Source organism: Dreissena polymorpha, chromosome 1, assembly GCF_020536995.1.
Source record: "Dreissena polymorpha isolate Duluth1 chromosome 1, UMN_Dpol_1.0, whole genome shotgun sequence".
In the NCBI taxonomy this organism is placed as follows: domain Eukaryota; kingdom Metazoa; phylum Mollusca; class Bivalvia; order Myida; family Dreissenidae; genus Dreissena; species Dreissena polymorpha.
Genome location: NC_068355.1, coordinates 82483626 through 82595073, shown reverse-complemented (window position 1 = coordinate 82595073; position 111448 = coordinate 82483626). Strand labels below are relative to the sequence as shown.

The 111448-nt window shown below is 35.4% G+C and overlaps 2 protein-coding genes and 1 long non-coding RNA gene across 44 annotated transcripts; 2 read left to right on the top strand and 1 right to left on the bottom strand.

Annotated features, from left to right (window-relative positions):
* Positions 1 to 6063: 6063 nt before the first annotated feature.
* On the bottom strand, positions 6064 to 17465 carry LOC127833475 (uncharacterized). The gene is made up of 3 exons (XM_052358782.1): positions 16376 to 17465; positions 15487 to 15738; positions 6064 to 6080 (listed from the first exon to the last, which is right to left on the bottom strand). The coding sequence occupies exons 1-3, from the start codon at positions 16731 to 16733 to the stop codon at positions 6064 to 6066; spliced, it is 627 nt and encodes a 208-aa protein (XP_052214742.1). The 5' UTR covers positions 16734 to 17465.
* A 21333-nt stretch (positions 17466 to 38798) lies between these two features.
* On the top strand, positions 38799 to 63592 carry LOC127838060 (uncharacterized). 42 transcript variants are annotated; one of them, XR_008029660.1, is made up of 11 exons: positions 38799 to 38932; positions 41819 to 41934; positions 43806 to 43959; positions 50417 to 50574; positions 51445 to 51553; positions 52208 to 52326; positions 53183 to 53285; positions 54645 to 54713; positions 58482 to 61460; positions 61611 to 61660; positions 61857 to 63592. XR_008029660.1 is itself a non-coding variant. In XM_052365589.1 (9 exons), exons 1-9 carry the CDS (start codon positions 38857 to 38859, stop codon positions 58652 to 58654), a joined length of 1077 nt encoding a protein of 358 aa, XP_052221549.1. In that variant the 5' UTR covers positions 38799 to 38856; the 3' UTR covers positions 58655 to 63592. The 42 variants fall into 42 exon arrangements, 2 of the variants coding, with proteins under 2 accessions (XP_052221549.1, XP_052221695.1); XR_008029684.1 differs by lacking the exon at positions 61611 to 61660 and adding an exon at positions 61661 to 61710 and having other exon boundaries at positions 58482 to 61510; positions 61957 to 63592; XR_008029676.1 differs by lacking the exon at positions 61611 to 61660 and adding an exon at positions 61661 to 61710 and having other exon boundaries at positions 58482 to 61510; positions 61907 to 63592.
* A 27052-nt stretch (positions 63593 to 90644) lies between these two features.
* Positions 90645 to 94562, top strand: LOC127837958 (uncharacterized). The gene is made up of 2 exons (XR_008029569.1): positions 90645 to 91000; positions 93130 to 94562. It is a non-coding gene; the product is annotated as an uncharacterized LOC127837958 (long non-coding RNA).
* The last annotated feature ends 16886 nt before the right edge of the window (positions 94563 to 111448 follow it).

The window sequence follows — 111448 nt, the reverse complement described above, 5'->3', positions numbered from 1 at the left end:
TGCAGCTGCTTTTGATGGGTTGATGTCATACCTGTGTCTTCGACTGAATTCTTCAACTGTTTTCAGCATGAGATTCATCTCCCAGTCCGAGTGGGACAGTAAAGCCAGGTCGCCCGCACAAGTAGTATGTGGAATGTCAATTAGGCCAATGCTAGCTGCCCTAAATCTCTCTTCCAAGTTGAGGAGTAGAGGGTTATTGAATCTCTTGTAGTGTTCAGTGGAGAGGACACCCCCTGGCGCATTCCTTAGCATATATTGACTTGCCCGGACAATAGGCCCTGTCACTTCACACACGAACTTGTGTTTGAGTAGAGATTGCAAAGAAGTAACCATTCAGCTGGATCAATTCCATATAAAATCAGGTTGCGCAATAGGATATTATGGTTAACAACGTCAAAAACTTTCCGTGTGTCCAGTGTTATAAGGTTCAGCTGGTTTTTCCTGGAGTTGGCATTCCGACACTAGGAACGCTGATTTGATGAACGAAGTGCCGCGCGTGAATCCCGATTGTAGGCGAGACTGGGTCTTCATGAAAACAGGTCTGTGTCTAGCGTTGAGGATATGTTCCACAACCTTGAGCAGAATGGACATTACGGTAATCCCTCTGTAGTTATCAGGGTTTTGCAGACTCCCTTTCTTGTGTACAGGGGTGATTACACCTTTCTTTAGACTATCTGGGATCTGATTGTGCTTAAAGATTGTGATGATTATCCTCACCAGCACAGGGTAGATCGCTGCTCCACCATACTTGAGATGTTCGGCGGTTAGACCCATGCAGACGGCTGCCTTGTTGTTGTTCAGTTTTGCAATGGCACACTCTACTTCGCGGACATCCTATCTGCTATTGTAATACCTCTTGTCTGGAAGGCTATTTGTAGATGGTTCAGGTCTTTAGTTGCTTGTTTCAAATAAGAGTTGTCATACCTTTCGTTTATTGGTATTGCCAACGTCTCAAAGTGATTGGCCCATCCATCAGAGATTTTCTCAGGGGAATTTAGTTTTCTTCCTCATGCAGGAGGCAACTGGTAAGATGCCTACTTGTGGATCTCTGCTGGCGGACTAGTTTATAGAAGGTGTTGTCATCAGTAGCATTCATGATGCCTTTCAGGTCACTACACCTCTTCTTGGCATGGAGTAGGGCAGTAACTGCTACAATGTGGCACACTGCGCCCAATAAAACACCAACATAACCAAACATATTGGCGTTCAATCAAATGCAACACTCACATTCAACCAAATGTGACCACATTAAAGCAAACAGGCTCTCAGACAGTGGGATATACTACACACCAATTAGTTAAATAAATCCATCCACAATTTACATTCAATTAATGTGACGAGCATCTTCAATCAAATGTGACCGCGGTAAAGCCTACAGGCTCGCAGACAGTGGGATGTATACTACACACAAATAAGTTAAATAAACACATCCACAATTCACATTCAAATAACAAATAAATGTGACACGCACACTCAATCAAATGTGACCGCGTTTAAAGCCTACAGGCTCGCAGACAGTGGGATATATGACAAATACAAACAACCACAATTCACACAAATAATGTGACCGCGTTAAAGCCAAATGGCCCGCAGACAGTGGTAATAAACATAAAAACACACCACAATTCACAAAATGTGACCGCGATAAAGCCTAATGGCTCGCAGACGTGGGGGTTTGTACAAATATAAGAGCCCAACCACATTCACATAGCATATGTGACCTCGATAAAGCCTACTGGCTCACAGAAAGCGGGGGGGTATATCAAAGATAGATAAAATAACAAAACCATACAACCTACATGAAAACAATACACCAGGTCGCATTTAATGGCTCACAGTCACAGACACTGATGTATACTATATTAACATACATGGACATTGTCCTTATGAATTGTTACCTCAGCAGCTATATGTACAAAATTGAAGCAATTGTTATGTAATTGACAACTTACATGTAAGGATATATATAAGAATTTTTTATTATTAATCTGTAGCGACATATCAAACAAAAACTGTAGTAAATGTACACCTGGTTCGAAATCAATTTAAGTTACAATGCAATCGTCCGATTCATTGATTATGTAATGTACATGTTTTCTATCTTGATATCTTATACTGCTTTCAATTTTAAATAAGCAATTTTCTTGACATTTAAGATCAGCCTTGATTTCGATTTCATTACATATGGAAGCAGTGATATCTAAAATATACTCCCCAGGAAAACTCTATGTATAATTCTTCACAGCTCTCATAACCGCATGCCGCAATGACCTGTAGAATCGATGTTGACCAAATTGGAAAAGGTTGACCCCGTCTGCTGCAAATATCTGTGTCTAGGCACCGAAGATACGTCTGTGACTCCAGAATGTAATAAATGAATGAGATTCCAATGTCTTTAAAATTGAATTTGTGTGACGTCGTTTTGCCTCGTATTCCTCTACACAGACGTTTCGAGGTTTCGCACGTGTGAACAATTCACACAGAATAACCTGCTTTACACTATAGTCCTTCAAAAGCAGGACGCCAATCTCCTCTAATGTATTCGCCACGGGGTAATGGCACTATCCCGGAGTTTATGCCTATCACATAGTCTATGTCGTTCTCACCGAGCTGAATTACAACAACTTGTGGCTTGTGTATTTTAAGAAAATTGTCAATCGTTGCTTAAACTTGTCAGTGCTCATATGTCTCTGGTATCTTCGCAAACTCACAGCCCACCAGCCCCATATGGATCACCTCGCATTCCCTCGTAGTTGGCAGGCAGGGAATGATGCCGAAAGCTCTCATGTATTCTACGGATAAAACTTTGCCCCACAATCGCTACAGAAATTCTTGGATTTTTTCCCTCCATTTTCAAACAAACGAAATCGACCAGTGCACTATTGAAAACTGGAAATATGTCCAAACCTGGTAATTTGTAGTACAATATCGATTGTATTCCGTGTGTAGTGCACAACTTGTCAAATTAATATCACTATGCAATTAATCATGTATATTCAATCAAATAACTTATAGATTAAATAAATAAAAATTCACGGTGCCTAACCAATACGGATAATACTGGAAACATTTGTACTTTTTTCCGGATAATACGCGAAACGGCAACGGATCGTATCGGAAAAAAACAAGGTAAAGATGCAGGATGCGCCTAGTATTGGAAGTGAAATTGGCCACAAAACCGCGTTAAAATGCCACATACTATTGCTCACGGAACATAATGGTGTTTCAGCTAATGGTTTACTTCAAACTTCGTTATGAAAATAAAACATTTTATCAAAACGAACAAAAACAAATGAATCATACCTACCATGAAATTTTAAAATACTTGCTTTTGTAACTGGAGAAAAAATACCCATATAATATTACTTCTTTACATTGTTGTTATAATCATTTAGAATTATAATGAAATTACTGGCACTTCAAAAACGTGAGTATTTGCGTTTTTAAAGGGTCGCATATTGATTTCACGGGCACCGGATAACAACGAAGCCACAATATACTGGCACCGGATTATTTCCGGAAACACCACACTGGATAATACACGAAATCGATTGATACATATACAGATTATTACGTGCTTTTCAACATGTTAATAAGCAACATGTTCACATCCTATGTTAAACGTTTAATGTAGTACTTGAAGTTGGTGACGAATTTTGAACTACCGGTATGGCTGCAATTTTCAGTCATGTGCTTGTAACTGAAAGATATTCATAACGACATGCGTATATAGGTTTCTAGATTGTGGGAGACAAAAAACGTACCGTGATATTAAACGCAGACATTTGTTACGCGTATTATTTCTTGTAAGAAAAAGCTTATGATCTAACATCCAGGTATTGCGCAATAGACATTAAAGCACCCATGTAATGTCATTTCACTAGTACCACCTGTCGTATATTTAAATTCCAATTAACCGCTAGAATTATTTACATTTTACTTTGATTCTTAGGAGATGGGTGCATTAATGTAATTTGTTTGGATGTATATTTCTTTGTTTACAGAAATCCTGCATTTGATTAACCATCGAAGCGCGGAAAGCGGCAACGAAAATCTAAAGGGTCCGATATAAGTAAACCGCTTAAAGTCGCAAGGGGCTGTTTGCCAATACGCTGCCACCACAAATGTGATGACTCGAAGATTCTGCTGCCAACCACGCGTCTTGTCATAACATTGCAGGACAAAAGGATAGTGTACATTTTATTATGTCAACCTAAAAAGAGACATTGAAGCTAACTTAATTTGGTTGAGTCGGTGTTCAAACCTACAACTACCACATTAGGAGACCAAACTGTTCAACACGGAATAGACGAACTATGTTTGACACTGTAATAAACAATTTTATTCAGTTCAATGTTATAGTTCATTCATGATTGCATGGTTTATACAAAACGTTCATTACGTTACAAACACTTCAAGAATGTTAATTTTAAAGTAATAGACATACAAGTTTTTAACGTATTACTACAAAATTTCAACATGTTAAACTTTACCTCAAATCATAGACTTTTGCCACGTAGTGAAACTCTTTTGTTCATCAAATCTTTGTTTTCAAATAATTTCTAAATATATTTAAATATATAGAGAAATGAATACGCTTTTATTAAAATATTTAAGAGTTCATAACATTAATTTTAAAATTATGTCATTAACATTAAAAGATGTCTGACATGGTAACAATAATGTACATTGTAAACATCATAAGATAAGGGATATCATATATTTACGTTGATTTATTTTTAATTGATATGAACACTTTCTACTAACAGTATTAAGAAAATAATTATGGAACTCGACAAATACAGGATTCCAATAAGTTGTACACTGTATACCACTGTCGGCACAGCTTCACTATTTCATAAGAGTGATAAATGATGCGGTCTACCCACATGCACATAATCAATTTCCAAACATTATTGAACTACCGGTAATTCTCTATAATTTCAGTAACATTGGCCTTGACAGAGATCTACAAAATCTATAGACACTAACAATACACAACAGAAATTATAATTATGTTTTTGGTATCTACAACAAACCTTAAAATTTTGATGCAAAAAATGTTTTTTACAAGCTTAAACAAATATTACAAATATGTGGCTTACTTAATTTCGTTTGTAGCCAGTTCTTGTCCTATATTTGTTGTCACATATTTTGCACTCATATAATTAGTATTGTTGACAACAATTTCAACTGAACATTCTCAATGTAAACAGCTATCTAATGGTTGCTCGGTGGCTTTTTCATCTTCATGTTGTTGCAGTCCATCTAAAACAATAAATTATCCACTCCAGACTCAACATTGTATCTGACTATTACTAGGGGGAGGCAGTTACAGATGAAAACACACAACTCTCCTGCTTCTTTTCAGTCTCTGCAGTTTCAAACTCGAAAAAAACGTCGGTCGGTCGTGACATTCTGAAATAAATTATCATAATTATAGCAATTGACATATGCTAGTGTTCCGACGTGGGCCTATCAACTGGCACACTTTTCCTCCGTGGTTACTTTGCACATGCCATGGGCATAGCAGTTAATCAAAGGAGGATAAATTGTTCCAATAAATTTAAAGTTTATGATACTCAGAAATTGTACAATTACTCAGTCTACTGCTATATCCAATCCAAGACATATGAACAATAGCCCTAAGTACATTGAAATAACTTATCAACTGAGACTATACTTACCATATTCTATCTCGAACTTTAAAGTGAGATGTTAGGGCACCGAAAAAAACATCGGTCGGGTCGTGACATTCTGAAATTAATTATCATAATTATAGCAATTGACATGACTGTGCTAGTGTTCCGACGTGAGCCTATCAACTGGCACATTTTTCCTCCGTGGTTACTTTACACATGCCATGGGCATAGCAGTTTATCAAAGCAGGATAAATTGTTCCAATAAAGGTTTAAAGTGTATGATACTCAGAAATTGTACAATTACTCAGTCCACTGCTATATCCAATCCAAGAAATATCGAACAGTAGCCCTAAGTCCATTGAATTAACTTATCAACTTAGACTATACTTACCATATTCTACCTCGAACTCAAAGTCTGATGTTAGGGCACACTGAAGTCTGAAACAAAAATAAAACAGTAATGAGTGAATTATGAATGAACCCTTTTGTATTTTAAACATACATCGTGTACAAATAAAAGAGATACTAGCTCTAAATGTTGATAATAAATAACTAGTAATCCAAAAACGACAAATACCTAACTATGTGTGCATTTGAAGAGCGCAATTGTAAACGAGGGAAGTATGGTTGATGTTATGTGCAGGACGTGCATAACAGATCGTATAGAGCAGACTGTCATGGAGTGTATATCCCAGTGTGTATGCGTCATCAGAAATTGAGTATTTTCAGTTTGTATGCAGGTGTATTCTCCGTAACAGATCTATATAGATGCCGACTACAACTATTAATGTATGAATTTTATTTAATTGACATGTAATAAACAGTATATGTCTGCTTATGGTTTGATGTTTATTTAATAAACTATATTTATATACACCCGTACAATCTTGCGGAGGTATAAAACCCGGAACTATCCGGAAATCTTTATGGTAAAACCCGGATCCGATATAAATGGTTATAACTTCATTATTATTCGTCCGATATTAATTATAATGGTACCGTTGTAAAGAAGATCCTCTACAGATTCTAACCATATCAAAATATTTTATGGCAGGGTCGTAGTCGGCCTGTAAATCGCGGACAAAGTCGGCCTGTTTTAACGTTTTTTTTTACACACGCAAATGCCGAAAAGAAACCCGGATCCGATATAAATGGTTATAACTTCATTATTATTCGTCCGATATTAATTATAATGGTACCGTTGTAAAGAAGATCCTCTACAGATTCTAACCATATCAAATATTTTATGGCAGGGTCGTAGTCGGCCTGTAAATCGCGGACAAAGTCGGCCTGTTTTAACGTTTTTTTTTACACACGCAAATGCCGAAAAGAAAACCCGGATCCGATATAAATGGTTATAACTTCATTATTATTCGTCCGATATTAATTATAATGGTACCGTTGTAAAGAAGATCCTCTACAGATTCTAACCATATCAAAATATTTTATGGCAGGGTCGTAGTCGGCCTGTAAATCGCGGACAAAGTCGGCCTGTTTTAACGTTTTTTTTTACACACGCAAATGCCGAAAAGAAAACCCGGAACCGATATAAATGGTTATAACTTCATTATTATTCGTCCGATATTAATTATAATGGTACCGTTGTAAAGAAGATCCTCTACAAATTCTAACCATATCAAAATATTTTATGGCAGGGTCGTAGTCGGCCTGTAAATCGCGGACAAAGTCGGCCTGTTTTAACGTTTTTTTTTACACACGCAAATGCCGAGAAGAAAAACCCGGAACCGATATAAATGGTTATGACTTCATTATTATTCGTCCGATATTAATTATAATGGTACCGTTGTAAAGAAGATCCTCTACAGATTCTAACCATATCAAAATATTGTATGGCAGGGTCGTAGTCGGCCTGTAAATCGCGGACAAAGTCGGCCTGTTTTAACGGTTTTTTTTACACACGCAAATCTAGATGACAATATACAATATACGCACCGTGAAGAAACTAACTCACAACTTATATACAGAAAATATTTGAATTAAATCATTAAAGGCACTTCTAGCAGAAGAACCTGGAGTTCGTAAAGACTTTTATTAAAAAGTAAGGAAATGAACTTTCAATTATTACTTTAATCAGCAATTCAACAACAAACGGGCCATATTAAAGGGTTTCATGTGACCTAATGAACTGAACTGTTAGCCCAAAAACCCCGCCCAAAACAGATTGTCATCCTATTCGTTGCCATCCTTGCAACCACAATTTACCTACGAAGGTCAGATCGGGATTCGAACCCGAAACCACCCATTAGCCATCTAAATAAGATATGATTCCGGCCTGGGTTGCTCTACCAATTAAGCTATTCTGACCTTTTGAAAAATATATGGGTAAACTGCAATGCTGTTGAATAGCATGATTAACTTGCTTAGAAAAACGTTTCCAAAGAATTACATGTACATTTCATTGAAATTGTTTTATGATTTAGAACGATATATTTGCAGTTTAAAAGGTCACACGAGGGCAATGTTTGAAAAGCCCACAAAAGCTTCCGTTTGTAAAAATGGTGATAATTTGCCGACCGTGTAGTTCATATAAACCCTTATTTTGCACAAATCGGGAAGAAAACATTTATGGATCGAAAACCAACTGCAGATAAGAGCAACATAACAGTCCTTGTAACTAAGTAACTTTTTTGTTTTAAATCGCACAAAAGCTGCTGTTTGTAAAATAGATAAATCACCTTATGTCTGCACTCATCTGAAGTATATATGGTTCGAATACCATCTGCGGATAAGAGCAACTAAACAGTCCGGGGCAATTGCACTTTACCGGTACGCACTATAACCCAAGCCCTTATAATTAGTGTTAAGTTGCGCAAATTTCGGAATCCATGATGGCAGCGTACCGGTAAAGTGCAATATAGCCAACATAAATAAGGAGTTAAGCGGGACTGCACGATTTGTGTCAAATATGTTAATCAGCAATTAAACAACAAACAGGCCATATTAAACGGTTTCATGTGACTAGACGAACTGATGAACTGAACGGTTAGCCCAAAACCCCGCCGAAAACAAATTGTCACACTATCCGTTTCCAGCCTTGCAACCACAAGTTTACCTACGAAGTTCAGATCGGGATTCGAACCCGAACCCACCCATGAGCCATCTAATGATACCGGCCTGGGTTGCTCTACCAATTAAGCTATCTGACCTTTTGAAAAATATGTAGGTAAACTGCAATTCTGTATTATAGCATGAATGACTTGCTCAGCAAAAGTTTACAGTTATTCGCACATCCCTGCTCATAGCAAAACACAATTGACTAACATAAAATCTTTTTCCGTAAATTTATAAATCTTTAATCGAAACATCTTCATTCATTTTCATAAGATAATGTTTTATTAATTTTGCATTGCCTTGTAGCTTTACATTTAAATTAGGAGATTTGTGACGTATATCGTGTGTGTGGTCATTTCAGTGACGAAAAAAAACTAGTTTAACCTCAAAATATTTAACATACAGTCCACACAGGCTAAACAGGGTCGACACTCTTCGCTGTTATGACATTTTTCGTTTAAATGAAGTCTCTTCTTAGCAAAGATACCATTAAGGCGGAAAAGTGTCGTCCCTCATAAGCCTGTGCGAACTGCACAGGCTAATCTGGGACGACACTGTACGCACATGCATTATGCCCAGTTTTCTCAGAATACGACACATAGTTTAAACGCATTTTCGATAGAATTAGCGACGACATATGAACGTGGTTTGTTTTTAACAGTTAATTATTTATTCAAAGCATCATCAAATGCAAAACGTATTTAGGATTGTTTGTTTGTCATGCATTATTGTAAACTTCGATAAGATTAAAAAAAGAGCAGACATGTGTATGTGGTTAAAAAAATGTAAGATAAATTGAAAGAGAGCATAATGTGGATGTGCATTTCGTTTGACTCTCTGGATTTTAATGACAAGTCGGACGTGGCATTTTAGTTAACAGTAAAATATTTGTTAAAAATTCGAACGAGCCCCAAAACGCATTTTGGATCTTGTGTTTGTCATGCATACTAGAAAACTTCCATAGGCATAAAATAACTCGCTTCTACGTGATCGCGGGTTTGTAAAAAAATGGTCAGAATGGTTAGCGTTCGAAACAAACGTTATCAATAATGGTGTGGTTTAAATTAAATTGCGAAAAAGTGACTGAAGTACAAAAATGGTTGTGCATATCATTGTAAATATACCTTTAGACTTTTTTTCGTTGTATATTCGGAGTCCAATGCAATCAATGACGATTTGTCCAGTATACTTATTGAATTATCTGTCTATTTGTAAATCCAGTATGAAATTTATCAAACCCATTTTGATACTTAAAATACTTTCAAATATATATGCATTTAAATACAAGCAAAGTTCGGATTTCAATACACATATCTATACTTAGATTCTCAAAACCATACCCATATCAGTAATTTTAGTCGAAAAACTCACCCCGTATTTTCGGCACATCCCTATATACCCGTATATAGGAAGTTATCCCCCCCCCCCTTTTTCCGGGGCTGGATGTCGAAGGCATAAATTGCATTTTATTGGACGAGATAGATTAATTTGTTATAATGGAAATGACACCATAAAAGTAACTGTACTGGAGGATATCATTACATTATATCTAAATAGATATCATATTTATAAACATTAAGATATAATTGTTGTACCATAATCACATACCTTTATCTCAGTGCTTGTTCATCTCAAATTACCATGTGCAGTATGGACACAACCATTTTTCATCTTGGTTTGTCATTGTGTACCCAACACATCTTTTGTGAAACCATCTATTCATTTTGCATCTTTTATTGTCACATTCCACCATATCGCCAACTATATCAGGCAACTTACAAGCGCAAAAATCTTAATAGAACAACTTTTTGCTACTTTACACGGCATTTTTGGCATTTTTTCTATTTTTGGAAATGTTTGTAAACTGTTGTTTAGTAATACATTCTAATAAATGTGCTCTCATTCTTGGTATATCATATCTGATAATTGAAAAATCTACATCATAATTGTTGTGTAACACCTCAGTAAGATTGGCAATAGCAAAAAACACCACAATCTGTGTAATTAGGTTGACGTTGTACGTCGGGTATTTGTACTTGTACACTGCGCTCTCCATTTCATAGATTTGAGCGATTTGAATTGAAATACTACTGTTTAGAGTTCTTGGAGATTTTAAACTGTCCACCACAATAACATGTCGATCTTTCTGTGATTGGTATGATAATACCCAGTGATTACTGGCGTTGTAATGTATTTGGGCGGACGGGGGATTTTGTTTCGTTAAACGTTTATTTATATCCCAGGTACCTAAATCATGATTAAAGTACGGAGCAAGAAGTGTGTTCTGCATCCCACTGTCAAGCGCGAATTGTTCTTTTAGCATTTGCTGACATTTGTTTATTATTGGGTCGTTCAGCCACCCGGATGGATTTTTAACTAGCTCTAAATCTATTGTAGATATATTTGCAATTTCTACATTATCGTCTTCCGCGTCATCAATGATCATTTGATTAAAACACGTCTGTTCACTGGTAAATGAATCATCGCTGCTTATATTTAAATGGTTTTTCTTCTTCGAGAACGTCTTCTGCAATTGAACTTAAATTGTTGTCAAACTTTATTTGTTTACAAGAAGTGAATGAATTGTTGGTGTTCCGGCTTCTTTTTTTAGACGTTGGTGTTTTTGGGGTTGATGCTATTAAATTGGCGAGCTTTTGTTTCAGCGATGTGTCGCATGATTTTCCAGTTGGTGTCATGAGTATTGAATCGGGTGCTGGGTTAATTTCGAAGTCGGCTTTTTTCGGTTTCTTTTGTCCCGTTTTTTTGGCAACACGCGGTTTGCTATTTTTTCGAAGAAGCGTGAGATTTTTAACCGTGCGTTTATCACAGATTCCATCAATATTCAGAGTCATTTTAACCGCTAGTAGGTGATAACAAAGTCCAGTTGACGGACAACTACATGTTTCTTTTGGCATGATTGTCACCAAACGTTTGGAGCCATGTATTCCCTCAACAATAAAGGTTTTCATGGATGGGATTAATTTTATTTTATCATTATTTATAATAAATTCCGCCAAAGCTTTTTGGGACATATTCTTTTCAATACCCTTCCTTTCCCCTAATTCCTTATCGTCAATACAAGTAATGTTTTTATCTTTAAATATTTCCAAATTATTTTTTTCTCCGTCGATGACATTTTCTCTTGTTATTAAATTGGTTTCAATCGGTTTATCAGTAATTTCACCTGATTTTTGGAAATGCTCTAGTGCTTCTTTCGCTTGTCTTAAAATATCATCCGGTGTACCGGATATGTGGGGTACATTAATTTCACTTCTGTCTAATCTGGCGTATTCACAGTCTTTTCTTAATTTAAAATTACCAAATCCTGCTCGACCACATTGTATGTCTGCATAAACTGATTTTTGACACATTAGTAAGTTTAAACATATTAAATCTACCGGTAGCTCTTTCCTGTGTTGTATTGCTTTTATCATATTATTAATTGATTCGGCGGGGTTACTGGTTATTCCTGAGTAGGGATTGTATATGCCTAATTTTTCTAACACCCAACGACCAGAATTATTCAAAATGGTTTGATGCAAATGTCTGTCAAAATAGTTCTTAAATTCCTGGCTCCACTCTTGTTCTATTTTAGATTTATGGTCAGTGTAATCGTCTTCAGTTGCACATTTCATTAAGTCTTGCACATGTTTAGTGTACACGGAGAAATCATCACTTTTTGCATTAGTTTTCTTAAGCCAAGTAGTTACGTCTGTTCGTATGTGATTCCAGCAGTGAATAATTTGTATGTTGGGTAGCGAATTCTGAATTGCTAATTTTATTCCGGCCTCGCGATCACAAATTAGCGGAAAATGTGTTCTTTTTAAATTTGGAATATGTTCCTTTAAAACACTGAAAAACCTTTCATGGAATTTTGCGTCTCGCCGTTCGTGCATCATGAATGCTACGGGCACTATTTTATTGCCTTCAAACAAAATATGTTGATATGACAGAACACTAACAAACAAGTGCCCCATTTTATAAGTTGTGTCATAAAACATTTTTAGGGGTGTATCGGAGTCGAACATTAGTAATTCATTGAATTCTGTCAGTATTTCTTCCAACCCCGATATGCACACCAGGGATGGAAAGACGTCAATTTGTTTGTTAAAATTTTCTAAATCTATTGAAATTTCACAGAGATTATATATTTCGTCGTTGCTATAACGTTTTTCACTTCTACTTTTGTATAAATGATTTTTTACCTGGCGAACGTTTCTTGCTGTTTTTACACCAAAATCTGTACCTTTCTCAGCTTTGCATTTCAATTCTTTGTCTATAAAATTAGCACTAACGGTTTCATCATCAGCACGTGACTTGATATGTTCAATAACAGAAGGATTTGTTCTTATAAACACCGTTTCCTTACTCTTAGAATTCCCATGTGCTAGTGGTGTATATATGGTGGGGTCTCCAAGGTAATGTATAATTGCAAATTTTCCATTTTCTAAGCGTTCGTATATATGCTTTTGAAAAGATTGTGAATGTTGGTTTTCGACTAATTTAATTTTGAAAAATGACTTAAACATCGTTGGTTTTTTCTTTGGAAAGCGTCTGCGACCGTTATTTACCCACATATATTTGTCCACGCGAACGTCTTTTTTCATTGCTAATGAGTCTAAAGCTACCACATATATATCCCCACCACTTATGTTGAAAGGCATGTCAGTTGATACCTTACCTTGCCCAGCCTCACAAGCACCCATTATGTCGTCAACAATCTGTGCAGACAATGGTTCCTTCTGGTTGAATGTACTACTGCAGTACCGCCCCCACCGGACTGTCTTTTTCTACCGTGCGGAACTTTGGTAGCATCTTCAATCCATCGGACTATCTCATCAAGTTCGAGATGAGTATATGGAGAAGCGTGCTGCTCGTGTCGCGTCTCACCACCACCATCACCACCACCACCACCACCACCCCCTTCTACCACAACCCCATCTACTACCACCCGTACTGACCACCACCACCACCATCAACACCCCTACTACTACCACCACCACCACCACCACCACCCCTTCTAAACCACCACCCTTCTACCACCACCCGTAACTACCACCACCACCACCAACAACAACATCACCGCCACCACTACCACCAATCAACCGCCACCACCACCACCACCACCCCTACCACCACCACCACCAGCCCTACCACCATCACCGCCACCACCACACCACCCCAACCACCCTTACTACCACCACCCCCAAACACTACCACAACCACCCCTACTACCACCACCACCACCACCACCCCCTACCATCACCCCCAACACTACCACAACCACCCCTTCTACCACCACCCCCTTCTACCACCACCCGTACTACCACCACCACCACCACCAACAACAACACACCGCCACCCCTACCACCACCGCCACAACCACCACTACCACTACCACCACCCGTACTACCACCACCACCAACACTACCACCACCGCCACCACCACCCGTACTACCACCACCACCAACACTACCACCGACCGCCACCACCACCCCTACCACCACCAACACCACCACCAATACCACCCCTGCTACCACCAGCCCTATTACCAACACCACCACCATCACCACCCCTACCACCATCAACAACCACCACCTACTACCACCACCCCTATTACCAATACCACCACCATCAACACCACCGCCACCCCTACCCCCACCACCTGCCACCACCACCACTACCACCACCACCACCCCTACTACCACCACCACCGCCACCACCACCACTACCACCACCCCTTCTACCACCACCATCCCTACTACCAACACTACCACCACCACCACCATCAATACCACCCCTACTACCACCATCCCTACTACCAACACCACCACCCACTACCACCACCACCGCCACTACCACTACCACCAACACTACCACCACCCGTACTACCCACCACCATCCCTACTACCACCACCACCACCACCACCCAATACCACCCCCTACTACCACCACTCCTATTACCAACACCACCACCATCAACACCACCGCCACCTCTACCACCACCCACCGCCACCACCACCACTACCACCACCACCCGCCACCACCACCACTACCACCACCACCAACCCTACTACCACCACCACCGCCACCACCACCACTACCACCACCACCCCTTCTACCACCACCATCCCTACTACCAACACTACCACCACCACCACCATCAATACCACCCCTACTACCACATCCCTACTACCAACACCACCACCCTACCACCACCACCGCCACTACAACTACCACCAACCACTACCACCACCCGTACTAACCACCCACCCTCCATACTACACCACCACCACCACCAATACCACCACCTACTACACCACTCCTATTACCAACAAATACCACATCAACACCACAGCCACCTCTACCACACCACGCACCCCCACCACTTACCACCGCCACACTACCAACAACACCACCCCTACACACACCACCACCGCCGACCCACCAACACTACCAAAACCCCTTCTACCACCACCACCACCCCTACCACCACCCTCCCTACTACCAACACCAACACCACACACCACCAACCACCACCACAATCCCACCCCTACTACCACCAACCTACTACCAACACCAACACCCCATACTACCACACCACCACCACCACCCCTACTACCACCATCCCTACTAACCAACACCACACACCACCCACCAACGCACACCACCCCCCCACACCACCACCACCACCGCCCACCCACCACCACTACCACTACCACACCGCCAACACCACAACAACCACCACCACTACCACCACCACCCCTACTACCACCACCACCACCACCATGTGACGTTACGCCCTGACCTGATAGAACATCACTGTAACGCCGGGGTCCATATTCGTATGTCGGTGTTGTATGTGTAGGCGCGGGACGGCTGGACTGAGTATCAGGCCCTGGGTAAGTCGGTCTAGTTGGTTTCGTTAGAGACGTGACGGCTGTTTCTATGTTGCTTGCAACCGTGTTCGTACCATCTATGGTCAGATGCAGACCATCTCTGCTGAGGAGATAGACATTGGCTCCTGCAATGAGACCAAGCTAAGATTGTTAAAAAAATGAACAACTATTGTTTTTAGAGAAATGTATAGATAAACAATAATAAGAATAGCAGTTAAGTTTTTCTTCAAAATTTAAAATTTCGCATTGTTTACGAAACACCCATGTGTTACGAATTTGCGTTGTTCGCCATAATTAAAGATGATGGACATTTAAGTCGAGGTCGATATTCCATGATACCACCATAGTTATGTTGAATACATAATATATAATAACAGTGCCACAAGATTGATCACCAATGTCAACATCTATATTTTTCCAATGTGTGTTAGCAAAATAGTTTTTGAATGTCAAAACATCCTGATATTGGCGGTCTTCGAACCCATAACCTCCCGTTCTATATGCGACCTCTCAAACTCTGCCGCACGGAAGCTTGATGTAAGTAGGCCAATAGTTAACAAACTTTAAGAGAGCGTAAAACATTAGCCAATTGTAGCGTCTTTTCATATTACATATTCAGGGAAAATTGAAGTTACTTGCGGGCGAAAGAATAGTACTATCAAACTCAAATATCCAAAAGCATTATCGATAGTTTAAACGTGTGGATCGATATTACGGGTTCACATAGTATAAGAAGATACAGTAAAACGTAAGTTTGTTTACCGAACATGGTGTGGAATTCCGGATGTTCAATGACACGAACCCACGGCACCTTGCTGGCAAACTCGCGTAGCAGCTTGTTGACAACGCCAGCATCGTAGTTCCAGTGTTCTAGGAAGTCTTGTCGATAACCGTTGCCATTGAAGCGGTTCCGTGCCCTTGGGAGTAGTTCGGATATAAGGATAGTCGCGCTTGGTGTAGCGTTGTGTACCCCTTCACAGAGTGCCACGATGTCCTCAAAAACTCGAACCGGGGTCTTTGTGCCGATGTCATTTGCACCGACGACGAAAACAACAACCTGTAAATATGGTTTAATGTACAATGAACGGGATTTGATGTGAAGAAAAAACAATATATTCATGTTCCGTTCATACAAGAGAAATTGAGAAAAATAAGATTCAGGTGAGATGGGGACAAAGAAGGATGAAAATTCTTATCGCGCATGCATACGACCAGTTTCTTAGGTTTTACCTTAAATTGGTGGGGTCATCACAGGGGAGGGGCTCAGGCGGGCACAAATATTGACCAAGCGTGACCAAATGACCGTTACGAAGGGCATTCATAACGTTGCATATAAGTGACACGAGTGTGGTCCTTTATGAAAATTTAGGTTTAGGGGACTCAGAAAATTTAGTTGAAAATCCTAACAAGTATTATTAAAGTACGGAATCCGGATAGTGCTATTAATAATCTCGCCCTACTTTATATACGATTGTGATAAAACAAGTAATATCAAGAAACATGATAATTATAATGACGATTCTATAGTGTGCGGTCATTTATTTTTCAATTACAAATGTTTCACTATGAGTTGTGTATTAGGCAGCAGCGAATTTACTGTGTATCTCATTTCTGGAGAAAATCATATAATGAATTCACTGATAAGGATCTTGTGTATTCATTTAGGATACAATGTATTCATGGCTCAATTCTCACTATTACAGGTTTGGCACACCGTACTGTGTACGAATAAACAATGCATATTAAAAACTTCAAAAACAGAAACACAGTTGAAAGCGAGTTGATACGGATTTATTTGTATTATTCAGTATAATACTTACAAATATACACAATCAATTTTTGCAAAAGATGTTATTGAAATTCCGTAGTATGGTTCTGATATTCTAGATGTGGTCAGAAGATATGACCAAACATTTACAAGGGTGTTTTAATGATATAATAGAATAACACTAACACATACAAGCGTGTTTGTATTTACATTGCCTCGATCAAAATGCTCAACCTTATTCAACATATGAATATTTTTTTTTCTTAACCAAGGAAACATACATGCTTTATGAAATGAACACTTTTTCAGATACGGAATACTATATAAATACTGTGTTTGACGGTAATAGCCGTTTTACTGAGACAGTGAATTGTTATCATGAATAACAATTTACACATAAATATTAACCTTTGTATGGGGGAATTAGGTATTCAGATTCAGGAACAATTGGGGTTAATAGAATCAGATATTCCAATGGCCATAACTTTCTACATAATAGACAGTACATAACTTTCCGCAATTACGCACAACTGCATGTCGCCCTGAATAATGTCCATGAGTTGAAAGAAAATCAATTGAAATTGCAAGGAGATGCGTTCACACAAAAATTATTCTTATACTAAGTATATTGAAGATATAATCATAGGGTCATTATTTCAGTTTAATGGCATGCGATGTTTAAATTTCCGAATAAATGAAGTGTAAAAAAAATGAAATTATTGAATACTAACTATTTACTACATTTAATCTTTAAAAAATCACAATTTGGAAAACTCACGTGTTTTCGCAAATATTGCAAGTTCGCGACTCATTTTCACAATTCTGAAGAATTCGCGACTTCAGAAATTTCACAAATTAGGCATGTTTCTTCAATGGCCATTATATACTTTCTTTAGCGCGTTACATGACTTAACGAGTGTTGGTTTCTATTCAAATCTGCTAAATACTGCGCTCTTAATTAGAATCGCATAAACGGTTTTGGTGGCATTGTTGATGACGTAAATTACTTAGATTATAAGACTTATACTACTAAATGCTGATTGAGCAAATACGACGTAAACAGATCATAATTTCAACAAAGTCATAATCTTGATGCAATTTATGTTTTTATGAACGTGTTTACACGAGCATTAATTTGTACCCGCGCTTTCGGTAAATCTAGTAACCGTTGATAGATATATAAATATATTTACGTAAAACAATGACACTGCGATAAGATGCACTAACGCGCATAATATAAAATGGTTTAAGAAATCAAGTATATTATGACCAGGTCGGAAATTAACTCATTAGCAATGGTTACCCACGCTTGATTTATAACTAACAGACCCTAAAAACAACGACAATATTTACATAGCTTACAATTAAAGACTATATCAGTTATAAATTATGTCAACCCTCCTGAACATCAACATACAACGGACAGTGAACGAGTACATGTATTTCATCCTCGATCTTATCTGTACAATGAAAACAAGTTCTGTTACATAGCTCATTATTTTCATTCCGGTCGGTCTCTAGCCTGACTACTGAACATACTAATATTCGCGAATAAACCTGAGTTCACAGAAATGAATGCTATTTACATTATTATTTCATGTTTCAAAATTAGTGTGCACTTAATCAACTAGATCTAATAATTAGCACTTACTCATTCGTACAATAACAAAAAATCTGTATAAATTAAGACTCGTTTCATGAAGACTGAAATCAAAATCATGATGAGAGCTCGAATATACGAATTTGAGTTTGTTAGTGAATTTTACTTTAAACGAGAACATTGCACTATGAATGCATACTAATTCGTTGATTTTGGACCAATTCGTACAAGTTTTTACCCGCAGCCTTGGAGCGTTCAAGTCTCTCTCTCTCTCTCTCTGGTGTTAAATGCAATATACGTTTACAATCTCATATTTTTGTGCAGTTATTTCAGCTTGTGGTCTTGTTTACATAAGACGTTTAAAACGATTTTACTACTAGCGAAAGGCAAGTCAGTCTTTCGTTGATTTTTTTTGTTCTAAAAAGTGCTTTCTGCAATGCGTGCTTATACTTTTGTAAGATACGCTAAAGAGAAGTACAATTCCTATTACCAAAATATGAATCATTTTCTGCACACGTGAAATGCAAATTATTTCATTGCGAATGAGATGCTAATAGACTGATGTAATGACAGCGATGAATTTAAAGAATCTGTTTGTCTTACATGTACACTATACATGAAAGGAAGGTATCATTACTCTCGTTTATTTTATATATATTATTATGAAAAATTATTTCGTTAAAGGCATAGTCAAACGGAAATACTTTTCATGGTTATTATAATATATCATTCCTTCACTAAAATGAATGATATATCTTTGGATAATTGTCAATTTTGTGGTTTAAATTTGAAATGTCATAATATGTAACGTCTCTTACAGAGTATATTATATATACGATTTTGTAGTGACTGTCATGTTTTATACATAGCACACACAATGCACCCATATCCGATTTTTCGTCATTTAAAGTCAAAAGTTTCAATTGGTTGCATCAAAATATCACTCACTACAAGTTGGTTTTTAACTACTTCAAAAAATGAAAATGCCCCTTTAATTGACTATAGAGGATTTGACACCATTGAGTTAATGCTGTTAGTACAGATGACATAATAGTTTCAGATTTTAATTCGCACCGTTCGCTTAACTCAACGTTCAATGGCACGCGAACTTATTATTGTAACTAATGCAAGCTAAAAATAATATGTGAATATTTTCTAAAAAAACCACTATCCTGCGAAAATGGATCTTATTTAATTGTGGTTCCCTCTTATGTTGTCCGTCGACTTTAAGAATAATGTGTCAGTAATAAAAGTATTGTACATATTCACATGCTTTGTAATAAATGAAAGATGCAAATGTGTCCAATTCATCTTTTTCAGTGCGCTTAATGTAGCTTCTTTAATATCCAACTTAATTAGCGCCGTCTTTATTAAGGCTATGTCTATTTTAAGAACAGATTACGGGGCGCCTAGATTACAGTGAAGTTTATACTAATGTGCAACAATGATGTGGGTCCACTCTCGTTGTTTATTTTATATGTACATAACAATTTGGCAATAAATGACATCAGTTATTTTCAGTAAATCCAATTTGTTCATAACAGTAGCCAGGTGCCTGAGATAGAGCTGATAAATAGGGATAACCACAGCAGGTGGCTAATACACAGTGTAGACTTCCCCTGTTGTATTATTGGAATTGTTTTTTATCTGATTGGCATTTATGAAGTGTATTAATTCGGGTCTGTTGGCGATCATTTTATGTGCAAAACTGTGTTTCTTACTGACTTTCAATCGTTATGCTTTTAAACACAATTTCATGAAACCATTTAATTAAATACATTGGCGCGTTGGAACATGAATTGTAAATCAAGCTGAGTGGTATCAGTTTTTAAATCGCATAACTCGCTTAAATCTACGTTCAATATCACGCACGCTTAACAAAATTATAAAAACATCACGTGATTCATTATATTGGTTTAAAAAAGTATGTACACATATGATATGTATTGTTATATTTTGTTTTTGTTTTTAATCAACAAGAAAAAATAAAACATTGTCATATATATAGCGCTTTACCTTTGCAAAATTCTACATTACATAAAGAAGTATCGTATTTGTTAAAGTGAACATGCTTGACATATTTATAATGCATTATTACAAGTAATATAGTGCACACGGAATGTGACCTTTAACTTTATGCAATCCACATTTTTAAGCGTCGTATTGTAACAGTAGCAGACAACAGGCATCAGGTTAATAAGAATAACTGATGTATTTATAGAACGTGAATAAAATCACCAATTAACATGTTTTGAAATTACAAATAATAGTATAACATTATTCATCTATCAATAGTCATTAAAAGCTATGTTTAAAAGCAAATAATATCAAAATGTTTGCCGAAATAAACAATTGTGCTGTGTTTGTGTCACGCTCTATTGGTATTTAAGTCGGTCCATACAATCACCGAAAAGCACCGAAAGGCACTCAATTTCTCTCTCTATATATGCAATATATCGTTTCTAGCGTGTGTTAACGGGTTTAATTAGTTATTAATGGTTATATGAATGTATGTCTATACTACATTTTGCCCAAAATTGGATTAATATCGGCAATATACCGACCGAATAGCAATTCATGTCAAGACCGAAAAGCAATCAATTTCTTGTATATAAATGAAAAATTGCGTTTCTATTGTGTGAGTAACGGATTAAATGAGTTATAAAGAGACGTATTAAAAAGCGTTGTGGAACTTATGAACGTCTATTAATCTGCGTATACACAACGATTACATCGTGCGTATACCATCAAACTAAGGTTGTTCACGGACCGTTTTACGTCACAACTGAATACATTTTACACTTACTCTTGCATGTTTAATTTCCATTACATGGGTCGCGATTTTAATAAAAATAAAAATACTTTAGTCGCAAGTAAAGCAGTATAAGAACGCATATGGATAAGGATTGCATTACTTATTGAATGCCTTAAATTACGATGTTCGTGTCGACTGAGCGCAAATGTATATGGAAAAAACCCATAAATCCCCGATTGTAACCGCATACGCGCCCTGTGAGTGTTGTCGTAACGCATGCAGATTAATAGGACTTATTAGTTTTCCGTCGAATTTAAAATCCATATAAAAACCTGGGAAATACACTGTGAAGGTTGTTGGCATGCATAAGGATTAATAGGGTATCACAAGTTCCCCGTTGAAATTAGATCCATATAAGAATCTGATAGGATGCGTTGAAACGCATGCAGATTTATAGGGTTTCATTGGTTGTCCGTCGCAAGTAAACTTTATAAGAATCTAAGAAATGCCACGTGAATGTTGTCGAAACGCCAGCAGATTTATAGGGCTTTGTTATTTTTCTTTCGCAAATTAATCACAAATAAAAACCTGAGATATTTTTTGTAAAGTTTATCGGACGCATGCAGATTGTTCGGGCTTCAGTGGTTATCCGTCGCATGAAACCAAAATCGGAACCTGCTCAGACTTTCGACCTGGACGCAGATGATTAGGGACTCACTACGTTTTAAATGCAATTAAGAGATTATAGCATACGGGATAAAACACTTATAAATCTTCAATGCTGGCGGAACACATGCAGATTGATAGGGCTGCAATAGTTTTCCGTCGAAATCAACCACATATAATTCAAAGAATCTTCTTAGATTGTTTAGACGTAAATAAGGTGTTCATATCGCATTTAATGGAATAACGCCCGTATAAGCATTAGTTTAATAATATCTTTTAATATAGCATAGAGACCGTATAAGAATACGGGAATGTCAACTGGGTGCAGATTATAGGGCTTCATTTGTTATCAATTGCAATTTAAAAACATATTGAAACATCTGAAGATTGTACGGGTGTATATAAATATAGTTTATTAAATAAACATCATACCATAAGCAGACAAATAATGTTTATTACATGTCAATTAAATAAAATTCATACAATTAATAGTTGTAGTCGGCATCTATATAGATCTGTTACGGAGAATACACCTGCATACAAACTGAAAATACTCAATTTCTGATGACGCATACACACTGGGATATACACTCCATGACAGTCTGCTCTATACGATCTGTTATGCACGTCTGCACATAACATCAACCGGTTTAATAGCGTTCGTCGCCGGTAATGACCAGGCGGAGCCCCGATGTGCCGGTGGCGTCCCGGCAGAGCGCCGGTTTACCAATGAACCTTGCTATACCGGGACTCTGCCGGCATTTACCAGGGCTCCACCTGGGCACCACCGGCGACAACCGGGGCGTTGCTGTAGCTCTGCCGGGGTCTGTATGGGCCCCGGTGGAGCAACGGTGCCGTCCGGGTTGTTCCCGGTGCCGTCCCGGTTGTTCCCGGTGCCGCGCCGGTCGATGCCGGTCCTTCACGGTAACTACCGGTTCATCCCGCAGGTATTAAACATTTTAATACTTACCCGGTAGAGCGTGGAGCCCCAGTTGTCTCCGGTCGTCCCCGGTTCATCCCTGTCGTCCCCGGTTCATCCCGGTAGAGCCCCGGTTCATCCCAGTAGATCCCGGATCACGCACCGGGGCTCCACCGGTATCATAGTGAGAGTGGGCCTTAAGACCGTATACGCGCATTTCAATGCACAGATCAATAGGCAACAATCTCGTATAATCCAGAATTAAATCGTATAAGCACGATGTGAAAGTTATCTGGATACAGATTTATAGGTGCTCATTTGTTCCCCAACGCTATACCACGCGTATAAAACTTGCGAAGATCGTATAGAAGCATGTAAATAGAAGTTACACAATGCACTATAAATCTGTATTCAGAACTCAATCTGTTGTGCACGTCTACATCTAACGCTTGCATGCAAATAGAAGTTACACAATCTGCACTATAAATCTGTATTCAGAACTCAATCTTTTTTCTAACGCTATTATAAACCAAAATTCTACGACAAATTATTGACACAGACGAATAGGGTTTCATCATAATCTGCACTAAAAATCTGCATTACAAATTCTAATAGTGCCGCAAAATATACACCTCCCACTGTTCATCACGTGATACACAATCTGCACAAAAAATCTGTTTTCTGAATTCAAACTGTTATGCGCGTCTGCATATAACACTAACCGGGAAGTATCACGATTGGGAAAGTATCTCTTAATTTAAATCATAGGTTACACACAACTTATTTCACCTAATATTAAATATAATAATCAATTATAATTATAATCACACAAAAGTAAACAAAAATGGTTAAAAAAGACTAATTAAACGACAACAATCATAGTTTACATTTAACACTGCTGAACTGGTCTTAAAACTTTCTTTTTCAAACTGTATTCGAATCATGTATATAAATGTTCTATTAAAACAATCAACGGGTTCTTTTATCTTATAAATATTATTGCTGAATCGGTCGTCCAACAATAGCACGCGTTCTACATCAGATTTGTTAAGAACCTTTATCATATGTAACCCTAAATGCCTAGTTTTAATAACCTTTTTCAGTGTATGGTCAAGACATTTTTCATTCATTAAGACAGTGGTCTGAGGGACGAGAAGTAACAGACCCATTTCATTTAACAATATAAAATCAAGAAATTTTTTAAGTTTGAGTTTTATGTCTGCCCATATTTTAATTGTGATGTTACTTTAAATAATGAATTTGTGCACGTTTTAATTTTACTCTATTTTTCACATACTTGCTTTCAGTCATTTTGGTTTTCCATAAAAAAACATGCAAATTTCGAGTCACATAAGCTAAAAAAGGGTGCGTTACATCATATCATTACTGATATTTTTCTAAAGTGCTGATTGTATTGTATTTTTTGCACATATTTTCTTAGTGGCATCACTTTACATAAGAAAATTTCACCTTATTTTATTTACACCATTTACCTCCAAAATCTTCATAGTTGTAGCGAGTAAAACTGAACACATGTACTTTAGATCATTTCATCAATGGTATCATTTTAAAGTGCAGACTGAGATTTAAGGCTGCCCCTCCTTTCATTTTGATATTTCTTTCAATAATGAAATTATCTTAGTTTTAATTTATCCTGTTTTTCAGATAATTGCATTCTGTCGTTTTGATTTTCCGCAAAAACCTTGCATATTATGAGTGACCAAAGCTTAAAAAGTGTGCATTGCATCATATCATAACTTATATTTTTTAAAGTGCCAATTGTCAATTATCAAGTCCCACATTTTCATTGTGATATTCTTTTGCACAAGAAAATTACACCAGATTTTATTAACCCCATTTTGTGGGTGCATGCTTTAAGACAAAATTTGTTTCCCTCCAAAACCTTCATAGTTGTAGCGAGTTAAAACTGAAAACATGTACTTTAGATCATATCATCAATGGTATCATTTTAAAGTGCAGACTGATTTTTAAGGCTGCCCATATTTTAATTGTGAAATTCCTTTAAATAATGAAAGAATGCAAGTTTTAACTTATTTAGTTTTTCAGATATTTGCATTAAGCCATTTTGATTTTCTGCAAAAAAAACTTGCATATTTGGAGTGACCAAAGCTTAAAAGGATGAATTTCATCATATGATTACTTATATTTTTATAAAGTTCTGATTGTACTTTATTTAGTCCAACATTTTCATTGTGTTATTCTTTTGCATTAGAAAATTATACCAGATTTTACTAACCCGATCTTGCTTGTAAGTGCATGATTTTCAGCTAATTTTGTTTTCCCTCAAACTCCTCATTGTTGTAGCCAATCGACTAAAACTGAAAACATATACATGTACCATGGATGATATCATAAATGGTATTATTTTATGTGCTGATTGAGTTTAATGGTTTCCCATATTTTCATAATGATCTTCCTTGAAACAATCAAATTATACAAGTTTTGATTTACCCCATTTTTCACATACTTGCTATCAGCCATTTTTGCTTTCGAAAAAAACATTCCGTTTTTTGAGTGATAAAAGCTTTACAAATGGTGCGTTGAATCATCATAACTTTTTTCTCCAAAGCGCAGATTTTATTGTATTTTGCCCACATTTGCGAAGTGAAATTCCTTAAGATAAGAAATGTACTACAGACTATTCATCTATTAACAAAGAAGACACGCAAAATCATAATAAAAGTTGTCATATTAACCATATTAATATATTAAATGAAAGCATTATGAAATCAAATGATTTTATAAACATGCCTCACATTTAATCTGTATCATTGTTTGCGATTTCCACAATATACCAAACCGTGAACAGTTCCCTTTAAGTTAAACGCAAGTTAACTGAGAAGCTGGTGCTGCATTCCGTAACAGTGGAAGTATCTTGTTAATCACTTAGTATAGAAAAAAACTTCACAAATATTCAAATAGTCGTTGATATTATGAAAAAACTGGACATATTTCCCAGTGGTATTTGGAGCACATTTGACTCTTCCTGGCAGGTGCGGGTCTGCTTGTGGGCCAGCGTAATTACCGCAGACCTTTGATCGGTTGGTATCCAACTCCGCCTGACTGTTGGCTACCAGCACGGTTATATCTGTATTCCTGACTATAAGATATAAATCACGAAGTACAATATCATAAAGAAACTTAAGATATTTCCGTTTGAAATAAGGTGAACATTGCATTCCTTACTATAACAATAAACCAGACATTCGACAGAATGACAACTGCTGGAAAGGTGAACACTATCCAATAATGTGTAATCAGTACTAGGTAAAATATTTAACATTTGTTTGTATTTTGGAAATTTTAATTGCAAAATTAAAACACTATTATTATACTGTATCATCTTCAAAATAATGATAATCGGCTATACATAATATTAAAAATTCAAATATAAATCCAAACAAGTGCTCATCAAAAGAAACTACCAACCGATCGCCCAATCAGGAAGGTCTGTCCGGAATAGGATGTCAACGTGCACCAGATTTGATATCTTTTTCAGCTGTACGAACAAGTAGTTTCCAGCAGCACGTAACGATGCAAAACAAAAATAATGTACTGTTCCATAGTTCCCGTCGATTGTAAGGGGTGCAATGGAGCTTTCTTTCCATATTGATAACCCCCATGCTGCAATTGCTGACACGTCTGTCAAGTCTGCAACAACAACACAAATCAAATACTTACACACATATGTTGAATTAATTGAATTTAATAGACCGTATATTGCCGTATTTTAACAATCTAAACTAATATATATTAGATCGTAAATCGTATTATATAATATATATTTTATTATCCGAATTAAAATAAAACATGCAGATATTGAAATTGGGAGGAAATGATCAACCCATTTAGCACATTAACAATGTACAGCAGATTAAAACAATATTATGTAAATTGATGATACTGTCCGCCGGTTAAAGATTTCACCCTATTAAGTCCATGCTTAAAAATAATGTAAATGAAGGATATGTCAAATCTATTTACTCTGTTTTGTATATTATACCATTAAACTATCTGACTCAATTCAGCATTATATCTCGTTAAAGTGGGTATGCACGATTTTGTCAAATATTTATTAATTTATATAAAATGTGTTAAAACTTATTAAATATATATTTGAATATAAATTAAAATAAAAGTTAAGAAGAACATGTGTCGAAAAATGTATGCACCTTCGAATTCGCCAGCATGTATATCATGCATGAACCACAGGCAGCAGAATCATAAAAAAATAATTGCCCCCCCCCCCCCCCCCGGACCATACCCCCCCCCCCCCGAGCTTACCCCAGGGGTTCCAGATAGTTAAATGTACACCTATTGTGTATGGTTTAACTTTCCAACAACGAATATTGACAAAAAATAACAATTTAAAAAATACCCCTCTTATAGGTATTATATATTTAATTTGACTTTCTCGCTATATGTCACTCGGTGTTTCATCTACACATGTACACCATTTTAATTTTACAACGCGTCATCTGGTTGGTTGTTCTCATTGAGTAGGCCAATGATATGGCGTTTTAGAACCGAGCATTCGATCGACAAAATATGACAGCAAAACACAGACATGTAGCGAAAAAGTTAAATTTAATTGAATATTAAAGTTATTAGCCGAGCAGGAGATCGGTTAGTAGTGTAATCTCGTTGCTTTTACTGTCTTTTAACGAATCCAGTTGCATTTTGTCGGCAACTGCATGGGAACATGTGTGTTTTCGATGAAAAAGGTCACGTCCAGTGTTCCACAATCTTTCAGCAATAGGCATATAGTGCGTTTCATACCTTGTGTATATACAATACCTATAAGAGGGGTATTTTTTTAAACTGTGATTTTTTTGTCAATATTCGTTGTTGGAAAGTTAAACCATACACAATAGGTGTACATTTAACAATCTGGAACCCCTGGGGTAAGCTCGGGGGGGGGGTATGGTCCGGGGGGGCAATTATTTTTTTATGATACTGCTGCCTGTGGTCACAATCGGCTCGGGCGCTAATGTGTCTTTGCTGCATTTTATGAAATTCGTCTTCAATGTATAATTTTTCTTGCCTATTTTGTGTTATTGTGACATATTTTTATCAATATATTACATTTTAACACATATAAAAATCGTGCATACCCTTTTTAAGGAAGTGTTCTTATTCATGATATTAATAGTAGTTATTTTAGTAATGCATAGTTTTCACAAGTGATGATTGATATGTTAAACTGTAAGTTTGTATAACGTTCTGAATCCGTTTCTCAGAGTGAATGTTCCTAAACACGGTGGTACAGTGCAGTACCGTCGAAATCTGGAAAATGTGGTCATTTGAAATGGAGCTTTGAAACTCGCCTAGTGTGATCATTAATCACATGCATTTAGCGCATACAGACGGTAAAGAAACTTGGCATTTGCTTGGTAAATTTTCTTGTATTAGTCTTTATGAAGGCAAGTCGAGTTTTTTACTTTTATATGTGACTTTATATTGTTCAACAAATCTTAATGGGCAAATAAAGCACGCGCATTTGACGCATTAAGACGAAACTTGGCTGTTTTAGAATAACAATTTTCGATTCACGCTACGACCATGTATATGTCTTGAGTGCAGACAAACTTAGTTCGAATGTGTTTAATGCAATTGTTGGTATTGCACGTGACGCCTCACGATGGTACTTTATAACAATTAAATTTTGTTTTAGCGAAGTCGCTGGGAATTAATAAATTATTTGAAGAATTCGAATATATAAATTTTAAAAGTACGGTATTTAATGAAGGTATTACATTTTCAGTACACAGTCTCCGAGTGAACTTGCCCAACAGAGAAGAATCACCGATAACATTCTCCAGTTCCATAAAATGTGTTCTCGATAAAATGTAAAATAATATATTTATAAACAAACAATCGTGGTCTGTTTGTGACAAACAACCTTGCCAGTAACCATTACAGTTTTGTATAACATAGTATACACACGGTGAATAACAATACCAGTCCCCCTCTCGGATGAAACGTATATCGGCAACCCTTTCGGATGCGGTACCGGTCATTCTCGGAAAAAGAATCATGGTTCTGTGTGGATGGTCGTACACAAAACAACAATTTATTGTTAAAAATGGACACGCGTCATTCAAAATAAGTATTGCACGGCACATGAGAACTATTTTGCTTGGTTCTGTGTAGATGGTCGTACACAAAACAACAATCTGTTGTTAAAAATGGACACGCGTCATTCAAAGTAAGTATTACACGGAACATTATAACCATTTTGCTTTGTACTTTCTTATGTTGTTTTTTTATGCTTCGTTAGTGGTTACTTAAATATTCAAAATTGAATGTTTTTTTGAATGTTTTTAAATGTTTTTTGCGTGAATAACGCAACCATCTGATCGGTTTTAATAAAGTTGTATAAAATAATAGTAAATATGGTTTAAAACGAGAACAGACACTTGACATTGTCAAAATATCGAACATGTGTTTACTTTCTGCTTTTCTGAAGCACGAGTATCAATCTCAAATATATAATTATACCTGAACCGGCAACCTCTTGGATGAAGTTGGTCTACTGTTGCTTAAATGAAATCCAGAAACTAGTGAAAACCCCGACTGATAATTCGTTTTCAATATCAATTATTTAATGACAACTGTTTAGTTTTTATTTTAATCATAACACTATTTTAAGCATTAATTACAAAATTAAGCTAGTCATTGTAACATGCTATTGAAGGTTTAAGGTGAAACGAATCAACATATGCAAACCAGGCCCCGTTTTCACAAAGCAAATTGAAATCGATTTTCAATGTCATGCAAAATTGATTTTCGATGACAGTAAAAAGTTTTGTGAACACGGGGCCAGATTTTGACTTAGAAAACTGTTTCATGTATCATCCCCAAACATTTCAGGGTCGGTATTTTTAAAACCTATAAATGAGTGTGCCAACCCAATGTTTAACATCTGAATAAACATAACTAAGCCAACATATTAAGCAAATGCATATACTGGTAAGATATCCATCGCAAACACACTGCTGGAAATCTTATTCTGCATGATACTTAACACTTGATAGAACATCACCACATACATGTTACCATGTCCATGCATATAACATGTACAATAGGTGTGAAATCTCATGCGAAGAAATAATGATTGAATGTTTTGGTTGTTAAGTTATAAATGTAAGACAAGGTATGCACATTAGAGTCGGTCGGGCAATCAAAAACACACCAATTTTGTGTATTCCTTAGCCTGAAAAGTTTAGCTAGCTGGTCGTATTTTTGTTAATTCAAGTGACGATTTATTATTTAAGCGTACCGTACATGTATTCCAAGATAATCTGGCACGAAGAATCGGCGTGAAAGCATATTTTGCATTGCCAGCTAAGTCGAATATTAATTTAGTAAGTTACCGGCAGTAAATTTTTTGGTCTACTTAAGCTGGCATACAAACGAACTATAACAGTCAATGGTCTTCTTAGCGTACTCTTTGATCTGACACGTTTGCTCTCTAATTTACAGACATGTATTTGTTTCAAATACGATTACACAATAAGCGTGAGGTTGCCGCTATAGAAATTCAGATCTAGTACGGTCATATCGATGACGAATAGGCCACACGAGTTGTGTATCGTTTTATTTCTTAAAATTTGACCCAGCATTTGTAAAAGGATTGCAAGATATGTACATTTCCAGTAAGGAAATTTATTTTTGCGTTAAATAAGACTGAGTTCGTGGAAATCGCTGCACAATTGATGAAGAAGATAATTTCCCTAATATTTAAAACGACAGCCGTAATATAAGCATTCACATAAAAATATCTATGTTTTATTTTTTATGTTGTTAATTCCAAGATTTGTTTGTAAATAAGTCAAACAAAAGGAGCGTGTTATACACACAATGTATCTAAATAAGTCGCTCTTGTTTAATGAATTATATTTTTACGGTATGAATAAATATATACCTTTTACTTTCGTACGTATGATTTTCGAGCAGGCTTACTATTAAGGTATTGCATGTTTATTCTCCACCAATGGTGAAGGGATATTAGCTGGTTTTGTCCGTCCATTCTTCCTGAGCTGTTTGTAAGTAACTGTTGCGTGAAATTTCAAGAAACTTACATTAACTGTGTATACTCATATTGCGACGTTGCACGCGTAAATTATGTCTGGATCGAAGTCCAGCGTTATGAGCCCTTAATTGATTGAAATTAAGAAAAGTTTGTCCAACGCTGTTTTAATCCTGAAATTATCGCCTGCAATTTCATTAAACTTATAAATGTTTATTATCATGCTGCAGTAGTTCAAGTTGAAGTGTTGACGGGTTCGGCTAGGCAATGCCAGAGTTATGGCCCCTAAATTGATTGAAATCGAGGAATATGTCCGTCCCATGATGTTTCAATGACATGAGAATCTTTAAAAACGATGTCTGTTTAAGCCATCCTGTAGTAAATACTTTAATGCATTAATTAATTCCTGATATAAAATACTTTATAGCCGTCGGTAAACCCTTACAGATTTGGTACAAATAAAGACAAATAAAGATAAGACGAATATTAATTTTCAGCATGTTCGATGTTAAATTCCTCAAATTGATCAAACACAGTTCATTATATAATCAAGGTCATGCAATTCAATTCCAAGTCTTCGGTAGGCTCAAATTGTGTTTCGCCGTACTCGTGTAAGAGCACGGGATGACACCCTCTGGCCACGCCAGAGTGTCTTTATACGTCTGATCTTTTCGACTTCCTCTGCTTTTAAACGTCGTCTTCCAGGCAAATCAAATGCAATATCCCTGCAAATGCATTTATAGGAGAATCAGAGACGTTACCTGTGGGCTGAAATCCCGTAAATGAGGGGAATACCTGTGCTTCATGCAAACCAAAAATGACAATTTTCTGACATTTTCACATACGTTCCAGATATGAATATGAGTTTTGAATACTCGATCGTTAAAACTAATTCGCCTCTGATGTACATTGAATGCCTAAGCGCATTTGTTTTAAATGGAAATCATATTAACAACACAACGATGCGATTGTCAAAATTGAAAAGTGACACTGTGTGGCTTACATCTTAACTTCAGTTAATGGAAAATTAAAACGAACTACATACACCCAAGTCAACGATTGTGATATTCCGTGCAATACTCGCTTTTGACGTACTGCGTTTCATTCAAGAACCAATCTACATCACGGAACCATGTTTTTATCCGAGAATGACCGGTACCGCATCCGAGAGGGATACCGCTTTACCGTTTCATCAGAGAGTGGGACCAATACGCCGTGATATACATGTTGTCAGATTTCTTTTGCGTTGGAATAGTCCAACTGCGAGTGCAGTATTGACAAGTTTTTTTCAAGTCGTTTAAAATCAACATGGATTGATTGGGAAACGTCAGGAATAATTGTCTTTTTCGACAATTTTAATTGTTGACGTTAGTTATCTCGTGGTTGGTGCTTTGGTTCTCTACCCGAATGTAGTCTGTAAAGTCATATGTTCATATTTAAGGAGACCTGTTGTTTAGGATTATGAAAACGAACATAGAACGTTGTAAACATTAACAGTTAAAACGGGATTTTAAGTAGAAAATAAATAGCTAAAATAAAATATCTCAACGTCCAACGTTATTCAACTTACAAAGCGCCTTTATTAGTTAAATATTATGTTAATTGAGATAATGCTGGTAAAAGAGATGAAGGGCAATGTTCTTAAATATAAATATTTAAATGCACCGATACTTGTGAATAAGTGGGTTTATTTGCTAACTTCACACACGTACCGCTTACCTTCAAGTTTTTGATAGAACAACCGTGAACCGTGTGTTGCTTTTGTGAATGATGATAGGTCACAGGTTTGTAACGCCTCGTCATAGACAAATGCCAGGCACCAAGGGTCCTTCGCGCAGTCCGCAGAACAGGAAATCCGCCCCGAATTTGTAATACTCCGGTATATATACCCGTTTTTAAATCAGGTATTGTCCTGTACAACGTATTTTATTTGATGTAAATTGCAAAGGTACATACCATACATGCATATGGTAAGAAACGCGATTGAAAACACCGTTACCGACATCGCAAGTGGTATATTATTTTAAGTACAGATATAATGATATGTCTGTCTCCACTGCTCCTGCTAATTTGTCAGTGCTGAAATATTCTTCCAATGTAATCCAATATTTATCTGTTGGCGCGATGATTGGACGTCTTTAGCAAATCGTATAGTATTTAAATTAAGCATTAACCAATCAGAGTTCTCCGGTGAAAATTAAATCCTGAGGCTGAAAGGAAAGTCAATATAGTATATTGACAGGGGCGGGGGGACATGCGTAAACTGGAGCTAACCGGGCTAAAGCGAGGATAGTTGGATCTACAGTGTTTGTGCATCCCTCGGCTTTTTACCCAAGATCGTAGAAGTCGGGATAAAACAAGTTATTGAAGGAAAACCGTCCACAAATATGTTGCTACTTACGTAATGTTCGAGAAATTTGATGTACAAATATAATTTTCTCTTATAATACACATTATGGACCTAGAAAAATACATACAAATATAACTAAACATATAATTAAAATCACTATTGTTTAATTTTCCCTAATTTTGGGACATAACTTTTAATTGGGGACATGACTTTAAAACTACAAACAGCTCATTCCTAAAAGGTTTTGTGAGAAATAACTGTTGTGAAAGAATTCCGCATTGGGCGAATGTTTTGGAGAACATTTTCTCTTTAGAGATCAAGAGTTATCTTTTTTTCTTTTTTTATTAATTGTTATATTATTATTTATTTTTTTACTATATGTTTTCTCATATACTCAACGCTATCGTTTGGTGTGCGTAATAAAAGACATGTGACGATATTATTTACACCGTGGAATTCTTGCCATTTTATTTAATACATTTAATCATATTTTTGAATATGCTGCAAACAGAATAATATGCTTACCAAACGAAATACTATGCTTACTGTGCTATTTATACCCCCGTCACACCGGACTGGCGTTCTTACTGCGTCCTTACGGCGACCCAGGTCGCAGTGAGGACGCCATAGATGCCGGATGGACGCAGTAAGAACGCAAGAGGACGCAGTGAGGACGCCGAAAATTGCTCAGGACGCGAGTCCACGGCGACCACTTTGAGCATTAAAGTAGTCGCCGAAATCCGGCGTTTTACGGCGTTCTGTTAAGGACGTCGTAGGGACGCCGTAGAGACGCAGTAGTCGTAGTAGGGACGTGGTAGGGTCGCTGTAAAGGTCGCCTTATTGCGACATTAGTACGTCCTTTGTACGTCTATTGCGTCCTCAGAACGACTATGGTCGCAACAAGAACGCAGTAAGAACGCCAAAGACGCCGCTCAGACGCCGTATGGTCGGCTTTGGTCGCCGTAAGGACGCAGTACGAACGCGGTAAGGTCGCCAGGAACGTATTAAGGACGCCGTGAGGACGCGCAGAACGCCATAAACCAGGACGGTGGTGTGGTGGGAAGGCGAAAAACAGCATTTTTATCGAAAAAATCATTAATTGACGTCCTTACTACGACAATCAGAAATTTCCAGAAACACAGTCTTAGGTTGCCGTAAGGACGCCAGTCCGGTGTGACGGGGCTATTTCATTATATTTTTGTGACGTTAACGTGATTTTGTAAAGCTGCGTGCTTTCAAAATTTCATTTGTCATAAGAAAAAGTGCGCAAGTAAAACAATGATTTTTTTTAGAATTCAAGCTTCAAAGTAAATTTTTAATAACATGTTTATCATCTACAGCAGATGTTTACTTTCACTATCATCAACACAGATGAACCATCACAATCTTCTACAACTCAGACATAAGATTGGTCTTCGAAGTTTTCTTTATAATGACCGTTTCTGGAGGTGTTTTACGTAATGCTTTCGGATATTTCTGATTTTGGGTATCTAAGTCTACCTAAATTACTTGCAGATGATGTGTGAGTTTCGTTCCGATCCATTGATTTTTGTCGACGTTATCGTCATGGGACTTAAAAAACACACTCGATAATAACCGTTTTCCGGAGTTTTCAAACGCAACTCTAGGTTGGCATGTTGCAGTCGCACTGTTCGTCCGTCCATCTGTCCATCCGGCTTTCCATTTGGCAGACTTTTTCAAGACGCTTTGATATGTTTACTTGATATTTGGAGTGTAAGTCTACCTACATGACTTACAGATGAAGTATGAGTTTCGTTCCGTTCCATTGATTTTGGCGAAGTTATGGGACTTCGACCTAGACCTTCAAATTAATTATGATTATCCTTAACGTCAGCAATTTTCAGACCTTGTGTATCAGTTGCTTCCATTTGCTTCTCTTTCATTTTCCAATCAAAAGACTTGTTACTACAACCATCGAAAGATGAAGCCTTCAGAATCACAATGGGGTAATTGACTTACTTATGTATACTTATGGATGTTTTCCAGAACAGGTCTAGCCTCTCCGCTGCATTAAGAACCGCCTTTGTTATATTCAAAATCGCGACCATTGTGACATCCGGTATGAATTTTATATCTGCCTTAGAGAATATAAGCAAATCTTGATTATTCCTGTGGTAATTAAGTCGGGGCGATAAGAAACGTTCAATAAGAGCTTTTATCACATGCTATACCCTGTTTCCCATGTAATACAACAATAACATTTTTTTTATTACACATGTGTAATACAACATTTAAAGCGTTTTCATTGGCTTAGTTTTCGTTTATTAATGAATCGCATTTTGTTATTTTGCTGAAATGACGTTGCAACGTAAAATGACGTCACGATATATAAACAACATTCGGGATTAATCATTATGTTTGCGTAAATATTTATGTAATATTTAATTTGCTCATTTAAAAACATGTGATAAAAAAGATCTGACACTCGTTGTCATATCATACCATATTTTATTAAACTCGTCCAGGAAATTTGTTAGTAAGCTTGCCAAAGGCTCGCTTACTAACAAAATTCCTGAACTCGTTTAATAAATACGGAATATTACGCTAGTCAATTGTTCCAAGAGTTTGTATCACTCGAGTGGCTTGTGTGATGACGTATCACACGAGAGGCGGAGCCTCGAGTGTGATGCGAAATAGCACAAGCCACGAGAGTGATACACACTCTTGGAACAATTGACTAGCGTAATATTCCTTTTATTATAAACAACAACTAACGAAAACAGTTAACAAATGTATTTTTACTTTAACAAAACTGACAAAACAATGACTAAAACGGTACGCCATAGTTTATTTAAGACGCGTATGAAAACAGTTTATGTAAATTAACGTGTAAACATTCGAACCGGGAAAACACAGGTTTCCGACACGCTTACCTTAATGCCATCGTTAATCCAATTTTTATAACAATTAAGTTGACAACTTTAATCCGATGTTAATAACAAAAATGTTTAAACGATATGCACTTCCACTTCTATCTTCCATGTCTTTATCGAAACTTAGTTTAAACCACACTATTTTATTGTATTCCTATCGAAATATACATTTATGCACGATAAACACACACTTCAAAATACGTTTTTAACACATAGTTAACTGTTAAAAAACACCACGTCTGACAAGTCCTTACAGAGTTTAGATAAAACTATTGTGTTTTGTCACAGAAATGACGTCACACGATGTACTACGTAATATATTTCGTAATATAAAATATTTATATTTTCGGTGCGTGTAATGTGACGTCATTAAATGGGTCGAAGTAGTCCGGCTAGTATGGAAATACGGAATTGGAAACAGCGAGTAGCGTAATACGGGATTTTTATTTCAACGATTGATACAACCTGTATTTTGTTAAAAGCATTAAACAGGTATATAATAAAATATGGAATGACATGACAACTCGTGCCAGATCCTATATATCTCTGGCGGGGAAATCAGCAATCCCCTTGTAAATCAGGGAAAATAACACACATATGCTCTTTTGTGTGCGGTGGATGGATAGTTTACTGTGGGTCGTTTCATGTGCAATAGGCTCATTAAAAAATCCTTAATCTACAGCCAGCGGGGGGGGGGGGGGGGTCAGAGCCTAGGAACAGGATTGCCCAATATAAGATACAAATTTGCTTTTTTTCAAAAGCCACGTTGTACTGACTTAAGCTTATACATGCATATATGCAGTTTCAACCGGAGTATAGAGAGGTTCGCAAAAAACTTTAGGGGGTGATAAGGACCTGAATGAAGAATGCCTTAATACAGTCTTGATAAGATAAATGCATAACTTGAGACGGAACATTGACATACTTAGTTTTGCATGGACACAAAACAGGCGTTATGATAACTCATCGAGACCGCGGTCTATAGTAGACACGTCACACACGCTGAGATATTCTAAATTGGGACCCTGCCTGATCTTTAATAAATACGGTGTTTACAAGGTTCGTAACGCGCACAAACATGCTTCCACGTAAGTAAGCTCATGGCTACTCCACGTCCCACACGTCTATCAATGTCCTCAAAAGACGTGCTATGACTAACAGATGAACTCCTGAAGCTCATGCTCTGCTTAAACTGCACCCGAGATCTTTGGTGCCCATCGCAGTTAATAAGCTCTCCCCAAGATGACCCGGCCAGTTTCCATTCCTCGTTAGTTGTTATCCTATAGGGCAATTTTCTACCGCTTACTCCGGTCTTCCCGAAACACAAACCCACGCAAAATTAAGATAAAAATTCAGTCAAACCAAGCATCTGGACATTGCAAACCAAGCATCTGGACATTGCAGCGTTAGTTAAAGAAAATTCATCTGAACGCGTGTTAGTCTCGAAGTTCATTAAGTTGGATTACTAGAACGTATATCCTCAGGGGTCCATTTATAAGAGAGTCTCAGTCGCGGAAGATCTATAATAAACCCAACAAAACGGTATTTAATAAAGTTTACACGTTTCAAGTATATATGTACTACTATTTAAAAACTGCTCGTCAAATTAAGAGATACATTCAAAGACTTACTGTTTACAGAATACTAAATATTTTTGGTGTTCACTGATATACCCTCTAAAAACATGAACATAATTTGTTTAAAGACACGATTCTCTGCACTTGCAACGAGAGACTTAATTTTATAATATTTTTTTGTGCGTGTGGTAATGAAAACATTGTTGTTTACTAGAAATTCACTCTTTTACTTGAAGTTCTGAGTCTTCATAAGACTTGACAGATGGTGGGGATCTCTCATCAACTGGAGAGAAGCCGGTACATAGATGGCCGTAAAACATTGACTTTTGATTCGTGTCGAATTTTTATGACATATAGCATGAACAAAAATGTTTTAATCAAATCGGCTTGGAATAATGTTTGATGAAAGATATTATTATTAGGGTCTTTATGCGCAAAAGTTTGACTTTTGTTTCTGTTTAAGCTATTGCTTTTACATTTTTTTGGTATATTGTGACCTTTTAACAAATTTAGCTATGCAATCTCGATGCAGAGTTGTCGTCAACCTACGCGCAGAGACTTGACCTCTATAATACTGACTCATAGCCTATTTGCTACAATTATGACTAACAAATACTTTAATCAAAAACCGGAAGCAATTTATAATGAAAACAAAACAACAATGAAGTGTCTGATTTTCTGTTTAAGTAATTTGGTTACTCTTGTTGTTTCACAGCCTGGGGTAAATCCATTACCAAGTAAGTAAATGATAGCCATATCAAAACATAATAATATGTCAACATATTCGAAATTGTCATTAGTGTCTAACCCTCTATAAAAAATTTATTTGTATAGATATTCGGACTGTGAAACTCAAAAACAAAGCAGGGTTCGCCAAAACTTGAAAAATCTGTCAGTCATTTGGACTGACAGACTTGAAATTTTTGTCAGTCCGAATCAGTTTCTGTCAGTCCCACTATCCGACCAAACTATAACAGCAAAACACAACAAAAGAGAGTACCTTTTAGGTGTTAATTGGTTTTGGTCAAATTAAAATACAATAAAAACATGTCCAAAGTCATTATAATGAAATAATTATTATATTAATAATAAACCAAAGGCATGTCAAACTGTTTTTAGCCTCCACAGCTCTACAAATCCGTGTTCTTGAAAAGTTAGGGCAGCGCTTCCGTTAGTGGACGTCCGGGCGTAAATTACGCCCGAAAACAGCAACCGTACGTCCATTATGCAAATGGTGAATGTCCCTTGGACGTCCGATAATCCACATGTACGCTGTTTGCGAATACACAACACGCACAATGTCAACAGTAAATCGGGTTATTTAGACGGTTAACTCCGCCCAAAGACCTATAGGTCTTTGCTCCGCCTAAGAGCTACAGTTTTCAATGAATTTCTCAGCGAGTGGTCAATATTGATTTTTCCAGCTGTCAATCACATGCTTCTTGGTAAGCGTATCAGCCAATCAGCGCTTAGGCAGCAGAATACACGCCAACCCCACGTGAAGCTGTATACAATAATATTAGCGACCTCTGCGCTACGAAGTTTTTATTTAGCAATCAAATTTAATTAAGTCAACGCTTTCCTCGAGGAAGGATGGCGTGACGTTGTACATGAAGTCTTATTTTTGCATGATTTTTATGTGTGCACGAAAAACACAGGAATTGTTTATTTGTTGCTAGAATGTTCTTGACTTTCCGTAAATAATAAAATCTGGTAATGATTTCGGATTACACGTTTGATTTATAAGCATTTGAATATACTTAAATTGAATAACGTTAATTGTATACCGATTGTCATAACGCATAATGCAACAAGTAGTTAAATAACGTGTTTTGAAATTGCCAAACTAAGCATATTGGTCTACATGCATGAATGACCTGACAAGTTATATTGCGATTCGGAATTAAGTGTACTCGTTATAATTAAAAGAAAGACGCTTTTTTACACTCCAAAATTCGCTTTCACTTACGCAAACTTTTCTGAAAGGAAGTACATGAAACATTTTAGTTAAGTTGTTGATTTGTTGTAATCACTTAATATGAACGTGCTCTATGCTCTCAAATCACGTCACGTGATTAACGCATGTTCAATGGGAATTCCCCCATCCCACAATTAAATTTGTATATGCCAAAATGGCGGACGTTGCAGACGTCAATATTGGTCGTATTTTGGTTTTCAAAATATAAATCGTAATAATACTGGATTATCGGGTAATGGATAGAGTTGGAACATGTACGTATATTAAAATTCTGAAATAAAAGTGGGACTTCAAAATTTATGTTTGGGACGTCCAAAATTTTAGGCTTGGAAGTCAGGACTTCCAACTTTTAAAAGCTAACGGAAGCGCTGAGTTAGTGTGACATGCAATCAAGTTTGACTGAATTGCACACACCCATTCCAGGGCTCAACATTAACCGAAAAACCAACTTGCCCTACCGGGCAAGTACTTGGAAAATCTACTTGCCCTGAATGTAAAGCCGCTTGCCCAAACATGAAATATCACATTAACTGTAAACCTCATATTTTTTAATAAAGATCAAAATGATACACCACAAAACCTTTTTTATTTTTGAACATTTAACAAAATGATTACTTCAATTAAAGTCAAATGAAAGTCTAAATTACATGCATTTTGTTCTTTTTTGCACTTGGCCGGGCGGACAACTAGATTATAAAATAACTTGCCCGGACCCAACTTTTACTTGCCAGGGGCAATAGGACAACCTTTAATGTTGAGCCCTGCATTCACACTTCTTTGAATGACTTCAATTTCTGTTTATTAGCCAATTTTCCAAGTTCTAAAACAACACCTATTGTTAAAATATTTTCTCTTAGCCGAGGTGGTTGATTTCCAGGTTCAATTAAATTAATGTCTTTCACACCTATTACTTGATAGAAAGGCCCATGATAATTACCACCATCCATTCTTGTTGTCTGAAATAACACAAAACATAATGCTACAATCTATCAACAACAAATTAACATATGTCCGAATGTTAAATTATCCGAAATATAGTACATTGGATGGAAAAACTTCGTTTGATTTCAGAAATTGTTGGTATGTTAATTAAAATATATCCTTCCCAGAACAATATAATAATGAAATTATTTAACAGAAATGCTCACAAATGCCTGTTGAAACAAGTTTTCATGCGTTTTTTGTTGTGGAGAAATTAAATGGAACTAACAAAATGGCGGACACACCCGGTTGCTTTTAAAACAAAGACCGTTGATTTTGAACTCGCATGTGATAGTCAATTTTAATCCAACTTTAAACATCAAAACATCAAAATGAAGGTAACAAAAAAAAGGATTTTGACAGAAGTTGAACAAAACGCATTTACCTTCTATTAATCCAATAGCACATTATACACTTTGAGTGATCTTTTTGAAACCATTTTTCATCTGATTGTGTCGGTCAGGCGGACCGATTATCTTAAATCACTTGTCGGTCATGAGAAAAATTTGCCCGTCAGGACCGACGGTTTTGGCGAACCCTGCAAAGGTTTAAGTTTTACAAGGGAGTGTGGAAATAAACGCGTATGCTAATTTTGGTAATACAAGTAGTGGCTAAGATAAAGCAATATAATGTAAATGTGATGCCTGCTGTTGTTTGTATTAAGGTGATGTGTTGGTGATACAGAATCTGAATGGCCAGTGTAACGGCATTGCCAACCCCTTGATACGCAAGTTGCAGGAACGCAACTCGTACATTATGAGGTCACATGCAGAGGAAAGGGTGAGGATAATCAGCATATTTAATCATATTATAAGCGTTCAGGGCTTTTCATCAGGAAATTTGGAAGAGGCCCTAGCCTTTCAAATAAGGAATTTCATGCGCGATAACTGCTCTTTTAGGGAAGACCTTGTTTTTAAAAGTTTTTGAAACAGGGTCATAACTGCTCCTTTAGGGAAGACTCTTTTTCATTGTTCCGAAGTATTAAAAGACACATTGCGGTGCATTCTTAATCATATTAGAGCACATTGCTTTCAATTTGGGAGATGCCCAATATGTCTAAGTAAAAAATAAAAAATATTTTTGTTTACAATTTGGGAAATTTCTCTAAATTTAGGGGAAAAAATTACCTCATTTTCAATTGGGAAGTAGCTGAATTTCGGCCTCTGTTATATAAGGATGAAAAGCCCTGGCGTCATGCAAAAATATGTATTATGGCATATTCAGCAGGCGTAACTCCAGACCAGTCACTTAAGGTTTTGTGATCTCATAAGCAGAGGATGTCCATATACATGTCCTGCACACATAATTGATTGGCTTGTGTCTGTAGCACACTGACTACAAATTATTTTATGATTGTACCATGCATATTGTTTTGTGTCTCAAATTAACATGAATTTATGATTACTTAAAAAACACACATAATTATACATTTTAATCACATTTTGTTTAATTAAGTAAAAAATTTCATTCTACTATTTATCTTCAGCATATTGAATAACAAGCTCATCCTGCTAACTTCAGGTGATTCTCATTGTTTTTGTACTTCATGTTTAATTACTGTTTTCGGACACTTAAAAATAATTAAAACAATTCAAATCCAAAAATTTAGATACGGAAAATATTCAAAAATTACACATGTCTGAAAATTATGAGAAAAAAAATAAATATCAGAATATTATAAAGAAATAATTGCATTAAAATAAAAGTAATAAATCAATGTTTTGAAATAAATACATGTACCACTTCACAGCTTTGCTAAATGTAACTATTGTCTGAAATCATACAGAACAAAAAAGTTAAAACATTAAGCATACTGCCTTTTTAATAGGAAGATATCATTCAAAATGCTGTTTTTTGAAGCTATTGTTTTCTACCGGTGTACATGGTTATTTATCCAATTAACACAAATGTTATGGTCCATTGCCCTCAGGGATGCGTGTCCCAGGTTTTATAACCTTATTCTGTTTGTAAAAATCCCTGATTGAAGTGTCAAATGATAAGTGAACATATTGCTGAAATCTGATAGTGTACATGTAGCGCTGTAAAATATACTGCCTGAAAATTTTAAGTTATAAATGATAGACGAAAATGGGCATGTTCGAAAATTAAGGGTCACGAAAAATAATTATTTTGGCCCAAAAAAGGGGGTGTCTGAAATCTTTTGAATGTCCGAAAACGCTATTTTTAGTGAATAAGTTATTCAGTGTGGTTTATGAAATTTCTACAAAGACAAAATTTGGCCAAAAAAAAGGGCGTTGGAAAACTAAGAATGTCTGAAAGCTTAGAGTAATTACGGTTATCGCTAGTTTTAGTGAAATTGAATAAGTTATTCAGTGTGGTTAATCAAATTTCGACAAAGACAAAAGACATAGTGCTGAAAGTAACACGGAAATCAACCTTATACAATGTAATGCCATTTTCAAGATGTGTGACCATTTAATTAAAAAATAAAAACAGAACATAAAAGTGAATGTTGCATAATGAATTATGATCATGCTTTTTATAACTTTTTTTTTTATCTACAATTCACCACTTAAATTCTATATTTACTATCCCATGTTAATTAATCAGTTGATAATGCTTCTGGTTCACTCGCAGTTAAATGTAGATAAGACTGAGTCCTTGGTAATATAAAAACCTTCTATTGCCAGACATATTACGAGCGTAGCAAGAACTGCGTAATGACCCTGATAGGCAAGCTGGGATACCAGTGGGAGATCAGAATCAACAGTTTTGACGTCTACGGGGAGACAGACTCTGCTGGCAATCCAACCAAGTGTTACGACTATGTGAAGTTTTATGATTGTAAGATATGTAATTATTAAACATGTTTATGCTTCATGAAAGCTTTGTCTGTCTTTCCACACAATTATTTTGAAGGATGAAGTTTGTGTGGCTATGAAACAAATTTCCTTGCTAATAGTTATCTGTTAATATGCAGCATCCATAAAAGGACATGCACTTCGCTGTCAGGTCATTTGTTGGTATTGTTGGCTCTTTCCACTCAGTTGATTTTACAGGGAGATATTGACCTTCGGCTTTGAATATTAATTCATTTTCGCTTTTGATTTATAACAAAAATATTTTTATTTTATAAACTACATATGCAGCATCACTATTGGGAAAACAAGGGTTCTTTTGCTCTGAAGATTTCTGTTGAATTTATTGTCTTTTGAAGAATATGACTTTGGAATGAATATTACAGGATCACAGGAACTGGCGATCCGATTTGATGAAACTTTAAATGCAGTATTCCAATAGGAAAGTCATGAAAATATTGTCATGTCATTCTGCTCCACTGAGTTTTTAAAGATGTTTTAGCTCACCTGAGCACAACGTGCTCATGGTGAGCTTTTGTGATCGCCTTTTGTACGTCGTGCGACGTCAACATTTTGCCTTGTGAACACTCTAGAGGCCACATTTATTGTCCGATCTTCATGAAACTTAGTCAGAACATTTGTCCCATTCATACCTCCACTGAGTTCGAAACTGGGTCATGCTGGGTCAAAAACTAGGTCACTAGGTCAAAAAAAAAGCAAATCCTTGTGAACACTGTAGAAGTCACATTTGATGCCAAATCTTCATGTAACTTTGTCAAAATGTTTGTCTAAATGATATGTTGGTTGAGTTTAAAAATGGTTCCGGTCCATTGATAAACATGGCCGCCAGGGGGTGGGGCAGTATTGCTTATATGGCTATAGAGAAACCTTGTGAACACTCTAGAGGTCGCAATTTTTGCCCAATCATCATGAAACTTGGTCAAAACATTGGTTTCATTGATATCTCGGACGAGTTCGAAAATGGTCCAGATCTGTGAAAAAACATGGCCACCAGGGGGCGGGGCAGTTTTCTCTATATGTATAAAATGAAAACGTGAACATTCTAGAAGTCACATTTTTGGTCCAATCTTCATGAATTTTGGTCTGAACATGTGTTTTCTGGATATGACAGTTGAGTTTGAAAATGGTTCAGATCGGTAAAAAAGCATGGCCGCCAGGGGGGGTCATTTTCCTCATATTTATATAGTGAAAAAATCTTGTGAACACTCTAGAAGTCACATTTTTTGCCTAATCATCATGCAAAAAATTCTAAACATCGATTTTATAGATATCTCGGACGAGTTTGAAAATGGTCATGATGGGTGGAAAAACATGGCCGCCAGGGGGTGGGGCAGTTTTCTCTACAGGGTTTTTTTCCACTTTTTTGGAAGATAGCCCATGGCTTTGGAATTGGGAATTTTATCGGCATTTTCATGAAATTGGGAAAATAAATTCATTAGCCTTTTTTTTCACACAAAAAGTCCACTGATTAGGGAAATACTAAATTTGATATAACTCTGTATAATCATTCAAATTAAAAGAACAAAATCATATAATACTTTGTTAGATGTAATTGAAATAAAATTGATATAAAATACGCATTAGACACTTCTTTCTAAAAAAAAAAATTTTTGTTTTTGGGGGGGGGGGGAAATTGGGAATTTTTTGCCACATTTTGGGAAAAAAGTATACTTTTTGGGATTGGGAACATAGCCGAATTTCGGCTATAAAATCAGGCTAAAAAAACCCTGCTCTATATGTATATAGTGAAAACATGTGAACAGTCTGTTAAAGAAAGATAACCTGTACATGTACATGCATACTTTCTAATAGTTAACTCCCTTGTTAAAACCTTTGATAACTCTCTAGAGGCCACATTTATTGTCCAATCGTCATGAAATTTGGCCAGAAGATTGGTCTCAATGATATCTTGGATGAGTTCGAAAATGGTTACATTTGCTTGAAAAACATGGCTGCCAAGGGGCGGGGCATTTTTCCCTATATGGCTATAGTAAAACCTTGTTAACACTCTAGAGGCCACATTTATTGTCCAATCTTCATGAAGTTTGGTCAGAAGATTGGTCTCAATGATATCTTGGATGAGTTCGAAAATGGTTACGCTTGCTTGAAAAACATGGCTGTCAAGGGGCGGGGCATTTTTAACCAGGTTTTCCAAAGGCTGGCGGGCGGAACAAGCTTGTCTGGGCCATAACTTTGTCGTTCATGGTCAGATTTTAAAATCATTTGCTACATTTGTTCACCATCATTAGACGGTGTGTCTTGCGAAAGAATTAAGTCGATATCTCCAAGGTCATGGTCACAATTTGAGTTTGAAGGTCAAAAATGGCCATAAATGAGCTTGTCCGGCCCATAACTTTGTCGTTCATTGTCAGATTTTAAAATCATTTGGCACATTTGTTCACCATCATTAGACGGTGTGTTGCGCGAAAGAATTACGTCGATATCTCCAAGGTCAAGGTCACAATTTGAGTTTGAAGGTCTAAAATGGCCATAAATGAGCTTGTCCGGGCCATTACTTTGTGATTCATTGTGAGATTTTAAAATCATTTGGTACATTTGTTCACCATCATTAGACAGTGTTTTGCCCTAAAGAATCACGTCGATATCTTCAAGGTCAAGGTCACAATTTGAGTTTGAAGGTCAAAAATGGCCATAAATGAGGTTGTCTGGGCCATTACTATGTCATTCATTGTGACATTTTAAAATCATTTGGCACATTTGTTCACCATTAATGGACGGTGTGTTGCGCGAAAGAATTATGTCAATATCTCCAAGGTCAAGGTCACTACAACTAAAAATAGATTGATTTTGAAACAACTATGTTACTGTGAACAATCAGTAACAATGCACATTTTGATTTTGATTTGTCTATCTTCATCAGACTTTTTATGCTCCCGGTAGGGTAGCATATAGCAGTTGAACTGTCCATCAGTATGTGTGTATGTCAGTCTGTCCGTCCGTCAGGAAAAAAAACCTTTAATGTTGGCCATAACTTTTGCATTATTGAAGATAGAAACTTGATATTTGGCATGCATGTGTTTCTCATGAAGCTGCACATTTTGAGTGGTGGAAGTTCAAGGTCAAGGTCATCCTTCAATGTCAAAGGTAAAAAAAATTCAAAGCGGCGGTCTCATGAAGCTGCACATTTTGAGTGGTGAAAGTTCAAGGTCATCCTTCAAGGTCAAAGGTAGAAAAAAAATCATAGCGGTGTTCTCATGAGGCTGCACATTTTGAGTGGTGGAAGTTCAAGGTCAAGGTCATCCTTCAAGGTCAAAGGTCAAAATAAAATAATTAATAATTTAAAGCGGCGCTAATGGGGGGCATTGTGTTTCTGACGAACACATCTCTTTTTTTTTCTAATTGAAATCAAGGTCAATTTTACACAAGGGGGTTAACAGTACACATTTTGAATTGTCTCCCTTTATCAGACTTTTTTCAACTGAAAACCTGGTTTTGTGACAATTTTGTCCCTTGTTCCTTATATGGCTATACATGTACATGTATATGGCTATAGTAAAATCTTGTTAACACTCTAGAAGCCACATTTATTGTTATATCTTCATGAAACTTGGTCAGAAGATTCATCCCAATAATATCTTGGAAGAGTTCAAAAATGATGCTGGTTGGTTTAAAAACATGGCTGCCAAGGGGCGGGGCATTTTTCCTTATATGGCTATATATGGCTATTGCAAAATTTTGTTAACACTCTAGAGGCCACATTTATTGTTCCAGTTGCTTGAAAAACATTGCCACCAGTGGGCGGGGCATTTTTCCTTATATGGACTTATGAATCTTCACGAAACTTTGTCAGTATGTTTGTTTAAATGGTATCTTGGATGTGTATGAAAATGGTTCTGGTCTGTTGAAAAACGTGTCATGAAAGTTGGTAAGAACATTTTATTCTAATGACATCTTGGGCTGCACAGAACAGGTCAGTTCCTTTGAATCTCAGGTGAGCGACTTTGGGCCTTTCAGGCCCTCTTGTTTTATACATTTAATAAAATAGTGTTTCCACGCAAGATCCATTACACTGATAACCAGAACTTTAATGAAACTTTATATGCAGCATCCCTAAAGAGTGGACATGAGAGCACGCTATTGAGTCGTTCTGCACCAATTATTCTTCACGGAATTATTGCCCTTTTATAAATAGTTAAACATTATCTTTGCCTAGCAAGATATCAGAAACTTTATGTAAATTTAAATGCGGTAGTTTTTATGCCCCCCTTCGAAGAAGAGGGGGTATATTGCTTTGCTCATGTCGGTCGGTCTGTCCGTCCACCAGGTGGTTGTCAGACGATAACTCAAAAACGCTTGGGCCTAGGATCATGCAACTTCATAGGTACATTGATCATGACTCGCAGATGACCCCTATTGATTTTGAGGTCACTAGGTCAAAGATCAAGGTCACGGTGACCCGAAATAGTAAAATGGTTTTTGAATGATAACTCAAGAATGCATACGCCTAGGATCATGAAACTTCATTGGTAGATTGATCATGACTCGCAGATGACCCCTATTGATTTTGAGGTCACTAGGTCAAAGGTCAAGGTCACGGTGACCCGAAATAGTAAAATGGTTTTCGGATGATAACTCAAGAACGCATATGCCAAAGATCATGAAACTTGATAGGTAGATTGATCATGACTCGCAGATGACCCCTATTGATTTTGAGGTCACAAGGTCAAAGGTCAAGGTCACTGTGACCCGAAATAGTAAAATGGTGTCCGGATGATAACTCAAGAATGCTTATGGCTAGGAGCATGAAACTTCATAGGTACATTGATCATGACTGGCAGATGACCCCTATTGATTTTCAGGTCACCAGGTCAAAGGTCAAGGTCACAGTGACAAAAAACATATTCACACAATGGCTCTCACTACAACGGAGAGCCCATATGGGGGGCATGCATGTTTTACAAACAGCCCTTGTTAAGGGTGGAGTTGCATGTATGATAATGTAAGCATTGTTTATAGCTCACCTGAGCACAATGTGCTAATGGTGATCTTTTGTGATAGCCTTTTGTACATTGTCCGTTGTGCGGCGTCAACATTTGCCTTGTTTACACTTTTGAGGCTACAGTTATTTATTATTGTTCAATCATCATGAAATTTGGGCAGAATATTCGTCTCAAAGATATCCTTGGACGAGTTTCAAAATGGTTACAGTTGTTTCAAAAACATGGTCGCGAGGGGGCGGGGCCTTTTTTTCTGAATATGGCTATATATGGCTAGTGTCAAACCTTGTTAACACTCTAGAGACCACATTTATTGTCTGATCTTCATCAAACTTAGTCAGATGATTTGCCTCAATGATATCTTGAAGAAGTTTGAAAATGATTCCGGTTGGTTGAAAAACATGGCCCCAGGGGGCGGCATTTGGGGGCATTTTTTCTTAAATGGCTATAGTAAAACCTTGTTAACACTCTAGTTTGTTCTAAGTCGGAGCCTGTATTTGGTCTCATTTCCAATGGAGTATTTGGTCTCATTTCCAATGGAAAAACATATATATTTTGCCTGAATGGGACCTTAAATTTCCCAATAAAAGATTTAAAAAAATATTGTACACCCCATTATTTTGTTTATCTCCCATTCAGCTCTATAAGCAAACCTATGTAAATTAAACATGAAAACACTATTCTCAATTTTAAAGCATTTGTTAGAAAAACAAAACAAACTCATTCCAGAATAGTAGTCAAAACAGTGTGATTGTTCCAAATCCTTCGGGACCCGGCCCCATTCCCAAAATGGTGAAACAAAACATTGGTAAGGTCTTTCCACATCAGGGAATTAAAAGGAAGTTATTTACTTTTGAAAACAAAAATTATGATCTCAGGCTATAATGAGCAATTTTTGAAAACTTATTTTAAAAGCGAAAAAAATAAGTATTTCCTAAACATGCACTTATTGTCACATGATTACACTCCGATATCAGTTCAATGTCATTGTTCTGATCTGTTGAGTTTTCAAAGAGTTATTAGTTCAATCTCTGGTTTCCATTCTTTCAATTAAGAAAACTTTGTTAATTTGTGTGGCAATATGTTGATGAAGTACAATTGTTTTCAATTGATTTTGGTAAAAAAAAATCTGCTTAAGAATATTATTTTAACACAGGCATATATAGAAAATACATGTAAATGTATCAAAATGATGTAATGAAAAATTAAAAACATACATAAGAAGTATTTTTCATCAAATGAAATGGCTTCAGTTTTAAACATAAGTTAATGCAACATCATAAAAACATGCATAAATTTTAGAAGGGTCATGTAAAAAAGGGTCTTATGCCGTATGCGGCAAACAGAGCCTGCCCAATCCTGCTGTTTGGTCAGCGGCTACCTTGTCTGATAATGAAACCATGAAAGCTTTTGCAGGTCATTTGTCCCTGTTCAAGTACTCATCTGTGATTGCCATATTTTCAGCCGAGCGCGTGGATAATGCAAAACTTCTGAAGGGCATCAACTATGAGACAGGGCTGTGTGGCACACTCACCCCGAGTACCGTCGGTCAGCTGCTATTTCGCACCTGTGCAAACATCCTCACCATCCAGTTCTACACCCTAGACACACAGAAAGGCAGCGTAAGCACACCCACATGTTTATAGGGTTTAATATCCATATAATTTTCATATTCAATTGCTGTATTAGCTTGTTTTCTTGTGTTTTCATACACCTTCAAAAATTTTAGAAAAAAATCAGTTGAAGTCTTTGTAATATAATAAAGGTTCACACAAGGTGTACCAAAGTAAAGCTGTTGGTTTGTCTGTAAGTTTGTCTTTCTATCTCTCTGTGTGAAATATTATCAGTTTGTGGAGCAAACTAAGCCAGTAATGTGCTCTTGAACTTGGCTGTTTTTAAGATAGAAGCATAAACTGTCATAAGATATTGGAGGTAATTTCTTCCACATTTCTCTAGCAATTCAATTGAAATTTGAAATATGTCATCACCATGAAGCGTTCCATATATTTCTGAGTTGTGTGCCCTTATAGGCATACATTTAGCTGCTATGCCTGAGTTGTGTGCCCTTATAGGCATACATGTAGCTGCTATGCCTGAGTTGTGTGCTCTTATAGGCATACATGTAGCTGCTATGCCTGAGTTGTGTGCCCTTATAGGCATACATGTAGCTGCTCTGCCTGTGAACAGGTAGGCTGAGGGGTGGATTTTTTCCCTTTAGTGGCAAAGCTCAAGATTTTTGCTGCTATCCTTTAATGTTTCTCTGATATTGATATTGGTTTTCACCAGTTCTTATCATTTAGAATTTCACATTGAATATATAGTTGATTAGGGGGAAGTCAGTTTCATACTAATTGTCTATCCATAACTTGAGAAAGAGTTATCATATAATGTATGAAAATTTTATTTTTTAACTACAATTTCATTATAAAATCTATGATAGTTTCCAATTACACACTAGGGATCTTCAACTTAGAGGTTTGTTTGTGTTGCAGAGTTCGGAGTTCCGGCAAGGGTTTGGTCTTGAACTAATCCAGTATGAGTGGACCAACCCCACTGGTGGGCCTGACTGTGACTTCGACCTCAATGGCATAGCGCCAGGAAGTGAGTAGCTGTCATGTTTCAGGTCTCCTTTCCACATACATGTAGCTGCTCATGCATGAAAAAAGGTGTATTTGTATCTTGCTACTTTACCTTTGAATTATTAAATAATATTTGAATATTAAATTTGTATAATTGGAATATATACTCAAGTATTCAAATTATAAATCCAAGGATTTTTCTTTACCTTTCCAAAATATGACATGCATTCCTTGAACATTTATTTCAATCATGTGCAAGTATGAACAGACTGCTGTGATATCACATAAGTATTACTGTGCCAACTGAGTGTTGCAATATGAAATGAATTTCTGTTTAAAAAAGCATAAAATAAAAAAAAACACTGTTGTTTAATATCAGTAACAACAACAAAGAAAGGAAACCTTAAAAGGCATGATGGCACATTCAGTCAATAGCCTTGTTATTCTGCAGTGTGGTGTGATGGCACATTCAGTCAATAGTCTTGTTATTCTGCAGTGTGGTGTGATGGCACATTCAGTCAATAGCCTTGTTATTCTGCAGTGTAGTGTGATGGCACATTCAGTCAATAGCCTTGTTATTTTGCAGTGTGGTGTGATGGCACATTCAGTCAATAGCCTTGTTATTCTGCAGTGTGGCGTGATGGCACATTCAGTCAATAGCCTTGTTATTCTGCAGTGTGGCGTGATGGCACGTTCAGTGAGTTCCAGAACTCGTGGACAGACCAGCCTGTTATTCCTGGCTACATTTCTGGCGGAGCGGAGGCTAACTACGACAAGGAGATAGCAGGCATAACTGTGAGTGAACCCACTGTGTTGCAGTCAGTTGGGTAAAAAAATCCAGGGAAGAGATTATAAACAGATTGGTCATGATTGCAACAATAAAAACTTGAGTTACTCAGTTTTTATTGCTGCTCCCAATGAAATGCATCTTGCATATGTTCCTTTTCAATATGGCAATTAATTGAAATGTGTACTTTGATACATGCTTTTCAAACATATCTATGTAATTCTATTAGATGTGGTTTGTGAAAAGCATTTGATTATATAAACATTTGGTAGTATTAACAATTAAATCATGCACTCTATTGTATTTTGGATTATGCCTTGAGAAACAATTAGGACCAGTGTGCCATAGAATTTAATAAGATGTTATATATCACAAAATGTACCAATATGTAAAGAACAATTAACTATGTAGAAAATCATATAACTTTCAATATATTGAATGTAGTTTAAGATATACATGTGCCACTAGTATATATTTTCCTTTTATACTGGGGGATAACATTAATACTGTAAGAGAGATCAAAAGCTTTTACCTTGAGCTTTAACCTCTTGCACTGTTTAAGATAGTTACTTCTCTACAGTGGGCCTGGCAATACCAAAACATCAGAAACATAGCAGAGTATGATAGTATGTTTTTTGCTATTGTATCAATGACTTCAGTATCTGAATTTTGAGCAGACCTGTCTGCCTTCTATATTATTGCATGATATAAATGCATTCATGTTTGCAAGTGAATAAATTGAATGACATTGTTAAATAGTTTATGTCCACCAACAACAATAACCCCCTTCTCCGCCCTTTTGTCAGTAATGAACCCACCCATTATAAAGGCAAATCTTCTCTCATGTGTTAATGTATGTTTCAGTGCTATGTGTGTCAGAACTGTCCTGTAGAGCCATTTGATCCTGTGCGGGATGCTACTGGACAGGACACCAACTGTTACCGCTGTTCCAAGGAATGGGACCAAGGTAGATTGTTTGTTATGCACAGGAATATCATAATGTATTTGAAATGGTTATATTTTCATAGTGTCTATAAATTTTCAGACATTTTTAATGGGAATAATTTTGTGTATCAAAATTTTCGGGCAAAAAAAATTATTCAAAGTGTCCAACAACTTAGAGAAATACGGTATCAGTTATTGCCAAAACAATTACTGGATTACCTTGAAGGTAATTTGGATTGCCTCTAAGGTTCATTGGATTGCCTTCAATTTTATTGGGATTGCCTTCAAAGTTATTGGGATTGCCTCAATGTTATTGGGATTGCTTAGGAGATAATTGGGATTTACTCAAATATTATTGGGATTGCCTCATTTGTTTTTGGAAAACCTTGATGGTTAATTGGATTTCCCTAAAGGTTATCTGCATTGCCTCAAAGGTTAATGGGTTTGCCAAAAAGTTCATTGGATTACATTAAAGGTTATTGTACAATCTTTTTTCTTTTTAGGACATTATTTTTCATTGATGCAATGGGTAGAATAAATCACAAAAACACTATCCTGCCAATCTTTTATTTCCAATTTTTTATTTTTAAATGCCAAATAACCATGAGGATAAAAGACATTATTATCCAATATCTTAACGCTCATTTTCTGCCTTTAATTTGCAATCCAATTAAATACTGAGAGTGTATAACACTTTGTGTTGACAATAGACATTTCCTGTAGAAACCTCATGTAGTAAAGCTTTATCGTTAACATAAACTACTTTAAGGTAGATTTCAAAAATCCGTGCTTATTGTTTACACCTTACAAAGATGTTGCACATCATCAGACAATATTTGACACAGAAAACAATATATGAGCATGTGTGTTAATGCCTGTCTGCAGGAGTTTATGGATGGATGGATAGATGGATGGATGGATCGATCGTTGGTTGGAATGTTGGGTGGATGGCTGGGTGGATGGGTGGATAGATGGGTGGATGGGTGGATAGATGGGTGGATGGATGGGTGGATGGTTAGATGTATAGCCTTAGGGCAAAAGTTACAGACTTAGTTACATTTTGAATAGCATACTGTTAATAACTGTATATTAGAACTTAAATATCCTTCAATTTGTCCAGAAATTGAATGAGATGTCATTTATTGACGAAAATACGGTTCTAAAGTCCTCGTAAAACATGAGTTTGATGCCCTTTTATGACCAATGCTAGCCTACTTAAGGTTATTATTTTGAAGCAGTGCTCAGGATGAAAGAATGTGATAGAAGAACAATTAACAACAACTGAATCTCAGTCAAGTATTCATTAATTTAGATATAATTTCACTTAAGAATGTGTTGATTTTGGAATGCACTAAGTGTATTGTGGAATGTAACCTTTCAGAGTATCAGATAGCCAAGAGAGCATGCTACACAAGGACTAACTACCTCAACTTCATTGATAGTATCCGAGGTAATTGTGATTAACTTTCTTAAATTGTCCATGTGTTTGTGTCACAATTACTCAACTAAATATTGTGTTTGTCTTTGCATCTAAGTAGTTACAAATTAACTAATATGATTTATTAAAATTGACACATTTCAAAATGATGTGATCTGAACTTGTGAATGTCAATAAGTGTTTATATTTGAAGGAATACACAAATTGCTCATGGGAAGATACTGTGTTGTCCCTCCATCTGTGTATGAGTCAAATTTCTTTTTAGCTCGACTATTATATATGAAATATATATAGTGGAGCTATCCTACTCACCCCGGCATTGGCGTGAGAGTCTGCGTTAGCGTAAGCCTCTGCGTTAGTGTGCAAATGTTAAAGTTTTAGTACTACCCCAAATATTTTCTTTGTCCCTTGACATAATCCTTTCATATTTTGCATATTTATTTACCAACATGACCCCAACCTATAAACAAGAGCAGACAACTCTATCAAGCATTTTGTTATAATTATGGCCCCTTTTCCAATTAGAATATGCAGCAAATGTTAAAGTTTGCGGACTACCCCATTAATTTTCATTGTCCTCTGACATATTGCTTTTATATTTTGCATACTTGTTTACCAACATCATCTCAACCTATAATCAAAAGCAGACAACTCTATCAAACATTTTGTCATAATTATTGCCCCTTTTATACTTAGAATATGCATATTATTGATTAATCTATGTTAAAGTTTGCGTACTACCCCAAATATTTCCTAAATCCTTTGACATATTGCTTTTATATGTTGCATACGTGTTTACCAACATGACCCCAACCTATAAACAAGAGCAGACCACTGTATCAAGCATTTTGATATTATTATGGCCCCTTTTACACTTAGATAATTGAACATTTTGCTTAAATTGCCATAACTTCTTTATTTATGATCACATTTATTATTATTTTGACAAAACAACACTTACCTGAATACCACAATGGATTCCACCCAAACAATACCCCACACCCCTACCCAGAATCCCTTCCCCCCCCCAACCTCCCCCCCCCCCAATGTTTTTTAACCAGGTTTTTCGAAGGAAAAAAACTGGTTATTAGATTGGCGAATGGGGGTGGCGGGCGGGCAGAACAAGCTTGTCCGGGCCATAACTTTGTCGTTCATTGTGAAATTTTAAAATCATTTGGCACATTTGTTAACCATCATAAGACGGTGTGTCGCGCGAAAAAATTACGTCAATATCTCCAAGGTCAAGGTCACACTTTGAGTTCAAAGGTAAAAAATAGCCATAAATGAGCTTGTCTGGGCTATAACTATGTCATTCATTATGAGATTTTAAAATCATTTGGCACATTTGTTCACCATCATGGGACGGTGTGTCGCACGAAAGAATCATGTCAATATCTCCAATGTCAAGGTCGCCACGACTAAAAATAGATTTATTTTAAAACAAACTTACAAAGGGGGTTAATTGTGTTTGTTCATTTCAAAAGTTCAGTTTGAGTTGTCGCCCTTTATCAGATTTTTTTTCACAATGAAAACCTGGTTTTGTGACAATTTTGTCCCTTGTTTAAACATCATCTAATAAATTACCACACCCCACATTATACCCCCTCTCACCCCCCCACCCCCTACCCCCCACCCCCCCCACACAAAAATATTTTTTTTTACACATCATCTAATTAATTACCATACCCCACATTATACCCCCCCCCCCTCTTACCCCCCTACCCCCCCCTTTTTTAAATTTTTTTTTTCCTTTTTTTATTTTTGAAAGATCGTCTGATAAATTATTGAATATGAACAATTTCCTCATGATGGATTACGTTATACTGTCAAGTACTCGAATAGTCGAGCGCGCTGTCCTCTGACAGCTCTTGTTTAAGAACGTGACCAAATGGGCAGATTTTCTGTAAATTTTACCAAAATGTTCCTTGAGTGACCCTGTTTCAAGTTTGTTCAAATCGTTTTTGTCCAATGCATATATATGTCACCAACGCTTAAATTTGACCTATAAAAGGTCTTTATATTTGGTGAGAAAAATTGACTAGTGGTCCTCAACTAAATTTGTTGAAGTGATGCCCATGAAGTTGAAAATAGTGAAACCACAGGGTTCATATGATTTATATAGACTTACACTGCAAACATACTTTCAAATCTTTTCTTCAACGACATGTCCCACAAGTGAGCTATTAGGCATGTAACAATGTATGTTAATCCTTTGTGAATTTTACTCAAATTCTTTTTTTAAATTCAAATTTCAAATCATGTGTAACTTGTTCCACCTTTTATGCATGTAGGGAAAAATCACCTCTTAAAACCGTACACAGCAGTTTAGAACATTGCATGTTACATTGATTCATGAATTGTATCTGTCAAATTTGTTCAAATCATACTCATGCTTACAATGACCCCCACCTTAGTTAGTGGAAGGATACTTGTTTCTCTTTCTTTCAAAACCGCAAGGCCCAGAGGTTTGGTGTTTGTTAATAGTATGATGACCATCTACCAAATATATTAAAACTGTACTTCTGAGTTCTAAATTTACCTCAATTATGGGTAAATTGTTGTTCATGTAAAGAACTGTTAAAGTTTCATGTGAGCTACATAGGGACTACGGCCTTTTTATATCCCCAGTCCAGAACTCCGGATAAGGATTTAGTCTAAAGGGTATTTCACCCCCTGATATTTTTTGAAGGGTATTTTGCTCCTTTGTTTCAGCCATAAAGTGTATTTAGGAATATGTTGAGGTATTTTCCATTTCCATAGAATACTGACAAAGTAAATGGCGTGTTTAAACTAGAAATATTATTATTTGGTATTTATATTATTAATTGCAAACAGAATGAATTTAAAATGACGATATGAACAGACTTTCTTTGAAAATCTTCCCACAAGAGCCGCTGGTAGCTTTAAATGTCCCTTTTTTGATCCACAAACATGATGGGCCGCCATTTTTATTACAAGCTTATTTTGATTGACTTACTTTTAGTTCAGATGTTAACTTACACTAAAAACTAAACTGGATTATTGGTTAAACGGGATACGCACTTTAATCGATTTAAAATACTTACCAAGATTTGTATTGCGTTTTGTTACGTACTGGGCCGATTTTTAATGCGTTTTTAATGCCCCCGGTCGGGTGGAATATAGCAGTTGAACTGTTCGTCAGTCAGTATGTCAGTCTGTCTGTCCGTCCGGAAAAAAAACCTTTAACGTTTGCCATAACTTTTGCAATATTGAAGATAGCAACTTGATATTTGGCATGCATGTGTATCTCATGGAGCTGCACATTTTGAGTGGTGGAAGTTCAAGGTCAAAGTTAAAAAAACAACAGAAAATTGTTTATTTCAAAGCGGCGCAGTAAGGGGCATTGTGTTTCTGACGAACACATCTCTTGTTTATTTTTACAATGCGTTAATACGCAGCTACGCCTCTTATCTGGAGCTCTGCCCCAGTCTATACTGGGGAACTTATTGTTTTTGCCCTATCTGTTTGTTTGTTGGTTTGTTTGTTTGCGTCAAACTTTAAAATTAGCTATAACGTTTGCAAGATAGCATCTTGATATTTTGCATGCATGTGTATCTCATGGAGCTGCACATTTTGAGTGGTGAAATGTCAAGGTCATCCTTCAAGGTCAAAGGTCAAATATATGGGGGGGCATAGTGTTTTGCAAAAACACATCTATTTATAAGGTTCTATATGTGTGAACATATTAATATTTTCAATCTTATGGTGGAAAAAGAGGATTTAAACCACATTATATTTTTATATAAAAATGTATTTTAGAAATCGATGAGCCGTTCATTGGGTGTCGTCAGAGTGTGGACCAGTACTCACGTACCAGAAACTACTGCTTCTGTGACACAGATCTGTGCAACTGGGCAACAAGATTCACGTGGAGCAAAGTCACACTGTGCCTTGTAGGGCTGGTCTCATTGCTTCATAGGCTGCTGATATAAATATTTGTATAGTCATAGTGGTGTAAAGGATTGTTTGTTTGCCTTGCACCCGAGCAAACAGATTCTAGAGTGTCTCTTTAATCTACTAAATAAATTGTTTTAATCTAAATACTTTGTACACTCAAATATTTGATACATATCATTCATCATTTGTATGCTTTATTACATGTGTGGATTTCATCTTAATGCGTTGCATACTCAAGGATTTTATACATATCATTCATCATTTATTTGCTTTGTTCATTGTATTCATTGATTTTATGCAATGCGTTCATTATTTTGTATGCTTTTATTTTGTAAATATTTGTTGAAATAATGGTTGTGTTTTTGTCTTATTGTCACATAAATTGTGTACAATCAGTTTTAAAAATATATTCTGTAGTGTTCTATATTTTTAAAAATGCTGCAATTTTAATATTCAATTTGCTGTTTTCATATTTATAACATCTTATGCAAACTTCAACTTTATTCAAACCATGCGTAAGACAATATCCGACCTGGTTCTTCTTTTAAAAGTCAATAGAAAATGCTTTTAAAAAGTTTATTTGTATCATGACAATGTTCACAATGCTTAACAATTCTAAATATAATAAAAGAAAAATGAATTTTATCCTGTTCTTTTAAAACACTGTTAAAATTTCATATAAAAGTAAAGAAAGCTTTTTTTTATTACAAGTTATTTTAAACAGCAATATAAAACACTGGCACTGTTTCTGTAAACACAAGATGAAAATATGAATTGGCAATTAAAAAAAAACACATCACGACAAGTAAGACTAGTACCCGACCTGTTTACCCAAAATAAAAATATTAATTGACAATGGAAGAAACATGAGGAAAGTTACATGAGTACTAGTTCTGTTTACACAAGATTAAAATATAAATTGACAAAAAATATCACGACAAATTACAATATAACACTAGTGCAATATTTGACTGTTTTTTTAGCTTGACTATTATATATGAAATATATAAAGTGGACCTATCCTACTCACGTTGGCGTGTGCGTGAGCATTTAAATGTTAAAGTTTGTGTACCACCTCAAATATTTTGTCCCTTGACATATTGCTTTTATATTTTGCATACTTCTTATCCAACATGTCCCCCAATCTATAAAAAAGAGCAGACAACTGTATCAAGCATTTTGTAAGAATTATGGCCCTTTTTTCACTTAGAATATGCATATTTTTGATAAATATATGTTAACGTTTGTGTACCACCTAAAATATTTTCTATGTCCGTTGACATATTGCTTTCATATTTTGCATACTTCTTGACCAACATGACTCCAATCTATAAACAAGTGCAGACAACTGTATCAAGCATTTTGTAAGAATTATGCTCCCCTTTTATACTTAGAAAATTGAAATTTTGGTAAAGTTTTGTGTTTAGGTTCACTTTATTCCTAAAGTATCAAAGCTATTGCTTTCATACTTGCAACACTTACTATCATAAAAGGACTGTGCAGGAAAATTTATGTAAACCTGACTGGCATGTTGACAGAATAATGGCCCCTTTTATACTTAAATAATTGAACATTTTGTTTAGTTTTGTGTTTTGGTCCATTTTACTCCTACAGTATCATAGCTATTGCTTTCAAACTTGGGAAGCTAGCTAACCTTCGTATGGGGACTGTACAGGGCAAGTTGCATACCTCTGGTTGGCTTTTTAAAGGAATTATGGCCTTTTTTGTCTTAGTAACTTTGAATATTTTGTTTAATTTTGTGTTTAGGTCCACTTTACTTCTATGGAATCAAGGCTATTGCTTTCAGACTTCAAATACTTTCTTACTATCATGAGGGTACTGTACCTGGCAAGTTGAATTTGACCTTGACCTTTGAATGACCTTGACTCTCAATGTCAAATTAATTAATTGTGCTTAAATTGCCATAACTTCTTTATTTATGATCAGATTTGATTCATACTTTTACAAAACAACACTTACCTGTCATACCACAATGGAGACCACCCAAACCATTCCCCACGCTCCACCCCAGAATCCCCCCCCCCCAAAAAAAAAACAAAATTCTTGTTTTTTCTTATTTTTGAAAGATCACCCACCCACATTATACCCCCCTCTCCATCCCCACCCCAACCCTTACCTGTCCCCCCCCCCCCCACCAAAGAGATTTTTTATTTTTTGAAACATGGTAAAAAAAACAAACAACAAAGATTTATTTTATTTTATTTTTGAAGGACCGTCAAACCATCCCACCCAAGCTATTGCTATCAAACTTGAAATAAAATCTTATTAGTTTGTTTTATGTCTTTACAAAATATAACTGAACTCAGAATCGTCTATAAAGTACAACTTCTTTAAAACATAAGCGATCAAAATGTTTCAAATATGGTCCTCTTCCACTTAGAAAATGACTATATTACCTTGACCTTATTGAATATGAACAATTTCCCCATGATGGCTTACGTTATACTGTCAAGCACTCGAATAGCTCTTGTTATGCCCCTGGTAGGGGATATATAGAAGTTGAACTGTGTGTCCGCCTGGCATTCGGTTTTAAAAGCTTTTTCCGAAATACTTGTGTGCGAATCTACCTACAAGTTTTACTTTCTTTACAATTTACACTTACAGTTTTCCGGACTTTTATCCTAAATGCTTGCAGAGATTAACCTGATATTTGGTGTTTGATTACATTACTCACAGATCATGTTCGAGGTTCTTTCCTGTCCATTGATATTTGGTGTATGATTCTACCTACATTACTCACAGATCATGTTCCAGGTTCATTCCTGTCCATTGATATTTGGTGTTTGATTCTACCTACATTACTCACAGATCATGTTCGAGGTTCATTCCTTGTGTGATTCTACCTACATTACTCACAGATCATGTTCGAGGTTCATTCCTTGTGTGATTCTACCTACATTACTCACAGATCATGTTCGAGGTTCGTTCCTTGTGTGATTCTACCTACATTACTCACAGATCATGTTCGAGGTTCATTCCTGGTGTGATTCTACCTACATTACTCACAGATCATGTTCGAGGTTCATTCCTGGTGTGATTCTACCTACATTACTCACAGATCATGTTCCAGGTTCATTCCTGGTTTGATTCTACCTACATTACAGATCATGGTCGAGGTTCATTCCTGGTGTGATTCTACCTACATTACTTAGAGATCATGTTCGATGTTCATTCCAGGTAGGATTCTACCTACATTACTCACAGATCATGTTCGAGGTTCATTCCTTGTGTGATTCTACCTACATTACTCACAGATCATGTTCGAGGTTCATTCCTGGTGTGATTCTACCTACATTACTCACAGATCATGTTGGAGGTTCATTCCTGGTGTGATTCTACCTACATTACTCACAGATCATGTTCGAGGTTCATTCTTGGTGTGATTCTACCTACATTACTCACAGATCATGTTTGAGGTTCATTCCTGGTGTGATTCTACCTACATTACCCACAGATCATGTTCGTGGGTCATTCCTGGAGTGATTCTACCTACATTACTCACAGATCATGTTCGAGGTTCATTCCTTCATTCCTGTCCATTGATTTTTGACAAAGTTACAAGCCTTAAACCTAAAAATTACTCTTAAATACGGTTTACACAGTTCCAGAATGTTTGCTTTCATATACATGTACTTACCTAATTTTGGGTGAGTGAGTCTACCTGTAGGGCGCCTTTTGTTTCACAAACACAGCTCTTATTTTAATGCATTAATTTATAATACATCCTTAAAAGAAATTTATTTTTTGTTCAATAATAATCCAACTCATAATACATATTCCTTTACTTAAATTTATAAAGTTTGATTTGTATTGACCAATATTTACATAATAATAAGCAATATTATGTAAATAATTACAGGTTCTCGTGTTGTTTATAATATTCCCTTACTGTACATTATTCCTGTTTTTCGTCACATCATCACTAACTTGTAGAATTGTTAATTTATATTGTTATTTGTATACACAGTTGATGTCATATAATGTCATGTATTTATCATTTTTCACATTCCAACAAGTAATTTGCTAAAAAAAAATGTGTTGTTTTTGCAACTAAAAACTATGTTATTGATTAAAAGGATGATATTTATGCCTCCCTGCAAAGAAGAGGCGGTATTATGTTTTGCTGAATGTTGGTGTGTCTGTCAGTAGACCAGTTCTTTTCTTATCAATAACTCGTTAATGATTTGACCAATGGGCGTGATACTTCACATGTGAATTGGCGTTTCACAGTAGATGACCCCTACTGCATTGGGGTCACTAGGTCGCTTGATAATTTACATGTGCATTGGCCTTGGACAGTAGATGACCTGTATTGAAATTGGGGTCACAAGATCAAGGTCACTATAACTAGAAATGTGAAAATTGTTTCCGACTAATAACTCGTCAACGAATTGACCAATTTGCTTGATACTTCAAATATGCATTGGACTTAGACAGTAGATAATCCCTATTGAAATTGGGGTCACAAGGTCAAGGTCCCTGTCACAATAAGTGTGAAAATCATTTCCGATCAATAACTTGTCAACGAATTGAACAATTGGCTTGATACTCCCCATGTACATTGGCCTTGGACAGTAGATGACCCCTATTGAAATTGGGGTTACTAGGTCAAGGTCACTGTCACATGAGTGTGAAAATCGTTTCTGATAAAAAAAATATTGAAATTAGAGTCACTAGTTTTAAGCCCTGTTGGGGGAGGGGGCATATGGCTCCGACTCTGGACTGAGAGAATGAAAATCAGACGCATGGGCTTAACCCTGCATTTTAGATGAAAGTGTAGATTTTAATTATTAAACTCTTGTCATGTGATAATATAAGACATTTCATAATTTAGACAACTGAGCCAGTGTTCGCCAACCGATATTAGACTTTTACATGGGATTAATTAGATGTTCTTCAGATTTTGTGCATGTAGAAAATATCAAATGAAATAAAAACATTTTTATCTTTTGCGCATAGAGTCAATTATGCTATTACCCTAGTTTTGTTGCATTTTGGTTGCACCTATATTTTTAATGAAAGACAGCTTATTTTTTTGTTAAACGGTTAGTATTACAAAATGGAAGCATGATGCTGTATGTTTGAATCTTAAAACATAAATGCCATTTTCCCCTAGCTGCTGAAAATCAGCATGCTACAAACATTATGCCCATTTATTTCATTTACGGGTCTTTACATCTAAAATGTTTAAAATGTATGAATATTGTCGTTGGATTGGTGGTACAGAGTAACTACAAAATGAAGTGCACACAAATGACAAAGCAAATATCTTACTGATTATGCCCCCCTTCAAAGAAGAGGGGTTATATTGCTTTGCTCATGTCGGTCTGTCAGTCCGTCCACCAGGTGGTTGTCAGACGATAACTCAAGAACGCTTAGGCCTAGGATCATGAAACTTCATAGGTACATTGATCATGACTCACAGATGACCCCTATTGATTTTGAGGTCACTAGGTCAAAGGTCAAGGTCACTGTGACCCGAAATAGTAAAATGGTTTCCGGATGATAATTCAAGAACGCTTATGCCTAGGATCATGAAACTTCATAGGTAGATTGATCATGACTAGCAGATGACCCCTATTGATTTTCAGGTCACTAGGTCAAAGGTCAAGGTCACGGTGACCCGAAATAGTAAAATGGTTTCCGGATGATAATTCAAGAACCCTTATGTCTAGGATCATGAAACTTGATAGGTAGATTGATCATGACTAGCAGATGACCCCTATTGATTTTCAGGTCACTAGGTCAAAGGTCAAGGTCACAGTGACCCGAAATAGTAAAATGGTTTCCGGATGATAACTCAAGAATGCTTATGCCTAGGATCATGAAACTTGATAGGTACATTGATCATGACTGGCAGATGACCCCTATTGATTTTCAGGTCACTAGTTCAAAGGTCAAGGTCACAGTGACCCGAAATAGTAAAATGGTTTCCTGATGATAACTCAGGAAAGCTTATGGCTAGGATCATGAAACTTCATAGGTACATTGATCATGACTCGCAGATGACCCCTATTGATTTTCAGGTCACTAGGTCAAAGGTCAAGGTCACAGTGACAAAAACATATTTACAAAATGGCTGTCACTACAACTTAGAGCCCATATGGGGGGCATGCATGTTTTACAAACAGCCCTTGTTCCCCTAAACTCCTGTTGTTTAATGGTCTAAAGATTGTGGCTGCGATTGGTCAGGTAAGATTGTTTTCTAAGATTGATGAAAATAGGCTTCCACTTATAAATGCCAACAGTATGGCAGGACTGGTTCAAAATATATTCTCCGCCCTTAGTTTGTCAAACATTAGTAACATTAGACACATGTCATGGGTAGTTTTTAACAATCATAAACAAAAAAAAGGTAAACAGAGTGTCAGACAATTGAAGTTAGAAAACATTATTGGCAAGATATAAATTGATTGTGATTGGCATGAATGTTTTATGTATATGGGCATAATAATTATTTTTTATTGAGCACTTTTTACACGCTGCAAACAATATTGAAATTGATATCAAAATATGTTTATTTCACTTCCTAGCTAATTTGTTTTAGCCCAAAATCCTTAGAACTACTGATGAATTATTGCGGCCTTATAGATGTTGAGAGATAGGTCTTGAATACTTTTAGTAAAATAATAATCAATTAGTTAATGGTTAATGGAATAATTGATAAAGTTATTGGCACAGAGTGGAAAGATATACGATCAGGGAAATGGCGTTATGGTTGACAGTTTTGAAACATAATCTATAATATTTAAATAATTGAATATTTGTTACTGATTGCTGATGCTTTTAGCTCACCTGTCACGAAGTGACATGGTGAGCTTATGTGACCGTGTGATGTCCGGCGTCCGTTGTGTGTGCGTCCGTCAACAATTTGTTTGTGTAGACAGTAGATGGCACAGTTTTCATCCAATCTTTATGAAATTTTGTCAGAATGTTTATCTTGAAGAAATTCTGGGTAGGGATTGTATTTGGGTCATCTGGGGTCAAAAACTAGGTCACTAGGTAAAAAAGTAGGTCACATATTAGGTCAAATAATAGAAAAACCTTGTGTAGACAATAGAGGTCGCAGTTTTCATCCAATCTTTATGAAATTTGGCCAGAATGTTTATCTTGATGAAATCTGGGTTGGGATTGTATTCGGGTCATCTGGGGTCAAAAACTAGGTCACTAGGTCAAAAACTAGGTCAAATAATTGAAAAACCTTGTGTAGACAGTAGAGGTCACAGTTTTCATCCAATCTTTATGAAATTCGGTCAGAATGTTTATCTTGATGAAATCTGGGTTGGGATTGTATTTGGGTTATCAGGGGTCAAAAACTAGGTCACTAGGTAAAAAACTAGGTCTAATAATAGAAAAACCTTGTGTAGACAATAGAGGTCGCAGTTTCCTTCCAATCTTTATGAAATTTGGTCAGAATGTTAATCTAATGAAATCTGTGTTGTATTTGGGTCATCTGAGGCCAAAAACTAGGTCACTAGGTCAAATAATAGAAAAACCTTCAACAATTTATTTGTGTAGACAGTTGAGGTCACAGTTTTCACCCAATCTTTATGAAATTTAGTCAGAATGTTTATCTTGATGAAATCTGGCTTGGGATTGTATTTGGTTAGTCAGGTGAGCGATTCAGGGCCTTCATGGCCCTCTTCTTTATGTAAAGCATCTATTTGTTCTTTAGACCGTGATTATAGCATAAATAATTAATGTTCATTTCACGAATCAGTGGTTAAACAACCCCGTTTTTAACATTGCCACCTAAAAAACAATTCCAGGGTTGTTTTTTTTTTCAACTAAAATAATTACATTGAAAACATACGCACAACTTTTTTTTGTATATACAAAAGTAACAAATTATCATATTAGAAATGCAGTTAACTTAAAAAATATGCTAGGTTCTGATGTCTGTAAATAAAAAGTTTTTGAAAATTTTAACTGTATACAGGAAAATGCTTAATTAACCATTCATAACACTTTATGATTCATTTGCCCATTAAAGTCGCTTGACATATTTCAAACTTACTTTATATTGCCCCAATGGGAGCTATTACGCTTGCTTCATAAATTAGAAATGAGGTTAACCTTTAGAACAGATAACTATAAATACAGCTTTAATGCTGATGTATTCACAATAAATGTTATTCTTGTATTACCTTTTATGAATATGGTAGAAAGCTAGGGATGTTGACAGTAGGCCTACACCTTACGTTTATGTACATTTACATACTTATTTCGCATCAAGAATGATATTGTCTTGTTACGCAGACATTTATTTAGTCGATTAAGTTTTAAAAAAATCAAATGTTAAATCATATAAATACAAAAACGCGAAAACGAATTGTAGTATATGTACACACCATGAGGACTGCGTGTATCTCGTGTGATACTGTCACAGTAAAAAGACGTTGCCATGGGTGGCACGCGAGCGGTAAGCTGGTAAAGTCAGAGTTACAAATCAAGGGTGTTGACGGCAAATGCAAATAAAACAGAAAACTGCGATACTGTTTTAATATCTTTACTTATAACTCGTCTCATAATGTTGAAATGATTAAAATAGCGACATGTTACAAATCATAGCGACAAGTTTTTAACGGATTGTTTCAATAATCATAGCACAACTTTTCACGCATAACAAGTTCTGTTCATTTCGTACAAATATCTGGCTTTTTTGTTTGGCGACACTCCTTGATGGTTCGGTCTTGAAGAACAGTCATCATTCCTGTTCCTACGCATTGTAATCAGCGTCTTAATTGGTCGCGTGTTCAGCTCATTAAAGACATTAAAGAAAATCAAACATCAAACAAAGTGTGTCATTTTAGATGCATTGTGTAATGCCGACACCAATTTAAGTTTAAGTAAAGTCGGAGTCGAATCATGTTTAGTCACGCGTATTAGCTATCAGTCCTAAACACAGTAATATTTCACGCCTCGGTGATCGCGCTTTTGTTTAAACGACAGGTTGGCAATTAAGCCTAAAACAACAATACGTCACGCCTCGGTGAATGCGCTTTTGTTTATTCGGCGGGGGTCGATTAAGCCCCCATGTTGGGAAGTATCCGGATTAACGAGACATAATTACAGCAAAATACACAGATCGGTGTCGCGAAATATATTTCCGGATCCGGAACGCGAGATTCCAGACTTAACGAGGGAAAATACTGCATAATAAATCCGTTCCCCTTGACTTTCGTCCGGATCGCGAGTGTTCCGGACTATCGAATTCCGGACAAACGCAGGTTCACTGTACTGTGCTATTACTTTATTATCCATGATCGACGGTAGAAGCACATTGGCACAGGTCAGGTGTAGTTTTAAATAATCGCTAAGTTGGCCGTGGCTTAATAAATAAGTTGTCCACCTAGTGATTGAGGGGGGGGGGGGGCGGTCACGAGATTGATCCCCACTTGGGGAACGGTCTCTTGATCTTCCCCAAAGACACCAAGTACTGGTTATAGGACCAGGAAACGGACTCAAGATGGTTTCTATAAACATGAGGCTTTTGATGCAATTGAGCTGAAATAAATAGGTTTAAACTAAACTAACAATCACTAAAATATTCAAGGTAACATTCTGGCCAGATGAAAGCTTTAAATGTGTTTGGAAGAAATTTCAACTTATTTGTACAAGATTTTTGTGGTTTTGTTCTTCGGCTTTTGATTGATTCTGTTTTTAACAAAATGGAATAAAAATAGATGTTTAATATTGATATATTTGTAGAGCAACTGATGAATTTGTTGTTGCTTGAAGTTGTTGTTTTTAGAACAAAGATATTTTTTAATTTTATAGAACTTACTGTATGCATGTTTTCATCCTTTGTAGTATCTAGACTTTTAAGTACAAATTCATTACATTTTGTTAACGGTGCAATTAATGAGAAGTCCAAGAGGAGAACAAATTGTGTCGACTAATTTTTGACAACCCACATGTGCACAACTGAGTAACAAATGTCTTAAATTGACATACAAAGAAACACCTTAAACTTAACAATAAGATTTACATAAAAAAAAACGTCACATACTTTTTAATTAAACAGTATTCATTGGACGTGAATTGCGTTATGCTCGTCATTTTGGCAAATATAAGGCTCTATACCAGATTAAGTAGCTTCAAGTTCAACCCTTAGTGCATTTTTGGGACAAATATATGGCTCTGCATTAAATACATTAGCTTAGAGATCAACCACAGTGCTAGCGTTAGGCAATTGTTTGGCTCTATTTTATATAAATGCAAATAATAACTTTTTTGCAGTTTATTTTTTTTTACGTCAATATTCATACATAATAACATTTTCAGTTTCTTTGCTTCAATGTGTTAAGATTGACTTTGTGAACTAAATTAAAAATGAACTTTGTTATTATTACGTTACTGCCTGTCATTCTTTTAAGATATTAGTAGTGAATATGTAATGCCATTAGACGTTGTTTACATACATTAAAAGGTTATGTATTATATTATGTTTTTAATTGTAAATTAAAGGGATTCTCTGATGGTATTCATAAGCTTTAGATATTTTTAAAAAAAATGTTTCTTTAGGAATGTAGTTTAAAAATCTTATCAAATGCCAATTTGTCTACAATATGAAATTACGACACTGTTTGAATTTGGTTGTTTTGTGAAGTTTATAAGCTTCAGTTAAATGGAGTTTTTATATGCTTATAGGCATACACTAATTTTGTATTTTAAAATAAATGGATATATATGTATGGAACATTCAATTAAAAAAATATTTCTTCGCTTTTCAGTTTTATTTATTAAGTGTATATATATGTAGTACATATTTTAGAGGATTTTACAGCACCAACACGAATGAGTTGGGCTTCATTGCATATATGTACAGAAAAAGAAATATTGGTAGCAGCGGTAAGGGTGTCATACACTAAAAGCCACTCGCCTGGTATGGTTACCAGCTTACAACGTCAAGTTGCCCATACATACCTTGTCGTCCTTAATAACTGTCACAGCTGTTTAGTACATTTATTGTGATCCATTTAGATATTGGCCTTTTTATGTCCCCTACCACTATAGTGGGGGACATATCGCAAACTTAAACATTTGCCATAACTTTTACAATATTGAAGATAGCAAATTCATATTTGGCATGCATCTGTATCTCATGGAGCTGCACATTTTGAGTGGTGAAAGGTCAAGGTCATCCTTTAAGGTCAAAGGTCAAATATATGGGTCAAAATCGCTCATTTAATGTACAATTTTGCAATATTGAAGATAGCAACTTCATCTTTGGCATGCATGTGTATCTCATGGAGCTGCACATTTTGAGTGGTCAAAGGTCAAGGTCATCATTCAAGGTCAAAGGTCAAATATATGCTTGCTGTATATTATTTGTGCATACTTGGAGCCATATGTATTATGCCTCCTTCGAAGCAGAGGGGGTATATTGTTTTGCACATGTCGGTCGGTTGGTCCTTCGTTCTGTCCACCGAATGGTTTCTGGATGATAACTCAAGAACGCTTACGCCTGGGATCATGAAACTTCATAGGTACATTGATCATGACTCGCAGATGACCCCTATTGATTTTCAGGTCGTTAGGTCAAAGGTCAAGGTCACGGTGACTAGAACCAGTAAAATGGTGTCGGATGATAATTCAAGAACGCTTACGCCTCGGATCATGAAACTTCATAGGTACATTGATCATGACTTGCAGATGACCCCTATCGATTTTTAGGTCACTAGGTCAAAGGTCAAGGTGACTCGACACAGAAAAATGGTTTCCGGATGATAACTCAAGAACGCTTACGCCTAGGATCATGAAACTTCAAAGGTACATCGATCATGACTCGCAGATGACCCATATTGATTTCAGGCCACTAGGTCAAAGGTCAAGGTCACTGTGACTCGACACAGTTAAATGGTTTCTGGATGATAACTAAAGAAAGATTACGCCTAGGAACATGAAACTTCATAGGATCATTGATCATGACTGGCAGATGACCCCTATTGATTTTCAGGTCACTAGGTCAAAGGTCAAGGTCACAGTGACAAAAAACGTATTCACACATTGGCTGCCACTACAACTGACAGCCCATATGGGGGGGCATGCATGTTTTACAAACAGCCCTTGTTAACATAAAAACATGACATTGTACATGTATCTATTGTTTTGTCGTTTTGATAGATAATAAAGTTGAATCAAATGAACAGTATTTTTTGTATATCATCAACTTAAAGTATGACGCTCATAAGAAAAACCACGTCAACAGGGAAAACGAATTAATATGTAAATTGTGTTGTCAACCACGAACACGTAGTAGCTTGAAATTTATCTTGTTGGCGTTGTGTTTTTTTAATCTTTAAAAGATACTTAAATATGTTTATGCGGGTACAACTTTGGTCAATGAGCCAAACAATCGTTCACCTGAATATATGTATCGATTTTAATAATTAACCTGATGTTTTATGAACGAACATATTAATTAAAAAATTACTACAAATACTATTTATTGACGATCCAATTTGTGAAGAGCTCGATATAATTGTCACAAACTACGACTATATCTCCTTGCTTAACCCTTTTATGCCCAGTGGACTCTCCCATCCATGTAAATTGGATCAATTTATTTCCAAAATTAGGGATGTCTAGTATATTTATTTCAATATTTAGAGTATTACTTACTACAATTCCTTTAAGCAAACAGCGTATACCCAGATGAGACGCCGCATCATGCGGCGTCTCATCTGGGTCTACGCTGTTTGCAATGTCCTTTTTTCAGGACGCTAGGCATGAATGGGTTAAAACCGGCAGAGCAATTTTTGTCATTCATCGGGAATTTGTAACTGAACCATAAAGGTTTTCTCTGAGGAGACATCTTGCCGCGTGAAACTGCTGTCTCAATACCTCAAATATCAAGTTCTAGATGTCAATTAATGCTTAATAAAGCTTCGTCAATACTGACGTTGTTTTAAATTAATTTACCGAAAATGATAAACCCGCGGAGATTGTGTGTTTCATGTCAAACCTTCAAAAGCTTAAAGGTCAAGGTCACACTTATTTGTCACGGTTATGACTCTATGACTTTGCAAATAATTTGCATCAAATGTTTACAAACTGTCGATTCCAACATATAACTTCGTTATTCGTCATACAATTATAAAATCACTTGCTTATTATATTCATAATGTTGACACATCTACGCACTTCACCCACCGTTCAGGTATCGCGATAAATATACTAATGCATCCTTACTGTATGGAAAAATACGCTAATTAAAAGGTATTATAAAAAGTGATTGTTCCTTAATCAATGCATGTATTGAAGCATTCTTTTTCCATGCAGGTATTAAATAGCATTACTGTAATAGTTATTGAATCTTTAAGTGAAAGAAAAAGGAGACAACAAGGCAAGCCTTCAGTGGAATTCGCACTCACACCTTAACAAATATTATGCTTTAATAATGCAAGTTACTACATATAGGTCTCGTTATCTATCATGCGCATGCAAGGATGAGGTACTACACATAGGTCTCGTTATCTATCATGCGCATGCAAGGATGAGGTACTTATTTTACATCTCCAGCTTTTTCAAATTTGCATTTCGTTAGTTATAAGATAACTTCTACTTCTGATTTTCCAAAACCTTCTAAGTGTTCTTGTGGACAAGTGTTCTTACATAAAAAAAAACATTGAGATGCTATAGATATGAGACATATGTGTCAAGTAGCCTTTTGTTTATAATTACTTTACAATATCACATTTATTCTGAAATATAATCGGTGTAGTGTATCATCTGTCCATTTATGCCTATTTAATTCGTTTTAAGAAAATGACATTTTCTTTAGTGTATTGTCAACATTGACAAAGAAGAAGACAAAGAACTTGTTCCCTTATCATATTTTATTTTGCCCTGAAAATGTATGATTTCATGCACAAGTTCAAAACTGTGCTCTTTTATCACTAATCAGGAACAAGAAATATCTTCAAAAAGATAATTGGCGTGTATTTTCTGTACCACCTATCGTAAAAAACGTTCTGTTACAGTAAAACGTTTGTGGGTTATAACATTACGTCTCAGCAGATATATTCAAAACTTGACATGCTCTTTAATTACACCATGCTCTTTAATTGCACATGTATATCATACCAAGCTTTATATTTCGTTGTTTCCTTTCCTAAGTTAATGATGTTATGAGGACGGACGTGAATTCGCATGCCCATGTGCATGAACATTTGGTTTTTCTCTATTGATTCTTGTATTTTTTTTCTCAAATTCAATAAGCTTTGGCATGTGTGTTCGTTTAGTACGTCAATAAGTTCATGATGATTCTCGAAAGTAGGTATGAGCACATAGCCGGACCCGTGTCGTATAAGCATTTAGTTCGCTCATGAACACATGGTAAGGTTAACTAAATCTCCGCGATATGAACTTATATGTGTTGAAAACTGCAAACAATATCCAACAAATGAATGAATTATCAAACATAGTATGTGCACTGATGTGGCTCTGTAATTATTGGTTGAAAAGTTTATTAAATATGCAAATTGAGTAGGCACGCAGTAGAGCGAGTTTCAAAGAGCTTGTGAGAATCTATGCTGCTTATATACCATGCTCGCTATAACGTTTATAAATGGCAAGTTCGAAATAATTCGTTATCTTTACACTCATGATCGCGTTAAACGTTAATTATAAACGTTTTCATTCGCAATTTATTTACAGAATCACGACAAACGTCAAATACAATACAGAAAATACATAGTTTTTTCATTGATCTATAAACATATAATGAATTGAATATAACTTATTTAAATTAACGCTTTTTTAACTATTATTAAATCTTTTCCCTAAAATATGCTTATCTATTTATAGGTGGCAATGTTCTAATTATTGATCTTACACGACCGAGAGACACTAGGTACGCCTCTACAAAGAGAGCTGTTGGGAATCGTGAATGCGTTCAATGTATTCTGTCTATTTGGAAGTGCTGTGTGGTCAGTGTTTAATAAAGCTTTCTATCAAATCGACCAAAGCCAAAGTTTATTTAATTCATTGGAACCTACTGGTGGGAAATTTCTTTTGAATTCTATTGGCTGTCCATGAAGGTCCTGAAAGGTCAAATGTGACGTTAAACAGCTATGTCGAAAAAATGATATTTAATTAAGTTACAGTGTATTCGATTCATTGTATTACGATTCATGATAAGTCAAAGAACGTTATATTTATCTAAGAAACTTAGCTGTTTAAGTCTTATAAAAACTAAGCCGACAATTTTTCTTATGACATTTATAGATTGAAAGACACTCAATATTTCGACATACGTTTCGAACTGTTGTTTTTTCATTTAACCGCATGCATGCTGCTAGTTTTTTACAGGTGAAGATCTTTTGTGAACCCTCTAAGGAGAATTGTCAATACTCCTATTCTAATCTAAAAGAAAAACTACCCCCGTCAATTTTATAGAATAAGCGATGTCCACGTGACGATTTTATATGATTTATTCTACAACAACACAAACACTATTTATATATATATAATACATGTAAAGAACGCACATATTTTAATCTCACTGTCTATACAACGTCGTAATACAAACCATCATTACTCAGTTATATGGTTATTTCAGTCAAAATAAGGCATTCACTATTTGCAGTACCGGTTTTCGAGACGATTGCAAATAGGGAATCTCTCAAACAAGTACATATAGCAAACGACAAAGCTCCTGAACTTGTTTACCCATAAACAAAAGCAGCAGAATATACATTAAAACAAATGCTCTTGCTTTAAAATAAGAACAATACTTAACACAGCAATTACTATGAAAATCTATGCCGTATAAATTCTAATAGCAAAATATATAATAAGAGAAAACTACACATAGGTATCACATATTATATTTAGAGGTAAAACATCATTCCTTTTACTCGATCTACCTCAGCGCTAGACCATTTGTTGTAGTATGCCATGGTCATGTATTGTCGTTTTTATTAATGTATATCTATTTAGGTTTTAGTAGTAAATATGTTCAATTTTGAAACGAATATTTTATTAATTATACCCTGTGGTATTTTCAGTTGAAGAATTTTAAATTTCATAAGTGACCGTGTTATTTATTATTAACAATAATAATATAAACAACAATACAAAATATATATATTAATAAAAATAATTTCTTCAAAAAACTTCAAGTAAGTCGTAGCAGTAAGATCGTAAAGTGGTCCTCTGTATTTTGTGCAAATCATTCCAAAGAATTCGAACACTTTTATATAAATGTGTTACTATATGGCAAATTAATTTCTAAATCTGGTTTGTAACATCAGATAGTAGCCCTGTTTAAAGTGTGTTCAACACCATGTCTCTGCGGTCAAAACCAGCCACGTAACAGAGGTAAAAGTGACATACAGCGGAACAACTAAAAAAACAACATTGGAACAACAATGATTAGATATATAATATAGTTGTCTTCTACCAAGTTTGATAGCATCATACCCTTGATATCTTAATTGCCAACGCTTAGATGAAAAATGTTTTATATAAACGTTTTGAGAAAACAATCTTCTTTAATTAAACCAAAAGTACCTATCTGATTTAATAATAATTAATTATTTAGCATAAAATAGTGGTCCTCTCCAAAAATCACATTCCCAGCAACAATATTGGTCATGCCTTGGGTTGTCAACTATTTGATCATGATTCATAAATTAAAAAAGCCGAATAACTATTCTCTGAAACTGTATGATTAAGACCTTTGATATTTGTTACCTGGTTCTATATAGTCATACTCAAATATATGTTTCCAAAATCTTGTCATGCATCTCGGGTTAAAACTGTCTCGCTGCCAGAAATATCAAAGGGTACGTGTAGACTTATTCAGGAAAATGCGCGAAAACAATCTTCTAACCAAAGATACCAAATTTTGTATATTCGGTGTATAGCGCCATTAAAAATATATATTGCAAAAGTGTAAATGTTGTTATAGGAGACGAAAAGCAGTGCCTTCCCCAGGAATTTGTTCAGGCGCCCCGGGGGTGGGTTCGGGAGGGGATGTCCCCTACCGACGTTGATTTTTTGTTTAATTTAACGTGTCAATTCACGTTCTGTGGTGCGTTATAACTCAAAGAAAAACAGCGTCAAAAGACGTCATTTGGTGCGCTATGACTCTTCAAAAAAAATCCCCCAGTCATTTAAAAATATATTTTTTTATATTGTTTAATTGTTTTAAAACTTTTCCGCACAGATAGTAAAATCCCGACTCGAACGATTCCCCAATACATCCGTTTCAACCAGACTCTATTACTGTATACTTTCTATTTTTCAAGTTTCTATTTATTACCCGATAATCCCGTTTATTCCGTTTTTATCAATCTCTTTCTGGTAAATATTTACGATAAAAGCTTTCAGTTATTTCTTTAACACAAACCTTGACATTTTTTAAGTGACTATTTATAGATTTGATGAAATATTGCCTCTGAATATGCGTCAATCCCTTGACCTGTTGTGTGCTTGTTAAAACGCTCAATACACGCCATTTGTATGCAATAGAAGCGACGTTGTACATGCTGCATAATTTTCGCGCTCTTTTTAATTGAGAAAAAGATTCGACACAAAATAAATTTGCACAGCTAATTTGAAGTAAAAATATTTAACGTTGCGGTAACATTTACATTCGGAAGTGTGTTTCGGATTAAAAACGCGTTAACATCGACTTACGGTAATGGGTTTCGGATTACAAATTTAATTATTCCCATTTGAGATTTCAACAAATATTAACCGTTGCGTTATAAATTCAACGATAATGTGTTTACACACTTTACGAGTCGAATAAATGTTTTGACGGAATTATGCATGAAATTCACGTTGTCCACGAGGATCACGGCCGGTTGCCATCATCAGTCTTCTAACTATCGATTATCGGACGAAACATTTACAAGTGTGCGTAATTGATTCAACGAAAATTTGTTAAAGCGCATTACGTGTCGAATAAATGTCAGAAAACGAGGTGAATCAGTTCTATAAATGGACATGTTGAAATATACATGTACTGGAATTAAATAAATTGTTATCACATAATTGTAACCGCTATAATAATTAATTGTTTACCACTTGCAATTAATTTCTCGTATTAATTATGAGTCATAGGTTACACTTGTTTACAGTAAAAAGGTGTGATGATGATGCCCGAAACCGTCTTTAATGTTCTGTACTGTACTAATTACCGGTTTTATATTACTCAAATGGTACAACTACTTGCTAAGCAAGCTGCGATAAAGTCTTACTTCATGCCCGACGTCAATCAAAAATAATGGTCGATAGTTAACCCCGCCCTCATAAGCATTCGCGTAACCGATTGGACGATGAACTTAACAGTTTGACGACTGGAAAGTTACCAGATAATCCTTGTCAGCATTTAAATGACCGTGTAATGTGGCTAGAATAATCGATACGCGCGTCATGCTATTCTCTTATCAGTGGATTATCCATTACCCCATGTGGTGTTTATGGCGATTACTTGTGAAAGTAGGTACCGAGTGCTCTTTTAAAACAGGGAATATTGATACACTGATAGGGAAACCTTGATTTTTTTGGACAATCTCCACTTTCTTTTACTGAAGAATACACTGATCGGAAAATTTCAAGCGCCCCGGGGACTCTGATTTCGAAATTCAAGCGCCCCGGCAAGGGGCGCTTAAATGGCCTGGGGAAGACCCTGGAAAAGGAATATGTAACGCTCTTGGTGTAGCTTGATAAACAAATATCTGCACATAGCATATTTATTATTGTTCAATTATAAATCAAAATATGTATTTGCCTAGAAGATCTTATAATTTCAAGAACAAAATCTTAGTTGACAAAGCGCTAAAACGAATATTAAAATTCTCTTTTGTTTTGCAAGCCCTTCCATATTTTATCATTTAAAATCTTTTTTTATGCAGAGGCAACAGAAAGATTTTTTAATTTATTGTTTCATTGCTCCCAACTCTATACGTTTAAAATTACCATTCTGATATCTCTTGATCAGTCCCCAATGATGGTTCACTATTTAACATTTATAACGTTAATAACATCACAGCACGCAGGCAAAGCTCTTCATTAAATCGCATTTGTCATCATCGTACTGATAATCGTTCCAGAACTGCAAGCAATTCCCGTTACCTGATGGTTGCTGAGGAGTCCATTTAGTGTATGTCATTTCTATGTTTGGACCACTTTTTGAGACCCATTCCCATTTGCTGCCTACAAGATTTCCACCGATCCAAATGTGTGACCTAATGTCGGCCTCTTGTAAGACAGTCTTCAGTGACTCGTACTCTTTGATGTTGCGTATAATGGCAAGACCTCTGTGTTTCTCATTGCAAAATTGTCTTGCTTCCTGCCAATTCTGGGGTTCTTTGTACACAATGTAACGAATGGACTCAAGCAAAGGACAAACCTAGATAAAAATATAATTTAAACAAAAATTTAGTAGCCATTCAAAAACTTGCAATCATGTGGGGGTTTTTTAAATAGAAGATAAATTATCAAACAGCTATTAAACTTTACATCAGACAGAAGCTAATGAATACGTACGAAAACTTTTAAAAAATCTTATAATTCTTCGAGATTGAACAATCAGATTAAAGTATCTGTCAATATATATTGTTGTCTTAGTATATAAATAATACTTTTATTAATTTGTTATTTATTTTTTTACCCAGCTATTAAAGTCTTTTACAATACCTTTTCAAACGCAATTGCTTTTTGTTCAGGGCTTACAGTTTCGAATTTTACCGATGCACATAAAGTACACGTTCTTTCTAATTCGTTGTGCAGCAATCCATTACAATCGTCCGTACAATGCCTCATGCAAGTTGTTAAATCCCTTTGTCTTAAAGTTATTAACAATGCATCACATAACATGTATTTCCTCATTTCGAATCTTGTGCATTTTGAACAAGTGCTTTGTAGACCGCTGGTCAACTGACACACACATATAAACAGTATGCAGTCAACAACAAGACATGTGAAACAAAATTTAACATCCATGTTTGGTTTCCAACGATTAAAATGCGCAGCTTTTTCCTTTCAAAACTTGGTTAGAAGTGATTCTAACAAACTGGTGATAACCATACGTTGGATAAGTGAGAGCCAGTCTGCTGTTAACTACGCTAGGCGAAGCGTCGTTGTATTGGACTATCGATATTGGCCAATGAGAGCGCACGCTTTGCATGAGCGACAGCACTCGTAGGCATGCACCACATGCAGTAAAATTATGCAGAAGACGAATGAGTGGTAACAGTGTTCTAATGGTAGGACACTGGCTTAGAGATCGCGAGGTCCCTGGTTCGAATCTCGCCCTGACCACTGGAATTTTCCTGAGGAAGAAATTTATCCTACATTTGCTCCTCTCCACCTAGGTGTATAAATGGGTACTTGTGAGGGAAAAAGCCAATGTGCCGTGACTGCATAATGCGCCATGTGTAAACGGACGACTTATGACCCAGTGATCGGGATAAAATTTGAAGCGCCTCTGAACGCATTTACTACATGAAAAGGGCGCGATATAAATGTGGTAAACAAAAAATGATGTACAGGCCATAAGTGTGGTTTTGTGACCGTTTGTTGTCGTTGTCAACTACCACAATTGCTCCCTAAATTAACACTTTAACGATAAAATCACGGCAAGTTATTTAGAAGAGTGGTGATGGCAACCGGGTATAATTCACGTGGAAATTGTGCATTGCATGCAATATACAGTTAAAATCATGTATTCGACTCGTAAAGAAGTTTGACAATTAAAAGTTGAATTCAGTACATACCACTAAAATGTCTTTATCGAATTCTCAAATTGGCATAAATAAATTGTAATCCGAAACACGCTTCTGAATTTTAATGTTAACGCGACAAAAACAAATTCTAGCTTCAAATAAATAGTGCTTCGAACGGTGGCATAGAGGTGACATTCACTTCTCTTTTTTTAAATTGCTCTCCTCTTTTTTCTATAAGTGCAAAACTAAATATAAGCGGCGTACAATTAAAAAAAGAGCGGTGCTTCTCTTGTTTTAAATCGCTCTCCTCTTTTTTTCTATCTCGTGGCCACGAGTTAGCTATGTCGTGGCCACGAGATAGAAAAAGGAGGAGTGCAAAACTAAATAAAAGCGGCGTACAATTAAAAAAAAGAGCGGTGCAGTAAAAAAGGCAGAGTGCATTAAACAAAAGAGTTGATTTGTGTAACAATGAACTGGGGATAGAATATGCTTTTAGTAAACTGTCACCTAACTAAAAGCATACATATTATTATTACAAGTTTCCTTGATTATTTGAATGTTCACATCTTTTTAGGAAAGTCTATCCTCGAATATTTTAAATATCTTAAATATATTTGATTGGATTGATTAATTAATAATTTATGTTTGATGAAAATGTATATTCTATGTTGAATTAATGCATATGTTAGTGTGTGTGTGTGTATGTGTGTGTGTTTGTGAGGATAGTGCGTATGGGTGAAAATGTGTGAAAATGGTACGGGAGTTGCGTGATTTATGTTTATAAATTAATATTTGTTTGAAACGATGTACCATGTAGTATAAGTTACCTAATAAAGTTCTTTTCTGTTCTGTTCTTAATTGTGCTGCTATGCTTATTTTGGTTGAAAAAGATCAAATCTACCTTAAAAAGAACTTACTTATAAATACTGTAACGGACTTTTCACATATTTAAAGAAAGTGTCAATTAAAAAAGATTGGGTGAAGATACAAAAAAAGAAGGTCAATCTGGTGACCAGAAACAAGATTTTTTTTGGCCCTATGGAAAACAGTTAAGTAATAAAAATTCATTGTCTATAACAATGTTTTTAAAATTCAAACATTAGATGTAATTTGAATAAAGAGTTCAGAAATATTAAGCATAATAATGTAACCTTTTTTTTACGTGCAATTTCATCATAATACTTAATTTGGTTCTGAGAAATCCATGTTTGCAGTTCTTCCGTGTTAATCATCTTAACCGGATTTTTAGCTCGACTATTCTATATGAAATATATATAGTGGAGCTATCCTACTCGCCCCGGCGTCGGCGTTCCCGTTAGCGTGCAAATGTTAAAGTTTGCGTACCACCCCAAATATTTTCGATGTCCCTTGACATATTGCTTTCATATTTTGCATACTTCTTTACCAACATGACCCCAACCTATAAACAAGAGCAGACAACTCTATCAAGCATATTTTATAATTATGGTCCTTTTTCCACTTAGAATATGCATATTATTGATAAATCTATGTTAAAGTTTGCGTACGTCCCCAAATATTTGCAATGTCCCGTGACATATTGCTTTCATATTTTGCATACTTCTTTACCAACATGACCCCAACCTATAAACAAGAGCAGACAACTCTATCAAGCATTTTGTATTAATTATGGCCCTTTTTCCACTTAGAATATGCATATTATTGATAAATCTATGTTAAAGTTTGCGTACCACACCAAATACTGTCAATGTCCCTTGACATATTGCTTTCATATTTTGCATACTTCTTTACCAACATAACCCCAACCTATAAACAAGAGCAGACAACTCTATCAAGCATTTTGTTATAATTATGGCACTTTTCCATTTAGAATATGCATATTATTGATAAATCTATGTTAAAGTTTGCGTACGTCCCCAAATATTTTCAATGTCCCTTGACATATTGCTTTTATATTTTGCATACTTCTTTACCAGCATGACCCCAACCTATAAACAAGAGCAGACAACACTATCAAGCATTTTGTAATAATTTTGGCCCTTTTTCCACTTAGAATATGCATATTATTGATAAATCTATGTTAAAGTTGCGTACCACCCCACATATTTTAAATGTCCCATGACATATTGCTTTCATATTTTGCATACTTCTTTACCAACATGACCCCAACCTATAAACAAGAGCAGACAACTATATCAAGCATTTTGTTATAATTATGGTCCTTTTTCCACTTAGAATATGCATATTATTGATAAATCTATGTTAAAGTTTGTGTACCACCCCAAATATTTTAAATGTCCCTTGACATATTGCTTTCATATTTTGCATACTTCTTGACCAACATGACCCCGACCTATAAAGACGAGCAGACAACTATATCAAGCATTTTGTAATAATTATGGCCCTTTTTCCACTTAGATTATGCATATTATTGATAAATCTATGTTAAAGTTTGCATACCACCCCAAATATTTTCAATGTCCCTTGACATATTGCTTTCATATTTTGCATACTTCTTTACCAACATGACCCCAACCTATAAACAAGAGCAGACAACTCTATCAAGCATTTCGTAAGAATTATGGCACTTTTTTCACTTAGAATATGCATATTATCTATAAATCTATGTTAAAGTTTGCGTACCACCTCAAATATTTTCAATGCCCCTTAACATATTTCTTTCATATTTTGCAAACTTCTTTAACAACATGACCCACATCTATAAACAAGAGCAGACAACTGTATCAAGCATTTTGTTAGAATTATGGCCCTTTTTTATCTTAGTAACTGAATAATTCGTAGTTTGTGTTTAGATCCACTTGACTTCTAAAGTATCAAAGCTATTGCTTTCAAACTTCAAATATTTTCTTACTATCATGAGGGTACTGTACCTGTCAAGTTCAATTTGACCTGACCTTTGAATGACCTTGACTTTGAAGATCAAGAGTAAATGTTAGTTAAATTGCCATTACATCTTTATTTATGATCAGATTTTATTAATAATTTGACAAAACAACACTTACCTGAATACCACAATGGATTCCACCCAAACAATACCCCATACCCCAACCCAGAATCCCTCCCCCCACACTTTTTTATTTTTGAAAGATCATCTAATAAATGACCACACCCCACATTATACCCCCCCCCCCTCTCAACCCCTACCCAACCCAAAAAAGAATATTTTTTTCTTTGAAACACGGTTAAAAATATATAAATATATTTATTTACTTTATTTTTGAAGGACCGTCCAAACTTCCCACCCAAGCTATTGCAATCAAACTTTAAATAAAATCTTATTAGTTTGTTTTATGTCTTTACAAATGTTCAATAGATTGTGGAAAATATACCTGAACTATTACCTTGACCTTATTGAATAATTTGAATATTACCCCATGATGGCTAACGTTATACTGTCAAGCACTCGAATAGTCGAGCGCGCTGTCCTCTTACAGCTCTTGTTAAGACAGTGCTTAAACCTAAATGAAAGTTAATGTTGTCCCCAGCAATTCCGAATTTCTTTCCACTGGCAATGGTATCAATTAATTCAGTATTAAAATGTCCCGATATCTGATCCATTGTATACAACATGCCTGAATGGCTCAGAGTGACACCCAAAGGTTGAAGTCTGTCATACACCTACAATGATCAAACATTATTGTCTTTCATTCATTTCATTTTTTTTAAATATTACCTTAAATAAATCAACTAAAATGGGTTTTAAAAGCTAAACCAAACACATTTAGGTAATACTTCATATATTTCCATTTACCTGAAAGGCATTCTGTTAAGTGAAATTATATAAGGATACATTATATACATTTGTATATAGTGAATAATTCATAATTTACAACACCTGTTTCAAGTCGGTGCGCTTAACTTACTATAGGAACAATTAGTTTAAAGGCTCATAGAAACATCACATTTCAGAAAATTGTAGAATGAATTAGCCATCGAAAAATCTTATACTTGGTTTTGCTTCATTTTAGAAAAATTCCATTGGTTTTTCTCTACAATTTGGTCAAAAGGTGATTGTAATATTAAAACAAGATTGAAGCAATAACTTTCAGCTTTAACTAATTCAGTGTATTTGCTTTTTGAAGTTCTATAATACTTTAAGGATAAATAACAAATAAACATAACCAAAGTATAAAAAAATAACAACAAACTAACAGTCACGAGGTACATTAATTGTTTCTTATTTATGACATCTGTTGTGTAGCAGAGCAATTTATCTTTTATAAGGCTGACCTTAAAGGGGCCTTTTCACGTTTTGGTAAATAGAAAAAAATATTTAAAAAAGTTTCATATTCGCAAATTTTCGTTTTAGCAATGATATTTGTGAGGAAATAGTAATACTGAACATTTACCATGCTCTCAAATATTCATTATATGCATCTTTTGACGATTTGAAAACCTTGAAATTATAAAGCGTTGCAACGCGAAACGATTGAATAATTTGGAAAGTTCTGTTGTTGTCGTTATAGTTTGAGAAACTAAGAGGATTGCTTATTTCATTAAAAAATACATCCGCTCATAGCATGAGCATGGATGGTCGAGTGGTCTAGGTGGGAGACATTTTACTCCAGGACTCCAGGGGTCTGTGGTTCGAGTCCAGTTGAGGATTACTTTTTTTTCCTTTTTTAATTTGTATTCTTGTTGTTTTTTACTGGAGATTTTTAGGTCCAATGTTTATTTATCAATATAAAGCATTTAACGACAAGCTTCAATACATTTCAAAATCTGTGAAAAGGCCCCTTTAAAATTTCTATTGTTTGGAGATCCCTGACTGACTCATGACATTGACAGGACCAATTTTGTTTGCTTCTATATAAGGCTAAAAATGACTTATTAGTTAAGAATTACAAACCCTGAGAATCCTGCTGGGAAATTCACTTTTGACATCAAATTTAACACATTTTTACGTAAGGTATATTAATGAAATTTAAATGGTGTTCTAATTACATATAGAACTACAATTATTCAAAAATTGAAACGAAATGGACAAGAAATAAGAACATTTTTTTGCAAGATTTGTAAACTTATTCCTGATTGTGTTAAGGGTAGAATTAAAACAAAAGGGCCATAATGGCCCTATATCGCTCACCTAAGTACAGGTAGCCAATATTTGTCAATGTCATAGTGACCTAGTTTTTGACCCCTGATGACCCGTCTTTATACTTGACCTACAATTCCTCCAAACAATCATCCTGACCAAGTTTCTTGATCTTTGAGCAGAAAAAAAACACCAAAGGGGAGTTAAAAGAAGGACGGACAACAGACATTCATCGATCCTATGAGCTCATCTGAGCTCAGGTGAGCTAAAACATCAAGGACCTTAAGAGCCTGGGTCAGCGCTACTAAATAGATGTTCCAAAAAGATTTATTTAATTTCCAAACAAAACATGTGTCATGTAGAGTAACATAAACCATTAAAATGCCCAATTTCACAAACTTGAGGTTAAGAAAATACAACACAATTTAATGTTTAATACTGTTTTTTTATCAAATTGCAAGAAACTATACATGTATATTGCTAATTTTTGGCTAAGAAAGATTTTTTTTAAATACCTGGTATGTTTTTTACTATATGTGTATTTAGATATTGTGAAATATTTAAAACATATAAAGATATATTTAAAATACATACATTGAATATTTTATCAAACAAACATTCATTCACAGCTGGGTTTGGCAACTCTTTTATGAAATTTTCTCTTGAGTTACTCATAAAATGATTAAATATAAATTGCACACTTTGCAATATTCCATTCTATACACAAGGTGTTAAGTTCATATTTTGTGCTTTTGGGCTATAACATAACATTTGAAGAAAAAAGAAACACGGGCGAAACAAAATGTAATTTTTGGCATGTTTGTTCATTAGCTAAAGTCATTGCGATTATCTTTTGAACTAACGAGTTGTAACGACAACTCCTGGTATCCTGTATTCATCAACATTTTTAACACATTAGATATGACCAGTATTGGTCTCTGAACAAATTTTGTATTCCCTATCTTAGAGGTTGGTAGAGACAAAGCCAAGAGAACATCAGCTAGCAGTGGCTGTTGCTCTAATAGTTCATCAATGAGTTCATGACATTTAAATTCAGCCAGGTCACAGAAATCCTTTTGGGCTAAAACACTGTCCTTGTTGTAGCATATTCAATTTCATTTATAATTTCTACAATGATACTTCCTCTCAATGGAGAAGACAATATATGCCCTGCTACTTCTCTTGGAGAGCTGGAACCTGATTGAAGCAAAACAAGTAAAATAAAAAACAAAACAAAAATAATAATATATGATAATATTGCTTGATAAATCTTTTTTTCTTTTAAAGAAATGACAATATAATGTTATTTTAGCAAACATTAATAATCTATGTTTCTATATCATAGACTTCTTAAAAAGTGTTTTATACATTATAAGTAGTCATTTCAAAAAATTATTTGTTTAAATCGACTAAAAATTAGTCATATATTTTACAAAAACAAAATATCTGATTGATAGCCGTTTTATATTTTTTTATTTTATAAAATCACCCACCCCTTTACTACATTTATCATCTCCCACTGTTTCTGTTTCGTACATATGTACAGCTTATGATATATGGTAATGACTGTTTTCTAAATTCAATTTAATAAGCATGGTTCATATGACATTGTATCATACCTGAATATAAAATTGAGTGCTCTGCCAGCAAAATAAGGAAAATATACTAATGTTTTCACTGTTTAAGACTCATTATGTACCTGTTCTGTTGTTTCCACCAAACATGTTGTTTATGGCAATTGCACAGTTGATCCAGAAACTGTTTTCTGACACGCCATCTTTTCGTAATTTCTGACTGTATTCTTTCAGAAAGGATTACTCTTCGATGGGCCATTTGTTGTGTCTGTTTTTTTCATCCTAGATCAGTGATGAAACATGAAAATTTGAGTGTTTAATGGCAAAGCTTAAAAAAGGATTGATGAGCTTGTGCCAAAATAGTTTATATGAATGAAGAGTGGTTTATTTGATCTTTGCAATTAAAATTTTAGCCCATGTCCTAATGCAAAGAACTTAATATTAATGGCAAAAATAAAATATACACACAACAGGACAGTGTTCTATTAAGCAAGCCTATGTTAAACAAATATTAAAACCATAGTATATATACCAAATGTTGGTACTTAATAAGTGATATATACCAAATGTTGGTACTTAATAAGTGATATATTGTGTTTTAAAAATTGGTTGAAGGGATTTCACAATTATAAAAATACAATTGAATTATTATAGAAAAGAAAGTAGTACTAGAAAGTGAAAAATAATCACCAGTTTAATCCTTTTATATTCATGTTTAGGTATTTTTCCTGTGGAAGTTGATATTGCCTTCTTGCTTCCTCGTTTATGAGGGGTACTTGACTGAGTTTTTTGGGCACAGGCACTGTATGTGTGATCTGGGCCAGACCTACTCAAAATGACTTGGAACCAAGTATGATCCATCTGAAATATGATTAATGATTTGAATTATGAATTATGAATAACTATGTCTTGAAAACCACGAACCATTTTTAATGGAGTTTAGAAAAGATATTTAGAAGCATTTTGCTAATCTGGGAAAAGCAGGTCTGAATTCTGACTGTGGTGAACCTGGAAAAAGGCCTGAATACATAAAAATGCATTACTACTGTTAATCAAAGATAACCACACCACAATGCTTTCATATCAGTCAGGCTACTCAAAAATACATCACAAATCCAGTATGTTACAAATTTACTCAAACATCTGAAATTACACTATCTGTGTACTTGTCCGAAACATTCTCAGGTTATGGAGCATTAATTAACTCTAATATGCGGAAGAACTCGAAAAAAGGAAGAACGTTTACAGAATGAAATATATGCATTTCGATTGAAAAATGAATGATACCCCGACGAACCACATTTTTAAATATTTGGTTAACTCACCATTATCATCGCGTCGACCATGATTCCGCCAATGCCAGGTTTCTATTTGTTAACAGTAGAAGCTGGGAACCAGAATCTATATGCGTACAGAATATTTACGCATGTTACGCACAATTTGATTGGCTGACTAACTCGGGATCTCGAGATCGCAAAAAGTCTCTCCTCTTTTATTTAAAGCACCCTGCCTTTTTTTAACTGCACCGCTCTTTTTTTAATTGCACTCCTCTTTTATTTAGTTTTGCACTCCTCTTTTTTCTATCTCGTGGCCACGACATAGCTAACTCGTGGCCACGAGTAAGTATGTCGTGGCCACGAGATAGAAAAAAGAGGAGTGCTTTTTTCTATTTCGAGATCTCGAGATCCCGACTTTGCTTACTCGTGGCCACGAGATAGAAAAAAAGGGTGCACTTTAAAAAAAGAGGTGTGGATGTCCCCTCTATGCCACCGTAGCTTCGTGTATTTCTACTGTTTCTTTGTCTAAGTTAAAAGCGCGCTAAAACTATGCAGACATGTACAACGTCACGTGAAAAGTGTGGGTGATGTATTGAACAGCAAGTCAGGCGACATACGTGTGTTCAGTTGGAAAAACACCGCCCCGATTGAACATTATTTCATCACATCTTTAAATAGTCACATATGCCAAAATTCATTTTCTACTTAAGAAAAAAGGCAAATTTGAAATTCTCGAGTTTACTATTAAAATGGCATATACGGGATAATCTGGCAATTAAAAGCGACGGGAAAAGAAGTATGTATGCATTAATTGATAAGAGTTGGGCTTATACGGATGCATTGGGGAATCGATCGAGTTGGGATTATGCGTATCTATGCGTGAGAAAAAGTGTTAGCAATGAAAATAAATTTCGTTAGTCATGACTTTATAACTTTTTTTCTTAAACAGTCATAACGGACCCAAATAACGTCATAATTAACGTACAGAGGGGGCTCATCTCCCTACCCCCCCCCCCCCTCCACTGATGACGGCCCCGGGGCGTCTGAAAAATCCTGTGTAAAGTACTGCGAGTAAGTTGTGAAAAACAATAATCGTTAACAATTTGATGCGGTGCCAATTTAATTCCAGTGCATGTATATATTACATCGTGTATATTTATAGAACTGATTAACACCTTTTTTTACAGCCGCGTGATAATAATAACCATTCATTATACATGTATGCAATGTGAAACCCGTGTTTTAAGAAACAGCGCGAAATTATTGCTGTCGTCTGAAATGTCAAGTGCCACGAGTTGGGCTAAAAAAGGGCAACTAGCTTTTTCAAAGCTTGAAACAACTCAATCCAATTAAACAAAGAATACAAATTGGCGACTGTGGATCAATTAGGTCTAGGAAATGATTCAACTGCGGCTCACAACAAGACATGATGCATTAAAAGTCTGTCATGTCGGCAAAATTGTTACTCAATAATTTAAAGAAACTAAATAAAGTATAAGATACACATAACACAACGTGTACATGATTCTAGGCTTGTTATTCATTAGCAAGGCAAGCAAAAGTCTAAAGATGGTTGCCAGTGCATTAACCAATTGCGAAAAAAGAGACATATTTTTGTTACTTTGTCTAAGTTATCTCTTTATCTCTTAAACATAAATATGAGGATAAACAGTGAACCCACATCACGACCTGTGCTTTAAGACACACTCTTTATAAATTTTAATGGGTTGTGTTCATTTCAAACTTGTGATACACAAAGCTATAACATAATTTTGAAAACTGAGTTGCGTCTAAGATTATGCAATAGCGTACAACTTTAGTGCCTTCAGCGCTTTGATTATGTATTTATGGTAGCCTATTTCTGCCATAACTTTTCGGGATAGTTGGCGCCGTTTAATGCATTAAAACGATAATTCGCCAGAACTTCAAATACCCAATTTATTGTTACTAATAGAATAGCGATTGTTTGGCGGTTCGGAATTTCGGGCGCCTTCTAAGCAATTGTATGCCATGTTAAATCTTCTTTAATTAACCACACCTCCAAATATGTATACTACTAGCAACCTGTTGTTGCAGCCATCAGCTGAGATAATTACAAAGCTAGTATCAAAACAGTCAAAATTGCTTACGCAGTAGAGATCAAATGTCTTTAATTAGTTTTTTATGTAGTCCTATATATAATATTCGGCGTGTTCACGCTTCACATGAACAGTTCCGACACTCTTGATGGCTTTAAAGGGTACAAAAGCAGATTACTTTTTCTCCTACGATCTATTTCTCGAATCGATTTTAATGTTCTGACATTTCGTTCGGTTGTCGTATAGGCGCATATATTTGTAGCATATATGGTCAAAATCAGCCACCACAATTTGCAGCGTTACAATTAGTTTTTTTGAAGCAAATCAATTTATGCATTTTTAATGAAATCAATTATATTTTATATCCACACCGCTACAAACATCAATGTGAGAGTGCGTGCAGTGACGCTTATAGTTTTTAGATTGAGTCATAAATGTGTCTAGCGTGTAATACAAAGTTTTTCTTAAAATGTAAATGAAGGCCATTGTATGACATTATTAAACCCGATTCCAACGAGACCTAGATATTGAAAAGATAATCATGAACAGGGTTTAACAATAAAAATGTGGTTTCTTTTATAATCACTTCTTTTTAAAGTGTTTACCTGATAACCTATTGTTTTTACACCTACATTAGAACCTGGTCTACGCTAGATGTGGTATGGTGACATAGATTTAATATTGCATTTTCATTATAAACGTTCTATATGAAACACACGTTTAAAATCTTGAAAAAATAATCAATAAGTGAACAGTTATTATATTATATGGTATTCAAATCCTAGATAACCACACTAACCTGACCACTTTTAAAACAATTTACTAATATCATTATACAGCGGGAAGACGAGTAGAACCCTTTACTCTATTGATATCATCTAATTCTCCTTAAAGGGGCCTTTTCACAGATTTTGACATGTTATGAAGTTTGTCATTAAATGCTTTATATTGATAAATGTAAACATTAAAGTTTAAAAGCTCCAGTAAAAAATCAAAAATAAAATGTAAAAAAGGAAAAAAAGTAGCCCGCAGCAGGGCTCGAACCAGTGACCCCCCGAATCCTGAAGTAAAAACGCATTAGCCAACTGAGCTATCCTGTAAAGCATACATAAAATGCGTATTTTATACGTTATATAAGCAATCTTCGTAGTTTCACAAATTTAAACGACAACAACAGAACTCTACAAATAATTCAATGGTTTCGCGTTGCAACGCTTTATAATTTTTAGGTTTTTAAATCGTCAAAAGATGCATATAATGGCTATATTACACCATGGCAAATGTTCAGTAATACTGTTTCCTCACAAATAACATCTATGCCAACATATTTTTTTTATGTCATTGACCTCCCCACTCTCTATTTTATACGTGAGTGTCACGGTTTAGTAAGGGTATTAGCCGGGAATGTTCTGAAGGGAAATTGCATTTAACCATACAGTTTATAAAAACATTGTGTTTCCAGATTGTTTACATTAACACACTCTGTTGAAAGAGCATTAATTTTACCATGCTATTGTTTATACTGCAGCAAATTGAGTTCATGAATAGATGTTTGACATTTAAAAAGCTGTTAGAATAAGCTTTGATAGACTAGCAGTTTTGGAACTTTCGAGAAGCCAGTCTTTGCATAATTCTGGACGTGCGTAGTTTCACGTCAATTTTCACTGATTTATAATTTGTAATTTAAGGCATTATATGTCAAATAAAAGGTTATAATTTTACGTATTATTTTGAACTCTGGTATAAGGAATACTTTGCATATCAACTTTTGTGGCGGCGACCCCGTTTTCTACAGAAAATTTGAGTGAAAAGGTGGGATCAGTCACTATGGCGTGGTGTACACAAACAAAGGAATTTCGGAACAAAGAACATTCACTTCCGGTAAAGATGGCTGTGGTCAAGGGCCTCAAAGTGCAACTTTTTGGTCATTCTTTTGTCAAAAGGATAAAGGACTACATTCAAAATGACAGCTCACAGCGTCACGATTTAAACTTGCAAGGAAATGCTCTTGTTCAATATTCCGGATTCCCGGGCGCTACAGTAAAGGAATTGAGGAGACATCTGGAAGTTGTTAGTGATTTCAGCCCAGACATTCTTGTGCTATCATTGGGACAATCGACATCTACAATTCGGATGTTACTCCGGAAAGTGTTGCTCGGGATATTGAGAAGTTAATAGACACTCATTTGTTTGTGATTGGAGTGGGAAAAGTCATAGTGTTACAAGTTTTACACAGACAGGTTCCGTTATCTCATACAAGATATCCAGTCGACGTGGATTGGTTCAATGCACGTGTTGACGATCTGAATTCCCATCTGATAGAGATGCTCAATCGCACTGGTCATGGTCGTTCATACCTATGGCGTATGAAGGGGTTTTGGTCTCCTGCTTCCAAACAACACAATTTTGCAGACGATGGTTGTCACCTGTCCAGTGCCGGTCAGCTCCGCCTCATTACAAATGTCAGAGCTGCTGTGGTCGCCGCCCTGAAGGGTTCTATTTGCCATTCATAAGATACGCATGATACTATCTTTCCTTTTCTCAGATATAGATAATTTCAAAAGAAAATTATCTATTTATTATATATAATTATATTTATATTTTATATGCAAGAATTGCTGTAACGTTTGTGTCCTTATTTATTAGTGAATCTCATTTATTAAAGAGTTCACACTCTAATTAATACCAACAATGTCAGTACAGTGTGATTTGGTCTTTATTTCACACTAGTTCTGTACATATTTTATTTTCACAATCCATCTAGGCGTACTTTCATAGCTAACGCCTAACTTTATATCATTGATTACGTTGATCAGCTTTGCTGACTATGATTGTGTGATTTAGTTTACACATCACACGAAAATTACAAATACATGGTCTAGTGTTATATTCCATGTAGGCGTGCTTCTTTTCATTGCTCACGCTTAACACCCTTTCATAGATTAGCTTGCCCAGCTTTGCTGGCTATGATTGTGTGATTTACATCACACGGAAATTATAATTACATGGTTTAGTCTTATATTCCATGAAAGCGTGCTTAGCTTCATAGCTCACGCTTAATTTTGTATCATAGATTAGCTTGTCCAGCTTTGCTTGCTATGATTGTGTGATTTACATCACACGGAAATTATAATTACATGGTTTAGTCTTATATTCCATGAAAGCTCGCTTAGCTTCATAGCTCACGCTTAATTTTGTATCATAGATTAGCTTGACCAGCTTTGCTGGCTATGATTGTGTGATTTAATTTACTCACCACACGCAAATTACGAACACATGTTGAGTGTTATTCTCCACGTATGCGTGCTTAGTTTCATAACTCACGCTTTACTATCATGGTTTAGCTTTGCTGGCCATGTTTATGAGTGTTATTTTATACATCACACAGAATGTGTAGATACAGGGTTTATTGTATATGCCTACATGCAATTTATGTTACGCAGAGCGTTTATGGTTTAGTTTTACATACCATGAAGGTGTGAATTTCACATATGTTGTTTACACGACAATTCGCTTACTTTAATTTATTTTTTGACAATCTAATTAGCGTCAGATTTATTATTTTCAAGTTTACGCCTTTGTTGTAAGCATACGGCTAGTTTGCGGATTCCGCAACACACAATATCAAGGTCAAAAATAGTCTTGTGAATTAACACTTATGAAGGTGGAGTTACTTTTAGTCAACCAAATTTAGAGCTATAGATTCATAAATATGGTTAAATACATTAAGTTTCAATTTAACTTTATGTTTTTTTTACAAACAAGACTATAATGCATTCAGGGGATTATGCCCTCGAAATAGTTTCATCCCTTACAGTTAATCATGCATTCATTTCAGATCATGAAACGTACCAGCCGTCCTAAGAAGGGTACGCATTCGGCGTGTACCTGTTGTTCCGGACAAAAACAAGCACACAAGCGCAAAAACAATGATGCCCCAACCTCAACAAAAGGCAAAGGCCCGAAAAAACAAAAGACTCACAACATTCTGCCCCTGGAGGCCAATCTAGATGACGATGTGAATGAGAACTTCAGCAGTGATGAGGAAACATCGGTTCGTTTGCCAGCTGCTCCAAGTACAGCAACAACCCTTGGTGTCCAAACATCCTCATCTGCGAGTCCTCACATGCCAGCAGTTCCCCCGCATCTACCAGTAGAATCAGACTCTTCTTCAGACTCCGATTCGGATGAAGACGATCACTATCTGTTCCCAAGCTTACAACAGGCCGTGCTCTGGGCGGCGGTTCCCTTTTGGCGGTTTTTTGCCTCCCAGTTATGTACATTAGGGAAAACATTTATAATAAGTTTGCTTTGATTATGTACTTCGTAATCATGCATATGTCAGTTTATGGCATTTATAATAAATGTCCAGTTTTCATTCAAACATAGTTTTCTGTTTTCCCTTTTTCCCATAATCGAGTTCGACCTAGACTGTTATCTCTCCCCCGACCTTGGGCAATACATAAATAACATTTTATGCCAACATAATTTTTTTATGTCATTGACCTCCCCACTCTCTATTTTATACGTGAGTGTCACGGTTTAGTAAGGGTATTAGCCGGGATTGTTCTGAAGGGAAATTGCATTTAACCATAAAGTTTATAAAAACATTGTGTTGCCAGATCGTTTACATTAACACACTCTGTTGAAAGAGCATTAATTTTACCATGCTATTGTTTATACTGCAGCAGATTGAGTTCATGAATAGATGTTTGACATTTAAAAAGCTGTTAGAATAAGCTTTGATAGACTAGCAGTTTTGGAACTTTCGAGAAGCCAGTCTTTGCATAATTCTGGACGTGCGTAGTTTCACGTCAATTTTCACTGATTTAAAATCCACCTCCTCCCATGCCTCCTCCTCTTAGTTTATCATGCTTACATTCTAGCTATTTTAGTTATATGTGTTTTACAGAGTTGAAAGATAGTTAAATGATTTACTTTGCTTTACATTATAGCCTTTTTAGTTCTATTGTTTTATTTGATTTGCAATTATGCCATTCTAGTCTTCAAAGTTGCCAATTTTGATTGAATACATGTATGATTCTCGTCTTTGGGTCGGCGGTTTTTTGCCTCCCAGTTATGTACATTAGGGAAAACATGTATAATATGTTTTCTTTAATTATGTATTACGTAATCATGTGGCGGTTTTTTGCCTCCCAGTTATGTACATTAGGGAAAACATTTATAATATGTTTGCTTTGATTATGTATTACGTAATCATGTATTTGTCAGTTTATGGCATTTATAATAAATGCCCAGTTTTCATTCAAACATAGTTTTTTGTTTTCCCTTTTCCCATAATCGAGTTCGACCTAGACAGTTATCTCTCCCCCGACCTTGGGCAATACATAAATATCATAACTAAACAGAAAATTTGCGAATCTGAAACAACTTTTTTCAATTTTGTCAATTTACCAAACCGTGAAAATATCCCTTTAATAAACATTGACAAAATTGCATAAATAAATGTTCATGACATATTGTACATACTTAACGAGATATAAGCCTAATTGATTATTCCCAATGTGTTTTTAGTCATGGCTTGTTCTCTTTTGAATAATCTTGAAACGTCAGATACGTCAAAACAGCACCCATCCGATTGATACAGATACTTGGAACAATGTTTATTTTTTTAATCGAAGAATATACTCAAAGGCTTATAAATATGATCCAGAAGTGTGGTATATATTCTTAAAACAACTTTATTTATTCAAACAACAAACATAATTTTAAGAAATAACATAAATCCCCATATTTTGTATTCTACTTCAGGCAGCTTGGTTTGCACAACAGATAGCGATGGCTTATTTGGAAATAAAAAGATTGACACATATTATGTGTTCTTTAACTGACTGCAGTATCATAACATTAATCAATGGCTTATCCAAAATAAAGATTTCCATGTATCTATACATTCCATATCTGACGTGGTAACTTTATAACAATAAACGATATCTTATCTGAAATCCATATACATCTCCATGAATAAGGTATTATATTCCAGACTGTTTTGTCAACAAATTAATCAAACTAAAATAATAGCATTCACACTTTAGCTAAATTGCTAATCAGGTTTATCACTATGAAATCCAACACTAAGTTAATTAAGCACTGTTTAATTCATCATCATGTTCAACAATAATAAATTTATATTCAGGCGTTTCACCGTTATTCGATGACTTCTGATTCATTCTACTCATAAGTCTGCGCACATAGAAGTCCTTGTATTCTGCATGTATTTCTTCCAGAGCTTTGATTGCGCGGTCAGGAATCTGGAATGCCCTCGTTGGCTATGTTTTGACGCTTAAATGGTGAAAGTCAACGCAATATTGGATTGTGCGATTAGTAGGTAAAATGGTCATGGTAAATTCAATATCGTTTTTTTTTGTGATTTCAATGTTACAGAAGAATTGTTATTGTCTTTTCAATATTGAGTTCTGACGTTACGATATATTTCAATAACGATATGTACTTTAATAATGATATGTCTTATCACCCCATCCCCCCACAGTCCCAAACCCAGATAAGCTCCATCTATTAATAAACGATAAGATTTGGCACTAAATCTTAGTTTTGAAGAAATGTATTAAAGCGCACTTAGAATAAGCAATATCATTCTGGTGATAATTGGAATGTTTTCAAGTAACTTATTTAATACACTAATGTAATCCTTTAGTCTTACTGGAAGTGATTGCCCCACTCTTCGCATCCCACAGCCTGACTTTTACATTTAGGTTGCTGTAGGAGACCAGAGGCGACAACCTTTCGAATTGTAAGCTCAAGTTGCCAAGCTGAGAAAGAGTAACCAAATATCTGATAGCATAGACAGCCAGTTTGCAGAAAATATAAAAGAATCCAATGGACCATGAGATAAGGAGAAACAATTGCTCTGGAGAAAGGACTAATTCTAGTGCGTAACAGTAACGTTCACTAATGCAGGAAAAAATAAATGCATTATCTTAACCACATTCTTTTGACTTCTGAATTTGCTGAAAACGGCATCCCAAAATGAAAAGCAAAATATATCCTTGGTAAAGAAATCGGGTGTGTGGTAAAATGAACACAACGTTCGCAATAAAAGTGTAAATATTTAATTTCATTTTACCATTTTCAGGAGCGACACTTCGAAGATCTTGTTATCAGTTTGTTGAGGAGTCATTCAATTGTACCTGCTCATCAGGCCAAAAATATCCCGATTTTCATAGCTAGGCGAGAACTTTTTTGCAGACTGATATTTTGTCACGTCATATCAGGAAAACAGTGCGAAATTGAAAGGAGTCAATACTTTGTAAGACTGTTGCTTCAGTTGTTTAAAGTGTAGTATATTGAATGCCTATTGTTCGTCTGGTTCATATCTTTTGAATTATGAGAAAAGACCACACGTTCATAGTATATAGATCTAATTTGAGGAAAGTACAGTTCACGAGAAAACATCACTCATGCCTTCATAATTGCAGTTATCGCTCTTTGTTGATTTCCATGATAAAATTGTGTCGGGTATATTTCTTACGAGAAATTGAAATTTAATTGGAATTAAAATAAAAAAGAAAAGGTTTTTTAGAATAAGTACACATAAATGAAACAAGAAGTGTAGAAATATTGCATACCATCCTATATCAATCGGAAAATCAGAAATATGCATCAAGGGAGATTGGTATTTTGCGAGAAGTTAATGTCCCGATGTTAATGTTATTTCTGACTAGCTAGACATTTATTTATGCTTTTGTTTTAATTAACCTTAGCATTACATCATTACTATTTCTGAGAATGAACGATCCTTTTATTCGGAAGGTAATATCTAAGTTATATCTTTGTTGTTGTTTTTTGTTACTATTCATTATACTGTTAATCATTATACTGTTACGGTCGCTTCATTTTCATTATATCAGAAAGATACAATTCGTTGTTGTTGTTGTTGTTATTGTTGTGTTGTTGTTGTTGTTATATTTACGCAAAATTCTACATGCACGCTTTATTTAGAGTACACTTTCTGCAGTGTTTACTCATTAATCAAATTATTAAAATCATTTCCAATAATATGCAAAATAATTTGCAGATTAATATTAAAATACTGTAATACTCTTGCCGCCCCAAATCGCAAGTTAAATGTTTGCCGGCAAAAAGTTTAACGATATTACAGCACTCGACAGTCTTCTGCAAGAAACAAGACAATTACTGATCTGTTAAAACTATTTATAGTAACGTACCATATTATTGAAAAAATATGCTATCTTAAAATCAGAAACGACGAGATTCACTTAAAAAAAAATAACACATAACTAAGAATGCAAAAAATGTTAGGAACATATTTATTGGAATGAAACAAGTGGCACTACGATAATTTAATCAAAATCTTATTTCCATCCACGTTTTAAGGGAATTGTTATTATATTTTGGCATTGTTTCAAATGTCATAAGATATGATTGCTTACAAATCTTAAATGTTTTAAATAGACTTACCTTATTTTTGCGGTAAGAAAAAAAGTTGTAAACAATAATATGTACTGCGCCGGTATTCCAATCTGTAATGTGAAGATCTCTAAGCCGATGCGCTATCACTGCGCCACACAAACTTTCACCTTTCCACGCGAAACATAATATCTATAACAGAGGGGGTAGTCACTTGAAAGTCAAGATGACAACGTCCATGCCGAGAAAGATATTTATCGTCGTTTCATATCCTTCATTGCCTTTGTTTTATTTTTAAATGACGCTCAATTGCCAGCCATAACAGTAATCAAAGTACTGACAGTACTGATGTGACCATGCTTTTGAAGAGGATGGATATAAAAGCATCAATTTAAGTTTATCTACATCGCCAAAATTGTGTATGTGGGTACGAAAATTTTGGGTACGAAACAAAAATGGGTACGAAAATTGTGGGTACAAAAATTATACCCAAAACAAATTGGTTAAAAAAAATTGGGGTAGGAAAAAAAATTGGGTTGGAAAAATAATTGGGTACGAAAAAAAATGTGGGTACTAAAAAAATTTGGGAACGAAAAGAAATTAGGTACGAAAAAAATGGGTACGAATTTTTTTGGTAAGGACAAAAAATTTGGGGGTAGTAGTACCCGTGTGGAACTTGACCCATTTAGCGAAACTGGGAGGCGGGTTACATTCTCGATCAAATATAACAAGAAATATCCTTTAAAAGATATTCGACGTGTATTTTCTGTACCACTTATCTTAAAAAACGTTCTATTACAGTAAAACGTTTGTGGGTTATAACATTACGTTTCAGCAGATATATTCAAAACTCGACATGCTCTTTAATTACACCATGCTCTTAAATTTCACATGTATATCATACCAAACTTTATATTTCGTTGTTTTCTTTCCTAAGTTAATGATGTCATGTTTACGGACGTGATTTCACATTATTTTTCTCTTTTGATTATTGTTTTTTTTTCTAATTCAATAAGCCTGGGCATGTTTGTTTGTTAAGTACGGCAATAGTTTCATGATGATTCCCGAAAGTAGGTATGAGCACATAGTCGTAAGAGTACTTAAATACGTGAGTTCTCCCATGAACACATGGTTAGGTTGACTAAATCTCCGCGATATGACCTAATATGTGTTTAAAACAGCAAACAGTATCCAACTCACGAATGAATTATCAAACATAGTATGTGCACCGATGTGGCTCTGTAATTTCTGTTTGAAAAGTTTATTTAATATGCAAAATGACTAAGCACGCATAAGAGCGAGTTTCATTATATGGCTAATATTCTGTTTATATACCATACTCGCTACAACGTTTATAAATGGCAGGTTTGAAATAATTTGTTTTCTTTACACGCATGATCGCGTTCAACATTAATTATTCATACATGGTTTCATTCGCAATTTATTTACAGAATCATTACAAATGTCAAATACAATTGAGAAAATAAAAAGTTGTTTTATTGATCTATAAACATATCATGGATTGAATATAACTGATTTAAAATTAACGTTTTCAAACTATTATTAAATCTTTTCCCCAGAATATGCTGTGCTATTTATTGATGAGCTTCTTTTACCTTTAACAATGATCATCAGCGAGGTATTCCGATTAGAAAAATCGAGCTATCTCAATCGGACTGGCTCGGTCTTTGACATAGGTCGCCATTATGAAGAATTTTTTCATGATATGATAACTTAGACGAGCTGCTTCGCAGCATCGTCAAAAAGGTGATAAGCGTTTATTTCGTATCAAAATACACTTTATATCTCGACTGTGATTCCCGCAAATTGTGAAAATTTGCTTTAATTAGGTCATCCCGCAAAGAAATTTCGCAACGAGTGAAGTCGAGATGTATAGCGAATATTAAAACGAAATAAACACTCGTTACTTTCTTGCTGATATGGCTTGAAAGAGAGCGGCATTTGAAAAATTAATCTTCGAAAAAAAATGTATAAGTGAAAAATCGTAAGAATTAGAAAATTCAAAGTTAATTATCTAATTTATTTCGTCTGTCAACATCTGTCTGTCTGTCTGTCTGTCTGTCTGTCTGTCAACATCTGTCTGTCTGTCTGTCTGTCTGTCTGTCTGTCTGTCTGTCTGTCTGTCTGTCTGTCTGTGTAAGCATAATGGAATGATAAACCTCAACTTATTTACAGTAAAAGTAAAAATTAATAATGATCTCAGAGAAGTCGTCTTGAATATGAGTAAGGCTGTAATTATGTATGTATATTTGGAAAATTAAAAAGATTGAAATACTACCAAAGAACAAGACCTGGCTGAACGTTTGCAGCCACATGTCTTTCCTCTTCCTTATCAATAAAAAGTACATGCGCACCGAGGCTCACGCAATAATCCTGCGCCAATGCCCATTTAAAGAATCATTTAATAAATACGAAGGTGATAATATTATAACAACACTTCCAAAATGGAATATAAAGTATTTTATTATAAAATGAATTAATACATTATAAATGAATAAATGATTAAATATTATTAAGTTAATGTTAAGTTTCTATTGATTAGAGTTCTAAATAATAAATGTCTGACACAGATGTGTGAAGCGAAAGCGCAATAAAACTGAAAAATTTAACTACATGGAAGAGCCAATTAAACGAACCGAGTAGTATACGTTCTGCATTTGACTAGTTCGTACACCAAATACTAGGGAACGCCATAGCTGTCTTACGTTGTTACATTTCATATTGTCTTCTTAAGAAGGTGTCTTATAAAGTCAAACCGTCGTGATATTTTGTCAATATGTGGTGTTACCTTGTCAAAATACAGTCTTATTATGTCAAACATTCGTGTTATCGTGTTCAAATGTGGTGTTGACTTGTCAAAATACAGTCCTATTATGTCAAACCGTCGTATTATCTTGTCTAAATTTGATGTTGACTTGTCAAAGTACAGTCCTATTATGTCAAACCTTCGTGTAATCTTGTCCAAATGTGATGTTAACTTGTCAAACCGTCATGTTATTTTGTCCAAATGTGGTGTTGACTTGTCACCAGATTTGGACAGGATAACACGACTATTTGACATAATAAGACTGTATTTTGACAAGTCAGCAATAGATTTGGACAAGATAACACGACTGTTTGACATAATAAGACTGTATTTTTACAAGTCAACATCACATTTGGACAAGATAACACGACAGTTTGACATAGTAGAACTGTATTTTGACAAGTCAACATCACATTTGGACAAGATAACACGACGGTTGGACATAATATGACTGTACTTTGACAAGTCAGTACCAGGTTTTGACAAGATAACACGACTGTTTGACATAATAGGACTCTGTTTTGACAAGTCATCATCACATTTGGACAAGATAACACGACGGTTTGACATAATAGGACTGTATTATGACAAGTCAGCACCAGATTTGGACAAGATAACACGACTGTTTCGCCTAATACGACTGTATTTTGACAAGTCAGCATCACATTTGGACAAGATTACTGTTTGACATAATAAGACTGTGCTTTAACAAGTCAACATCGCATTTGGACAAGATAACACGACGGTTTGACATAATAGGACTGTATTATGACAAGTCAGCACCAGATTTGGACAAGATAACACGACTGTTTCGCCTAATACGACTGTATTTTGACAAGTCAGCATCACATTTGGACAAGATTACTGTTTGACATAATAAGACTGTGTTTTAACAAGTCAACATCACATTTGGACAAGATAACACGAAGGTTTGACGTGATAAGACTGTATTTAGACAACTCAGCACCACATTCAAACAAGATAACAAGATGGTTTGACATAATACGACTGTGTTTTGACAAGACAACAACAAATATGGAAAGATATCACGACGGTTTAACATAATAAGACACCTTCTAAAGAAGACAGAAAGAAATGTAACAGCGTAAGACGGATATGGCGTTCCATAAAATACTGTTCAATAAACGTGCTTTATACGCTAGACTTCGCAAACAGATTTCAACCAACGGCATCCAACCCCTGGTATAAAGATCGACATTTTGTACTACGCCCAATATGGCAAAGCCCAAAGGCAAATGACATTCGTGTTTGCAAATGCTAGAAAAACTATTTAAATTATAGGGAAGCTCGATTATTAAAGTGGTATAAAATAAGAATTTCAAACAGTCAAAAATATAACAATATTATGCGGTGGAATTCTGATGTTGATAATCATATTTTCAGCAGTGTTACAAGTCGTAGAACTAGAGATGAAATGTTCTCTGGAAATGGAAATTTTAAATCTTATATTGCATTATTATACTGAGTTATTATCAGCATCATTTGCTATTTAACACTTCATAATGATTTATAGTGACCCACAGTTATGATTCTTTTGAAATAATTTACTAACCACCAAGATTGGAATAGTAATTGCATACAGGTCATATAAAACGAGAATGGTTATTTCATTAACATGTGAAATATAATAAGTATTATGTGACAATTTATTCTAGCTAGGTTGCACTGAAAGTCTGAGGCTTATTGAGAAATTTTGAGTCGTTTTTATGGGTAGAACTCGATGTCTTAAGAAATATTGAGAACGCACCCTCTATGCTAATGAAGACCTACTGTGATCGTCTGTTTTTATTCAACCGCCATATCCTCATTGCCCAGCTCCCGATTTATTTTCGTCAAAGAGATCTTTTTCTATAACATTAAGTTGAGCCTATACAATTTATACGACAAATACGATCAGTGAAAACCCGAAAACAAAAGAGGTAATTGGTATTGATAATTAATTCATGTTCATATTTTTACAGGAAAGAAATGTTTACTTAGACTGCGTGGTGCTGGCGTAACTGGAAGCCGTTCAAAGACGAACACTTCAATGCGCTACCTGACATACAGTATGTAGCAGCTATTAAATAACACAAAAAAGTAAATTTTACGCAAATATTTATTTACACTTATTTCATTTGGACAAACTACCACAAATAGAATGTGTACTTCCGCTACAGGAAATGTCTGTACTTCCGATTGTCGTCTGCACCCCTCCCCGGCGTAGTCATGGTAAAGACATGTAGCGACGGTGAAGAAACCTCACGAACATCGACCGCCCAGTGCCGATACTTGCAGCTGGATTATCTGCAACACGGCGCGACTAATTGCGTGACAACGTGCGCTCTACATTGTCAGCTCGGGATCGTGAAGCCTTTCCGTGTTAGACAGCACGTGGCATTTGTATTGTTGCGTAAGTGTTTCATTTAAAGGTCTATAAAGGTGACAAATCAAATTATTATGCATATAAACTGGTCTAATTTTTACCGGATTTCAGTTACTCTTGCATAAGAAATGCTAATAACAAAGCTTAGGTGTAACGTAGTCGAGAATTATGGAAGATATACCCGTTTCATTATTGGAGGAAATGTTTACAACTTTGCAACTAACGTGATGTGTAGCCCCAAAGCGGTGACGTATGCTAAAAATAGCCGAAAAAACATTCAATTTTAATTCTATTTTAAACAACTTTTTACCAGCAGAAAGTAACTTATTAGATCACTACAAACGTTTTAACCATTTAGAAGAGACCTACTTTGTGAGTGAAAACGTTGAAAATCAACGATATATTTTGGTGACCTGAGTCACTTTCACTTTCCCGAGTAAACAGCGATGTAAATAAAGTTAATAAACTGATTGTTTGTAAACACGATTGACTTGGAGGACACTGTATTTTGAGCTTAAAACAAGTTGTATTGCTCATATTTTTATGGTAATGTCCAATAGCATATATATATTGTTTTTTGATAACCTTTATAAATACAATATGGAAAAAATATGTAAAAATCGGTAAATAATTACGGATCGTCACCTTTATAGAGCCTTTAACCAGTAACGGTAAATATATCATGTATTATGCACGTTTATTTGTATCACAAAAAGATAGAATAAGAAGCCGATTATTTAAATTGACAAAAATAATATAGTTAACGGTATTTAATTTTGTGAAAAAAAAATAATTAATAATAACACTATATATGGCATAACCAAACTGTAGTTGCAATGACTCAACTCTCAGCTTAGGCTGAGAGTTGCAATGCGCTCTCTCTTGTCCATGGGTGCAAAATGTTATCAACAATTCAAAGGTTAATGAACACTGAAACTGCAAGAGCTTATTAAAATTTACCTGTCTAAACCACAAACTCATCCAAATGGTACCATTAAAGCAAGAAATAATTGATTTGTATTGACTAAGGTTTTGTTTTGTACGCTGTATCCGCCATAGTGGAAAATTGACTCAGTATAGGTCAGGTCGCATTACACCAATACGTTGTACGTCGCGTTATGTGTTGGAGCCAAAAAGTCGATAACGATGTGGTATTCGATACAGATTACACTGTTTCAAATTTAAACATAACCATGTCAGCGAGAAAAGTGTGTTGAAACATCGCCGTGTTTTTATCGGATGCATGCAAATGATAACATCCGTAGGTTTCCATTCAGGTAAATTTAACATGGTTATGAAGTTTATTCATTATTTTCCTCAAGTTGTCTCGAACGACGTCTGTAACTCTGTTTAGTGAAACGCACGGATTCCGTGCGCTGAATTGCACCCATGTGTATGAATGAGTGCATATGGACTCCCAGAGCTGCCATAGCAAAAATTATCAAAGGTTCTGGGAGTTTTTTTATATGGACTAAACCAAACTGTAACACATTAAAGTCATCGGTATCAAAAGAAAAACATTGAAATTATCAATCAATGATTACGGACTTTACAAAACTAAAAGATATCCGTAGTGGATGAGAAAAAAAACTCCGTACGACATATGACATCAAAATTACGTCGTAATGATGCTCGTCTCAGCGTTACATAGGTTGACTAAAATGGAAATAATTATAGGCTATAGGAAGAAAAGTATGACGTTTTATACATATTTTGAACAGGAAAAGAACGTACGTACCGAAAATGCATAAAGGTAAAAATAGAAAAATTTGTCAATAAGTCTGGTTTTCTCATGGCGCGATTCAATTATATTTTTATTAAATTGTGAATGACATCAAATTGTTGTATTTAGCTAAACTGTAAGTGTTTTTATTGAAATGTGATTTGCTAAGGTAGTTAGTTGCCCAGCCCATGATTATTTAAGACATATGCCTGCAGGTTAGCCAACAGAATTGTAGATATATACTCTGACCTTCGTTTCAACTTTGTCATCCACGAGTGGCATTTGAAACTACACATTGGGTACCGCATCTGGGTATTTTTATAAATCACTCACACGATTCGAGTGCACACACGTGATCTGAATATGATTTTATTAAGAGGATATTATTGGAAACATTAGAAGCTTTGAATGTGTTTGGCAGAAATGTTCACTTTGTATGGACACATACTTATTTGCTATTCTGTGCATTCCGTTCGCCTGCGATTTTATCGAAGAACTAATCAATTATTTCGCTCGCACGCTCGCTTTGTTTCCATCGAACAACTGATTGTTTTGGCATTATTGGTGTTCGGGCATGTCAGGGGACTTTTAAATAAAATAATTATGTATACTGCAAGGATATGGGAATAACTGATAATTTGCTATCGCGGACAAGTTGGATATCTGATCAGCAGAACATTAGCGGAATGCGTCGTTTTAATGAAAGCAGATATACGTTTATAGACCGCGGGTGATTATGTTGTCGTAGCTGTTATTATGTTTTAAGAAGAAGAAGAAAATAGCGTGTTTAAAATAAAATAAACTTACGTAAGCAACATATCTGACGTCTGTAAACTGTAAATTAAAACAAAAACAATTGACTGTTGCGCTGTTAATGTTAATAATCTTATTGGCTGTCAATAGGTGGTCGTGCAACTACAACTATCAATGGCTTTCGTATATGAATGAACACAATTGGCATTTCAGAAAATTATCTCGCAACTCATAGTGGTCTGGCTTAATATGAATACAATTTTCAAGCCATGTACAATTTACAATTCATAACACGTCAAAACTCACTACCACATCGAACTCACCTGATTTGCTGCAAAACGACCTTTTAAATTGCTTATATAACCGCTGATGGGAGCAATTACTCGTCGCTGCATAGAAATGAAGAATTCATTGAATCGGACGAACATATCTCATCCAAAGCAACTGTATTGCTCATTCGTTTTCTATGAAATGTAGTTTAAGCTTCACAATTATTTTGGTATTTAAATTGTGATATATCAAATGTTCCAAGAAATAAAAAGACATTTTTTAATCTTACTTATACTAAGGTGTTTTTGTAAATTATGAAATCTTAATTTTCTGTTACTGCAAGAGGAGTCTGCCTCTGAAGTATTGATTAAATTGCAGTCATTTTGGACTTTAAATTTTGCTGCCATATTTGGTCCAAAATTACAATGCCATTTGTTTTTACTAACATCGCAAATATGTAATGGTATGTAGGTATCTTTTCTTCTTTTTCTTTTTTACGATTCCTTTCTTTTAAAATAGAAGTCATCATCATCATCAAAATCGCCAACATCAGCAACATCAATATACACAAACTTTTCAAACAAGTCGTAATTACTGTATCAGCGTATTAATCAAAGCATGTGTTTTATTGTGAAATGTATATTCATTAAACCCTGTTGAACACTAATTTTGATTTTGATTGCTGATTTGGAGTTATAAAATGAGGATCAGATTGATGATATGACATTGATGATTAAGATTAAATAATAATGGTGATGATGATAATGATGATAATGATTGCGATGATGATTGATGATCAGGAGGAGGAGAAAGAGGAGGAGGAGGAGGAAAACTGTATTTCCTTTTTAGGCTAAATAAGGAAACAGAAACTGTATTCCTTATTCAAACCAAATAAGGAACGGAATTTTCGTACTACAGACGTATTTTTAACTGAAGCAAAGTGCTCCACATACCTGCGAAAAGTATGGAATGTGTAGGTAGGACATTAAAAAGATAAGTGTAGCACAATTATACTTAGTAGTAGTTACTTATCACACAGTTAATTTGTTGCGGTTGAATAAGAAACAATGAACAAGATCCTTATTGAAGCCAAATAAGGAACTGGCATTGTCTGTCTTAAAATATATTAAAACGAAGCAAGTTTTTAGTTGAGAGAAGGATATTTAAAGAAGTTATTGCGATAAATTTAAACTTATATATGCCGTGTATCTGACTTTAGGGAGATAACAAGCAAATAACAGGAACACGTTTATAGAATTATTGATAGTGTAATTTCCTGCACAGACAACGGGAGGTTGCACACCACTTTATATTCGGTATTGTATTATCCACGACAATACATGACTATAATTATATTGAATGATAACCAAGTTCGTTTCTGTTGTTTTATTAAAAATAGGACCAGCTCATTATTCATTTTTCATGTGACCTTGCATTTAGAAAACACATTAAAATAATCCAAATGGAAACAAATATCAATTAAACCATTGAACATTTATGCCAACCGTAGGCACCTGAGCTCAAATGAGACTGGGATCTACATGAGCCAATGGCTGATATCTTGGTCAACGCTATGCCGTTCTAGACGGGCCTCAAATGCTACATGTATGTGTTGAAATTTGTAGACTACTATTACTACTACTACTACTACTACTTCTACTACTACTACTACTACTACTACTGATACTACTACTTCTTCTACTACTACTACTACTACTACCACTACTACTGCTGCTGCTGCTGCTGCTGCTGCTACTACTACTACTACTACTACTACAACTACTACTTCTACTACTACTTCTACTACTACCACTACTACTACTACTACTACTACTACTACTACTACTTCTACTACTACTACTACTACTACTACTACTACTACTACTACTACTACTACTACTACTACTACTACTACTACTACTACTACGACTACTACAACTACTACTACTACTACTACCACTAGCTCCTCTTTTCCTCCTCCTCCTTCTCCTCCTCCTCCTACTACTACTACGACTACTACTACTACTACTACTACTAGTAGTAGTAGTAGTACTACTACTACTACTACTACTACTACTACTACTACTACTACTACTACTACTACTACTATTACTACAACAACAACAACAACTACTACTACTACTACTACTACTTCTACTACTACTACTACTACTACTACTACTACTACTACTTCTACTACTACTTCTACTACTACTACTTCTACTTCTACTACTACTACTACTACTACTAACTCTACTTCTGCTACTACTAATACTACAAATACTACTACTACTACTACTACTACTACTACTACTACAACTGCTAGTGCTACTACTACTACTACTACTACTACTACTACTACTACTACTACTACTACTACTACTACTACTACTTCTACTACTACTACTTCTAGTACTACTACTACTACTACTACTACTACTACTTCTACTACTTCTATTACTACTTCTACTACTACTACTACTACTACTACTACTACTACTACTACTACTACTACTACTACTACTAGTACTACTACTACTACTACTACTACTACTACTACTACTACTACTACTACTACTACTACTTCTACTACTACTTCTTCTACCGCTACTACTACTACTACTACTTCTACTACTACTACTACTACTACTACTACTACTACTACTACTACTACTACTACTACTACTTCTACTACTACTACTACTACTACTACTACTACCACTACTACTACTACTTCTACTACTACTTCTACTACTACTTCTACTTCTACTACTACTACTACTACTACTACTAATTCTACGTCTGCTACTACTACTACTACTACTACTACTACTACTACTACTACTACTACTACTACTACTACTACTACTACTACTACTACTACTACTACTTCTGCTACTTCTTCTACTACTACTACCACTACTACCACTACTACTACTACTACTACTACTACTACTACTACTACTACTACTACTACTTCAGCTACTACTAATTATTTTTATTTTATCTAACAAACATTTAATTAAAGTTTTACCAATTAATTGTACAAAAACTTATATTCAAAACATACAAATCAGAACCTAAATATAAATTTTTAACATATGAATTACCTCCCTTTATAAGAATATTACTAGATTACATGTTTAAATATTACGGGCAAAAGCCCGCGAAGCGGGCGTAGACCGTTCATACATATGGGAATTTAGACATAAAATTACATAAGAATACCACATATGGATACGTCTCAAAAAAATTTGCCACGCGACATATATTTTCGCGATGCTATTTATGAACTTAAACAAATCAAAAACACTTTGACATAGGCCTAAATCGCATGTAAATACATACCTCAGGAAAAGTTATATCAATGACATCATAATTGTGTAGCGAATCGCACTAAATATTCTCGCATTATTTGTTTTTCTTCGCAAACGTTCCAGAATTAAGTCATTACTCAATTATCTCCCCTGAATGCTCTTCTTCAGTGGGTATAAGCCGAAGACTGGTTTACTACATATAGTGACAGTCTTTACCAAACACAATTTAGGTGAACATAACCCGTCTTTAATATATTGCCGAATCTCAGATTTCTGTCGAATTTATTTGCTTTGGTCTTTTCGATATCTTATTGTTATTATTATCCTGACAAATCACAAACGCTTGTAAAAAAAATATTTGTTTTAAACATTATAGTTGGCATCTCTATTCTTCCAGTATTCTCGCGGTATTTCAATAACGACACCCTACTGTTTATTTGTCAGAATTTGTGACGCATTTTCCATTCGCTCTCAGAAAGAAGTTTAACGTGTGATCATGAGCAATATTCTGGTAAGTTGTCGTTGTTATCCACCAGAAACACATTTATTCACAAAATTTAAAGATATTTCAATCTAACTTTTTAGTCTTTTAGCTTTAATTTTTAAGTATTTACACCTCGTCTGCTCGCACTTTACCAATATCCCGAAAAGTTACATATCACTATAATTAGTTTAGGCCTAAAACCACAAAATCCGATACCGTTGGATTTTCGTACCACAATCTTACGTAAAAAAATCTTCCAGATTCGAAATCAACAAAAACAAGACATTTATAAATTGTCTGCATTATTGATCAAATTTTAAGATATTTGTTGGTTTTCTGTTTTTAGAAGCTGTTCTGCCAAGGCAAGAGCTGGACATCATACAAGTCATTCTATCCAGCAAAACTGACAGTTTTGGTTTACAGAAATCAACAAAGGAGGGATTCCTGAACTATCAAAATTTCCAAGCTATACACACAGTTATTATTTATGGTGATCTTTATTGGTTCTGTTTGTTTACTTGGATGGAACATGTGTGAACTTTTATAGAACTTTGAAAAGTCTATATATGTCTATCTATAAACAAAAATCAGCTATGGTATAATAAGATCAGATGTGCAAACAATGTCAAAGGGTTGTTAAATTAACAATTTGAATGCAATTATGCTGAAAAAATATGAAAGTTCCCATGCAAATTGTGTCTGTATATCGACAAGTGTCTGCCGATAATTGTCAAACTAGTAATACAAAAACTTACCACAAGTATGTAAAAGCACTAAGTACCAGTGATCATTTTTAGTAAGATAGTGTAATTCTAAACAGTAGCAAATAGCTTGTTTAGTAAATGCATAATGCAATTAATATGATTTTCGTTCTATTGTGTAATTAATAAATTGGTTGTTACTTGTTAATCCATGATAAATGTTTTATGGCTAGTACAAAACCAGCAATGTTATTTTGTAAAAGGTAATACAATAACACCACTTTGTAATTTCATATACGTAAATATTCTTGAAATGTAGGTTGATGACAGTGTTTTAGTTTTACTTATTTTGTAACTATTATTTTATGGGCAAATAAATGATGTGAAGTGTTTTGTATCTCCACACAATACCACATACCTTTTTAGATATGTACTGTGTTATGTGTTATTTGAATGTTTAAATTAAAAAATATGGATGATATAACATGATGCATTCTAATATTTGCATTCAAATTGTAACTATAGAGCTAAGTGTATGCAGTTTAGACTGTGATTTTAGAATTGCTACAAAATGGCTAGTTTTTTAGTGGCGACAAAATTTAAACTATTCAACAATAGTTTGCGAAAGAAATTTAGAAACCTGCGCAAGATACCTGTATTTATTAAATATTTTAATTGCAAAACAAGTATGTTGTTATGCTGTTACACATAATTATACATTGATAATAAATAAGAAGACAATTAGTGGTGTAAACGTTTCCCAACAGTAGAAATCATTATTCTGATGAAGTCAGTGATATACAGACGAAAGCTCCAGGTATGGCTTTCAATACGTAGTGTGTGTTATGTGACAGTCTAAAACTTATTGGATTAAAAAAAATCCTGTCAAAAATTGTCAATCAAAATTGATTTGACACATCACATGAATTTGATTATGTTAAATCAGTGTACTGTATGCTAAATGCAACTGCTTAAGCAAGCTGTCAAGTTGAATTGAGACATTTGATGAAACAAACTGTTTCCTGGATAGGACCAGTACTTAGTTTCTATATGATGTACCATGACGTCGAAAGTCTACAAGACCTACTAGGTAGAAAGAGTAATGTACTTCGACGTACAATTTTCACCGACCCTTGAGTGTTAGCCAATCAGAAGACACATTACGTCTGTTGCTTTTAGAGATATTTGACATTGAACATTATTATTATTTATACCGAATTATGCGACTATCGACCGCTAACTCATAGATATTGTGCGTATTTATTAAACATTATTATTATTATAATT

Bases quoted from the DNA above. Each gene is read 5' to 3' on its own strand.
- LOC127833475 (XM_052358782.1), bottom strand. From the start codon at position 16,733: ATGAATATATTGTTTTTTCTTCACATCAAATCCCGTTCATTGTACATT. The intron at 15,739-16,375 runs GTAAACAAACTT...GTCTCATTGCAG, and splicing joins GGAATTCCACACCATGTTCG to GAGCCAATGTCTATCTCCTC.
- LOC127838060 (XM_052365589.1), top strand. From the start codon at position 38,857: ATGAAGTGTCTGATTTTCTGTTTAAGTAATTTGGTTACTCTTGTTGTT. The intron at 50,575-51,444 runs GTAAGCACACCC...TTTGTGTTGCAG, and splicing joins TAGACACACAGAAAGGCAGC to AGTTCGGAGTTCCGGCAAGG. The intron at 51,554-52,207 runs GTGAGTAGCTGT...GTTATTCTGCAG, and splicing joins CAATGGCATAGCGCCAGGAA to TGTGGCGTGATGGCACGTTC.